Source organism: Rutidosis leptorrhynchoides, chromosome 3, assembly GCF_046630445.1.
Source record: "Rutidosis leptorrhynchoides isolate AG116_Rl617_1_P2 chromosome 3, CSIRO_AGI_Rlap_v1, whole genome shotgun sequence".
Classification (NCBI taxonomy): Eukaryota; Viridiplantae; Streptophyta; class Magnoliopsida; order Asterales; family Asteraceae; genus Rutidosis; species Rutidosis leptorrhynchoides.
The window spans coordinates 228,530,866-228,675,044 of NC_092335.1; positions in this window are offsets into that span (position 1 = coordinate 228,530,866).

Consider the following 144,179-nt stretch of genomic DNA (forward strand, 5'->3'; position numbering starts at 1 on the left):
TTCGAATCATTAAGGTGATCGATTTGTCACCACTTTTAAGTGTCATTCTTCCATTTCCTACATCAAATAACGCCCCGGTGGACGCAAAGAATGGTCGACCTAAAATTAGAGGAATGTTTGGGTCCTCTTCTATGTCAATGACAATAAATTCGACTAGAAAGGTTAAATTGCCTACTTGAACGGGTAGGTTGTCAGCAATTCCAACTGGGTGCTTAATGGTTTGATCAAAGAGTCGAACACTCATATCCGTTGGACTTAACTTACCTACACCTAATCTCTTATATAAGGAAAGAGGCATAACACTTACACTTGCACCTAAATCTGCTAGTGCATCATACATGACACAATCACTAAGTAGACAAGGAACAATAAATTCACCCGGATCACCTATCCTAGGAGGAGGTTTTGGTGGAACTGTCTTCACTGGGTTTACTTCTACGGCTTTTGTTTCTTGTACTTTCTTATTCTTTTTCTTCTTCTTTCCAGAGGTATCACAAATTTTATTACCTATTACTTGCTCATACTCAACTCCTTTTCTTGGAAACGGGATGGGTGGTTTGTATGGTGCCACCACTGGCTTTACATACTCTGGTGGTGGTGGTGTAACTTCTTCATTGTTACTCACATCTAAAACCTTCCCAACTTCTGGAGCTGGTTTTTCAGAATTTGTTGACACCATGTTAACATTCTCATTCCGAGGATTTACTTCAGTATTACTCGGTAGATTTCCTTGTTCCCTCTCACTCATCATGCTAGCAAGAGTACCTACGTGTTTTTCTAGATTCAAAATGAAAGCTTGTTGAGTTCTTAATGACTGATCAAACCTCTCGTTCGTTTGGGTTTGAGATGTAATGAATTGTGTTTGAGATTCAATCAGCTTTGCCATCATTTCTTCTAGATTTGGCTTTTTCTCTTCGGGTTGTTGTGGTAGTTTATACAAGCTAGGTCTTTGTTGATTGAAAGTGTTGTTTTGAGTCGGTTGGTTATTCGGACCTTGTTGGTTATACCAGTTATTTTCGGGTCCTTTTGGATTGTAAAGAATGTTTTGATTTCGATTGAAGTTTAGCTTTGGCGGTTGATAATTATTTTGATAATTATTTCCAGGCCTTTGGTTCATATAGGAAACATTCTCTCGTTGTTCCAATGTTGGTTCAATGTGACAATCTTTCAATAAGTGTGGTCCACCGCATAGCTCACAACTGATTCGTATTGCGTGAATATCTTTATTCATCTTTTCCATTCGTCTTTCGAAAGCATCTATTTTTGCTGAAACGGAATCAAAGTCATGGCTAGAATCGGCTCTAGCCACTTTAGATGAACGAAAAATATCTTTTTCTTGGTGCCACTCATGCGAGTGGGAGGCTGTGTTATCAATAATTTTGTAAGCTTCAGTTGCAGTTTTCTTCATAATGGAACCACCAGCTGTTATGTCGATGTCTTTTCGTGTAGCAACGTTGACACCTTGGTAGAATATTTGTACTATTTGGTAAGTGTCTAAACCGTGTTGAGGACATCCTCTCAACATCTTTCCAAATCTTGTCCACGCCTCATATAGAGTTTCATTTGACTTTTGTGTGAACGTAACAATTTCTCCTTGAAGTCTCACGGCTTTAGATGCCGGAAAGAATTGTTTAAGAAATTTTTCAACTAAAACATCCCATGTGTCAATCGCCCCTTCAGGTAACGATTCTAACCAATCTTTGGCTTCTCCCTTTAAAGTCCAGGAAAACAACATGAGATAGATCTGTTCATCCTCAACTTCTCGGATTTTAAATAGTGTACAGATCCTATTAAACGTACGAAGATGTTCGTTTGGATCTTCCTTCGGCGCACCACTATATTGGCACTGATTAGTTACCATGTGTAGGATTTGTCCTTTGATTTCATAATCTGGCGCATTAATGTCTGGCTTAATAATGGCGTGACCTTGACCCGTGCGTGTAGCTCTCATTCGGTCTTCCATACTTAGAGGTTCCAGATTTTCCATAATTGAATTTGTTGTATCCGAATCACTAGAGGATTCTGATTTAACGGTTTGGGGTTCAGGATCTTGGAATTGTCCTTGAATATCTTCCGGGTTCTTAGTTGTGAAATCGGGTTCAAAAGATGGATTATCGGAAATTTGAATTGGAGTACTTGGTCGACTAGATGACGATTCTAAAGAAAAATTAACGGCGACAATATTTGCTAGATGTCTTGATCGAGTTACAGGTGGTGAACGTATGAAAGGTGGTGAACGTTTTGCTCGGTGCATTCACAGAATATCCTATTAGTTATAAAAATAAGAAAAACTTATATAAGTTGTCCAATCAATAGACTTTTCTGATTTTGCCCACGTTTCGAATAGCCAAAAGATGCAGCAGAGGGGCAGGATTCGTTTGGTCTCAATATAATTGAGTACTGTTTGGCTCCAATAACCCGGTCCACGTACAAATCCAACTATTACTACGAACCAGAAAATTTTGATGTCTATCAATTTAACCACTTAAAATAAATTTTCGTAATTTTAAGAAATTTAGAGAAGAAGTAGAAAAAAATCTAAGTCCTAAAAACTAGAATGACAAGAAATAAGGAAGAAATAGATTGCGCGTCGAAAAATGTTGAAAAATAAAAAGGTCGAAAAATAGGCGTCGAAAAATAAAAATAAGAAAGTAGTGCGAAATACGGCGTCGTAAAATTCTAAAGCACCTAAAACTTAGTCTAAGGAATAAGCACTTAAGGGATTTTACGGCAAAGCCTAAAAATTCTAGAAGTAAAAATAACTATGGCAAAACTAAACTTAATACTAAAAGTTGCGAATATAGTCTAAAAATCTAAAGTTAATAAAACTAAAAAAAACATTTTTTTTTATAGACAAAATCTTAAAAATATACTTTTTTTTTATATTTTTTTTTTTTTTTTTACGTTTTTGTTTTTTTTTTTTTTTACTTTTTTACGTTTTTTTTTTTTAAATGATTTTTTTTTTACAAATTAATAATTTTTTTATAATTATTATTTTTTTTCAAAATTTTTTTTTTTTCATTTACTATTCATGAATAGTAAATATAATGAAATTAATTAATTTACTATTCACATGAAAGCGACATGATATAAATTATTAATTACAAGTTACATAATATACCCCTGAATTATTTAATAAATACGACTTTATAGGAATCAAATATTTGCCCAAGATTTTATTGCACCGAATTTTGGTTTACCATACTCCGTATCTTGTACTATTTGGAAAACGCGTAAAAAGGTCGGTTGACAACTTATATATATTAGATGTATGGCTAATGATATAAAGTTTTTTCATATGGTTGTGGTTTTAGTGGTTTTACAAGAGAACGAATCAAACTAAATCCCATATATTTAGTTGAGTGCTTTTTTTTTTTAAACTCATTTATACTTGTAATTGATTAAACAATTAACACTTGCGTTACAAAAAAAATATAAATTTACAACGAAAAAGAGAAATGATAGGAATGATAGCAATTAAAATTTACCACTTACTAAAATCTTAACAAAATCTATATTTGACACACGTGTCCCCGAAATTACTTTTTTTTTTATAATTATATTTTTACAAATATAAATTAAAAGTATAGCGTTTTAGCACTCCCCGGCAGCGGCGCCAAAAACTTGATGTTATGCGAGGTGTATATAAAATAGTTTATATTTTACTAGGAAAAACTATTAAATACGATACAATTTTACACAAGATATTTATTTATTTATAGAATGGATATACTTAAACCTTGCTACAACACTATAGGCAGTGTACCTAATCGTAGAGTAGTGTAGTTTTTAGTAAGTCCGGTTCGTTCCACAGGGAGCTGGTGATACTTACTATATTTTTAACTATATTTATATAAAATATATATAATTATATAAGTAGTAATATTATTATAAAAGGGGGGTTTTACCATTTAATGACCGGTTTGTCGATTCTATATTTTAAGCGTAAAGATAAATGACGATAATTAAAGTGCGTAAAATAATGACAATAAATAAAATGACAGTAAATAAAATTGCGAGTAATAAAATGACAGTAAATAAAGATACGATGAGAAATATAATAAAAGAATTATGCTTATTTAAACTTCCGTAATCATGATGTTTGACGTGTTGATTTTAATTTATTACCATGGGTTAATTGTCCTTTGTCCTGGTTTATTTGATACGTCTATCTGGTTTTTGTCCATAATAGTCCATCGGTCATAAAAATAAAGTGCGAGTATCCTCGTCAAATTACCCTTATACCCGAAGTCAAATATTCCAACTGATTAAGGATTTAAACTGTGACGCAGTTATCACTTCTGTCAACAATTACACCAGTTATCACTGTATGTAATCCACCCCTGTTTTAATTAGTTTATGAATATTAATTCATCCACTTGATCAGAATGAATAATCAATTACCCAACCCAATTGATTAATTAAATGATTATAACAGATTCCATATGAACATCACTAAATAGGACAACCATAATCATTATTAATTATTAGGTTAATTAATTTGAAGATAGGTTCGACAGACTCCAAAGAGTTGTCACTCAATTAGACAATACCCCCCATCTATTAATAGTCAATAGTTCAATTTCCACAAGTGTCGGTCTTTTGCCCAAACCTTAATTATGGTCCAAAGTTCAATAACCCCTTCTTAATATTTTAGCCCAACATCACGATTACTTCGGCTCAAATAAGCATAATAATAACTTAGTTACGATACATTAATGTAAAAAGGTTGAACATAACTTACAATGATTAAAAATAGCGTAGCGTTACACGGACAGAATTTCGACTTACACACTCAAACGATCTCTATCATAAATCTTATTATTATCATAATTTAAAATTAAAATTAAGATTATTGTTATATCTTATTAAGTTAACATTATGATAGAGATATAGAATATAGATATTGATAATTGATATTGATAAATAAGAAAAAGATAGAAAAAGGTGTGCGTTAATTGATCGTAATACGTTGCCTTTTATAGGCAAAATGTTAAATTGAATTTTCGCTTACGACCCCTGAACTATGCTCAATTAACAACTTTTTATTATTTAATATTATTCTTATTATGAATTATTTAAATATTATATTTTATTCTTGTGCATAGTTGACTTGTAATTTTTACACCGTTGCGTCGAGCGTTGAGAGTTGACTCATGTCCCGGTTCCGGATTTTCGAACGTCCTTTCGTACAATTTTATATCGTGTACTTTGCGTTTTGTAACTTGTACTCTTGTCATTTTTAGACGTTCTTCATCAATAAATTGAACCTTTTGAATTGTATCTTGTACATTTGAGCTTTTTGGACGTTTTGGTCTTTCAAATCTTCGTTTTTGTCTTTAAATCTTCATTTTCGAGCTATTTGCGTCTTTCGTCTTCGCACTTATTTATTTAACTATTACAACTAAAAATAAGGAAATTACATTTAAAAACTTTACATATTGGAACGATATTGCTACTAAATATATGTTCATTTGGAACACTATCAAATATCCCCACACTTGAGCGTTGCTTGTCCTCAAGCAATACAGAACTTGAAATAAAAACATACATGAATCACTTTTTTATTCATCACATTTTGTACATCAGTGATTTTGATATAGCGGTATAAACAATGACAGTAATGATGGTTAAAGGTGGGTGTGTCTTTTATAGTTGCCTCGGGTTTAGGTCAACGACACTTGCAATCAAATAGCCGATTTACTTTCGGTTTCCAAAGCAAAGTGCACATTTGAAAGGTGGTTTACAGTCCCACATGACTATAAAAATTTAGATCCTTTAGGAAATAGGATCTTTATGAAAACATTTGATCTTTTGAAAATTCAATCTAGCTTTTACCCTAGATAAGTTTTCTGATTTGATCTACCATTGGTGTTGCAAAATATATTTGTGGATCAATATTTTGGCTAAAAACATTTAGGTTCGTGTAATCCACTGCTATCCCGGTATCGGAAAGCACACATCCAATTTACTTGTTCCGTATATTACCTTTCGGTAAACTACCGTCCGGTTGTAAAGGAAAGCGATGAACAAGAAACTGTTAGGGCAATGTCCCGTGACATGCAGATGATTATGGTCTTTTAACGTGTCGGATACTAGAACTATCCTTGGTAGGAGCGATAGTAAAGATCATCCTATGATTTTTCGGTCTGGCACAAGGTCCTGTCTCCGACCATGCTATGCAACCACCGTTCTTACGGTTGACACCCGATTTGGTTCAGGTGACCTAATGAATTCCAGGTGAATTTCTTAGGATTTTACGTTCAATGGTAATGAACGCATTGAAAATGGTTTTTCAGAAAACAAATCGGTTTGTATTTTTGATCAAAATATTTTCTCGTTCATGCTCGAGTTTAGATATCATCGAATTCCATGAGTTTGAATTCTCAATCTTTAAAGTCAATCTCTAGGATTGAGTATTATCAGTCTTAAAAGCTGATTTTTAATCTTTAAGGAGATTATCCTTTCTGGGGATCTGATTCATTAGTCTTATCAAGCTAATTTGCACGGTGCCCCCCCATTGTACGAGATAAATCCTTCTCATGGTTAGGATAAATCTGACCACATGGCGACCCTGTTTGATGCTGAGGTCCGTGGATTTCCTGCTGATTTTAGAGATGACTTTTCTAGATTTTTCGTCAACCTACAGCTGGTCTAGACGACAACTTTTTGACCTAAATCAAGAAGCGTGTGTCTTTTTCGGAAGACTTTACTTCCTTTTAATGATGGAATTGATTCATCGTGTAGATCCATCTTTCTTACAGTAAATCGGGTAAAACTGATTAAAATCGTCCAAAACAAAAGTACCTGCAATAACTTTACAGAAACATGTGATAGATAGTTTTTAATTGAATAACTTGGTACATTCTCCCCACACTTAGTTTCTTTCTTTGCTTTTTTTATTCTCCTTTATTCCATTTTAAATGAATTCAATCGTTTTAGGGTGTTTCTCAATTTATGTCCTTTCCGAGGTAACGATAATTTCGGCATTAACACCTAGTTTTATCGTTCATAAATATGTATAAACATGATTTTGAATTCATTTAGTTAAAAAATTTTAAAATTTTCATAATATTTAGAAAATAAGCCAAGTATAAACTCGAGAGAATTTATAACCCTTCCCCACACTTGAGATCATGCAATGCCCTCATTTGCATGAAATCAGACTAAATTTAAATTCATGAGGGTGATTAGTGTAGAAAAGTGATTAAAAATACCGAGTTTGCAAACATATTGTTGTTATTTCACATTTGATATTTTGCGTCTTATCGTCAAAATTAGTACCTTTTGCTGAACTTAATGTTAGTCTTTGAAAGTGCGCTGTTTTACCCTGTTTTGTACATAATAAAATACAAACATACATATACATATTTTTGAAGTTTGGTATATTACCCTACTTTCAAAAATTTATAATATTTAATATTTTTTTGGCATACTTTAAATCAATAAAATTAAAAATAATGATAACAAAATTTGTCGTCCCGCCCTCGGGTAAAGCAATTTCGGCTCAACTACCTAATCTTCAACTCACGACGAATTTTAGAAATCATTTTTTTACTTAATGAAATAAAGTAAATTTTGTTTTTAAATTCACACAAAACTTAAATTTAAAAAGCATATTAATTTCATATAAAACCTACAAAATAAAAAAAAAAATCAGAATGGGGGGAGAAAACTAGTTCTTTAGTGTCTGCTAGCGGAAAAGACCAATCGGATTCCATTCTCGGAACTACACGAGAACAGAACAAATAACTTTAGACAGCATTATCTTTTTAGAACATTTGAATCTCCTCACACTTAGGTAGATGTGGTGTCGAAATTGTGATTAACTTCATCGTCAATTTCTCTTGGACCATAATCAACTTGCATATCTGTGACTTTTGCTTTAAGCCAGTGACCAGCTTTTTCCGTAATATCTACAAATTCAACTAGCTTCGCCCTTTCTTTAGGCGACAGATTGGATACTAACCGGTTACATAACTTAAAGTTCCCCTTACTTCTAGCATCAATAGCCCGTTTAAAAAGTTTCTTCATTGAACTGTTAATAATGGGGTCATTTAATTTCGTATCAATAACGGGGTTCTTTGTTATCATGTCATCATTAGGTGTTACTTCATTTTTCCCACACTTAGGCGTTTCATTATTGCTAAGCACTGCCGTTGGAGTTGGTAAAACAACATGGTTCTTACCAATCGTTTTTACTGGTTCAACGGTTTTGGTTGGTGGAGATTTAGACTTTCGAATCATTAAGGTGATCGATTTGTCACCACTTTTAAGTGTCATTCTTCCATTTCCTACATCAAATAACGCCCCGGTGGACGCAAAGAATGGTCGACCTAAAATTAGAGGAATGTTTGGGTCCTCTTCTATGTCAATGACAATAAATTCGACTAGAAAGGTTAAATTGCCTACTTGAACGGGTAGGTTGTCAGCAATTCCAACTGGGTGCTTAATGGTTTGATCAAAGAGTCGAACACTCATATCCGTTGGACTTAACTTACCTACACCTAATCTCTTATATAAGGAAAGAGGCATAACACTTACACTTGCACCTAAATCTGCTAGTGCATCATACATGACACAATCACTAAGTAGACAAGGAACAATAAATTCACCCGGATCACCTATCCTAGGAGGAGGTTTTGGTGGAACTGTCTTCACTGGGTTTACTTCTACGGCTTTTGTTTCTTGTACTTTCTTATTCTTTTTCTTCTTCTTTCCAGAGGTATCACAAACTTTATTACCTATTACTTGCTCATACTCAACTCCTTTTCTTGGAAACGGGATGGGTGGTTTGTATGGTGCCACCACTGGCTTTACATACTCTGGTGGTGGTGGTGTAACTTCTTCATTGTTACTCACATCTAAAACCTTCCCAACTTCTGGAGCTGGTTTTTCAGAATTTGTTGACACCATGTTAACATTCTCATTCCGAGGATTTACTTCAGTATTACTCGGTAGATTTCCTTGTTCCCTCTCACTCATCATGCTAGCAAGAGTACCTACGTGTTTTTCTAGATTCAAAATGAAAGCTTGTTGAGTTCTTAATGACTGATCAAACCTCTCGTTCGTTTGGGTTTGAGATGTAATGAATTGTGTTTGAGATTCAATCAGCTTTGCCATCATTTCTTCTAGATTTGGCGTTTTCTCTTCGGGTTGTTGTGGTGGTTTATACAAGCTAGGTCTTTGTTGATTGAAAGTGTTGTTTTGAGTCGGTTGGTTATTCGGACCTTGTTGGTTATACCAGTTATTTTCGGGTCCTTTTGGATTGTAAAGAATGTTTTGATTTCGATTGAAGTTTAGCTTTGGCGGTTGATAATTATTTTGATAATTATTTCCAGGCCTTTGGTTCATATAGGAAACATTCTCTCGTTTTGCTTGTGTCTATCTCGTCAAACATTTATAAAAGTATTTCATGTATTCGCAGTTCAAAATGTATTTCAAAAGCATTTAATAAAGCAGTTGTAAAAACATCAGATGTATTCTCAGTCCCAAAAATGTAAAGAGTAAAAGGGAGCAAATGAAGTCACATAATGTATTTTGTAGTAAAAATACATATGACGACATTGAACAAGTGTAGGGTTGGCCTCGGATTCACGAACCTATATCATTTGGATATTTATTAATATACATAATTGTAACCGAACGAATTTAGGTATTATTATTAATTAGTATTTTAATAACTTGTACGCTTCATTAATAACTAAATTAACTATATTTATTTTTTATATACATTAAATAGATAATTAATATTTATTACAAACATATTAATATAGTTATGTTTTATGTAATTAATATATTTTTATATAGAAAAATCTTTATTTGATATATTAATAATACTAATAATAATAATAAAAATAATAATATTAGTGTTAGAAATAATAAAAATGATAATAATAATAATAATAATAATAATAATAATAATAATAATAATAATAATAATAATAATAATAAGTAAACTACCTCAAAGAAGTAGTCCTAAAACAAATGCCCAAGTCCGGGTTTGAACTCGCGACGTCCCGCTAACCCGATAACACCTTTAACCCAATGAACCAACAATTTGTTTTGGCGTAACCCGCATGATCAACTAATTCATCAAACATTTATCACTTCATCATCATTATCGTGATCTAATATCATCATCATTCTAATATCATAATCAAATTATAATCATAATCATAATTATAACATGATCATAATCATATAACAACATAATCCTAATCATATTCGGTTACCTCGATCATCATCATCATCATCAAGATCATCGATTATCATTATCATTTTCCTAAACAACATTATCATAAATCTTAACATCATCTAATCCATAAATCATATCTCATCATCTAACATCGATCATTATGACTTCATGTATCATTCACCTCATAACCGTAACCATCATCACGTACATCACCATCATCCTATTCTAATCATCAAACATCATATAATTATCATCTTTATGTATCATTATCAATATTTTTCTCATACTTTAACCCTAACCTAAATCATATTCATAGTCATAAATGGAATCTCTCGGCCTCATCATAAAACTCGATCACTTTTTGTAGTCTAAAAACGAGTTGGCCCAAGAACAAAAATAGCAAATCTATTAAACTAATAAATGGCCCATCATTAAAAAAATAGAACATGGCTCTTAACACTAAATTTAAAGGCGTGCTAGTGCCTTCCTATTTTAATCTCATTGATGGAGTGGTGGGGTATCAAGATTAGTGTCTTTCGGCCATGATTCACATGATTCACGAATTTGTCTTGTCCCACATGCATTGATTAATTGGAAAGTTGATAACCATAATATAATAATACAATATTATCCATTCTACCAAGGTTGTGACGTGTTCTTCTCGTGAGTGATTTTTGGACGAAACCGAAACAGCAACCAGTGGTGCAGTAGCATATATGCGATGATATTCAAATGGTTTCGGGTTCGATGTATGGCGAACAAAAGTGGGCAGAGACAGTAATAAATGAACAAGTTTGTTGTTGGTTTGGTCTTGGTTAATTGTTGACAACAAAATAAAAGTGATGTGGGTATTATGATGGTTGTTAAGGGCGAGGTTTCATGACTGGATTAGGAAACGAACTAGAACAAGAAGAGAATACATTATACGATTGTGGTGGTGGTAGTACTTGGCTATCGAACAGTGGTATCATCGTAGCAAAATATGGTAGCATTTCATGATGGTTTTGGTTGTTGTTTTAGTATTGACAAAAAGAAAAAAAAAATAATGAGATAAAAGAAAGGTGGTGTACGTGTTATGGTCTACGGTTGTAAACTGCAGCCACAAAAGAGTGCTTGACGAGTTGGGTTCTATCGAGTATAAACAACAGATTTAAGTGGGTTTGTGCTGAGGTTGATCGAATAGCAAACATAAATATCAATAAGGAAAACGAGTCTGTGGCGGGTTTAATGGTGAATGAACCATGGTTATGAAATGGTGGTTCGGTGTAGCTTGATGGGGGGGTACAAAGGTGGTATTGAGTTACTTTGGTGATCAAGGTGGTAGCGATTTTAGGATTTCATTAGAGACAGTTAACGAAGTTACTAAGATGATGGTGGTGAGTCGTTGTTCATGGTGGTGGATGTAATATGAAACGGTAGGGTGGTAACGGTGTGTGGTGGTGGTCAAGCTCGACACATAGTTTCACGGGTGAATAAGTTGGTTCGCGAGTTGCAAGAAAACATATTTGGGTCAAATTTTATCGAAAGCAAGATAAATGGATTGGTGGCCTTTTGATTACATTTAGGCCCAAATCACGAATGTTTTGATGTTAGATATAGTTACTCCAGCAAACTTATTCAAATGAGCATTATTGAGTACGGTGGTTCAAGTGTTGTTTGTTGGTTGCTTGTATTGTACTGAACTCGAACGGGAAAAGAAAGAAATAGCAGTCATAGGTGGTGCGGTTTATAGTGGTTTGAAGGTGACGATGGAACCATGAAAATATAAGATATAAGGAAGAAGAAAGAATTAAAGGATAGAGTTGTGGGTTTGTTTTGGAGAGAAGTAGGATAAGGTGGTAAATGAGATATAATAATCAACACTTATGTATATATAAATAAGGAATAAGATGGTTGTTATGTCCATATAATTCAGTGATAGTGATTGAGAACCGAAAGGAAAAAGTAATCCAAGAAGTATCAATTAGTAATAGTGAGCCATCATAAATCTGTCTGTTCCCTAATACGTGATTTAGTCAATTGATTTATAACCAAGGACTATCGACAAAATATAAGCCAAGAGGAAAAAATACAAAAAAAAAACATAAAAGAAGGAAAAGACCTGAAACAGAATTCGACTTCTTCTGTTATTAATTTCGTGATTGGTACATGAGTTAGATATTGGAATCAATTAGGTGCAGTAAGAAAGATACATATAACTGATTTGGATTTCTAAATTATAATCATGATTTTATATTTATTAATAATTATAATTATATTAATATTATTCTAATTTCTAATAACAATAATGATAATAATATCAATAATAATAATAATACTATAACAAATTATATTTATCACACTTCATATCCATATATCAAGATAATAATAACCCTAATACTGATTTTAATATTAATAGTAATTTTTATATAGTAATGAAAGTAATAACATTGATACCATATATATACATTTTTATTATAACATATTTATTTACATTTTTAATTTCAATAGATTAAAGTGTATTTTATTAATTCAAAATTTTTATATACACTTATATTTATATATATATATATATATATATATATATATATATATATATATATATATATATATATATATATATATATATATATATATGTATATATTTACATATTTAATTACACAACATGGTTCGTGAATCGTTGGAAATGGTCGATGTCAAATGAATCTATGTAAACAGTTCAAAAATTCTTAAGACTCAACTTTTCAAACCTTGCTTATCGTGTCGGAATCATAGTAAGATTAAGTTTAAATTTGGTCGGAAATTCCCGGGTCATCACAGTACCTACCCGTTAAAGAAATTTCGTCCCGAAATTTGAGTGATGCCGTCATGGCTAACAATTAGACTATTTTCCTGACGAATATGAGTTGATAAATAGAGTTGTATCATTATTGAAAAATATAGATAAAACGACTCAATTATGTGAAGCGTACGAGTGAAGCTATCACTAAATAGTGAAATGAAAAATGACAAGTTTCATCATGACTTTTGACTAGTCATGGTTGAATTCTGGAATTCATGGGACTTAAAAGAAAATCTTCGAAATCCAAAAGATTTAATTTTTCGGCGAATAAGGAAATTAAGATCTCTATAATTAAATGCGAAAATCTACCTTGATTTCTTTGTTTGGTATTTTCACTATAAATGAACTTCTTCCGTTCCATTATTCTCATCATTCCTATACTTTCTTTCTTAGTTCATACATCCAAAAGATTATGAAAATGCTTAATCCCGTTCTAATCCTTGTTCTCATTCTGACTATCGTAATGATCGTCCTTCTTTTCCAACTTCCACTGGAAGAATCTGTTTATTTCTACTATGCTCTAGTGATTATTGTATTTATAATCCTCCCGTGTCTTTATATTGCTATACGCACTGATATCCACGGTTTGTAATTTCGGTGTTGTTTTTGGGTTTTGTATTTTACCTTATATATCGAAGTTTCATGCTCTTGTCTTCTCTTCCCGACTTTAAGTCAAGCGAATAATGGTCCAGAATTCGTAGATATAGAGTTTCGAATGATTATAATGTTCTAAGCAGGAAGGAACGTGATAGCACGATTTGATTTTTAAATTTATCAACATTACAGAAGATAGAACCATCAAGAATACATTTTCTCGATATGTTCAGAAGTTAAGTAGAATGAAAGAGTTATGTAACATAGCACATGATGATGTTATGATCTGTGAATCATCACATCCCATTAGAACTCAACATGACTTACTGTAATATAATCACGTTGATCAAGTGTCATTATATTGTACTAAATCATGCATCAGTTCCCAACATTACTTCAATAACATTCATATTTTAAGCTCGAAAGTTTACAGAATATAGAAACTAACAGTTTCTATATGATGTAACACTGATAGCACGAAGAGATTAATGATTTCAGATAAGATTAGTCATGAAAATATATTCAGAAATATTGAAGATATTTATAATGAAAGATATGATAATATCTTTGAATATCTAAGATCAGAGGATGATGGAGACTATTGTCCGCAAGGGTTTAGAGTAAGGAGTAAGATATTCGCTAAAGACTTCAGCAGGCATTGAATCTTTTGGATTCTTTGAAGTCAAACTTATTCTTTGTGATTTGTCTACGGTTTCCTTCATAGTTTCACATAATCCGCTTTTCGGTACTAAAATTTTCTATTGAGTGTTTCCAATACTCCATTCTTTATCATCAAACATTCGACGGTTAAGGTCGTGTACAGTTTTTTTTGCTGCTGTATTCAGTTTTTTTTTTAGAATTTGTGGTATTGATTTGTAGACTGGTTGCTTTTCAGAATTTCAGAATGAAAGATCATAACTGTAAGAGATAAATGTTATATGTTTACATATAACTGTTGATGTAGACATGCTGCGAGGTTTCAAAATACTGATTACTAATTCTCGGTATTTGGTACGGAAATTCTCGTTATCAGATGCAGACGAGTAGATGATAGGATTTCAATAAATATAATAACTTTTCATAAGGTCAAAGATCAATGAAGTTGCTGGTAAGTTTACTGCTAATGTAGTGAGATATAAACGGTTTTTAGGTATTGATGACGAAAGGTAAACTTATATATCAGGGTTATAATAAGCTAATCCGAGTGAAAATTCGAAGTTGATTTGCTGGAGCTGTGATAAAATTGGCTAATTTGGAAAGGGATTGCAAAGTTATTTTGGGTAATAATAACACTAAAGGAATTAACACAGCTATGTGTTAAACGTTTACTCAGTTTTCGAGAGTTTTCAGGTGCATAACTAAATGCATAAATCTTTCCCTCCGTAGATGAAGTGCGGTTGGTTCATTCTCTTGATTGAGGTGTTTTCAGAATTATGAAAGGTTTGAACGCAGATTGTAATCGTCAAAATACCAATGAGGTTTAAGATGAAATCAAGTGGCAAACTTGAAGAATGTTTAGTTTCATATGTTATAATCAATATTTTAATTCATTTTAGTTGTCCAATGTTATTAGTCCACAGTCGATAGTCCACAGTAACAGTCCAATAATTCATATATAGTTTAATATATAATATTCGAATTAATTAATATGTGTCGTGACCCGTATACGTCTCAAACTCGATCACAACTCAAACTATATATATTATTGTAGAATCAACCTCAACCCTGTATAGAGAACTCGATCATTACTGCATATAGAGTGTCTATGGTTATTCCAAATAATATATATAGATGCGTCGATATGATATGTCAAAACCTTGTCCCGATGTTTAAAGTGCGTAAAAATAAATAACAGAAATTAAATGACGATAAATAAAGTGCGTAAAGTAAATAACAGAAATTAAATGGCGATAAATAAAATTGCGAGAATGTAAATTGCGATAAATAAAATGTAATCAGTTAGCTAGGAACAATTAGCTAGGAACAGTTAGCGTGGATTCTTAATAAAATTTCTCATAGTTAATTTGTTTGTTTCTAACAAATTTTATTTTGTCAAATATTTTCTTCATTATGCCACTTGTTGGATTTCTGATAAATCAAAATCTCAATATGAAATTGGATGAATATGGTTATTCTGTGGTGAACGGATTTATATATCGGTGGATGTAAGTAGGATAGTAAACGACTGTTGAATCAGCTTCGAAGAATGTACAGTATAACATGTTAATATGAAAGTTAAATATTTCCTCGGGTATTACCTACCCGTTAAAATATTTTTACCATTAACAGTTTGTACAAAAGATTTTTACAATCTTTATGAAAACTTATATACATATATATTTTCTTCAGATGCAATCATGTATTTAATGAGTTAATATGATATTAACTCATCTGATTTACCGTTAGAACAAGAATATATAATCTCTAAAACATTAGAGGTTACATAATCGCTATGTCGAACGAAGATAAATGATGTAGAACGTCATGTAGAACGATGATTATACTCGAGGTACAGAATGAAATGTCGAAGCTGGTGACGCGAATGTTGTTGTTAGTGGTACTAGTGCTGTTGGTGCTGAGGCTGGTGATGTTACTGGTGTGGTGATACTGCTAGTGCTTGCAAATTGTGTACCGTGCTCTCTAAAGTTAACACTCTTGCTCGGAGTTCTTTAACTTCTTCTACTAACCCTGGTTGGTTATCAGTGTGAGGTAGAGGTCAGATATCTTCTCTAGTTCTGTTAATGGTAGCCTCAAGACGAAAAATTCTTGCAAAAAGGGTATAAACGGTGTTGCGAACAGGTTCGCCGGTGAGCGGGTCGAGTACTCCAAGGTTAGGTGGTAGATTCGGTTCATGATATGGAGTACCTTCTTCCCTTCTCCATAGGGTGAGTATGTCGCGAACCCACCCCCATTTTATCCAGTAATCACGGTAGTTGATTGGTTGGTGTGCTCCTGTCACGCTGTCTTCGGAGTCAGAGGAACGTGGTCGATTCGTAAAGGCCATCTTACGCGATCACAGAAAAGATTTTTGATATGAAGAGTTTAGTGACAGCAATTGATAGTTGGATGTATTCTAAATGCATAATATGCATTGATATATATAGTACCAGGATCCCTTAAATTACGAAGAAATTTATGAGAGATATCAGGCAAGGTCTACAGTAACAGATACGCTAAGATATGAATTGTCAGATACGCTAAGATATGAATTTTATCTATACTCTATTCTTGCAGTCAATGCAGTAAAACGTGTCTAGACTAACAATAATGAGCAGGTAATTTCTTAAGGATGATAAGCAGATGATTTCCGACAAAAATGATAAGCAAAACTTTTGACATGCAGACACGGTCGAAGTCCAGACTCACTAATGCATTCTAACGACTATCATTTAGACACACTAATACATGACCTAATTCGCTAAGACCACCGCTCTGATACCACCTGTAGTGACCCTCCCTAATCCATCTGGACGAAGTCACCAACATCTGGTTCCATTGCGATGATCGACTCCAAATAATGTCTTTAAAATGAGCAAATGCACAGCGGAAGATTTCTTTCATACTTGAGAATAAACATGCTTTAAAGTGTCAACCAAAAGGTTGGTGAGTTCATAAGTTTATCTTAAAACAATAAAATTCATCATTTTGATAGACCACAAAATTTAAATGCTGCATGGTACAAATGGGCCCGAATCCTATACCCACCTGTAATGTACATGCTATATCTTTTAAATACAGTACATCTTTCTCGTGTACGAAACCATTTTCATAATTCATAGTAACCGTACACATATCTTGTGCACAAAAAATAACATACACATAACCCGTGTATAAAATCATTCTCTCGATATATAACATTCACATCAACTGGTGGCAATTATCATGTCCACATAATTCAATGGTGGCAATTATCATGTCCACATAATTCAATGGTGGCAATTATCATGTCCACATAATTCAATAATAATCTGCAGAACTTCTGTCTGCATAATAATTCATTCGAGGAATGTTTTACTTGTGTCTATCTCGTCAAACATTTATAAAAGTATTTCATGTATTCGCAGTTCAAAATGTATTTCAAAAGCATTTAATAAAGCAGTTGTAAAAACAGCGCATGTATTCTCAGTCCCAAAAATGTAAAGAGTAAAAGGGAGCAAATGAAGTCACATAATGTATTTTGTAGTAAAAATACATATGACGACATTGAACAAGTGTAGAGTTGGCCTCGGATTCACGAACCTATATCATTTGGATAATTATTAATACACATAATTGTAACCAAACAAATTTAGGTATTATTATTATTTGTTATTTTAGTAACTTGTACGTTTCATTAATAACTAAATTAACTATATTTATTTTTTATATACATTAAATAGATAATTAATATTTATTACAAACATATTAATATAGTTATGTTTTATGTAATTAATATATTTTTATATAGAAAAATCTTTATTTGATATATTAATAATACTAATAATAATAATAATAATAAAAATAATAATATTAGTGTTAGAAATAATAAAAATGATGATAAAAATAATAATAATAATAATAATAATAATAATAATAATAATAATAATAATAATAATAATACGAGGATTTGGGTTAACTGCAGCACCTCTTGCAGCCTCGACCCATAACATTCTATCGTTCACTCGCTGATTGATGAGTTCCTATATTTCTTGTTCCGTCATTCGGTTCAATCGCGCCATAATCTTCAATAAAAATGGAAAAAATAATTATTCACATGGAATATTATAGATGTAGTATGTATTTACAGTACATCGTAGCTTATTAATAATATGAACCAGTTATTATTATAAAAGCCTTTTCTTCTTATTAGCATTTTATAATTATACCTAGGGTAGTACCTACCCGTTAAAGTTCATACTTAATAGCTTAGTTCGAAAATCAATTACTATCACCCAAATAATACTCAACCATGGAAAATTATTGCATTTCACACTTCACTATTTTACATATGCTTATCTTACATCAAACATTAAGCAAACCACACTAGTAATATTATAAAAAACGTTATATGATCCCATGGTTTAAAACAACAGCGTATCATTTAACCCAAAGCGTTTGTGTTCAAAGGAATCACTTAAAGGTTATCCTGGTTGTCTCCCTGCGTTTTGGCTGAGGGGCTGAAGAACTGGATGCCGGGATAGAACTAATAGGAATAGCGGGAATAGGTGTGGAAGTATCTGGTGGATTTGGTGCCACAACATCCCCTCTAAACTCGGGATTTGGATTTTCCAATTCAGTAGCCTTTCGTTTCTTTCCTCGTTCGAACTTGTCTTTCGTAATTTCCTGTATTTCTTCCTCCTCAGGATCACCTTCCGGTTCCTCTTTAATTGATTCATCCAAAACTTGTGAGTCTTCCCCAAAGGTGTCGTTTTCATCATCGGATAGGTTAATGACTGGAACACCATCTGAAGATTTTGGTTCGGAGTCGCTGAATGTGATAACAAGTTCTAAGCTAGACATCTATCACATAACAACTAGCATGTTAGTATCACATAATATTTACATATTAATTTTTAACCAACAAGGATAAGCAGTAGTTTTCTAAATCAAACACGGTCAAAGTCCAGACTCACTAATGCATCCTAACAAACTCGATAAGACACACTAATGCAAATTTTCTGGTTCTCTAAGACCAACGCTCTGATACCACATGTCATAACCCGACCTTAACCATAAGGACGAATACAATAACATATGATTTCATCGCGAGGTATTAACCTCTATATGCGACGTTTTTCAAAAACTGCATTCATTTTTACAATACAAACCATAACTTTTATTACAAATACAAGGTTTAAACAAGATAATAATGATTATCGTTTAGCGATAATCTTAGTCTTAAAAATTTTACATGTGATGATAACAACACGATTTCCAACGTATTTTACATTACAAATCCTCCGATATGCAGTTTTATTTTTGACACAAATATGCATACTCAAGATCTTGCTTAAATTCAACATGTTGCAGCAGAAGCTTTTAGTTATCACCTGAGAATAAACATGCTTAAAACGTCAACATAAAGTTGGTGAGATATAGGTTTAATGCCAGCAGCGTTATAAATATAAACCACAAGATTTCATATATAAACGTTTTAATAAAAATATTCTAAGTTGTTGAGCACTTGATAACCATACTTAACATTTAATCAACGTCGCATATTCCCTTTATTTTGAAATCTTACTACACCGTACCAAGTGTAGTCACCGAAAAGAAGTACTGTGCAACCGTTGAATACTGGTCGTCCAGTCCGGTTGGGGTTGTCAGGCCCGATAGATCTATAAACAGGATTCGCGTTTACAATACCGCATGTAAATAGTAGTTACGAAGTTACAGGGAAGTATGCCAGTGGTACAACTCAACGTAAAATATATATTTTTAATCACTTGTGTCCATAACGTAAATCATAAAATGCATGTATTCTCATCCCGAAATATTTAGAGTTTAAAAGTGGGACTATATACTCACTTTTGCCTTGAAGGTATTTATCACGACTTGGTCTCCGATAGATATCACAAACCTAACCATATATATAATATATATCAACATATTTTCTTTTTAAGTAATCGTTACATATATATATATATATATATATATATATATATATATATATATATATATATATATATATATATATATACACACTTTTAATACTTTTAATATTTTCTTAGTCCGTAGTTAGCAGTCCGATGTTAGTGGTCCACAATTAGTTGCTTAAATAAAATAAATAAAGACCTCATCATATTCGTATTGATCAAAATTAATCTCGACCCATGGTACCATGTTGTCAAGTGACGTGTTGCGTACATAAAGTACCGTGTTGTCAAATGACGTGTTGCGTACAATCATGAGGTCTTATGATTAATCTTCTCGTGTTGTTTGCGGGTGCTCCTGAAATATATAAAATCAAATCATAAATAAATATATATGAAATATCATATTAATTAGAAAATATATGATTAATTTAATTTTTCTCCAAATATTTTCGTAGCTAAACTAGCTTCGGATACCCGATCTTGTTTTAGTCGTAGTTTCTTCATTACAACTCCGTTTTTGTTGGTTCAACTTGTCACTTCCTTGGATCGAGTCAAATTTTAAGAATATGAACTGAAAATACCTTAAGTTGTATTCAAAATCACAGGTTATAGGTTAAACTTTGGTGAAACTTATGAAAGTGATCATTTTCCATCATAAAAACAACATTTAATGATCATTTTTCTAAAAATACTTACACTTTGAGTTAAACCATGAAATTTTTATGTGTTAACATATTCATAAGAAATATCATTTTTCCAAAACATGAACTTCCAATTCAAAGCTTAAGATGGTTTTTAATTATCCAACCCAAAACAGCCCCCGGTTGCACTCCGATGACGTAGATTCAGTTTTTAAGATGGTCTTTGTAAAACCAAGTTATATTTTGTTAAGTTAACATATCATTATGATATATTACAGGTCTTGAAGTATTTTAAAAGTTAAGTTAGAAGGATCTATTTAGTTTGCGAACAAGTTTGAAATCATTCAAACTATGTTCTTGTTGTTAAAATTTTACAACACAAAATAAGATAGCTATATGAATATGAATCGAATAAGGTTATGAACAAGGTTACTACCTCAAGTTACTTGGACAAAGTTACTGCAAAAGATAAGAAAAATCTTGGAATCAAAGAGTGGTGGAGTTAGATCAAAAGGTTGGAAGTAAACTTCTTCAAATGGGTGGTTATTTTGATATGTTCTTGAAAGAGTTTTCTTATGGTGTTTAAGGCTTGTAATTGAAGCTAAATGATGGGGAAAATGCTTGGAGATGATCAAGTATGAAGTTAGGAGTATTTTGAGAGAGAAATGAGGGTGTAGGTATGAGAAAATGGAGTGAAGAAATGGTGTTCATTCATAAAAACGTTTTTAGTTTATAAAGAAAGAAAAGGATTCCTAATTTTGTTTTCTTGCTAATAATTCATGCTACTTGACAAATCCTAGTTACCTCATATCTAGGGCAGTAATAATGTTGATTAGAATGTTGATTTGATGTGTATATACCAATAATAAATACGTATAGAATCTGGGTATGATATGGGTACATATACCCTTGATATACGTATAGAAATCTTGAGAAAACGGAACGAGGATTTAAATATATCTATATTTTGTAAATATACTTATATTGTTTCATGTATATAAGCCCTTTAAAAGTGATTAAATACATATCTATACGATACATGTATAAGCATTGTAAGTTTTAAGTATTTATGTCAAAGAACGTTACGTATAGTTATCGTTTTGAAAACTTAAGTTAGTAGTTTCAAAGTATACTTATAACTTATTGTTATTATTATACAATGAGATGTTAAACCATCCTTAGATCATGTTAAATATATATAAATACATATATATACACAAACGTATAATTATCGTATGTTATATAGTTCGTGATATCATCGGTCAAGTTGGATGGTCAAACGTTGTGTAAAACTCTTTTCAAAAATATAAATCTCAACATTTTAGATTGCTTATCATGTTGGTAATGCTTAATTTATGTAAATATTAATCTTATATGTATAAAATGATCGGAAAAATCCGGGTCGTTACAGTACCTACCCGTTAAATAAATTTCGTCCCAAAATTTTAAAGTTGTACCTATTTTGCGTTGTCGGGAAATAAATGTGGATACTTTTGTTTCATCTGATTCTCTTGTTCCCAAGTAAACTCGGGACCCCTTCGAGCATTCCAACAAACCTTAACGATTGGTATGTTGCTCTGCTTGAGCTGTTTAACTTCACGGTCCATGATTTCGACTGGTTCTTCTATGAATTGTAGTTTCTCGTCGACTTGGATTTCTTCAAGAGGAATGGTGAGATCTTCCTTTGCAAGACATTTCTTAAGGTTTGAGACGTGAAATGTATTATGTACTCCGGCGAGTTGTTGCGGTAACTCGAGTCGATAAGCTACCGGTCCGATGCGTTCGATAATCTTGAACGGGCCTACATACCTTGGGTTCAGTTTACCCCTTTTACCGAAACGTATTACACCTTTCTAAGTTGACACCTTTAACATAACCATGTCACCGATCTGAAACTCTAATGGTTTCCTTCGGACATCGGCATAGCTCTTTTGGCGACTACGGGCTGTTTTCAATCTCTCCTTGATTTGTACTATCTTCTCAGTCATTTCGTGTATGATCTCGGGACCAGTTAATTGTCGATCTCCTACTTCATTCCAACAGATAGGGGATCTACACTTCCTTCCATACAGTGCTTCGAATGGTGCAGCTTTAATGCTCGCATGATAACTATTATTATACGAGAATACTGAAATGTCCCGTTCTTATTGATTAAAAACGTTCCATATTAATTGATTTCGTTGCGAGGTTTTGACCTCTATATGAGACGTTTTTCAAAGACTGCATTCATTTTTAAAACAAACCATAACCTTTATTTCATAAATAAAGGTTTAAAAAGCTTTACGTAGATTATCAAATAATGATAATCTAAAATATCCTGTTTATACACGACCATTACATAATGGTTTACAATACAAATATGTTACATCGAAATCAGTTTCTTGAATGCAGTTTTTACACAATATCATACAAACATGGACTCCAAATCTTGTCCTTATTTTAGTATGCAACAGCGGAAGCTCTTAATATTCACCTGAGAATAAACATGCTTTAAACGTCAACAAAAATGTTGGTGAGTTATAGGTTTAACCTATATATATCAAATCGTAACAATAGACCACAAGATTTCATATTTCAATACACATCCCATACATAGAGATAAAAATCATTCATATGATGAACACCTGGTAACCGACAATAACAAGATGCATATATAAGAATATCCCCATCATTCCGGGACACCCTTCGGATATGATATAAATTTCGAAGTACTAAAGCATCCGGTACTTTGGATGGGGTTTGTTAGGCCCAATAGATCTATCTTTAGGGTTCGCGTCAATTAGGGTGTCTGTTCCCTAATTCTTAGATTACCAGACTTAATAAAAAGGGGCATATTCGATTTCGATAATTCAACCATAGAATGTAGTTTCACGTACTTGTGTCTATTTTGTAAATCATTTATAAAACCTGCATGTATTCTCATCCCAAAAATATTAGATTTTAAAAGTGGGACTATAACTCACTTTCACAGATTTTTACTTCGTCGGGAAGTAAGACTTGGCCACTGTTGATTCACGAACCTATAACAATATATACATATATATTAAAGTATGTTCAAAATATATTTACAACACTTTTAATATATTTTGATGTTTTAAGTTTATTAAGTCAGCTGTCCTCGTTAGTAACCTATAACTAGTTGTCCACAGTTAGATGTACAAAAATAAATCGATAAATATTATCTTGAATCAATCCACGACCCAGTGTATACGTATCTCAGTATTGATCACAACTCAAACTATATATATTTTGGAATCAACCTCAACCCTGTATAGCTAACTCCAACATTCACATATAGAGTGTCTATGGTTGTTCCGAAATATATATAGATGTGTCGACATGATAGGTCGAAACATTGTATACGTGTCTATGGTATCTCAAGATTACATAATATACAATACAAGTTGATTAAGTTATGGTTGGAATAGATTTGTTACCAATTTTCACGTAGCTAAAATGAGAAAAATTATCCAATCTTGTTTTACCCATAACTTCTTCATTTTAAATCCGTTTTGAGTGAATCAAATTGCTATGATTTCATATTGAACTATATTTTATGAATCTAAACAGAAAAAGTATAGGTTTATAGTCGGAAAAATAAGTTACAAGTCGTTTTTGTAAAGGTAGTCATTTCAGTCGAAAGAACGACGTCTAGATGACCATTTTAGAAAACATACTTCCACTTTGAGTTTAACCATAATTTTTGGATATAGTTTCATGTTCATAATAAAAATCATTTTCTCAGAATAACAACTTTTAAATCAAAGTTTATCATAGTTTTTAATTAACTAACCCAAAACAGCCCGCGGTGTTACTACGACGGCGTAAATCCGGTTTTACGGTGTTTTTCGTGTTTCCAGGTTTTAAATCATTAAGTTAGCATATCATATAGATATATAACATGTGTTTAGTTGATTTTAAAAGTCAAGTTAGAAGGATTAACTTTTGTTTGCGAACAAGTTTAGAATTAACTAAACTATGTTCTAGTGATTACAAGTTTAAACATTCGAATAAGATAGCTTTATATGTATGAATCGAATGATGTTATGAACATCATTACTACCTTAATTTCCTTGGATAAACCTACTGGAAAAGAGAAAAATGGATCTAGCTTCAATGGATCCTTGGATGGCTCGAAGTTCTTGAAGCAGAATCATGACACGAAAACAAGTTCAAGTAAGATCATCACTTGAAATAAGATTGTTATAGTTATAGAAATTGAACCAAAGTTTGAATATGATTATTACCTTGTATTAGAATGATAACCTACTGTAAGAAACAAAGATTTCTTGAGGTTGGATGATCACCTTACAAGATTGGAAGTGAGCTAGCAAACTTGAAAGTATTCTTGATTTTATGAAACTAGAACTTTTGGAATTTATGAAGAACACTTAGAACTTGAAGATAGAACTTGAGAGAGATCAATTAGATGAAGAAAATTGAAGAATGAAAGTGTTTGTAGGTGTTTTTGGTTGTTGGTGTATGGATTAGATATAAAGGATATGTAATTTTGTTTTCATGTAAATAAGTCATGAATGATTACTCATATTTTTGTAATTTTATGAGATATTTCATGCTAGTTGCCAAATGATGGTTCCCACATGTGTTAGGTGACTCACATGGGCTGCTAAGAGCTGATCATTGGAGTGTATATACCAATAGTACATACATCTAAAAGCTGTGTATTGTACGAGTACGAATACGGGTGCATACGAGTAGAATTGTTGATGAAACTGAACGAGGATGTAATTGTAAGCATTTTTGTTAAGTAGAAGTATTTTGATAAGTGTATTGAAGTCTTTCAAAAGTGTATAAATACATATTAAAACACTACATGTATATACATTTTAACTGAGTCGTTAAGTCATCGTTAGTCGTTACATGTAAGTGTTGTTTTGAAACCTTTAGGTTAACGATCTTGTTAAATGTTGTTAACCCAATGTTTATAATATCAAATGAGATTTTAAATTATTATATTATCATGATATTATCATGTATGAATATCTCTTAATATGATATATATACATTAAATGTCTTTACAACGATAATCGTTACATATATGTCTCGTTTAAAAATCATTAAGTTAGTAGTCTTGTTTTTACATATGTAGTTCATTGTTAATATACTTTATGATATGTTTTCTTATCATAGTATCATGTTAACTATATATATATATCCATATATATGTCATCATATAGTTTTTACAAGTTTTAACGTTCGTGAATCACCGATCAACTTGGGTGGTCAATTGTCTATATGAAACATATTTCAATTAATCAAGTCTTAACAAGTTTGATTGCTTAACATGTTGGAAACATTTAATCATGTAAATATCAATCTCAATTAATATATATAAACATGGAAAAGTTCGGGTCACTACAGTACCTACCCGTTAAATAAATTTCGTCCCGAAATTTTAAGCTGTTGAAGGTGTTGACGAATCTTCTGGAAATAGATGCGGGTATTTCTTCTTCATCTGATCTTCACGCTCCCAGGTGAACTCGGGTCCTCTACGAGCATTCCATCGAACCTTAACAATTGGTATCTTGTTTTGCTTAAGTCTTTTAACCTCACGATCCATTATTTCGACGGGTTCTTCGATGAATTGAAGTTTTTCGTTGATTTGGATGTCATCTAACGGAATAGTGAGATCTTCTTTAGCAAAACATTTCTTTAAATTCGAGACGTGGAAAGTGTTATGTACAGCCGCGAGTTGTTGAGGTAACTCTAGTCGGTAAGCTACTGGTCCGACACGATCAATAATCTTGAATGGTCCAATATACCTTGGATTTAATTTCCCTCGTTTACCAAATCGAACAACGCCTTTCCAAGGTGCAACTTTAAGCATGACCATCTCTCCAATTTCAAATTCTATATCTTTTCTTTTAATGTCAGCGTAGCTCTTTTGTCGACTTTGGGCGGTTTTCAACCGTTGTTGAATTTGGATGATCTTCTCGGTAGTTTCTTGTATAATCTCCGGACCCGTAATCTGTCTATCCCCCACTTCACTCCAACAAATCGGAGACCTGCACTTTCTACCATAAAGTGCTTCAAACGGCGCCATCTCAATGCTTGAATGGTAGCTGTTGTTGTAGGAAAATTCTGCTAACGGTAGATGTCGATCCCAACTGTTTCCGAAATCAATAACACATGCTCGTAGCATGTCTTCAAGCGTTTGTATCGTCCTTTCGCTCTGCCCATCAGTTTGTGGATGATAGGCAGTACTCATGTCTAGACGAGTTCCTAATGCTCGCTGTAATGTCTGCCAGAATCTTGAAATAAATCTGCCATCCCTATCAGAGATAATAGAGATTGGTATTCCATGTCTGGAGACGACTTCCTTCAAATACAGTCGTGCTAACTTCTCCATCTTGCCATCTTCTCTTATTGGTAGGAAGTGTGCTGATTTGGTGAGACGATCAACTATTACCCAAATAGTATCAAAACCACTTGCAGTCCTTGGCAATTTAGTGATGAAATCCATGGTAATGTTTTCCCATTTCCATTCCGGGATTTCGGGTTGTTGAAGTAGACCTGATGGTTTCTGATGCTCAGCTTTGACCTTAGAACACGTCAAACATTCTCCTACGTATTTAGCAACATCGGCTTTCATACCCGGCCACCAAAAATGTTTCTTGAGATCCTTGTACATCTTCCCCGTTCCAGGATGTATTGAGTATCTGGTTTTATGAGCTTCTCTAAGTACCATTTCTCTCATATCTCCAAATTTTGGTACCCAAATCCTTTCAGCCCTATACCGGGTTCCGTCTTCCCGAATATTAAGATGCTTCTCCGATCCTTTGGGTATTTCATCCTTTAAATTTCCCTCTTTTAAAACTCCTTGTTGCGCCTCCTTTATTTGAGTAGTAATGTTATTATGAATCATTATATTCATAAATTTTACTCGAATGGGTTCTCTGTCCTTCCTGCTCAAGGCATCGGCTACCACATTTGCCTTCCCCGGGTGGTAACGAATCTCAAAGTCGTAATCATTCAATAATTCAATCCACCTACGCTGCCTCATATTCAGTTGTTTCTGATTAAATATGTGTTGAAGACTTTTGTGGTCGGTATATATAATACTTTTGACCCCATATAAGTAGTGCCTCCAAGTCTTTAATGCAAAAACAACCGCGCCTAATTCCAAATCATGCGTCGTATAATTTTGTTCGTGAATCTTCAATTGTCTAGACGCATAAGCAATCACCTTCGTTCGTTGCATTAATACACAACCGAGACCTTGCTTTGATGCATCACAATAAATCACAAAATCATCATTCCCTTCAGGCAATGACAATATAGGTGCCGTAGTTAGCTTTTTCTTCAATAGCTGAAACGCTTTCTCTTGTTCATCATTCCATTCAAATATCTTCCCTTTATGCGTTAATGCAGTCAAGGGTTTTGCTATTCTGGAAAAGTCTTGGATGAACCTTCTGTAGTAACCAGCTAGTCCTAAAAACTGGCGTATGTGTTTCGGAGTTTTCGGGGTTTCCCACTTTTCAACAGTTTCTATCTTTGCCGGATCCACCTTAATACCTTCTTTGTTCACTATGTGACCGAGGAATTGAACTTCTTCCAACCAAAATGCACACTTTGAAAACTTAGCGTACAATTCTTCCTTCCTCAATACTTCTAACACCTTTCTCAAATGTTCACCGTGTTCTTGGTCATTCTTTGAGTAAATAAGTATGTCATCAATGAAAACAATGACAAACTTGTCAAGGTATGGTCCACACACTCGGTTCATAAGGTCCATGAACACAGCTGGTGCATTAGTTAAACCAAACGGCATGACCATAAACTCGTAATGACCGTAACGTGTTCTGAAAGCAGTCTTTGGAATATCATCTTCTTTCACCCGCATTTGATGATACCCGGAACGTAAGTCAATCTTTGAATAAACAGACGAGCCTTGTAGTTGATCAAATAAGTCGTCGATTCTCGGTAGTGGGTAGCGGTTCTTGATGGTAAGTTTGTTCAACTCTCGGTAGTCGATACACAACCTGAATGTACCATCTTTCTTCTTGACAAACAAAACAGGAGCTCCCCACGGTGATGTGCTTGGTCGAATGAAACCACGCTCTAAAAGTTCTTGTAATTGGCTTTGCAGTTCTTTCATCTCGCTGGGTGCGAGTCTGTAAGGAGCACGAGCTATTGGTGCAGCTCCTGGTACAAGATCTATTTGAAATTCAACGGATCGATGTGGGGGTAATCCCGGTAATTCTTTCGGAAATACATCGGGAAATTCTTTTGCAATGGGAACATCATTGATGTTCTTTTCTTCAGTTTGTACTTTCTCGACGTGTGCTAGAACAGCATAGCAACCTTTTCTTATTAGTTTTTGTGCCTTCAAATTACTAATAAGATGTAGCTTCGTGTTGCCCTTTTCTCCGTACACCATTAAGGGTTTTCCTTTTTCTCGTATAATGCGAATTGCATTTTTGTAACAAACGATCTCCGCTTTCACTTCTTTCAACCAGTCCATACCGATTATCACATCAAAACTCCCTAACTCTACTGGTATCAAATCAATCTTAAATGTTTCGCTAACCAGTTTAATTTCTCGATTCCGACATATATTATCTGCTGAAATTAATTTACCATTTGCTAATTCGAGTAAAAATTTACTATCCAAAGGCGTCAATGGACAACTTAATTTAGCACAAAAATCTCTACTCATATAGCTTCTATCTGCACCCGAATCAAATAAAACGTAAGCAGATTTATTGTCAATAAGAAACGTACCCGTAACAAGCTCCGGGTCTTCCTGTGCCTCTACCGCATTAATATTGAAAACTCTTCCACGGCCTTGTCCATTCGTGTTCTCCTGGTTCGGGCAATTTCTAATAATGTGGCCTGGTTTTCCACATTTATAACAAACTACATTGGCATAACTTGCTCCGACACTACTTGCTCCGCCATTACTCGTTCCGACACCATTTGTTCCTTTCGTTCTATTAACCCCTGGTCCGTAGACCTCACACTTCGCCGCGCTATGACCATTTCTTTTACACTTGTTGCAAAATTTGGTGCAGAACCCCGAGTGATTCTTTTCACACCTTTGGCATAGCTGCTTCTGATTGTTGTTGTTGTTGCGGTTATTATTGTTGTTGGGATGATTGTTGTAGTTGCTGTTGTTGTTGTTGTTGTTGTTGTTATTGGGCCGTTTGTTGTAGTTGCGATTGATGTTGCGATTGTTGGGATAATTGTTGCGATTATTGTTGTAATTGCTGTTGTTGTTGTTGTATTGGTGATTCTTATCACCGTTTTCCTCCCACTTTCTTTTGACTTGCTTCACATTGGCCTCTTCAGCAGTCTGTTCTTTAATTCTTTCTTCAATCTGGTTCACTAGTTTGTGAGCCATTCTACATGCCTGTTGTATGGAGGCGGGCTCGTGTGAACTTATATCTTCTTGGATTCTTTCCGGTAATCCTTTCACAAACGCATCGATCTTCTCTTCCTCATCTTCGAATGCTCCCGGACACAATAGGCACAATTCTGTGAATCGTCTTTCGTACGTGGTAATATCAAATCCTTGGGTTCGTAACCCTCTAAGTTCTGTCTTGAGCTTATTGACCTCGGTTCTGGGACGGTACTTCTCGTTCATCAAGTGCTTGAATGCTGACCACGGTAGTGCGTACGCATCATCTTGTCCCACTTGCTCTTGATAGGTATTCCACCATGTTAACGCAGAACCTGTGAAGGTATGCGTAGCGTACTTCACTTTGTCCTCTTCAGTACACTTACTTATGGCAAACACCGATTCGACCTTCTCGGTCCACCGTTTCAATCCGATCGGTCCTTCGGTTCCATCAAATTCCAAAGGTTTGCAGGCAGTGAATTCTTTGTAGGTGCATCCTACACGATTTCCTGTACTACTAGATCCAAGGTTATTGTTGGTATGTAGCGCAGCCTGTACTGCGGCTATGTTTGAAGCTAGAAAAGTACGGAATTCCTCTTCATTCATATTCACGGTGTGTCGAGTAGTCGGTGCCATTTCCTTCAAAATAGTTAAATGGAACAAGTTAATCATACAGAATATTAAGAGTAATTAATAGTATTTCGTAGCATAATATGAACTCATTTATAAAAGCTTTTTCTTCATATTAGCGTTTTATAAGTTTAAATTCGGGTAGTACCTACCCGTTAAGTTCATACTTAGTAGCTAATATACAATTCAACTACTACAATTCTATATGAAAAACTGATTGTAATAATATTTCGCGTTCAAACTTTTATACAATATTTTACAAACTTACAATACCGCTTATTTTACATAAAGCATGAAATATAGCACACAATAACTTTGATACAAGATAGTTGTGAAGACAATTCTAGCTAGTACACAAGTCGTTCGGCAAAGGCAATAAAGACACGTAATTCATACGTCCAGAAATAAGTCATGCATTCTGGTTTTACTAGGACCACTTCCCATCCTTGGTCTTGTGCAACATAACCGTTATGGCCGTTGATAAGACAGCGTGTTGTAACGTCATCAAAGGGACGAGGGTTACGTAATGTCCAACAGTCCCGTAATAATCTAAAAACCTCATTTCTTACCCCAATTACCGACTCCGTCACTTGTGGAAACGTTTTGTTTAATAGTTGTAGCCCGATGTTCTTGTTCTCACTTTGGTGAGAAGCGAACATTACTAATCCGTAAGCATAACATGCTTCTTTATGTTGCATGTTAGCCGCTTTTTCTAAATCACGAAGTCCAATATTCGGATATATTGAGTCAAAATAATTTCTTAACCCGTTGCGTAAAATAGCATTTGGGTTCCTCGCAATATATGCGTCAAAGTAAACACATCGTAACTTATGGGTTTCCCAATGTGATATTCCCCATCTTTCAAACGAAAGTCTCTTATAAACCAAGACATTCTTGGAACGTTCTTCGAATGTCTTACAAACTGATCTCGCCTTAAATAGTTGTGCCGAGGAATTCTGGCCGACTCTAGACAAGATTTCATCAATCATGTCTCCAGGTAGGTCTCTTAAAATATTGGGTTGTCTATCCATTTTGTGTTTTTAAACTGTAAAATAGACAAGAGTTAGTTTCATAAAAAAATACTTATTAATACAAGCAATTTTTACATATATCATAAAGCATAAGAACACTATATTACATATATTACACCACACGAATACAACTATCTTATTCCGACTCGCTCGTTTCTTCTTCTTCGGTTTTGGTTCGTTTTGCCAAGTTTCTAGGGATATATGATGTTCCCCTAATACGAGCCGTCGTTGTCCATATTGGTTTAGAAAAACCTGGTGGTTTAGAGGTTCCCGGGTCATTGTTACAACTTAAGGACTTCGGGGGTTGACGATACATATAAAGTTCATCGGGGTTGGAATTAGATTTCTCTATTTTTATGCCCTTTCCCTTATTATTTTCTTTTGCCTTTTTAAATTCAGTTGGGGTAATTTCTATAACATCATCGGAATTCTCGTCGGAATCCGATTCATCGGAGAATTGGTAATCCTCCCAATATTTTGCTTCCTTGGCGGAAACACCATTGACCATAATTAACTTTGGTCGGTTGGTTGAGGATTTTCTTTTACTTAACCGTTTTATTATTTCCCCCACCGGTTCTATTTCTTCATCCGGTTCCGATTCTTCTTCCGGTTCCGATTCTTCTTCCGGTTCCGACTCTTCTTCCGGTTCCTCTTCTGGAACTTGTGAATCAGTCCACAAATCATTCCAATTTACATTTGACTCTTCATTATTATTAGGTGAGTCAATGGGACTTGTTCTAGAGGTAGACATCTATCACATAATATCAAACACGTTAAGAGATTAATATATCACATAATATTCATATGTTAAAAATATATAGTTTCCAACAAAAATGTTAAGCAATCATTTTTAAAGAAAACACGGTCGAAGTCCAGACTCACTAATGCATCCTAACAAACTCGATAAGACACACTAATGCAAATTTTCTGGTTCTCTAAGACCAACGCTCGGATACCAACTGAAATGTCCCGTTCTTATTGATTAAAAACGTTCCATATTAATTGATTTCGTTGCGAGGTTTTGACCTCTATATGAGACGTTTTTCAAAGACTGCATTCATTTTTAAAACAAACCATAACCTTTATTTCATAAATAAAGGTTTAAAAAGCTTTACGTAGATTATCAAATAATGATAATCTAAAATATCCTGTTTATACACGACCATTACATAATGGTTTACAATACAAATATGTTACATCGAAATCAGTTTCTTGAATGCAGTTTTTACACAATATCATACAAACATGGACTCCAAATCTTGTCCTTATTTTAGTATGCAACAGCGGAAGCTCTTAATATTCACCTGAGAATAAACATGCTTTAAACGTCAACAAAAATGTTGGTGAGTTATAGGTTTAACCTATATATATCAAATCGTAACAATAGACCACAAGATTTCATATTTCAATACACATCCCATACATAGAGATAAAAATCATTCATATGATGAACACCTGGTAACCGACAATAACAAGATGCATATATAAGAATATCCCCATCATTCCGGGACACCCTTCGGATATGATATAAATTTCGAAGTACTAAAGCATCCGGTACTTTGGATGGGGTTTGTTAGGCCCAATAGATCTATCTTTAGGATTCGCGTCAATTAGGGTGTCTGTTCCCTAATTCTTAGATTACCAGACTTAATAAAAAGGGGCATATTCGATTTTGATAATTCAACCATAGAATGTAGTTTCACGTACTTGTGTCTATTTTGTAAATCATTTATAAAACCTGCATGTATTCTCATCCCAAAAATATTAGATTTTAAAAATGGGACTATAACTCACTTTCACAGATTTTTACTTCGTCGGGAAGTAAGACTTGGCCACTGTTGATTCACGAACCTATAACAATATATACATATATATTAAAGTATGTTCAAAATATATTTACAACACTTTTAATATATTTTGATGTTTTAAGTTTATTAAGTCAGCTGTCCTCGTTAGTAACCTATAACTAGTTGTCCACAGTTAGATGTACAAAAATAAATCGATAAATATTATATTGAATCAATCCACGACCCAGTGTATACGTATCTCAGTATTGATCACAACTCAAACTATATATATTTTGGAATCAACCTCAACCCTGTATAGCTAACTCCAACATTCACATATAGAGTGTCTATGGTTGTTCCGAAATATATATAGATGTGTCGACATGATAGGTCGAAACATTGTATACGTGTCTATGGTATCTCAAGATTACATAATATACAATACAAGTTGATTAAGTTATGGTTGGAATAGATTTGTTACCAATTTTCACGTAGCTAAAATGAGAAAAATTATCCAATCTTGTTTTACCCATAACTTCTTCATTTTAAATCCGTTTTGAGTGAATCAAATTGCTATGATTTCATATTGAACTCTATTTTATGAATCTAAACAGAAAAAGTATAGGTTTATAGTCGGAAAAATAAGTTACAAGTCGTTTTTGTAAAGGTAGTCATTTCAGTCGAAAGAACGACGTCTAGATGACCATTTTAGAAAACATACTTCCACTTTGAGTTTAACCATAATTTTTGGATATAGTTTCATGTTCATAATAAAAATCATTTTCTCAGAATAACAACTTTTAAATCAAAGTTTATCATAGTTTTTAATTAACTAACCCAAAACAGCCCGCGGTGTTACTACGACGGCGTAAATCCGGTTTTACGGTGTTTTTCGTGTTTCCAGGTTTTAAATCATTAAGTTAGCATATCATATAGATATAGAACATGTGTTTAGTTGATTTTAAAAGTCAAGTTAGAAGGATTAACTTTTGTTTGCGAACAAGTTTAGAATTAACTAAACTATGTTCTAGTGATTACAAGTTTAAACATTCGAATAAGATAGCTTTATATGTATGAATCGAATGATGTTATGAACATCATTACTACCTTAATTTCCTTGGATAAACCTACTAGAAAAGAGAAAAATGGATCTAGCTTCAATGGATCCTTGGATGGCTCGAAGTTCTTGAAGCAGAATCATGACACGAAAACAAGTTCAAGTAAGATCATCACTTGAAATAAGATTGTTATAGTTATAGAAATTGAACCAAAGTTTGAATATGATTATTACCTTGTATTAGAATGATAACCTACTGTAAGAAACAAAGATTTCTTGAGGTTGGATGATCACCTTACAAGATTGGAAGTGAGCTAGCAAACTTGAAAGTATTCTTGATTTTATGAAACTAGAACTTTTGGAATTTATGAAGAACACTTAGAACTTGAAGATAGAACTTGAGAGAGATCAATTAGATGAAGAAAATTGAAGAATGAAAGTGTTTGTAGGTGTTTTTGGTCGTTGGTGTATGGATTAGATATAAAGGATATGTAATTTTGTTTTCATGTAAATAAGTCATGAATGATTACTCATATTTTTGTAATTTTATGAGATATTTCATGCTAGTTGCCAAATGATGGTTCCCACATGTGTTAGGTGACTCACATGGGCTGCTAAGAGCTGATCATTGGAGTGTATATACCAATAGTACATACATCTAAAAGCTGTGTATTGTACGAGTACGAATACGGGTGCATACGAGTAGAATTGTTGATGAAACTGAACGAGGATGTAATTGTAAGCATTTTTGTTAAGTAGAAGTATTTTGATAAGTGTATTGAAGTCTTTCAAAAGTGTATAAATACATATTAAAACACTACATGTATATACATTTTAACTGAGTCGTTAAGTTATCGTTAGTCGTTACATGTAAGTGTTGTTTTGAAACCTTTATGTTAACGATCTTGTTAAATGTTGTTAACCCAATGTTTATAATATCAAATGAGATTTTAAATTATTATATTATCATGATATTATCATGTATGAATATCTCTTAATATGATATATATACATTAAATGTCTTTACAACGATAATCGTTACATATATGTCTCGTTTAAAAATCATTAAGTTAGTAGTCTTGTTTTTACATATGTAGTTCATTGTTAATATACTTTATGATATGTTTTCTTATCATAGTATCATGTTAACTATATATATATATCCATATATATGTCATCATATAGTTTTTACAAGTTTTAACGTTCGTGAATCACCGATCAACTTGGGTGGTCAATTGTCTATATGAAACATATTTCAATTAATCAAGTCTTAACAAGTTTGATTGCTTAACATGTTGGAAACATTTAATCATGTAAATATCAATCTCAATTAATATATATAAACATGGAAAAGTTCGGGTCACTACAAATTCTGCTAATGGTAGATATTTATCCCATCCGTTTCCAAAATCGATCACACATGCCCTGAGCATGTCTTCAAGAGTCTGAATTGTTCTTTCACTCTGCCCGTCAGTTTGCGGATGATATGCGGTACTCATATCCAAATGAGTTCCTAGGGCCTCCTGTAGTGATTGCCAGAACTTTGATGTAAATGTACTATCACGATTGGATATAATGGAAATAGGTATTCCATGCCTTGAAACAATTTCCTTTATGTACAGTCGTAATAGCTTCTCCATTCTATCCGTTTCCTTTATAGGCAAGAAATGTGCAGATTTGGTGAGACGATCAACTATTACCCAAATGGTGTCATAACCCCAGGCAGTCTTAGGTAACTTTGTGATGAAATCCATGGTAATACCATCTCATTTCCATTCTGGGATTTCTGGTTGTTGAAGTAACCCTGACGGCTTCTGGTGTTCTGCTTTGACTTTGGAACAAGTTAAACATTCCCTGACATATGTTGCAACGTATGTCTTTAAATTAGGCCACCAATAATGCGTCTTAAGATCTTGGTACATCTTTCCAACTCCAGGATGTATCGAGTATCTTGTCTTGTGCGCCTCATTCAATATCAACTTCCTTAATCCACCCAACTTTGGTACCCAAATATGGTTTGTAAAATATCGAATTCCGTCTTCCCGTATAACGAGTTGCTTCTCATACTTCTTCATTATTTCATTTCCTATGTTTTCTTTAGTAAGAGCTTCTCGTTGAGCCTCTTTGATTTGTGAGTTGAGATTCATACGAATTTTTATGTTCATCGCTCGTACTCGAATTGGTTCCCGTTCCTTTCTGCTTAGAGCGTCGGCCACTACATTCGCTTTCCAGGGATGATAGCGAATCTCACAATCATAGTAGTTTATCAGCTCGACCCACCTACGTTGCCTCTTGTTCAGCTGTTTCTGATCAAAAATATGTTGAAGGCTTTTATGATCAGTAAACACAGTACATTTAATTCCATATAAATAGTGTCTCCATATCTTCAATGCAAACACTACTGCTCCCAATTCTAAATCATGCGTCGTATAATTCCGCTCATGAATCTTCAATTGTCGGGATGCGTATGCTATAACTTTCTTCCGTTGCATAAGGACGCAACCAAAACCTTGTCGCGAAGCGTCACAATATATCTCAAAATCATCGTTGCCTTCAGGTAACGATAAAATAGGTGCTGTAGTCAACTTCTTCTTTAGTAATTGAAATGCACTCTCCTGCTCAGAAGTCCATTCGTACTTCTTCCCTTTTTGCATTAACGCTGTTAATGGTTTAGCTATTCGGGAAAAATCTTGAATAAACCTTCTATAATAACCAGCTAAACCCAAAAATTGGCGTATCTGCGTTGGTGTCTTAGGAGTCTCCCATTTTTCAATGGCCTCAATTTTAGCTGGGTCAACCTGAATTCCTTTGCTGCTAACAACATGGCCAAGAAATTGCACTTCTTTCAACCAAAACGCACACTTAGAAAATTTGGCGTATAACTGTTCTTTTCTTACCAATTCTAATACCAACCTTAAATGCTGTTCATGCTCTTGCTAACTCTTAGAATAGATAAGAATATCGTCAATGAAAACGATAACAAACTTATCTAAATACGGACTACAAACTCGATTCATGAGGTCCATGAATACAGCTGGCCCATTCGTTAATCCAAACGGCATGACCAAAAATTCATAATGACCGTAGCGTGTTCGAAAAGCAGTTTTCAGAATATCTTCTTCTTTGACGCGTAGTTGATGATAGCCCGACCTTAGGTCGATTTTCGAGTAAACACATGATCCTTGCAATTGATCAAATAAGTCATCAATTCTCGGTAGTGGATACCGATTCTTGATAGTTAACTTATTTAATTCACGATAATCTATACACATTCAGAAAGATCCATCTTTTTTCTTGACGAATAAAATCGGAGCTCCCCACGGTGAAGTGCTCGGTCGAATGAAACCACGGTCCAGTAATTCTTGTAACTGGCTTTGTAACTCTTTCATCTCAGATGGTGCAAGTCTATATAGAGCACGAGCCACTGGTGCAGCTCCTGGTACTAGATCTATTTGAAATTCTACAGATCTAAATGGAGGTAATCCCGGCAACTCTTCCGGAAATACTTCAGGAAAATCTCTTGCCACAGGCACGTCGTTGATGCTCTTCACTTTTTCCTTCGTTTCGACTTTATTAACATGTGCTAAGATGGCATAGCACCCTTTCTTCAAGCACTTTTGAGCTTTCCAACAACTAATGAGTTTTAGCTTTGAGTTACCCTTCTCTCCATAAATCATTACTGGCGTTTTATCCTTACGAGGAATGCGAATTGCCTTCTTGGTGCACATAACTTCAGCTCCTATTTTGGACATCCAGTCCATGCCGACTATTACATCAAAACTTTCTAATTCTACGGGTATCAAATCAATCTTAAATGTTTCTCCGGCTAAATTTATTTTACAATTACGGCAAATTTTATCGGCTTTAATTAGTTTACCATTAGCTAACTCAATCATGTACTTAGCATCTAGAGGTAATGATGAACAATTCAATTTAGCGTGAAAGTCTCTACACACGTAAATTCTATCGGCACCAGTATCAAATATAATAGATGCGGATAAGTTATTAATGGTAAACGTACCCGTAACAAGCTCCGGGTCTTCACACGCCTCTCTAGCATTAATAACAAATGCTCTTCCACGTGCAGATTCGTTATTCTTCTCTGGATTCGGGCACTGACTCTTATAATGACCCTGTTTCCCACACCCATAACAAGTAACAGTGGCCAAGGCAGTTCTATTTGCATTGGTGGCAGGAGTCTTGGTACCGTTTGTATTTGTAGCGGGAACCCTACAATCTTCAGCAAGATGACCTTTTCGATTACAATTGTTGCACACCACATTACAATAACCAGAGTGATGTTTGTGGCATCTGTTACATAAAGGATTTCGTCCCTTGTAACCTGAGTTCAAACCGCTACCCGCACCTTGCGTGGTTTCTTGTTTCTTGTTGGATTGTTGATGATTACCTTCCCACTTTCTTTTGTTTCCTGATGTCTTGACATCGGTGTTCTTATCCAGAATAATCTGGTCCATCAACTCGTTCTCCATGGTGATAGCTTCATGAATAGTCTTGGGTTTGGATGCTGTAACATTTGCCTTAACCTTTTTAGGCAAACCGTCTTTGTACAGTTCAATCTTCCGTTCTTCGGTTGGTACCAATTCGGGACATAGCAAAGCTAATTCCATGAATCGCTGATTGTAGTTGGTGAGTTCAGTACCAACAACTTTCAGGCTTCGTAATTCAGCTTCCAACTTCCTAACCTTGTTCCTTGGACAATATTCGTTGATTAGCATTGTTTTGAATTCTTCCCAGGGAGTATCATAAGCTACATCTCCTCCTACGGCCTTCACATAGTTTTTTCACCACATGAGTGCACTATCTTGTAAGGTGCACGATGCATACTTGGTCATGTCCTTCTCAATACAACCACTGATTTTAAATACAGACTTAATCTTTTCGATCTATCGGGTTAAACCGACCGGTCCTTCTGTTCCACTGAATGATGAGGGCTTGCAACATTGAAAAGTTTTGTAAGTGCATCCCACACGAGGATTTGGGTTAACTGCAGCACCTCTTGCAGCCTCGACCCATAACATTCTGTGGTTCAGTCGCTGATTGACGAGTTCCTAGATTTCTAGTTCCGTCATTCGGTTCAATCGCGCCATAATCTTAAATAAAAATGAAAAAAATAATTATTCACATGGAATATTATAGATGTAGTATGTATTTACAGTACATCGTAGCTTATTAATAATATGAACCAGTTATTATTATAAAAGCCTTTTCTTCTTATTAGTGTTTTATAATTATACCTAGGGTAGTACCTACCCGTTAAAGTTCATACTTAATAGCTTAGTACGAAAATCAATTACTATCACCCAAATAATACTCAACCATGGAAAATTATTGCATTTCACACTTCACTATTTTACATATGCTTATCTTACATCAAACATTAAGCAAACCACACTAGTAATATTATACAAAATGTTATAAGATCCCATGGTTTAAAACAACAGCGTATCATTTAACCCAAAGCGTTTGTGTTCAAAGGAATCGCTTAAAGGTTATTCTGTTTGTCTCCCTGCGTTTTGGCTGAGGGGCTGAAGAACTAGATGCCGGGATAGAACTAATAGGAATAGCAGAAATAGGTGTGGAAGTATCTGGTGGATTTGGTGCCACAACATCCCCTCTAAACTCGGGATTTGGATTTTCCAATTCAGTAGCCTTTCGTTTCTTTCCTCGTTCGAACTTGTCTTTCGTAATTTCCTGTATTTCTTCCTCCTCAAGATCACCTTCCGGTTCCTCTTCAATTGATTCATCCGAAACTTGTGAGTCTTCCCCAAAGGTGTCGTTTTCATCATCGGATAAGTTAATGACTGGAACACCATCTGAAGATTTTGGTTCGGAGTCGCTGAATGTGATAACAAGTTCTAAGCTAGACATCTATCACATAACAACTAGCATGTTAGTATCACATAATATTTACATATTAATTTTTAACCAACAAGGATAAGCAATAGTTTTCTAAATCAAACACGGTCAAAGTCCAGACTCACTAATGCATCCTAATAAACTCGATAAGACACACTAATGCAAATTTTCTGGTTCTCTAAGACCAACGCTCTGATACCACATGTCATAACCCGACCTTAACCATAAGGACGAATACAATAACATATGATTTCATCGCGAGGTATTGACCTCTATATGCAACGTTTTTCAAAAACTGCATTCATTTTTACAATACAAACCATAACTTTTATTACAAATACAAGGTTTAAACAAGATAATAATGATTATCGTTTAGCGATAATCTTAGTCTTACAAATTTTACATGTGATGATAACAAAACGATTTCCAACGTATTTTACATTAAAAATCCTCCGATATGCAGTTTTATTTTTGACACAAATATGCATACTCAAGATCTTGCTTAAATTCAACATGTTACAGCGGAAGCTTTTAGTTATCACCTGAGAATAAACATGCTTAAAACGTCAACATAAAGTTGGTGAGATATAGGTTTAATGCCGGCAGCGTTATAAATATAAACCACAAGATTTCATATATAAACGTTTTAATAAAAATATTCTAAGTTGTTGAGCACTTGATAACCATACTTAACATTTAATCAACGTCGCATATTCCCTTTATTATGAAATCTTACTACACCGTACCAAGTGTAGTCACCGAAACGAAGTACTGTGCAACCGTTGAATACTGGTCGTCCAGTCCGGTTGGGGTTGTCAGGCCCGATAGATCTATCAACAGGATTCGCGTTTACAATACCGCATGTAAATAGTAGTTACCAAGTTACAGGGAAGTATGCCAGTGGTACAACTCAACGTAGAATATATATTTTTTATCACTTATGTCCATAACGTAAATCATAAAATGCATGTATTCTCATCCCGAAATATTTAGAGTTTAAAAGTGGGACTATATACTCACTTTTGCCTTGAAGGTATTTATCACGACTTGGTCTCCGATAGATATCACGAACCTAACCATATATATAATATATATCAACATATTTTCTTTTTAAGTAATCGTTATATATATATATATATATATATATATATATATATATAATACTTTTAATATTTTCTTAGTCCGTAGTTAGCAGTCCGATGTTAGTGGTCCACAGTTAGTTGCTTAAATAAAATAAATAAAGACCCCATCGTATTCGTATTGATCAGAATTAATCTCGACCCATGGTACCATGTTGTCAAGTGACGTGTTGCGTACATAAAGTACCGTGTTGTCAAATGACGTGTTGCGTACAATCATGAGGTCTTATGATTAATCTTCTCGTGTTGTTTGCGGGTGCTCCTGAAATATATAAAATCAAATCATAAGTAAATATATATGAAATATCATATTAATTAGAAAATATATGATTAATTTAATTTTTCTCCAAATATTTTCGTAGCTAAACTAGCTTCGGATACCCGATCTTGTTTTAGTCGTAGTTTCTTCATTACAACTCCGTTTTTGTTGGTTCAACTTGCCACTTCCTTGGATCGAGTCAAATTTTAAGAATATGAACTGAAAATACCTTAGGTTGTATTCAAAATCACAGGTTATAGGTCAAACTTTGGTGAAACTTATAAAAGTGATCATTTTCCATCATAAAAACAACATTTAATGATCATTTTTCTAAAAATACTTACACTTTGAGTTAAACCATGAAATTTTTATGTGTTAACATATTCATAAGAAATATCATTTTTTCATAACATGAACTTCCAATTCAAAGCTTAAGATGGTTTTTAATTATCCAACCCAAAACAGCCCCCGGTTGCACTCCGATGACGTAGATTCAGTTTTTAAGATGGTCTTTGTAAAACCAAGTTATATTTTGTTAAGTTAGCATATCATTATGATATATTACAGGTCTTGATGTATTTTAAAAGTTAAGTTAGAAGGATCTATTTAGTTTGCGAACAAGTTTGAAATCATTCAAACTATGTTTTTGTTGTTAAAATTTTACAACACAAAATAAGATAGCTATATGAATATGAATCGAATAAGGTTATGAACAAGGTTGCTACCTCAAGTTACTTGGACAAAGTTACTGCAAAAGATAAGAAAAATCTTGGAATCAAAGAGTGGTGGAGTTAGATCAAAAGGTTGGAAGTAAACTTCTTCAAATGGGTGGTTATTTTGATATGTTCTTGAAAGAGTTTTCTTATGGTGTTTAAGATTTGTAATTGAAGCTAAATGATGGGGAAAATGCTTGGAGATGATCAAGTATGAAGTTAGGAGTATTTTGAGAGAGAAATGAGGGTGTAGGTTTGAGAAAATGGAGTGAAGAAATGGTGTTCATTCATAAAAACGTTTTTAGTTTATAAAGAAAGAAAAGGATTCCTAATTTTGTTTTCTTGCTAATAATTCATGCTACTTGACAAATCCTAGTTACCTCATATCTAGGGCAGTAATAATGTTGATTAGAATGTTGATTTGATGTGTATATACCAATAATAAATACGTATAGAATCTGGGTATGATACGGGTACATATACCCTTGATATACGTATAGAAATCTTGAGAAAACGGAACGAGGATTTAAATATAGCTATCTTTTGTAAATATACTTATATTGTTTCATGTATATAAGCCCTTTAAAAGTGATTAAATACATATCTATGCGATACATGTATAAGCATTATAAGTTTTAAGTATTTATGTCAAAGAACGTTACGTATAGTTATCGTTTTGAAAAATTAAGTTAGTAGTTTCAAAGTATACTTATAACTCATTGTTATTATTATACAATGAGATGTTAAACCATCCTTAGATCATGTTAAATATATATAAATACATATATATACACAAACATATAATTATCGTATGTTATATAGTTCGTGATATCATCGGTCAAGTTGGATGGTCAAACGTTGTGTAAAACTCTTTTCAAAAATATAAATCTCAACATTTTAGATTGCTTATCATGTTGGTAATGCTTAATTTATATAAATATTAATCTTATATGTATAAAACGATCAGAAAAATCCGGGTCATTACAGTGGCGATTTTAGGATTTCATTAGAGACAGTTAACGAAGGTACTAAGATGATGGTGGTGAGTCGTTGTTCATGGTGGTGGATGTAATATGAAACGGTAGGGTGGTAATGGCGTGTGGTGGTGGTCAAGCTCGACACATAGTTTCACGAGTGAATAAGTTGGTTTGCGAGTTGCGAGATAGCATATTTGGGTCGAATTTTATCGAAAGCAAGATAAATGGATTGGTGGCCTTTTGATTACATTTGGGCCCAAATCACGAATGTTTTGATGTCAGATATAGTTACTCCAGCAAACTTATTCTAATGAGCATTATTGAGTACGGTGGTTCAAGTGTTGTTTGTTGGTTGCTTGTATTGTACTGAACCCGAACGGGAAAAGAAAAAAATAGCAGTCATAGGTGGTGCGGTTTATAGTGGTTTGAAGGTGACGATGGAACCATGAAAATATAAGATATAAGGAAGAAGAAAGAATTAAAGGATGGAGTTGTGGGTTTGTTTTGGAGAGAAGTAGGATAAGGTGGTAAATGAGATATAATAATCAACACTTATGTATATATAAATAAGGAATAAGATGGGTGTTATGTCCATATAATTTAGTGATAGTGATTGAGAACCGAAAGGAAAAAGTAATCCAAGAAGTATCAATTAGTAATAGTGAGCCATCATAAATCTGTCTGTTCCCTAATACATGATTTAGTGAATTGATTTATAACCAAGGACTATCCACAGAATATAAGCCAGGAGGAAAAAATACAAAAAAAAAAACATAAAAGAAGGAAAAGACCTGAAACAAAATTCGACTTCTTCTGTTATTAATTTCGTGATTGCCACATGAGTTAGATATTGGAATCAATTAGGTGCAGTAAGAAAGATACATATAACTGATTTGGATTTCCAAATTATAATCATGATTTTATATTTATTAATAATTATAATTATATTAATATTATTCTAATTTCTAATAACAATAATGATAATAATATTAATAATAATAATAATACTATAATAAATTATATTTATCACACTTCATATCCATATATCAAGATAATAATAACCCTAATACTGATTTTAATATTAATAGTAATTTTTATATAGTAATGAAAGTAATAACATTGATACCATATATATACATTTTTTTATAACATATTTATTTACATTTTTAATTTCAATAGATTAAAGTGTATTTTATTAATTCAAAATTTTTATATACACTTATATTTATATATATATATATATATATATATATATATATATATATATATATATATATATATATATATATATATATATATATATATATATATATATATATATATATATTTACATATTTAATTACACAACATGGTTCGTTAATCGTTGGAAATGGTCGATGTCAAATGAATCTATGTAAATAGTTCAAAAATTCTTAAGACTCAACTTTTCAAACCTTGCTTATCGTGTCGGAATCATAGTAAGATTAAGTTTAAATTTGGTCGGAAATTCCCGGGTCATCACATATTACTCCGGGATGATTGTCGGTTTGAACGAGCGAATGAATAAGATCCAGAATCTGAGATAGTATATAATCGTGATGAGATACTCTAAAAATGAGGGTGAAAATGGTGTTTCGGATAGGTTTGTCGGTAAGTGCTTCAGGTTCATCGTAAAGAGGTGAATTCAGTTGGTGGGAGGGATCGCCTTCTTCGCGTTTCCATTGATTAAGTCTACTACGAACCCATCAGATGAATTGGGGATGGCTGATTGGTTGATTCATTCTGGTGACGCTGCTTTCAGAGCTTAGGTGAACATCCATGTCGGAATAGCTGTCGAAATTCGAGGGACTTGAACTGGTTGAGGGATTCATCTCGTACGATCAGATGAAATATTTTCGATATGAAATAGATTATAGGATGTAGATTAGTACCCTGCAATACACGATTTACATATGTATATATAATACTAAAATCCCATAGGTTACGGAGGAATCTACGGAAGCTGTCAGGCAAAGGTAACAATAACAAATATGCTAAGATATGAATTTATCTATGCACTGTCTATGCAATAGAGGCAGTAAGACATGTCTAGACTAAGAATGATAAGCATGTAATTTCCTAAGGATGATAAGCAGATGATTTCCAACTAGAAATGATAAGCAAAACTTTTGACATGCAGACACGGTCGAAGTCCAGACTCACTAATGCATCTAAACAGCTATCAATTAGACACACTAATGCAAGACCTGGTTCGCTAAGACCACCGCTCTGATACCACATGTAAAGAACCGTCCTAATCCATAAGAACAAATACAATAACATATGATTACATCGCGAGGTACTTGACCTCTATATGATACATTTTACAAACATTGCATTTGTTTTAAAAGACAATCTTTCATTACATCGAAAGTTGACAGGCATGCATACCATTTCATAATATATCCAACTATAATTGACTTAGTAATAATCTTGATGAACTCGATGACTTGAATGCAACGTCTTTTAAAATATGTCATGAATGACTCCAAGTAATATCTTTAAAGTAAGCAAATGCACAGTGGAAGATTTCTTTCATACCTGAGAATAAACATGCTTTCAAGTGTCAACCAAAAGGTTAGTGAGTTCATAGGTTTATCATAAAACAATAAAATTCATCATTTTGATAGACCACAAGATTTAAATCCTGCATGGTACAAATGGGCCCGAATCCTATACCCACCTGTAATGTACATGCGATATCTTTTAAATACAGTACACCTTTCTCGTGTACGAAATCATCTTTCATAAATCTTAGTAACCGTACACATATCTCGTGCACAAAAATATCATACACATAACCTGTGTATAAAATCATTCTCTCGATACATAACATTCACTTTTCATTGCTTTCATAGCTTGGCTTGGTACCTGACCTTAATATATAATGCGCATAATAATATCCCCAAAACAGAACATCTCATCTGTATAATAATCATATAAACTTCGAAGTACTAAACACCACGCCCACTAGCCCTTCCGTCTAGTGAACATTCTGGGTGGGGGTGTTAAACCCGGTAGCTACCTTTAGGATTTGTGTCAATTAGGCGTGCACTAATTCTCAAAATTAGTGATGTTCCCTAATTCTTAGGTTACCAAGCAATAATAATCAGGGAACAAATATTCATATCAATTGTGGCAATTATCACGTCCACATAATTCAATGGTGGCAATTATCACGTCCACATAATTCATTCGATGAATGTTTTGCTTGTGTATATCTCGTCAAACATTTATAAAAGCATTTCATGTATTCGCAGTTCAAAATGTATTTCAAAAGTATTTAATAAAGCAGTTGTAAAAGTAGCACATGTATTCTCAGTCTCAAAAATGTAAAGAGTAAAAGGGAATCAAATGAACTCACCATACTGTATTTTGTAGTAAAAATACATATGACGATATTGGACAACTGAACAATGCAGGGTTGGCCTCGGATTCACCAACCTATATCATTTGTGTGTATATATATATATATATATATATATATATATATATATATATATATATATATATATATAATCGAAATCGAACAAGTTTATATGTTATATCTTAAATTATATACTATATTTATTTAGTTTGTGTATATTTTCAAAATGTTTAATATTTATATAGTTATCTAAATAGATATTTGATTGGTATTTTAATAAAAATACTTATCATGTTATATATATAAATATTTATATAAGTTTTGTTAATATGTTTAAAACACACTTACAACCTTAATAATATTCTTAAAACTTTTATTTTCATAAACGTAATTATTTTAATAATAATATTATAGGTGATACGGACAATAATAATGATGATAGTTTTAATAATAAATCTAATAATAGTGATAATATCAGCAGTTTTTAATAATTTAATAATAATGATAATGAAATTTATACTTTTTGATAATAATACTAACATAATGGTTTTAATCATAATGGTACTACTAATATCAACCTTAATGATAATACTAATAATGATAACAATATTGAATATTAATTACTATAAAAATAACAATGTTACGGGTAATGATAGTTATGATATTGTCTTTAGTGCTTACATAATAATATTACTCATAATAATATAAATAATAATACTTATAATTGTAACTATGATAATAATAATAATAATAATAATAATAATAATAATAATAATAATAATAGTAATAATAATAATAATAATAATAATAGTCCTATAATTAATAACATTCAATAATACTAATCCTAATAATAACAATAATTGTAGTACTTAATAATAACAATGATATTAATAATAATGAATTTAAAAAAAAAATGAAACTACATTGAAAACTAGCTCGCAAAAAGAATTGTCCAGAACGGGACTCGAACCCTAGACCTCTCGCTCACCAACACCTCCCTTAACCATTGATCTGCCATTGCTTTTTCTGATTTAATCCCTTCTGATATCTATATACTATATACCAATCTGTTTCTAAGTCTTTCTTCTCCTCCTCAATTACAAAGTCGACCAGAGACCCAGACTAACTAACAATAAGTTAATAAATAAATTTTAGGATTTAAATTTGATACTGAAATGATTGGTGAGTGTTTAAATTTAATTAAAACTGAAAAAAAAATACAACAGCTCGATTTCTTTTTGACCAGGAAGAACTCAATACTTGATTTTAAATTCTATACATCTTTGGATTGTAATTACAACATGAATTACATCCTAAATCATTTATGGAAACGTCTTGTTATGATCATTTGAAATACAGAAAGAATTAAAATGAAAATTTTATATAGCAGTAGCTTTTTAAGAATACAATGAACCTCAATTTGATTTTGGAATTTAAGACTGTTTCAGACTAAGTTTTCAACATGAAATACATTGTAAATCGATCTTAGAATCTTTCTAATTCATCAATTTTACTGGAAACATCAAAATCAATTCTAATTTTCTTGAAGAACCAATCGTTTGACTTTTTGACCATTAACTTTGATTCGAAAATTCACAATCGTTAAGAGGAATTGGACAATGAGACTTTACAGATTATTTTAAGTAAGAGATTTAAAACACAACTACATTTATAGATTTTCAAAATTCATTCAAAATCAAACCTTTGTGATTTTTGGTCAAGAACAGGGGTCGGCTTATTTTCTTCTGTTTTAATTTCGAATATCAGTGGAAAAAGGTTGTATGAGTAGTTGAATGAATTAATGTAACTCTGTGAATGATTGTAGTGATAATTAAATGACAAACGTATCGGTCTATACAGCTTTTACTCGACAGGCAGAATCAAAGAACAGAAAGGAAAAGATAAATAAAATAAAAATATATAAAAATTTTGTATCGTTCTGTAACAGATTTTTGTATTGAAATCTAATATTGATTATGTTTTATAATTAAATCAGAGACAAGAAAACAATTTATACACAGTTTGATAGGAACGTAAAACTGAATGGAATCCCGTTCTCAATTTATGTATATAATAAATACAATAATATTAATAATAATAACTATATTAATAATAATTATTATATTAATAATAAGAATATAATAATAATAATAAATAATAAATAACAATACTGATTTCCTTATATATATTTATATTTGTATTTAACGCATATATATATATATATATATATATATATATATATATATATATATATATATATATATATATATATATATATATATATATATATATATATATATATATATATATATATATATATATATATATATATATATATATATCTTTGTATTTTAATTATATAAAAGAACATAATAATGTTAATTATATGTAGACGTTAATATTTAATATTAATTTTATTAATAATAAAACTAATAATAATAACAGAATTTAATAATGATAATAATATTAATAATACTAATGATAACAGCTGATGACGATTGTAATTGTGAATATAATAATGATCATATTATTAATAAAAATGATAATTTTTAATAAGTTTAGTAATAATAATCAAAATAAGAATGACAACAATAATATTATTAGTAATGCTAATAATAACACAACTTATAATAATATTAATATTATTAATGATAATAATAATACTAATAATAATATTAATATTAATATAACAACTTATACATATCAATTTTCATATGTACCTATGATTTTATACAAATATTAAGATTAATATTTACATTAATAATAATTTTGAAAGTAATGATCATAACATTTATATTTTAACTTGTATTTTCATATAATATTTTAATCTTACATGTTTAATTCCAAATGTTTAAATTATATTTTATTACTTCGAATTAATATATGATCTTACATTTATATATATTATATAGATTCATAATAATATTATATATCAATTCATATATGTTTATTGTAACAGTAACTTAACTATTTTGTTTATTATCTTATATTATTAGCTCAAATTGATAATTGTATACTTATTAGTTTATATTATTATATATACATTTATGTATATATTTACATAATTATTTACACATTAGTTCGTGAATCATCGGGAATAGTCAAGGTCAAATGAAAGTATGAACACAGTTTAAAATCCTTGAGATTCAAGTTAACAACTTTGCTTATCGTGTCGAAACCATTTGAGATTAAAGTTTAAATTTGGTCAAAAATTTCTGGGTCGTCACATCTGCCACTTCCACGGCCCATAGAACGACCCCGACCACACCCCAGATTACCATATGATCCGCAGTTTTAATAATTGTTGTTTGAATAGCCATGGTTAGTAGTGGTTCTTTGAGCCGAAAGGCCGCAGTAGGAGTTGTATGATGATCAAGCATTAAATGGTCCAAGGTATTGGCCGCGTAGTCTCCGGAGTTTTGAATCCATGTACCGGAGTTTCGGGAGAAAGTGAGAGAGCTGCTCGAGCTGGTAATACGCTTGCACCACTAGTTGTTCGCGCATCAGCCACCTTTGGCGCTCGTGGGACTTGGGGCCGATCTTGCAATGCCTTAGAAACTTCTGGTTGTCTAGTCATGCCTTTTGCACTATGCTTCGATTATGTGAAACTGAGCACACAAGAAAGAATATCTGAATATAATGGACTTTTAAGGAAAAAGATTAGCAAAACCTTTTAACAAATGGTCCCACAGATGGCGCCATTTGATCAAGCATAAAATGGTCCATGGGGTTCGGTCTACACTTGATCAACAATTCAGGGGGATTTAAGGGTCTTTTGGATTTAACTCTACGGTTTGGTTCACCGTGAATAACCTCTTGTGAGATGCAGATCTCGACTCGAGTAGTTCAACGTTGACCCACCATCATTCGGGTTAGCTGGAATCGATGGCTCTGGGACGGTGTTAGGGTTTATGTTCGAAGAACGTTACCCAAAACTGTGGATTAGGTGCAATGTGTATTCTGGTTGTGCGTGTAAGAAAGAGGGGTGATTAACAGACCTCTTAATGACTGGTAAGGTATAATTACTACCTTACAACGAATGTGACAAAAATTGAGTTATGTGTTGAGAGAATGATTTTTCAGGATGAGCCTGATGTGTTTAATTGAGTTTGGGTTATGTCTATTTATAGGTGGAGGCTTTTTTCCTTTAGTGTCACGTAAGGGGACAAAAGGACGTGTCGATGCCACACTGTATCATTCTTGTCTTTTTTTTCATAAAGCTACAGAAAGGTACTGATATTATCTTAGTGTTTTCTCCCAACGGCCTACTGCCACTATCTGGCCGTTGCACAGTGTCTGGATCGTGCCAACCTGCTGCACTGTCTTTTATAAGTTAGCACTTGGACTGGCTAGCCTTTACTTTTCGCATGCATACTCCGTGCTACTTTGTCATAGCGCCTTCCTAAGGTTAGTTGACTTCTGTCACACCCCTAAATGGGACCGGGGGTAAGTGTGACTAACCAATACCAAAATACAAGTGTAAAGCGAGAATGACTCTAAAAGAGACGTTTTAAAAAAAGAATCCAATTGTATTAAAGCAGCGGAAATTAATTGTCATTATAAACGATAGACCAAAATGTAAATTGTAATTGTTTTAAATGCAATAAATATAGATGCGGACTCCATAGCAGCAAAGTCCAAGTAGCAAGTAATCTTTAGCAATCATCACCTGAGACAAAACATGCTTCAAGTGCCAACCAAAATGGTTGGTGAATTCACAGGTTTATTTTAGCAAACTACCAAAGTTTTTAGACCACAAGATTTAGTTAGAAACAGTTGATATATCTATATTAATTGGAAGTAGTGCTGAAGTGTATGATATTGAAACTAAACAAATTACCCTATGACACCTTGAACTGTCAGTGTCATTGAAATCATTATTATGTATCCATTGACCGACGGTCACCTGGATAGAGATGTCACTCTCAATAGGCCTACTCACAATAACTAAGTTTGCATTATGCATAGCAATTAACGATATCATGGCAGGGATTTAGCATGAAACATAGCATGGCAGCACAGTTAAAGTTTGAGTACTTGTTCCTAAAGCATAAATTAGTTTAAAAGCAAGCATGTGTCTCACCCCAAAGTTTGTAAACAGTTATGAAATAGTAAAAAGCGGGGCTATGAAATTCACCTTATATAGCAGTTAAAGTTAATGCACAAGAAATGAAATGAACGGAAGTAAACGGTCGGGATCTCAACCTAGAGATATAAGCTTGGTCATTAGTTTGTTCAATCCAACGAGTAAGTGTTCATAAGAGTCTTATGAGTTGTCGATTTTGTTTAACAAGTTGTGTCCACTAAAATCAAGTTTAGATATTGTACAACTTTGCCCAAACCTCGGTGCTATCAAGTAAGTCTAAAGATGACCAGATGCGGGGGTCAGGAACTTTCGGCTAGACTTAGTCTACAACCTTTCATTTAATCCAAAACCTTATTCCCATAAGCACTCTGCGACATCATCTCATTGACTGTAAGTAGCGGTGAGGTTCATATAAGACATACGTTATCGGTATGATTATAGTTTCCACATTTTAGGTACGTATAGGAATACGACACGTTAATGTATTATTATTATACTTATGTAGTTTTATTAATTAGTATAATATAATATATTAATTAATATTAGTTGAATTATAAAGTTATAGTATAATAATATGTTTTATTATTATTATTATTATAATATTTATTCTTAGTAACCTTATATTATTAGGTTTAAATAACCTAGATAAGTCTAAGTCTTTTATCTTATCTCATGTATAATTATCATTATCACTTTCATAATTATCTTTAACTTTTTAAACCATTATTATCTTTGAAACTTTTATAATTATCCCCTTATTATAATTAATAACCCAATTATTATATTTACCATATTACTTTATCATAAACATTAACTAATCCTTATCATGATACATATACTTTAATCATAATTTTTATGTTATTCATAATATTTAAACTGTCATAAGTCTTAATTATCTCATTCAAGTATTCATGCTATTATTCATAACTAAATTCATCCATCACCTATATTAACATTAACCATGATCATAATCATATTCATATCCCTAACCATATCATATTATTAATCATATTCATAAGCTTATTAACAAACACATTCATAAATCATAATCTTTAACATATTAATAAATCTTAATCTTTTATGCTCATGTTTAGATTCATTATTCATATTCATTATATTAGCATTCAACATTGATCTTTTATCACAATACAAACAAGTAATCTTTAAAGAGTTAAAACATAATAAAAGTATCATTAGTTTTTAAGTTTTTAAGGATACCTTATGTGTTTTAGAGTAAAGGGAAGTGGTGTTGGATGGAGACAGGAATTCGAACAGCAGCAAAGCAGAAAACAGGAGCCAAAAAGTGAATGATATCAGCTAAAAAGTCACGTTTTTACCCTCGATATTGAGTCCCAAAAGCATAAAGTTCCAAAATTTGTCGTAAAAATACTTTTTCAGTTATTTTTGTAGATTAAGTAATTACAAAGACGATGCAAAAAGAATCAAGAGAATCGGAGCTAAAACGAAGATTCTAGAGCAAAAACGGTGAAAGACAAGAAATCAAGTTACGATCCAGGAAACATGTAGGCCAAACGGCTTGCCATACGGCCTGCTGCTATGGAAAACGGCCTGCCAAATGACTCAGATAAACGGGCATCACAAACGGGTAGCCTGGTCAAACGGGCCTTGCAAACGGCCTGCCAAACTGCCTGCCAGCCGTTTGCAGGCATTTTTCACTTCTATTTAAAGGCTTTGTGTCATCCAATTTCAACACACCTCTCTTCACTCTCTCAATACAATACACTTTCTCTTACTAGAGCTTTCAAGGCCTTCTCACTTCCGATAGGGAAATTAAGTACCCGGAGGCGAACGCCGAAGATTGTAATAGGAGCGGTCTAGAGGATGTCAACACTTGTAATGGTCCAGATCTCGTCTGTAAAATGGTGAATGCCTTTCTTAATTTAACAAAGTTATCTTGTTACTTTAAGTTGCTTTCATCTTGCATACTTATCTATCCGTTGCAAATGTTTATTATGTGTTGAATACTTTATCTGAATCTTATGCTATTGTTATGCTGAAACCTTGATGGTTTAGAAGTCTAATTTACGGATCACCCTTTCCACTTATTTATGTGGCTATAACCTAGTATTAGGATCTGATCAACCCCAGGGTACAAGGTAAGTAGTTATGTGTGCTTAATGTCACAATAAGGATATAGTACATACGTACGAATAATCATTTATTCGTTAGATAAGAGCTGCCCATTTAGGTTCTGATTAGAGTAGGCAATATAGAGTTCAATGAACACTTGCTTACTCAAAAGCGTGATTCGCGTCAGACCTCTAATCCAATTAGCAGTACCTTAGAATATCTAAGATTGCACATATGTTAATATTAAGGCATAGCTTAGTATTAAGTGGTGGAATATTATTATAGTTAGAGCAAATAGGATTAAGAAAAGCTTAGACTTTCCTTTAGGGATATACCACTTTATTCATGTACCTAGGATTTCATCCATAAGGTCGTTTAAACCTTCTAAGGTTAGCGTTGGGAGTAGGGAAATCCGTCTTAGCCAGAATCTTCAAAGCCTAAACTCTTAGTGATAAATCAGTTAGATTTATAGCCCAATTAATTGAGATTTAGTGTTTATTCTAGGAAGTTAAACTCTTGTGATAGCTCCCCATCAGGATTCTATTCTTCATACCTTTCCCTTTTTACTCTTTCTAGCTTATATTACTTTAGTTAATCTTAATCTATCACCACTTGTCACTAGGGTTAACTATATAGGCACTTTTGTCCCACGTTAATGAGCAAACATACAAAATACGAACCTGAGTTATACTTACCACTTACTCGTTAAAAGGAAGACAAGTAGGTGAACTATAGCTAGGAAACCAAGCTAAATATAAATAATAAAACCACTACTCTCTTTTGGTAACTAATTCTGACGTTTTGCGACCTAACGACACCACACAAATAGAAACGTCCATTTTAGCCATATCATTGTAGAGACAAGTTTTTGGCGCCACTGTCGGGGACCTATTTTTTCTCTATTAAGGTAACCATTGATTCTGTTAAGATATCTGAGATTCTTGAGTAGTGTCTAAGAAAGACAATTATACACGGACTTGGTTGTTGGATTTTCCAAACAATATCCAATTATATTGGAACCAAAAGGATCCTGCCTCTCCGTTGTCGGCCTGGCCACTTTTTTCAAAGATAAATTGATAAGGAACACACATGCTTAACACAGGGAGTTTGTTGGTATAGGATTTAAATTCGCCATTATAGTAAACCCTTTTAAAATTATAAAAACAAAATATTAATTATGGTATTAATTTCTATAGATTCCAGTTCAAACTTAACCGATTACGAAGAAAGTGTGAAAGGCAGTTACTCTCCCACAACTTCGTAAACCGGAGATGTTTTTCTTTATAAACATAAAAATGAAACAACTCTAAACCCTGATGAGTCTCGTAAAGAATTAATTCTTAATCCTTGTAGTCCAAGAAGCTGGATAACTTCATCTGACTTAGAGACTTCATTGCTTATGGATAAGTTTTACTCAAATGAACCAGGATTCGACTCTCTTCATGATCCAAAAGGGAGGCTCCATCTTAATGAACTCCTCATTATGGAAGATGAAATACGGGAAGAATACCCAGCTATTTTCAAATATTCGGACTTGTTTGAATATATTCCAAAAGAGAAACGACACATTGATAGCTCAGATCCTCCATTTACTGGAAATCTGTTAAATCCTAGCAGAAGGTTAGACGTCTATAGAGAATTTTTTAGGCACCTCTATTCCTCGAATTTCCCGTTTATGAAATTTCAAATAAATCTATTAAAAGAGCTACATGGCCAAGTTCATTCTCTTCACAAACTGTTAAAAGAATGTGGGGATGATATTTTTGTCAAGTATCGGGATGCAGAAATCAACCTCAAATTTGATTTAGAGTCATTTGTTAGTTTTCTACCTCATATCAGTGATAAGGAATTTTCTCAAGTTCATATCAATCGTTATGTCGTCGCAATGATTTCTGAATTAGAATTTTGGATTGAAAGCAAACAACCTAACCCAATTTCAAAATATGGAGATCAAGATTTCTTCTAGTTTTTTCCAGCCTAATTTCTTATCAAACGATTAATTGAAGTTTTTCTGGATTCAACCGAGGAAAGAATACATAAAAATTTCTTCGCAAAAAGAAAGAAAGTATATTCTAAACTCGTGCAAATCCTCACTATGTCAAAATTTCCATTCACAACTCCGTAAAGAAAGGTTATTCGAGAAATATCTGAAAACTTTAAATTTACTATCGGTGATCCTGACTGCGCGGAAGATCTTTTATTTCAAGACACGGTGTCAAAACTTCTTTTCAAACTTAATTATCGAGATACTGAACATAGGGATGGAATTTCGAACATTAAAAAACTTAGAAGGGGTTTGGTTAAACTTATGGACGACATTGGATATTTACAAAAGCGTGAGCGTAAAATGCTAAGTGATTTTGAAATATTTTCAATACACTCCGCCGATCTACTTTGGATGGTTAAAGAAGCTTTAAATATATCTTTCTTTCCGCCTCATTTCTGGAACTTAGTTGTGGAACCTGTGTAATTTGTGTTATTAATAAAATAAGAATTTTTATTTTACTCCCTCCATTTGTCTTTTTCTTTTTAGTTTAATTAGTAAAAATAACCGGATTAAAATCCGAATCAAAATTTTATAAATCTTTTATTAATTTAGTGATAAAATATAAAATATAAAAATATAAAAATTCACGAGTTGGGTCGGGGAAATAAGCACGTGCGCCATACGGGCCCAACTTTTTCTCCTTTTTCTTTCTTCTTTCCTTTCCTTTTTCCTTTCTTTTTCTCTTATTCTTCTTCCTTCTTTCTGCGGCCGACGAACAAGAGCACCACCACCATCATCAATTTTTGGCCGATTTCAATGATTCAAAGCACTAATCTAAGCCTCTCGTACCTCCTAAACACATTTCCACTGTCAATTTCGCACAAAAGGTACTCTTTCGCGGTTAAAAATCAAGTTTTTGCTCGAAGTCAAATTCTTGACTTTTGAGAAAATTCATGTTTTATGCCCAATTTTGATTTCCTATATGCTTAGTTAGGCAATGTGATTGATATGTGTTAGTTTTTAGATTCGATTGAGGCATTTTAGTACACTTTTAGCTTTCGATTCGTGAATTTGAGTTTTAGGTTAGAAAGTTGTGAAATTTTTTGAAACTTGATATTTTGGTAGCTAATTTAGGCTTAGTGATTCATCTAGTATGCTTAGAAACTAGTTTTGGAACAATTTAGGATTGTTTGATTGAAAATTGAAGTTTTGATAAAAATGTACGAAATACGACTTTCGATCTTCCTAATGTTAAAACATTTTTAAAACTTAGGATTACTTGGAAATTGGCCTAAATTAAGATATTATTGACTTACAAATAAAATTGGAGCATAGTCTTTGACTTTTCTTATTTTGTACGTTGTGATCAAAATAAATATTTTTCGATAAAAATCGTCTTAAACCTAGACTTAAGGATGTTATAGGCAAAATTTGATGTTTAAAAATATTTAGGGTAATTAAAGATGGTCATTAGAATCACTGTATGCTTAAAAATCATCTCATTTTACTCGAATTTTCTTATTACGATTAACTCGCTATAATTATTATTTTTAGCATTATTTATTGCAATCACGAGTACGCTCCAAATTTTGCTCAGAAATAGATTTGTAGTAAGTTTAGATATTGTTTGCGGTAATTTTGGCTATAATTGACAATAACAGGGATATGGGAAATGCCATTTTTAAAGGTCTCATTTTAAATTTTTTTTCAAAAAAAATAAAAAATATAAGCATTTTTCATTTCTAAGTGTTATATGAAGTCATAATATTTTGGAACATAACCTATGTGTTTTGACTCTTGCAGATGGCTAATTATCTACCAGAAAAATACGAGTTGCCCTACTCTATTCACAGGCAAGATAACCCTGCAAAATGCGAGCCATTTATAAGAAATTGGATAAATAGGGAAAAGAGCTCCAACAAGTACATCAACTGGGAGATAATGGAGCAGTGTGGGTGGGCTGATGAGCTAAGATAGATCTTAAGTTTTACGGCACATGGAAAGACTAACAGCGCTTGGCAAAAGCTGTTTGAAATCAACAAACAAGTGTATCAGGAACCGTTTGCAGAGCTTATGGCAACATGGAGATTCGAAGCAAACATCGACTCGGAAGAATATACTAGTCATCCTTGCATCCATTTCTGCCACCAAAACCAGATGCATCACCTGACCCTCACACAGTTCGCCATTCACCTAGAACTGTACAAGAGATCTCACGTTAACCACTCAGTGTTCAAAAGAGGATACACCACACTGTACCAAATCGATGATCAAGCTTTTTGGCAAACCTACACCTCCTGTAAAGACCCGTCCTAATCTATAAGGACGAATACAATAACTTATGGTTACATTGCGAGGTATTTGACCTCTATTTGATACATTTTACAAACATTGCATTCGTTTTTAAAAGATAAACTTTCATTACATCGAATGTTGACAGGCATGCATACCATTTCATAATATACAGACTATAAATGACCTAATCTGCCATTTACTTAATCATAATCTTTATCGAACTCAACGACTTGAATGCAACGTATTTTGAAATATGTCATGAATGACTCCAAATAATATCTTTAAAATAAGCAAATGCATAGCGGAAGATTTCTTTCAAACTTGAGAATAAACATACTTTAAAGTGTCAACTAAAAGGTTGGTGAGTTCATTAGTTTATCATAATTGATCATTTTCATCATTTTAATAGACCACAAGATTTTCATTTCCATTTCTCATAAATATACGTCCCATACATAGAGACAAAAATCATTCATATGGATTGAACACCTGGTAATTGACCTTAACAAAATATCCTCATCATTCCGGGACTCCCTTCGGACATGATAATTTCGAAGTACTAAAGCAGTTCAAATTCTCTGACTGGGGCTTGTTAGTGCCCATAGATCTATCTTTAGAATTCGCGTCAATTAGGGTGTCTGTTCCCTAATTCTTAGATTACCAGACTAAAAGGGGCATATTCGATTTCGATCATTCAACCATATAATGTAGTTTCGATTACTTGTGTCTATTTCATCAAACATTTATAAACGCGCATGTATTCTCAGTCCTAAAAATATATATTGCAAAAGCATTTAAAAAGGGAACAAATGAAACTCACTATACTGTATTTCGTAGTAAAAATACATATGACGTCATTGAACAAAAGCAAGGTTGGCCTCGGAATCACGAACCTATATTAAGTATATATATATTTATATAATGGTCAATACCTGTCTAACAATTTAGGTCAAGTCATAGTGTACCACAATCCTAATGCTCGAGACTAATATGCAAAAGTCAACAAAAGTCATCTTGACCAAAATGACTTCCAAAATCTATACATGATTATTATATAGTTTAAATATGGTCGTTTTATATATTTAAATATTTTTAACAGATTTTATTAGAGTAAAAATATAATTCATTTATTAATAAATAAAATTTTATATTAAAATTTATATAATAAAATATACTTTTATATATCTTAAGTAATAAAATTTATAAAATTCATTTAATATTATAAAAATAATATGATAGGTATTATTAATGTAATTATATTATACGTAGTAAGATGGCTTTGTATCACATTTTATTTGATAACATAATATCGATTATAACAATAGTAAGTAAGAGTTGTATTATTTTGTAATAATAATTTTATTATTCTACTAATAATAATAACAATATTTATATTTACTAATGGTTATAATAAAATAATAATTCTAATCTTAATAATAACAATACTTTTTAATATTAACAGTAATAATAATATTTTACATAAAAATAATAATTCTATTTAAAATGATAATTTTAAATAATAATACTAAAATTATAATAATAATGATATTTTATAATATCAATGATGTTTCTATTAAAATGATAATTTTATTAAAAAGATAGTTTCAATATTAATAAATAATAATACTTTTTATAATAATAATGATAATGATAAAAATAATGAAAGCGATATTTTTCTTTTAAATCAATATCTTACAGTATTTTAATTTCTTCATGACACTCATACTCATTATTTCCTAATCGATTTATTTAATAGCTTTTGATCCTCTTTTATATCGCATTCATAATAATGATAATAATAACAATCATAGTAATTAGATGATACTAATATTAGCCTTAATGATAAATATGTTAATAATAATAAATTTTATAATAACGTTAATGATAATACTAATAACTATTTTAATGATAATAATAACAACAACAACAACAACAATAATAATAATAATAATAATAATAATAATAATAATACTAATACTAATAATAATAATAATAATAATAATAATAATAATAATAATAATTTTTAATGATAATAACGATAATAATATTAATAAAAATGACAATATTTAATAATAACACTTATAACGATAACAATAACAATTATTAGATAACGATAATAACGACGATAATAATAATAATAATCATTTTAATAACAATACTAAAATTCAGTTAGTCGTATCTTTTAATCCGTTCATCAAAATCACACGAGTTCTAAATGAAAAGTTCTTAATTTTTCGTTAGCTTTCCAACGAAATGCATATCATATACCTTATCTCAGTAGTATATGTATCTAATTCAGGATTCAACATAACCTATCCAACTACAATATCAAACGTACAAGCATGCGTAATCCTATATACTCGAGCACTAGTCAGGGATACACTATTAATATATTAAAAGATAAGATTTGAGTGCTCACTTATTAATATTGTGATTCAATATTGCAGGAAAGTACGTAGACGCAACGGAGATGATAAACACTAGGTTGACCTCACGAGCATACCCACGAATTATAACCATAACCTCCATAGCTATAACCCATAATTTCCTTAGCCCTATCCTACTCGAAAACCAGTTTTGAAAATCCGTTTTAGATCACTCGAGCAGCATTCCGTCGTAGTATTTTTTGTGTAATACTAATAATATTAATACTCCTAACCATAAAATTAATTATAATATTAATCTTAGTAATAATAATAATAATAATATAAATAATAATAATAATAATATTGATAATAGAGGGAGTAAAATATAGAGAAGGTGAGTGTGTGTGTGATTAACTGAACTCGTCGAGCATTTAAACATGTTTTAAGGATTTGATCCCCATGCGATCGCATGGGGATGATGTTAGTTTATCATGCGGTCGCATGACCTGTGTTGCCAGCCCACATTTGGTTAACTTTTTCTGCCGACACTTATTTAAATTATATAATATATATATATTAATATATATTTAATCTAGGTAATTATTTATATATTATATTATATTTACGAGCATGGTAAAAATGTAATTTTTGTTCTAATGACATGGACGTTGTCACTCGACTCATGTCCTGGTTTCGGTTTCTCAAACGACGTTTCATACACTGAGAAAACTAGCGTTTTTATGTTTCGTGATGTGTACCTTTAACAAAAAAATATAGACTTAATTATCTATAACCTATATTACCCAAAGTATAATCTCTTTATTTGAGTGTTGTGGCCATTTGCTTCTATAAATCAACATCTCGTTATATATATATATATATATATATATATATATATATATATATATATATATATACACACACACACATATATATATAATAGTATTATTTGAACTCAAAACGTTTTATAACTAACTTAATATTAAATTTTATGATATTGAAAAATATATATCCATTTCGAAATATAACTTTGAAATATTTATTTAACCCTATAATATATAGTTTTTCAAAACTAATTATATTTCAAAGTTTATAATTTAAAATCGTTTCGAAATTGTTATTTAGTAATAGACTTATCTTCTTGAAATAATAAAATGTTTATAATGCATGCTTTAATTAAATTCTTTAAAATTCATAAACAAGTTATCTTATGAAGTGTTTTAATAATAATAAAGTTCTTTTTAAACTAAAAAAATTTTAGTACGTTAGAACTAAATTAAATAAATATGAAAACTTTGTTTTCCATAAACTAAATATATTTAAGAATCATTTTACTAGAAAGGTTATTATAGTAGAAGTGGTTATATCGTAAAACGTTTTAGAAAAGTAAGATTGAATATACTCTTAATATGTTTCAAGTTTTTAAATTAACAATTGATGGTGAAGTGTGATATAAAGTCCAAAGGTTAGATAAGCATATGAAATCATCTTAATGTAAAATGTCGATATTCAACGTCTAAGTTATTTACATCCCACGTTCCAACTTTAAGATAAAAGTTAAAATAGTTATTTTATTAAAGTCACGAGGAAAAATGTTATAAAGCACGAATTAGAAATCAAACAGATATGTCCACTGACATTTGTCTAGTACTCGATAATTGACATTTTGTTCTCACTTGTAAATCACTTTATCATTATTTCCGAATATCGTTAAAAAGGAAAGGTTTCCTAAATCAAAGTGGACCTTTTAACAAAGACTCGTAATCATAATTCAATGTATCTGATAATTCAATCATTTGATATTATCTTTTAATTCCGTCGATAATTATATATTTTGAAACAAATACATTTATGTGAAGTATTATACGTCTAATACTTTGCTAACGTTTTCAAGTTATAATATATACGCATATACATATATAATCATATCCGTTCATAAAATGGTTCGTGAATCATTGGAATTTGATCGAGGTTAAATGAAGGTATGAACACAGTTTAAGATTTTTTTATTTAACTTAACAAACCTTGCTTATCGTGTCGGAATAATATAAAGATAAAGTTTAAATTTGGTTGAAAATTTTCGGGTTGTCACTGTACCTACCCGTTAAAGAAATTTCATCCCCAAAATTTGATCGAGGTCGTCATGGGTAACAGTAAGAATGTTTTCATGACAATTATGAGTTGATATATAGAGTTTTTATCATCATTGAGTAAAATGGATAAAATCATTTGATTTTTGTGAAGAGTACGAGTGAAGCTATCACAAAAGAGTGAAATGAACAGGTGTCATATCTTTTGACGTAGATAGGATTGATTTCCAAGTTCAAGAGGTTTGGAGAAAACATTCTTAATAAGATTTGATTCTTCGGTAATCAAGGAAATTAGGTTCCACTTTAAATGCGATCATATGTTTTGATTGCTCTATCGGATATTTTACTATAAATCCACCTCCCTTCATTTCCTTATTTCCACAACTCACCCCTTTTTTTCTTTCTCCCTCAATTCATACTTTGAAGCATTTGTCAATATGCTTCATCCCATTCTGATTCTTGGTATATCCCTAACTTTCATATATGTCATTCTTCTTTTTCATCTACCTCCAGAGGATTTTATTTACTTTCACTATTACCTTGGGGTTATAGTGTTTTTAATTCTCCAATGTCTTTACGTTACAATACATATTGATATACACGGTTTGTAATTTATGTGTTGTTGTCGGCTTTATATTTTACTTTCAAGAGTTTCATGCTTTTGCCTTCTCTTCCCGACTTCGAGTCAAGCGAATAATGGTCCAGAATTTCCTAGAGTTTCAAATGAACATGACTAATGTTCTAAAAGAGAACTTGTAATGATATGATATTGATTAGTTAAATTACCAGAATTCAAGAGAAAAGACAGAACTATCAAGAAATTATGTTCTTGATATGTTTGGAGATTAGATAGAATGTAAGAGTCGTGTAAATGGCCCATGATGACGTTATGGTCTGTGAATCATCACGTTCCATTAGAAACTCAGCATGACTTACTGTAATATAATCACGTTGATCAAGTGTCATTATATTATACTAACTCATGCTTCAGTTCCCAATACTACTTCAAAAACATTCATAATTTAAACTCGAAAGTTTCAGAATTTAGAGACTAAAATAGTTTCTTTTATGATGTAACACAGATATCGCGAAGAGATAATTGATTTCAGATAAGAAGAGCTATGAAAATATCTCCAGAAATATCTAAGATATTTATAATGAAAGATATGATGATATCTTAGAATATCTAAGATCAGAGGATGATGAAGAATATTGTCCTCAAGGGTTTAGAGTAAGGAGCAAAGTATTTGCTAATGATTTCAGCAGACACTGAATCATTTGGATTCTTTGAAGGTAGATTTCGTCGTTGTGATTTGTCCACAGCCTCCTTCATGGTTTGCTCAATCCGTTTTCTAGTTTCAAACCTTTTCTTTTTCTGAGCTTTGCTAACACACTATTCTTTATCATCAAACTTTTAACTGTTACGGTTGTCTACAGTTTCTGCTGCTTCATTCAACTTTTCCAAAAATTCGGAGAACTAATTCGTAGAATGGGGTGTTTTTCAGAAACTTCACATTCGAAGTATATACGTCTAGGAGATAGACGTTATATGTACACATATAACTGTTGGCGTAGACATGCTGCAAGATTTCAAAATACTGATTGTTGAGTCCCAGTAATTGGCATGACAATTCTTGTTACAAGATGCGGATGAGTAAATGATGGGGTTTCGATAGATATAATGATTTTTCGAAAATTCAAAGATCAGTGAAGTTGTTGGTAAGTTTATTGCTAATGTGGTGAGATATAAAAGGTTCTCCGGTAACGATGATGAAAGGTCAATGTATATATCGAGGTTATAATAAGACTATTTTGACTGAAAAGTCAAAGTTGACTTGCTGGAGCTGTGACAAAACTGGCTAATTTGAAAAGAAATTGCAAAGTTATTTTTGCTAATAAATGCCAAAAGGTCTGACACGGATACATGTTAAATTATGACCTTGGTTTCGAGAGCTTTTCAGGTGCAAGACTGTGGTTAATATGTGGTTGGATCATCATCTCGATTGTTCATTATTTGAAATGTCTTCAAGAATTTCGAAGGATTTGAACACATATTGTAATCGTTAATATACATATGATGTTACAGGATTTTGAACGATACAAATACTTTTCTGGGTTCTATGAATAGAAATTATGTTCTAGTACAGTTTTGAAGTCAAAGTATAGATTTGAAAGATGTAAGAATCTAAAAGTGATGGTATCGGTTATATCTCGAATTGAATATTGAGATTTCAAAATCAGAATGTGTAATTGGATTTGAATGAGAACAATTGTTTTGGTTTTTGAAAGAATGTATATCGTTGTGAAAGTAGTGAGTATAGTTGATGATTATTGAACCAGATTCAAAGAATGTAACATATTAATTGTGAATTTATATCTCTTGGGTATTACTTACCCGTTAAAAAAAAATTCACATGTAATATTTTGTACAAAAGAATTTTATTACAGTCTTTATGAAAATATATATGTATGTATATTTTCTTTAGATGTAATACAGATTTAATGAGTTAATATTAAATTAAGCTCATTTGATTTTCGGATAGAACTAGAATTGAATAATCCCTAAAATTACATAACTTTTACGAAGTATTTCTTCAATGAAACTAAAATTATGAATCAATACTTCGTTATTTGTTGATGCATGATGTTGGTGTTCGTGGAATTCTTGTGAACTTTGCAAGATATGAATAATGTTTTCTAGAAAGTTTTGAGTATATCGAAAGTGTAAAATCAAACATGTAATTGAATAATACACTTGAATTATTATGAAACGAGATTCATTGAGTTAGAATAGAGATTGTGGTTAACGATAGTTAAGTCGTTAATCGCAGGATTATATCATATTAGTAATATGAATTTAACTGAGTAGTATCTACCCATTTTCAATTTATATATAATAGCTTAGTACGAAAAGATTTTTGATGGTTTCAAAATTTTTATATATAAGATATACATATAAACTCTTCAGAGAAATTGAGTTAATACTTCATAATTCATTGATACAATATAATCGTTGTTGATTCGTAATAATGACCACGGTGATTCTTGAACTGGCAGAGCTTGTGATGTTATAGATGTTGCTGATTCTGACAATGCTGACGGCACTGACTGTGCTAATGATGCTAACGGTACTGTTGATGCTGTTGGTAAAACAAATCTAGCTTGTAAATCACGCACCATTCTTGTCAGGATTTCTATTATTCCTTCTATCATTTTGGTTCACTCATCTGATTTATGGTTAGGGTTAGAATAGATAATCTCTAAGACTTTAGAGATTATATAATCGTCACAGAATGCTTCTTCAATGAAGTTTTGAATCAATACTTCATCGGATAATGTTGTTGGTACTCCTTGGTATCTATGGTGCGTATGACGTTGATGCTCGGGGTACAGATTATAAAGTAGAGGTTTACGACGCGGTTGTGATTGGGGGTGGTAATGGTACTGTTGGTGTTGATGATGGTGGTACTGATTATGCTACTGGTGTTTGTAATCTTTGCACCATATTCTCCAGAGCCACTACCCGAGCGCGAAGCTCGTTGACTTCTTCTATTACACCGGGATGATCGGTGGTTTGGATGAGTGGGTGAATAAGATCTAGAATGTGAGATAGTATATAACCGTGCCGATATACTCTGGAAATGAGAGAGAAAATGGTGTCTCGAATAGGTTCGCCGGTAAGTGCTTCAGGTTCTTCGCCAAGAGGGCAATGTGGTGGATGGAAAGGATCACCTTCTTCTTGCCTCCAATGATTAAGTAGGCTACGAACCCATCCCCAATTCATCCAGAATAGATGATGGCTGATTGGTTGGTCCATTCCGGTCACACTGCTTTCGGAGCTCGAGTGAAACTCCATATTGGAATAGCTGTCGGAATCCGGGGAACTGGAACTGGTTGAAGGATCCATCCCGTACAGAGTAGGGAAATGATTTTTCGATATGAGGAAGATTGTAAGACTTAGATTTGGTATTCTTTAATACATAAATTACATATGTATATATAATACCAAAATCCCATAAATTACGGAGGAATCTTTGAAATATGTCAGGCAAAGTTTACAGTAACAGATACGTTAAGATATAAATTAGTAGATACGCTAAGATATGAATTTTGTCTATACACTATTTATGCAATCAATGAAGTAAGATGTGTCTAGACTAAGAATGATGAACATGTAATTACTGACAAGAAATGATAAGCAACAATTTTGACATGCAACTAAGGTCGAAGTCCAGACTCACTAATTCATCCTAACGACTATCAGTTAGACACACTAATGCAGAACTGGTTTGCTAAGACCACCACTCTGATACCACATGAGACATGTGGGGACGCATCCCACCAAGTGCCTTCCCAGCTAACCGCTTAGTGACCACTGAGCGTACCTTAGACACTGATTTTACGGCCCGCCTCTCGACAAAAGCCAACCATAATCGGACCGCGAGGAGTAAGAGCCAATGCTTCATCACAGGTAACACTGTGAGATCCCCCTCTATGATTAAGCCGATTAAACATCTTAAACCAGCTCTGATACCACATGTAAAGACCCGTCCTAATCCATAAGGACGAATACAACAACTTATGGTTACATTGTGAGGTATTTGACCTCTATATGATACATTTTACAAACATTGCATTCATTTTTAAAATACAAACTTTCATTACATCGGATGTTGACATGCATGCATACCATTTCATAATATCCAGACTATAAATGACCTAATCTGCCATTTACTCAATAATAATCTTTATCAAACTCACCGACTTGAATGCAATGTCTTTTGAAATATGTCATGAATGACTCCAAATAATATCTTTAAAATGAGCAAATGCACAGCGGAAGATTTCTTTCAAACCTGAGAATAAACATGCTTTAAAGTGTCAACCAAAAGGTTGGTAAGTTCATTAGTTTATCATAATCGATCGTTTTCATCATTTTAATAGACCACAAGATTTTCATTTTCATTTCTCATAAATATACGTCCCATACATAGAGACAAAAATCATTAATATGGATTGAACACCAGGTAATCGACCTTAACAAGATGCATATAGTATATCCCCATCATTCCGGGACTCCCTTCGTACATGATAATTTCGAAGTACTAAAGCAGTTCAAATTCTCTGACTGGGGCTTGTTAGTGCCCATAGATCTATCTTTAGGATTCGCGTCAATTAGGGTGTCTGTTCCCTAATTCTTAGATTACCAGACTAAAAGGGGCATATTCGATTTCGATCATTCAACCATATAATGTAGTTTCGATTACTTGTGTCTATTTCATCAAACATTTATAAAAGCGTATGTATTCTCAGTCCCAAAAATATATATTGCAAAAGCATTTAAAGAGGGAGCAAATGAAACTCACTATACTGTATTTCGTAGTAAAAATACATATGACGTCGTTGAACAAATGCAAGGTTGGCCTCGGATTCACGAACCTATATTAAGTATATATATATTTATATAATGTTCAATACCTGTCTAGCAATTTAGGTCAAGTCATAGTGTACCACAATCCTAATGTTCGAGACTAATATGCAAAAGTCAACAAAAGTTATCTTGACCAAAATGACTTCCAAAATCTATACATGATTATTATATAGTTTAAATATGGTCATTTTATATATTTAAATATTTTTAACAGATTTTATTAGAGTAAAAATATAATTCATTTATTAATAAATAAAATTTTATATAAAAATTTATATAATAAAGTATACTTTTATATATCTTAAGTAATAAAATTTATAAAATTCATTTAATATCATAAAAATAATATGATAGGTATTATTAATGTAATTATATTACACGTAGTAAGATGGCTTTGTATCACATTTTATTTGATAACATAATATCGATAATAACAATAGTAAGTAAGAGTTGTATTATTTTGTAATAATAATTATTATTATTCTACTAATAATAATAACAATATTTATATTTACTAATGGTTATAATAAAATAATAATTCTAATCTTAATAATAACAATACTTTTTAATATTAACAGTAATAATAATATTTTATATAAAAATAATAATTCTATTCAAAATGATAATTTTAAATAATAATAATACTAAAATTAAAATAATAATGATATTTTATAATATCATTGATATTTCTATTAAAATGATAATTTTATTAAAAAGATAGTTCCAATATTAATAATACCTTTTATAATAATAATGATAACTAGTTTATAACCCGCGATTTCGCGGGATTTTAGAACCAAATTTCCGATTAAGTTCTTAATGATGTAGTATTTTACATTTAAGATATACGTTGAAGAAACCCACAATTCTGCAGGACTAAAATATAATTTAGAAATAAATCAAGATTTCGCGGGAATAAATATACTAAATTAGATTAGATTAATTGTTAAAACAAACATGTATGACTAATTATAATAAAAAAATACATTCAAATCACATTTACCACATAACATCTCAACTTTACACTATAACTTTCTCAACCATTTTCCCAATTATATCTAACAAGTTTAAGTCTGCGCAACCCAGAATTTAAAAACTACTATTGTCTACTTGTATGTTCTTGACTAAGAATACTATTATCTGCTTGTATGTTCTTGACTAATAGTTGTTTGCACTCAATTATGATGAAGTTCATCCAGACGTATGGCAATGGCTCGATCAAAACACAACTGAACAATGATAACAATTGCATTTCCAACACCAAGTTGACTTTCCATGTTCTATGTTACTTATACAACATAGATGACGGCTTTACCAATATTCCTGAAAACATCACAAAACATTATTTAATGATTAATAATTGTATATATTAGACATTGATATCTCGCTCCAGCATACAATACCAATTTAGGGAAACATTCATCTTAATAATAATGACATCCTAAAAAATCTTACAAAAACAAAACCAAAAACCTGCCTAAAATTTGGAAGTAACATAGCATTGCATAGATAATATATATACATGCGGAGAGAAAGATGCTTACAGTAGTGCACGATCTTCACGAAGATTGTTGTTAACTTCAATGTTTTTTAATCCAGGTAAGAGCTGCATAACCAACCAAGAAGTCACACCTGGGGTAACACCTAGTTCCATAATGGTCACCACATAAAGGTTATGCACCCGTTGTTGAATGTATATATGACCTGTATTTCTTTTTTGCATACTTACGTCACCTTCTTGATGGACAAAAAAGCAGCAGTGTATAAGACTTTTATCTTTGATAATTCACCAACAAAATGTTCCATTCTTGTGTACCACTGACCAATTATGGTGTGCTTAACCATATCCTTACCTGACTTCAGATAATGAATAGGTCTCAACACTTCAAACACGTCAAGATCAACCTGATTTGGCTTGGAATTCATGATGCAGTATCACAAACGGTCAAAAACGCCAAAAAAGACGGTCAACAACGGCCAAGACGGGGTCGAGACGGATGGTGACCAACGTTTACTTTTTAAATAAATTTTTAAAAATAAACATTTTAAACTTAAATATTTCAAATTAAAGACAAATATATATATTTACTTTGAAATATATATGTTTGAAATGTTTATTTTTGAAATTTATTTAAAAAGTAAATGTTGGTCAACATTCGTCTCGACCCCTTTTTTTCGTTGCGACGTTTTAAGGTCTCTACCGTCTCGACCCCTTCTCGCGTCTTTTTCATCTTTGCTCATAAGTATTGAGAAGTTAAGTAATGAGATACATAAGTTACTGATTTATAATACAAAAACTTGATACATAAGTTATTTCTCATTACAAAGAATCGGATTATTTCTCATTAGTTGTATATAAACATACACATAAGGTACTTCTCATTAGTTGAACTTTTCTATCAATATGTATCATTAATTGTTCGAATGATGTTCGCATAATAAATCGACACATCTAATGCATACACAATATAAACCATGGCAGGGTTATTCTTCAAACATAAGATACACATTTTAATAAAAACTTGGATTGCATCATAACATTATCTAACATACACACTAACATTAAAATCACATACCACAATCAGAGAAAGGCAATAGAAGAATAAATGTGTACCTATGATCTTTATTTAAGTTCTTGGTTAATAAAAGCAATAGTAGAATCAAAACGTTGCTGAAATAATCTCCTGCCAAAATAACATATACCAACCAAGATAAGTGTATAAAAAACATATAATTTAAAGGAAAATGAAGAAGATTGATGAGGAAGTCTTTTAAGTTAACTCATACAAGAAGTACTCATTTTGACCCATTACCCAACCTGCCTATCTAACCATATATACATAATTTACATGACTAAAAAATGGATAACCAACATGATTATTTATAAGAAATCACATCGCTATAGTAAACTGAAATCCTTGATTCAAATTTACCACAATATATAGATAAACTAACCTTAACTGACGGATTTGCAAGAACAACTTGTTGGAAGACGATGGAAACAAATCGACGAATAAATACCTAAACATCACTTACACAATCACCGATAGAAGCTATGAAAGATGGGCTCGAGAAAGCACGAACAACCTTTTGGAAGACGAAGAATCCACAGCACATCATCAATGGAACAAACAAATCAAACATAAATATATGATCAAACAGAAAATAAAATTTAGACCATACACCAATTATTTCATACCTGATTTAAGATACGGTGGATTGAAGAAGACTTGATTTGCTATGAAGAACTCGAAAAAATTGCAGAGGAAAAGAAGAAGAGAGTGTGTGTGTGACGGTTTAAGGTTGCTTGCCCTAATATAAAGCTAGATTGGTTGTTTCCCCAATTTTAGCGGTACGGTTTTCTTAATTCAAGGGCACTCGTGTAATTATTAACCCCAACTACCGCATCAAAAGTTAAATGATGTCATTTACATTTTGAATGGCTGAGATTGGATATATAGAAAGTCATCTAAAAGTTCATTCTTTGACAAGTGTACTTTTAAGCAAAAAAATGTCATCATAATAGTTTTCTAATTAAGGATAAGAGATATGATAAAAATAATGAAAGCGATATTTTTCTCTTAAATCAATATATTATAATATTTTAATTTCATCATGATACTCATACTCATTATTTCCTAATCGATTTATTTAATAACTTTTGATCCTCTTTTATATCGCATTCATAATAATGATAATAATAACAATCATATTAATTAGATGATACTAATATTAGCCTTAATGATAAATATGTTAATAATAATAAATTTTACAATAACGTTAATGATAATACTAATAACTATTTTAATGATAATAATAATAACAATAATAATAATAATAATAATTTTTAATGATAATAACGATAATAATATTAATAAAAATGACAATTTTTAATAATAACACTTATAACGATAATAATAACAATTATTAGATAATAATAATAACAACGATAATAACGACAATAATAATAATAATAATAATAATAATAATAATAATAATAATCATTTTAATGACAATACTAAAATTCAGTTAGTCGTATCTAAATGAATAGTTTTTAAATTTTTCGCTAGCTTTTCAACGACATGCATATCATATACCTTATCTCAGTAGTATATGTATCTAATTCAGGATTCAACATAACCTATCTAATGACAATATCAAACGTACTAGCATGCATAATCCTATATACTCGAGCACTAGTCAGGGATACACTATTAATATATTAAATGATAAGATTTGAGTGCTCACTTATCAATATTGTGATTCAATATTGCAGGAAAGTACATAGACGCAACGGAGATGATAAACACTAGGTTGACCTCACGAGCATACCTACGAATTATACCCATAACCTCCATAGCTATAACCCATAATTTCCTTAGCCCTATCCTACTCGAAAACCAGTTTTGAAAATCCGTTTTAGATCACTCGAGCAGCATTCCATCATAGTATTTTATGTGTAATACTAATAATATTAATACTCCTAACCATAAAATTAATAATAATATTAATCTTAGTAATAATAATAATAATAATAATAATAATAATAAAAATAATAATAATATTGATAACAGAGGGAGTAAAATATAGAGAAGGTGAGTGTGTGTGTGATTAACTGAACTCGTCGAGCATTTAAACATGTTTTCAGGATTTGATCCCCATTCTATCGCATGGGGATGATGTTAGTTTATCATGCGGTCGCATGACCTGTGTTGCCAGCCCACATTTGGTTAACTTTTTCTGCCGACACTTATTTAAATTATATAATATATATATTAATATATATTTAATCTAGGTAATTATTTATATATTATATTATATTTACGAGCATGGTAAAAATGTAATTATTATTTTAATGACATGGACGTTGTCACTCGACTCATGTCCTAGTTCCGGTTTCTCAAACGACGTTTCGTACACTGAGAAAACTAGCGTTTTTATGTTTCGTGATGTGTACGTTTAACAAAAAAATATAGACTTAATTATCTATAACCTATATTACCCAAAGTATAATCTCTTTATTTGAGTGTTGTGGTCATTTGCTTCTATAAATCAACATCTCGTTATATATATATATATATATATATATATATATATATATATATATATATATATATATATATATATATATATATATATATATATATATATACACACACACACATATATAATAGTATTATTTGAACTCAAAAAGTTTTATAACTAACTTAATATTAAATTTTATGATATTGAAAAATATATATCCATTTCGAAATAAAACTTTGAAATATTTATTTAACCCTATAATATATAGTTTTTCAAAACTAATTATATTTCAAAGTTTATAAATTAAAATCGTTTCGAAATTGTTATTTAGTAATACAATTATCTTCTTGAAATAATAGAATGCTTATAATGAAAGCTTTAATTAAATTCTTTAAAATTCATAAACAAGTTATCTTATGAAGTGTTTTAATAATAATAAAGTTCTTTTTAAACTAAAAACATTTTAGTACGTTTGAACTAAATTAAATAAATATGAAAACTTTGTTTTCCATAAACTAAATATATTTAAGAATCATTTTACTAGAAAGGTTATTATAGTAGAAGTGGTTATATCGTAAAACATTTTAGAAAAGTAAGATTGAATATACTCTTAATATGTTTCAAGTTTTTAAATTAACAATTGATGGTGAAATATGATATAAAGTCCAAAGGTTAGATAAACATATGAAATCATCTTAATGTAAAATGTCGATATTCAATGTCTAAGTTATTTATATCCCACGTTCCAACTTTAAGATAAAAGTTAAAATAGTTATTTTATTAAAGTCACGAGGAAAAATGTTATAAAGCACGAATTAGAAATCAAACAGAAATGTCCACTGATATTTGTCTAGTACTCAATAATTGGCATTTTGTTCTCACTTGTAAATCACTTTATCATTATTTCCGAATATCATTAAAAAGGAAAGGTTTCCTAAATCAAAGTGGACCTCTTAACAAAGACTCATAATCATAATTCAATGTATCTGATAATTCAATCATTTGATATTATCTTTTAATTCCGTCAATAATTATATATTTTGAAACAAATATGTTTATGTGAAGTATTAAACGTCTAATACTTTGCTAACGTTTTTAAGTTATAATATATACGCATATACATATATAATCATATCCGTTCATATAATGTTTCGTGAATCATTGGAATTTGATCGAGGTTAAATGAAGGTATGAACACAGTTTAAGATTTTTGTATTTAACTTAACAAACCTTGCTTATCGTGTCAGAATAATATAAAGATAAAGTTTAAATTTGGTCGGAAATTTTCGGGTTGTCACACCTCTAACTTTATTAACCCAGTTCATCGCATTCTCCACCACCTCATTGTCAAAACTCTTCATCCAAAAACCCAACACGACGAAGCTATCACCGTTAATGATATGCGCCTTATGCACCCCATGATCTACAACCAGAATATGCGGGTTGCATACCTCCTAGCTCAGGCATTCACTAACGAAAGGAACGTCCCAAGTTTAGTTGCACCTATTTTGGGATTTGTTGTCACCAAACTTCTTCGTCGGATGCATGTTTTGGGTAGTGTTGAAAGATTGGGTTATATAAGGGCAACTGAGTCAGAAGAGATCGGGTATAGATTACTTCTGTAGTGACCCGAACTTTTCCATGTTTAAATATATTAAATGAAATTGATATTTACATGATTAAGTGTTTCCAACATGTTAAGCAATCAAACTTGTTAAGACTTGATTAAATGAAATAAGTTTCATATAGACAATTGATCACCCAAGTTGACCGGCGATTCACGAACGTTACAAATTTGTAAAAACTACATGTTGTGGTATATATAGACATATATATATATATATATATATATATATATATATATATATATATATATATATATATATATATATATATATATATATATATATATATATATATATATATATATATATATATATATATATATATATATATATATATGGTTGACATGAGATTATGATGTGTAAGTATCTCACTAAGTATATTAACAATGTGTGATATACATAAAAAATGAGATTACTAAGTTAAGAAACTCGAAATGATATATATAACGATTATCGTTATGATAACGTCTACTAAATACATATGTATCATATTAAGATATTGATACACTATATTTAACATGATAAAATTATATTTAAATATATCATTAAGTGTGTTAACAATGAACTACATATGTAAAAACAAGACTACTAATTCAAGAATTACGAAACGAGACTTATATGTAACGATTATCGTTGTAACGATATTTTAATGTATATATCATATTAAGAGATATTCATACATCATAATATCATGATAATATAATAATTTAACATCTCATTTGATTTAATAAACAATGGGTTAACAACATTTAACAAGACCGTTAACCTAAAGGTTTCAAAACAACACTTACATGTAACGACTAACGATGACTTAACGACTCAGTTAAAATGTATATACATGTAGTGTTTTAATATGTATTTATACACTTTTGAAAGAATTCAATACACTTATCAAAATACTTCTACTTAACAAAAATGCTTGCAGTTACATCCTCGTTCAGTTTCATCAACAATTCTACTCGTATGCACCCGTATTTGTACTCGTACAATACACAGCTTTTAGATGTATGTACTATTAGTATATACACTCTAATGATCTGCTCTTAGCAGCCCATGTGAGTCACCTAACACATGTGGGAACCATCATTTGACAGCTAGCATGAAATATCTCATAAAATTACAAAAATATGAGTAATCATTCATGACTTATTTACATGAAAACAAAATTACATATCCTTTATATCTAATCCATACACCAACGACCAAAAACACCTACAAACACTTTCATTCCTCAATTTTCTTCATCTAATTGATCTCTCTCAAGTTCTATCTTCAAGTTCTAAGTGTTCTTCATAAATTCTACAAGTTCTAGTTACATAAAATCAAGAATACTTTTAAGTTTGCTAGCTTACTTCCAATCTTGTAAAGTGATCATCCAACCTCAAAAAATCTTTTTTATTTACATTAATATATCTTTCTAATTCAAGGTAATACTCATATTCAAACTTTGATTCAATTTCTATAACTATAACAATCTTATTTCGAGTGGAAATCTTACTTGAACTTGTTTTCGTGTCATGATTCTGCTTCAAGAACTTTCAAGCCATCCAAGGATCCTTTGAAGCTAGATCCACTTTTCTCATTTCCAGTAGCTTTATCCAGAAAACTTAAGGTAGTAATGATGTCCATAACATCATTCGATTCCTACATATAAAGCTATCTTATTCGAAGGTTTAAACTTGTAATCACTAGAACATAGTTTAGTTAATTCTAAACTTGTTCGCAACCAAAAGTTTATCCTTCTAACTTGACTTTTAAAATCAACTAAACACATGTTATATATCTATATGATATACTAACTTAATGATTTAAAACCTGAAAACACGAAGAACACCGTAAAACCGGACATACACCGTCGTAGTAACACCGCGGGCTGTTTTGGGTTAGTTAATTAAAAACTATGATAAACTTTGATTTAAAAGTTGTTCTTTTGGGAAAATGATTTTTCTTATGAACATGAAACTATATCCAAAAATCATGGTTAAACTCAAAGTGAAAGTATGTTTTCCAAAATGGTCATCAAGATGTCGTTTTTTCAACGGAAATGACTACCTCTTTAGTAATTGACATGTAACTTAAATTTCCGACTATAAACCAATACCTTTTATATTTATATTCATAAAATAGAGTTCAATATGAAACCATAGCAATTTGATTCACTCAAAACGGATTTAAAACGAAGAAGTTATGGGTAAAACAAGATTGGATAATTTTTGTTGTTGTAGCAACGTGAAAATTGGTAGCAAATCTATATTAATCATATCCTAGCTAACTTATATTTTATTATACATGTATTCTAATATATTATGTAATCTTGGGATACCATAGACACGTATGCAAATGTTTTAACATATCATATCGACCCATTTGTATATATTATTTGGAACAACCATAGACACTCTATATGCAGTAATGTGGGAGTTAGCTATACAGGGTTGAGGTTGATTCCAAAAATATATATACTTTTAGTTGTGATCTAGTCTGAGACATGTATACACTGGGTCGTGGATTGATTCAAGATAATATATATCAATTTTTTTCTGTACATCTAACGTTGGACAACTAGTTGTAGGTTACTAACGAGGACAGCTGACTTAATAAACTTAAAACATCAAAATGTATTAAAAGTGTTGTAAATATATTTTGAATATACTTTGATATATATGTACATATTTGTTATAGGTTCGTGAATCGACCAGTGGCCAAGTCTTACTTCCCGACGAAGTAAAAATCTGTGAAAGTGAGTTATAGTCCCACTTTTAAAATCTAATATTTTTGGGATGAGAATACATGCATGTTTTATAAATGATTTACAAAATAGACACAAGTACGTGAAACTACATTCTATGGTTGAATTATCGAAATCGAATATGCCCCTTTTTATTAAGTCTGGTAATCTAAGAATTAGGGAACAGACACCCTAATTGACGCGAATCCTAAAGATAGATCTATTGGGCCTAACAAACCCCATCCAAAGTACTGGATGCTTTAGTACTTCGAAATTTATATCATATCCGAAGGGTGTCCCGGAATGATGGGGATATTCTTATATATGCATTTTGTTAATGTCAGTTACCAGGTGTTCACCATATGAATGATTTTTATCTCTATGTATGGGATGTGTATTGAAATATGAAATCTTGTGGTTTATTGTTACGATTTGATATATATAGGTTAAACCTATAACTCACCAACATTTTTGTTGACGTTTAAAGCATGTTTATTCTCAGGTGAATACTAAGAGCTTCCGCTGTTGCATACTAATATAAGGACAAGATTTGGAGTCCATGCTTGTATGATATTGTATAAAAACTGCATTCAAGAAACGTATTTCGATGTAACATATTTGTATTGTAAACCATTATGTAATGGTCGTGTGTAAACAGGATATTTTAGATTATCATTATTTGATAATCTACGTAAAGCTTTTTAAACCGTTATTAACGAAATAAAGGTTATGGTTTGTTTTAAAAATGAATGCAGTCTTTGGAAAAATGTCTCATATAGAGGTCAAAACCTCGCAACGAAATCAATTAATATGGAACGTTTTTAATCAATAAGAACGGGACATTTCAGTTGTTATCCGAGCGCTGGTCTTAGAGAACCAGAAAATTTGCATTAGTGTGTTTTATCGAGTTTGTTAGGATGCATTAGTGAGTCTGGACTTCGACCGTGTTTTCTTTAAAAATGATTGCTTAACATTTTTGTTGGAAACTATATATTATTAACATGTAAATATTATGTGATATATTAATCTCTTAACATGTTTGATATTGTGTGATAGATGTCTACCTCTAGTATAAATCCCATTGACTCACCTAATAATAACGAAGAGTCGAATATATATTAGACTGATTCACAAGTTCCCGAAGAGGAACCGGAAGAAGAATCAGAACCGGAAGAAGAATCAGAACCGAAAGAGGAGGAACTGGAAAAAGAAATAGAACTGGTGGGGGAAATAATAAAACGGTTAAGTAAAATAAAATCCTCAACCAACTGACCAAGGTTAATTATGGTCAATGGTGTTTCCGCCAAGGAAGCAAAATATTGGGAGGATTACCAATTCTCCGATGAATCGGATTCTAACGAGAATTCCGATAATGTTATAGAAATTACCCCAACTGAATTTAAAAAGGCAAAAGAAAATAATAAGGGAAAGGGCATAAAAATAGAGAAATCTAATTCCAACCCCGATGAACTTTATATGTATCGTCAACCCCCGAAGTCCTTAAGTTGTAACAATGACCCGGGAACCTCTAAACCACCAGGTTTTTCTAAACCGTTGTGGAAAACAACAGCTCGTATTAGGGGAACATCATATATCCCTAAAAACTTAGCAAAAAGAACCAAGTTCGAAGAAGAAGAAATGAGTGAGTCGGAATAAGATAATTGTATTCGTGCGGTGTAATATATGTAATATAGTGTGCTTATGCTTTATGATATATGTAAAAACTGCTTGTATTAATAAGTATCTTTTATGAATCTAACTCTTGTCTATTTTATAGTATAAAAACACAAAATGGATAGACAACCCAATATTTTAGAAGACCTACCCGGAGACATGATTGATGAAATCTTGTCTAGAGTCGGTCAGAATTCTTCGGCACAACTATTTACGGCGAAATCAGTTTGTAAGACATTCGAAGAACGTTCCAAGAATGCCTTGGTTTATAAGAGACTTTCGTTTGAAAGATGCGGGATATCACATTGGGAAACCCATAAGTTACGATGTGTTTACTTTGACGCATATATTGCGGGGAACCCAAGTGCTATTTTACGCAACGGGTTAAGAAATTATTTTGACTCAATGTATCCGAACATAGGACTTCATGATTTAGAAAAAGCGGCTAACATGCAACATAAAGAAGCATGTTATGCTTATGGATTAGTAATGTTCGCTTCTCACTAAAGTGAGAAAAAGAACATCGGGCTACAACTATTAAACAAAACATTCCCACAAGTGACGGACTCAGTAGTTGGGGTGAGAAACAAGGTTTTTAGATTGTTACGGGACTGTTGGACATTACGTAACCCTCGTCCCTTTAACGACGTTACAACACGCTGTCTTATCAACAGCCATAACAGTTATGTTCCACAAGACCAAGGATGGGAAGTAGTCCTAGTAAAACCAGAATGCATGACTTATTTCTGGACGTATGAATTACGTGTCTTTGTTGCCTTTGCTGAATGACTTGTGTACTAGCTAGAATTATCTTCACAACTATATTGTATCAAAGTTATCGTGTGCTATATTTCATGCTATATGTAAAATAAGCGGTATTGTAAGTTTGTAAAATATTGTATAAAAGTTTGAACGCGAAATATTATTATAATCAGTTTTTCATATAGAATTGTAGTAGTTGAATTGTATATTAGCTACTAAGTATGAACTTAACGGGTAGGTACTACCCGAATTTAAACTTATAAAATGCTAATATGAAGAAAAAGCTTTTATAAATGAGTTCATATTATGCTACGAGATACTATTGACTACTCTTAATATTCTGTATGATTAACTTGTTTCATTTGACTATTTTAAAGAAAATGGCACTGACTACTCGACACACCTTGAATATGAGCGAAGAGGAATTTCGTGCCTTTCTTGCTTCAAACATAGCCACAGTACAGGCTGCACTACATACTAACAATAACCTTGGATCTAGCAGTACAGGAAATCGTGTAGGATGCACCTACAAAGAATTTACTGCCTGCAAACCTTTGGAATTTGATGGAACCGAGGGACCGATAGGATTGAAATGGTGGACCGAGAAGGTTGAATCGGTGTTTGCCATAAGTAAGTGTACTAAAGAGGACAATGTGAAGTACGCTACGCATACCTTCACAGGTACTGAGTTAACATGGTGGAATACCTATCTAGAGCAAGTGGGACAAGATGATGCTTACGCACTACCGTGGTCAGCATTCAAGCACTTGATGAACGAGAAGTACCGTCCCAGAATCGAGGTCAATAAGCTCAAGATAGAACTTAGAGGGTTACGAACCCAAGGATTTGATATTACCACGTATGAAAGACGATTCACAGAATTATGCCTATTGTGTCCGGGAGCTTTCGAAGATGAGGAAGAGAAGATCGACACGTTTGTGAAAGGATTACCGGAAAGAATCTAAGAAGATATAAGTTCACACGAGCCCGCCTCCATACAACATGCATGTAGAATGGCTCACAAACTAGTGAACCAGATTGAGGAAAGAATTAAAGAACAGACGGCTGAAGAGGCCAATGTGAAGCAAGTCAAAAGAAAGTGGGAGGAAAACGGTGATAAGAATCACCAATACAACAACAGCAATTACAACAATAATCGCAACAACTATCCCAACAATCGCAACATCAATCGCAACTACAACAAACGGCCCAACAACAACAATAACAACAACAGCAACTACAACAATCATCCCAACAACAATAACAACAGCAACAACAACAACAATCATAAGCAGCTATGCCGAAGGTGTGAAAACTTATCACTCGGGGTTCTGCACCAAAATTTGCAACAAGTGTAAAAGAAATGGTCATAGCGCGGTGAAGTGTGAGGTCTACGGACCAGGGGTTAACAGAACGAAAGGAACAAATGGTGTCGGAACGAGTAATGGCAGAGCAAGTAGTGTCGGAGCAAGTTATGCCAATGTAGTTTGTTATAAATGTGGAAAACCGGGCCACATTATTAGAAATTGCCCGAACCAGGAGAACACGAATAGACAAAGCCGCGGAAGAGTTTTCAATATTAATGCAGCAGAGGCACAGGAAGACCCGGAGCTTGTTACGGGTACGTTTCTTATTGACAATAAATCTGCTTACGTTTTATTTGATTCGGGTGCGGATAGAAGCTATATGAGTAGAGATTTTTGTGCTAAATTAAGTTGTCCATTGACGCCGTTGGATAGTAAATTTTTACTCGAATTAGCAAACGGTAAATTAATTTCAGCAGATTATATATGCCGGAATCGAGAAATTAAACTGAGTAGCGAAATATTTAAGATTGATTTGATACCAGTAAAGTTAGGGAGTTTTGATATAATAGTTGGCATGGACTGGCTGAAGAAGGTGAAAGCAGAGATCGTATGTTATAAAAATGCATTCGCATTGTACGAGAAGAAGGAGAACCCTTAATGGTGTACAGAGAAAAGGGCAACACGAAGCTACATCTTATTAGTAATTTGAAGGCACAAAAACTAATAAGAAAAGGTTGCTATGCTGTTCTAGCACACGTCGAGAAAGTACAAACTGAAGAAAAGAGCATCAATGATGTTCCCGTCGCAAAAGAATTTCCCGATGTATTTTCGAAACAATTACCTGGACTACCTCCACATCGATCTGTTGAATTTCAAATAGGTCTTGTACCAGGAGCTGCACCAATAGCTCGTGCTCCTTATAGACTCGCACCCATCGAGATGAAAGAACTGCAAAGCCAACTGCAAGAACTATTAGAACGTGGTTTCATTCGACCAAGCACATCACCATGGGGAGCTCCTGTTTTGTTTGTCAAGAAGAAGGATGGTACATTTAGGTTGTGTATTGACTACAGAGAGTTGAACAAACTTACCATCAAAAACCGTTATCCACTGCCGAGAATTGACGACTTATTTGATCAACTACAAGGCTCGTCGATTTATTCGAAGATCAATTTACGTTCTGGATATCATCAAATGCGAGTAAAGGAGGATGATATTCCAAAAACTGCTTTTAGGACGCGTTATGGTCATTACGAGTTTATGGTTATGCCGTTTGGATTGACTAACGCACCGGCTGTGTTCATGGACCTTATGAACCGAGTGTGTGGGCCATATCTTGACAAGTTTGTCATTGTTTTCATCGATGACATACTTATTTACTCAAAGAATAATCAAGAGCACGAAGAACATTTGAGAAAAGTGCTAGAAGTATTGAGGAAAGAAAAACTGTACGCTAAGTTTTCAAAGTGTGCATTTGGGTTAGAAGAAGTTCAATTCCTCGGTCACATAGTGAACAAAGAAGGTATCCAGGTGGACCCAACAAAGATCGAAACTGTTGAAAAGTGGGAAACCCCGAAAACTCCAAAACACATACGCCAATTTTTAGGGCTGGCTGGTTATTACAGGAGATTCATCCAAGATTTTTCTAAAATAGCAAAACCCTTGACTGCATTAACGCATAAAGTGAAGAAATTTGAAGGGAAGGATGAACAAGAGAAAGCATTTCAATTGTTGAAGAAAAAGTTATCTACGGCACCTATATTGTCATTACCTGAAGGGGATGATGATTTTGTGATATATTGTGACGCCTCAAAGCAAGGTCTCGGTTGTGTATTAATGCAACGAACGAAGGTAATTGCTTATGCGTCTAGACAATTGAAGATTCACGAGCAAAATAATACGACGCATGATTTGGAATTAGGCGCAGTTGTTTTTGCATTAAAGACTTGGAGGCACTACTTATATGGGGTCAGAAGTATTATATATACCGACCACAAAAGTCTTCAACACATATTTAATCAGAAACAACTGAACATGAGGCAGCGTAGGTGGATTGAATTGTTGAATGATTACGACTTTGAGATTCGTTACCACCCGGGGAAGGCAAATGTGGTAGCCGACGCCTTGAGTAGAAAGAACAGAGAACCCAACCGAGTAAAAATCTATGAATATAATGATTCACAATAACCTTACTACTCAAATAAAGGAGGCGCAACAAAGAGTTTTAAAAGAGGTAAATTTAAAGAATGAAATACCCAAAGGATCGGAGAAGCATCTTAATATTCGGGAAGATGGAACCCGGTATAGGGCTGAAAGAATTTGGGTACCAAAATTTGGAGATATGAGAGAAATGGTACTTAAAGAAGCTCATAAAACCAGATACTCAATACATCCTGAAACGGGGAAGATGTACAAGGATCTCAAGAAACATTTTTGGTGGCCTGGTATGAAAGCCGATGTTGCTAAATACGTAAGGGAATGTTTAACGTGTTCTAAGGTCAAAGCGGAGCATCAGAAACCATCAGGTCTACTTCAACAGCCCGAAATCCCGAAATGGAAATGGAAAAACATTACCATGGATTTCATCACTAAATTGCCAAGGACTGCAAGTGGTTTTGATACTGTTTGGGTAATAGTTGATCGTCTCACTAAATCAGCACACTTCCTGCCTATAAGAGAAGATGACAAGATGGAGAAGTTAGCACGACTGTATTTGAAGGAAGTCGTCTCCAGATGGTGCCGTTTGAAGCACTTTATGGTAGAAAGTGCAGGTCTCCAATTTGTTGGAGTGAAGTGGGGGATAGACAGATTACGGGTCCGGAAATAATACAAGAAACTACCGAGAAAATCATCCAAATTCAACAACGATTGAAAACCGCCCAGAGTCGACAAAAGAGCTACACAGACAGTAAAAGAACAGATATAGAGTTTGAAATTGGAGAAATGGTCATGCTTAAGGTTTCACCTTGGAAAGGCATTGTTCGATTTGGTAAGCGGGGGAAACTATATCCAAGGTACATTGGACCATTCAAGATTATAGATCGTGTAAGACCAGTAGCTTACCGATTTGAGTTACCTCAACAACTCATGGCTGTACATAACACTTTCCACGTCTCAAATTTGAAGAAATGTTTTGCTAAAGAAGATCTCACTATTCCGTTAGATGTAATCCAAATCAATGAAAAACTTCAATTCATCGAAGAACCCGTCGAAATAATGGATCGTGAGGTTAAAAGACTTAAACAAAACAAGATACCAATTGTTAAGGTTTGATGGAATGCTTGTAGAGGACCCGAGTTCACCTGGGAACAAGAAGATCAGATGAAGAAGAAATACCCTCACTTATTTCCAGAAGATACGTCAACACCTCCAACTGCTTAAAATTTCGGGACGAAATTTATTTAACGGGTAGGTACTGTAGTGACCCGAACTTTTCCATGTTTAAATATATTAAATCAAATTGATATTTACATGATTAAGTGTTTCCAACATGTTAAGCAATCAAACTTGTTAAGACATGATTAAATGAAATAAGTTTCATATAGACAATTGATCACCCAAGTTGACCGGCGATTCACGAACGTTACAAATTTGTAAAAACTACATGTTGTGGTATATATATATATATATATATATATATATATATATATATATATATATATATATATATATATATATATATATATATATATATATATATATATGGTTGACATGAGATTATGATGAGTAAGTATCTCACTAAGTATATTAACAATGTGTGATATACATAAGAAATGAGATTACTAAGTTAAGAAACTCAAAATGATATATATAACGATTATCGTTATGATAACGTCTACTAAATACATATGTATCATATTAAGATATTGATACACTATATTTAACATGATAAAATGATATTTAAATATATCATTAAGTGTGTTAACAATGAACTACATATGTAAAAACAAGACTACTAATTCAAGTATTACGAAATGAGACTTATATGTAACGATTATTGTTGTAACGATATTTTAATGTATATATCATATTAAGAGATATTCATACATCATAATATCATGATAATATAATAATTTAAAATCTCATTTGATTTAATAAACAATGGGTTAACAACATTTAACAAGACCGTTAACCTAAAGGTTTCAAAACAACACTTACATGTAACGACTAACGATGACTTAACGACTCAGTTAAAATGTATATACATGTAGTGTTTTAATATGTATTCATACACTTTTGAAAGACTTCAAGACATTTATCAAAATACTTCTACTTAACAAAAATGCTTACAGTTACATCCTCGTTCAGTTTCATCAACAATTCAACTCGTATGCACCCGTATTCATACTCGTACAATACACAGCTTTTAGATGTATGTACTATTGGTATATACACTCCAATGATCAGCTATTAACAGCCCATGTGAGTCACCTAACACATTTAGGAACCATCATTTGGCAACTAGCATGAAATATCTCATAAAATTACAAAAATATGAGTAATCATTCATGACTTATTTACATGAAAACAAAATTACATATCCTTTATATCTAATCCATACACCAATGACCAAAAACACCTACAAACACTTTCATTCTTCAATTTTCTTCATCTAATTGATCTCTCTCAAGTTCTATCTTCAAGTTCTAAGTGTTCTTCATAAATTCTACAAGTTCTAGTTACATAAAATCAATAATACTTCTAAGTTTGCTAGCTTACTTCCAATCTTGTAAAGTGATCATCCAACCTCAAGAAATCTTTCTTATTTACGGTAAGATATCTTTATAATACAAGGTAATACTCATATTCAAACTTTGATTCAATTTCTATAACTATAACAATCTTATTTCGAGTGGAAATCTTACTTGAACTTGTTTTCGTGTTATGATTCTGCTTCAAGAACTTTCAAGCCATCCAAGGATCCTTTGGAGCTAGATCCATTTTTCTCATTTCCAGTAGCTTTATCCAGAAAACTTGAGGTAGTAATGATGTCCATAACATCATTTGATTCCTACATATAAAGCTATCTTATTCGAAGGTTTAAACTTGTAATCACTAGAACATAGTTTAGTTAATTCTAAACTTGTTCGCAAACAAAAGTTAATCCTTCTAACTTGACTTTTAAAATAAACTAAAAACATGTTCTATATCCATATGATATGATAACTTAATTATTTAAAACCTGAAAATACGAAGAACACCGTAAAACCGGACATACGCCGTCGTAGTAACACCGCGGGCTATTTTGGGTTAGTTAATTAAACACTATGATAAACTTTGATTTAAAAGTTGTTCTTTTGGGAAAATTATTTTTCTTATGAACATGAAACTATATCCAAAAATCTTGGTTAAACTCAAAGTGAAAGTATGTTTTCCAAAATGGTCATCAAGATGTCGTTTTTTCGACAGAAATGACTACCTCTTTAGTAATTGATATGTAACTTAAATTTCTGACAATAAACCAATACCTTTTCTATTTAGATTCATAAAATAGAGTTTAATATGAAACCATAGCAATTTGATTCACTCAAAACAAATTTAAAACGAAGAAGTTATGGGTAAAACAAGATTGGATAATTTTTCTTGTTGTAGCAACGTGAAAATTGGTAACAAATCTATATTAATCATATCCTAGCTAACTTATATTGTATTATACATGTATTCTAATATATTATGTAATCTTGAGATACCATAGACACATATGCAAATGTTTTGACATATCATATCGACCCATGTGTATATATTATTTGGAACAACCATAGACACTCTATATGCAGTAATGTGGGAGTTAGCTATACAGGGTTGAGGTTGATTCCAAAAATATATATACTTTGAGTTGTGATCTAGCCTGAGACATGTATACACTGGGTCATGGATTGATTCAAGATAATATATATCAATTTTTTTCTGTACATTTAACGTTGGACAACTAGTTGTAGGTTACTAACGAGGACAGCTGACTTAATAAACTTAAAACATCAAAATGTATTAAAAGTGTTATAAATATATTTTGAATATACTTTGATATATATGTACATATTTGTTATAGGTTCGTGAATCGACCAGTGGCCAAGTCTTACTTCCCGACGAAGTAAAAATCTGTGAAAGTGAGTTATAGTCCCACTTTTAAAATCTAATATTTTTGGGATGAGAATACATGCAGGTTTTATAAATGATTTACAAAATAGACACAAGTACGTGAAACTACATTCTATGGTTGAATTATCGAAATCGAATATGCCCCTTTTTATTAAGTCTAGTAATCTAAGAATTAGGGAACAGACACCCTAATTGACGCGAATCCTAAAGATAGATCTATTGGGCCTAACAAACCCCATCCAAAGTACCGGATGCTTTAGTACTTCGAAATTTATATCATATCCGAAGGGTGTCCCGGAATGATGGGGATATTCTTATATACGCATTTTGTTAATGTCGGTTACCAGGTGTTCACCATATGAATGTTTTTTATCTCTATGTATGGGATGTGTATTGAAATATGAAATCTTGTTATCTATTGTTACGATTTGATATATATAGGTTAAACCTATAACTCACCAACATTTTTGTTGACGTTTAAAGCATGTTTATTCTCAGGTGAATACTAAGAGCTTCCGCTGTTGCATACTAATATAAGGACAAGATTTGGAGTCCATGCTTGTATGATATTGTATAAAAACTGCATTCAAGAAACGTATTTCGATGTAACATATTTGTATTGTAAACCATTATGTAATGGTCGTGTGTAAACAGGATATTTTAGATTATCATTATTTGATAATCTACGTAAAGCTTTTTAAACCTTTATTGATGAAATAAAGGTTATGGTTTGTTTTAAAAATGAATGCAGTCTTTTGAAAAACATCTCATATAGAGGTCAAAACCTCACAACCAAATCAATTAATATGGAACTTTTTAATCAATAAGAACGGGACATTTCAACTTCACCCCTGGCAGTACATTCGGATAAAGGATGAGCAGTTGATAGTTGTATCTAATCCAGCAATCCCAGGCTAGGTAGATCGAATAGTTCCTGGGGTGAGAATTAGAGGATTTAGACCTGACACAAGGACGAGGGATGGTAGGAGGCGGTGAGGTTCACAGGAGCCGCGGGATGAGGATGATCCCATAATGCAGGGTAAGCCCACTGACTCTCGCCGACACTCATCAGTAGGTCAGGGTGATCGGCCGCGCTTTTAGCCATATCATTACCATATGGGGGATTTGACCGGTCAGGAGAGGTGGTTCGCTGAGGCTGCCATCTTTCAGAATCTAAATCATTTCACACATTATGCAGGCAGACAGCTAAATGTTCCCCCGTATCCACATGAGTATTCGGTGATGTTCGCCTACAAAGATCCTAAAGGTGCAGGGCCTAGCCATCAGTATACACCACCTCCTCCTCCGCCTTGACATCATTATACCCAGTGCACGGTCATTCCATCTCCTCCAAGGGAACATAGCACAGAGGCCGAGGTTTTGGTCAACAACATTTTTGGCCAGACCCGTGTCGGGCCGAGGATTTGGTCAATAGCATTTTTGGCCAGACCCTTGTCAGCACACATAGAAATACATCCACCGCTGCTTAAACTTCCGCATGGGATCATGCTGCGAGCTAGTATATGGCTGAGGATGTTACACAGGGTATGGGAGGAATGGGTATGAATACCGACTGGGGTAGAGATCTACAAGAAAGGAAGGGTTGGCGCACAGAGCCTATGATTCACACCAGTACTTCATCACTCACGGGACTGATTGCACGTTCAGACGAGGTTCAGTTCAGGATATCTTCGGGCATGAACAATTCGGAATTAGCACGACAGTTCACTACCGACGAGGAGATGATCGATGAGGGGCAATAAACTTTAAGGAACCCAACGCGGTCGCACGAGCGTAACATATTCTCTACCCTACCATCCAGATCAGCCATGACTTTCCCTATCTCTCTGCTCTATTTTATGATTGGTTGTGATCTTATGACACATTATTACATTATTACATTACGCCTGTACGCCCAATCTTGGGCGTAACCACTTTTATGTTTTAGTTTGTATGATAATTGGTAGAGAAAATTGCATGAATTAAACGTCACAAATAAACGACGATCAAGACCATACAAGATGGGAGCACGACTTGAAGCAAAGACGCACTGAACGAGAATGGCGCCAGCATAAGATTTGAAGAAACCGTAATCAGCAAACCATTCATTACACGCCTTGCGACCATAGGGGAGTACTATGTCTTCACCACTGTTTCAATAGAGTATACTCAATAATACTAGACCACTTTAAACACTAAGTGTAGGATTAGCAACCCCATCAACATCAACTTTTAATAACAAGACGTCTTTTTCAAAACCTAAGTGTGGGATACACCGTATCCTTAACATTGAGGACGATGTTATTTTAAAGTGTGGGATAACGAATATTGCACATAATGATTCTCGTAAAATCCTCAAGTGTTTATAAACTAAATTTTTCACAAAATTTAAAACTTTTCGAGCTATAAAACACCTAGGATTACAAAATTCTATAAATGATCAAAAAGTTTTTTTTTACAAAAAAGACAAAAGAGTAAAAAAAAGGTTAAATTTTTTTGCGAAAACTAAACCAATTTTTCCAAAAGAGCATTGCATAACGAAAGACGCAATTCGACCCATTATAATTGTTGTGAGGCACCCCAAATAAGGCCTGACAAGCACTAATTTTTAGTGCTTCACTATATTTTCGTTGAGTGCGCCGATGTTAGCATCTCTGAATCAGAAGTTTCTCTTGATCTACATTTCGGAATCACACCTTTTGACGAGAACTACTAAGTTCAAAACCTCGGCTATTCATGAAGACAAAACACCCCCATCAAATATCTCCCTTTCCCCTTTTCACTCCAAACCACCAAAATTCCATCCACTACTACCTATTCCATTCACCTCATAAATAAAGAAAAAAATCCCGTCGAAATCATACTTTCGGGAAATTCTCTATAAAACTGCATTAGAAAATGCGAGCATCCAAGTCAAATATCAAAGAAACTGCCGATAAAAGGAGACCTCGAAGAGAAAAGCAACAGATGCTTGCTAATAAATAAATAAATAAATAAAGGTTCTGAGAAAAGGAGCGGAACCATAAAGACTCGAGAAAAGAACTCTTGGCAGTTAAAAAGAAGGATGAATGACCTGAAACTTGAAATGTCCCGTTCATATTGATTATAAACGTTCCATATTAATTGATTCCGTTGCGAGGTTTTGACCTCTATATGAGACGTTTTTCAAAGACTGCATTCATTTTTAAAACAACCATAACCTTTATTTTATCAATAAAGGATTTAAAAATATTACGTAGATTATCAAATAATGATAATCTAAAATATATTGTTTACACACGACCATTACATAATGGTTTACAATAGAAATATATTACATCGACATATGTTTCTTGAATGCAGTTTTTACACAATATCATACAAACATGGACTCCAAATCTTGTCCTTATTTTAGTATGCAACAACGGAAGCTCTTAATATTCACCTGAGAATAAACATGCTTTAAACGTCAACAAAAATGTTGGTGAGTTATAGTTTTAACCTATATATATCAAATCGTAACAATAGACCACAAGATTTCATATTTCAATACACATCCCATACATAGAGATAAAAATCATTCATATGGTGAACACCTGGTAACCGCATTAACAAGATGCGTATATAAGAATATCCCCATCATTCCGGGACACCCTTCGGATATGATATAAATTTCAAAGTACTAAAGCATCCGGTACTTTGGATGGGGTTTGTTAGGCCCAATAGATCTATCTTTAGAATTCGCGTCAATTAGGGTGTCTGTTCCCTAATTCTTAGATTACCAGACTTAATAAAAAGGGGCATATTCGATTTCGATAATTCAACCATAGAATGTAGTTTCACGTACTTGTGTCTATTTTGTAAATCATTTATAAAAGCTGCATGTATTCTCGTCCCAAAAATATTAGATTTTAAAAGTGAGACTATAACTCACTTTTACAGATTTTTACTTCGTCGGAAAGTAAGACTTGGCCACTGGTCGATTCACGAACCTATAACAAATATGTACATATATATCAAAGTATGATCAAAATATAATTACAACCATTTTTATTATGTTTTAAAGATTTGAGTGTATTAAGTCAGCTGTCCTCGTTAGTAACCTACAACTAGTTATCCACAGTTAGATGTACAGAAATAAATGGATATATATTATCTTGAATCAATCCACGACCCAGTGTATACACGTCTCAGGATAGATTACAACTCAAAGTATATATATTTTTGGAAACAACCTCAACCCTGTATAGCTAACTCCAACATTACTGCATATAGAGTGTCTATGGTTGTTCCAAATAATATATATACATGGGTCGATATTATATGTCAAAACATTGGCATACGTGTCTATGGTATCCCAAGATTACATAATATATTAGAATACATGTATAATACAATATAAGTTAGCTAGAATATGATTTGTATAGATTTGTTAAACATTTCCCGTAGCTAAAAAGATCAAAAATATCCAATCTTGTTTTACCCATAACTTCTTCATTTTAAATCCGTTTTGAGTGAATCAAATTGCTATGGTTTAATATTGAACTCTATTTTATGAATCTAAATAGAAAAAGTATAGGTTTATTGTCAAAAATATAAGTTACAAGTCGTTTTTGTAAAGGTAGTCATTTCAGTCGAAAGAACGACGTCTAGATGACCATTTTAGAAAACATACTTCCACTTTGAGTTTAACCTTGATTTTTGGATATAGTTTCATGTTCATATGAAAAATCATTTTCCCAGAAGAACAACTTTTAAATCAAAGTTTATCATAGTTTTTAATTATCCAAACCAAAACAGCCCCCAGTTTCACTACGACGGCGTATATCCGATTTTATAGTGTTCATCGTGTTTCCAGGTTTTAAATCATTAAGTTAGCATATCATATAGATATAGAACATGTGTTTAGTTGATTTTAAAAGTCAAGTTAGAAGGATTAACTTTTATTTGCGAACAAGTTTAGAATTAACTAAACTATGTTCTAGTGATTACAAGTTTAAACCTTCGAATAAGATAGCTTTATATGTATGAATCGAATGATGTTATGAACATCATTACTACCTTAAGTTTTCTGGATAAAACTACTGGAAATGAAAAAAATGGATCTAGCTTCAAAGGATCCTTGGATGGCTTGAAATTTCTTGAAATAGAATCAGGACACGAAAACAGTTCAAGTAAGATTTTCACTCGAAATAAGATTGTTATAGTTGTAGAAATTGAATCAAAGTTTGAATATGAATATTATCTTGAATTAGAAAGATAACCTACTATAAATAACAAAGGTTCCTTGATCTTAGATGATTACTTGGAATGGATTAGAAAGCTTGGAAGTAGACTTACAAACTTGAAAGTATTCTTGATTTTTATGAAACTATACTTATGGAATTTATGAAGAACACTTAGAACTTGAAGATGGAACTTGAGAGAGATCAATTAGATGAAGAAAATTGAAGAATGAAAGTGTTTGTAGGTGTTTTTAGTCGTTGGTATATGGATTAGATATAAAGGATATGTAATTTTGTTTTCATGTAAAAAAGTCATGAATGATTACTAATATTTTTTGTAATTTTATAAGATATTTCATGCTAGTTGCCAAATGATGGTTCCCAAATGTGTTAGGTGACTCACATGGGCTGCTAAGAGCTGATCATTGGAGTATATATACCAATAGTACATACATCTAAAAGCTGTGTATTGTACGAGTACGAATACGGGTGCATACGAGTAGAATTGTTGATGAAACTGAACGAGGATGTAATTGTAAACATTTTTGTTAAGTAGAAGTACTTTGATATGTGTCTTGAAGTCTTTCAAAAGTGTAAGAATACATATCAAAACACAACATGTATATACATTCTAATGGAGTCGTTAAGTCTTCGTTAGTCGTTACATGTAAGTGTTGTTTTGAAACCTTTAAGTTAACGATCTCAATTAATGTTGTTAAACCAATGTTTATTATATCAAATTAAATGTTAAATTATTATATTATCATGATATTATGATGTATGAATATCTCTTAATATGATATATACATTAAAATATCGTTACAACGATAATCGTTACATATAAGTCTCGTTTCGTAATTCTTGAGTTAGTAGTCTTGTTTTTACATATGTAGTTCATTGTTAACACACTTAATGATATATTTAAATATCATTTTATCATGTTAAATATAGTGTATCAATATCTTAATATGATACATATGTATTTAGTAGACGTTATCATAACGATAATCGTTATATATATCATTTCGAGTTTCTTAACTTAGTAATCTCATTTCTTATGTATATCAAACATTGTTAATATACTTAGTGAGATAATTACTCATAATAATCTTATGTAAACCATATATATATGTCTATATATACCACAACATGTAGTTTTTACAATTTTGTAACGTTCGTGAATCGCCGGTCAACTTGGGTGATCAATTGTCTATATGAAACTTATTTCATTTAATCAAGTCTTAACAAGTTTGATTGCTTAACACGTTGGAAACATTTAGTCATGTAAATATTAATCTCAATTAATATATATAAACTTGGAAAAGTTCGGGTCACTACAGTACCTACCCGTTAAATAAATTTCGTCCCGAAATTTTAAGCTGTTGAAGGTGTTGACGAATCTTCTGGAAATAGATGCGGGTATTTCTTCTTCATATGATCTTCACACTCCCAAGTGAACTCGGGTCCTCTACGAGCATTCCATCGAACCTTAACAGTCGGTATCTTGTTTTGCTTAAGTCTCTTAACCTCACGATCCATTATTTTGATGGGTTCTTCAATGAATTGAAGTTTATCATTGATTTGGATTTCGTCCAACGAAATAGTGAGATCTTCTTTAGCAAAAAATTTCTTCAAATTTGAGATGTGGAAAGTGTTATGTATAGCCGCGAGTTGTTGAGGTAGCTCCAGTTGGTAAGCTACTGGTCCGACACGATCTATAATCTTGAATGGTCCAATGTACCTTGGATTTAGTTTCCCTCGTTTACCAAATTGAACAACGCCTTTCCAAGGTGAAACCTTAAGCACGACCATTTCTCCAATTTCAAACTCTATATCTTTTCTTTTACTGTCCGCGCAGCTCTTTTGTCGACTCTGGGCAGTTTTCAATCGTTGTTGAATTTGGATGATTTTCTCGGTAGTTTCTTGTATTATCTCTGGACCCGTAATCTGTCTATCCCCCACTTCATTCCAACAAATCGGAGACCTGCACTTTCTACTATAAAGTGCCTCAAACGGCGCCATCTCAATACTAGAATGATAACTATTGTTGTAGGAAAATTCTGCTAACGGTAGGTGTCGATCCCAACTGTTTTCGAAATCAATAACACATGCTCGTAGCATGTCTTCAAGCGTTTGTATCGTCCTTTCACTCTGCCCATCAGTTTGTGGATGATATGCAGTACTCATGTCTAGACGAGTCCCCAATGCTTGTTGCAACGTCTGCCAGAACTTTGAAACAAATCTACCATCCCTATCAGTGATAATAGAGACGGGTATTCCATGTCTGGAGACAACCTCCTTCAAATACAATCGCGCCAACTTTTCCATTTTGTCATCTTCTCTAATTGGCAAGAAGTGTGCTGACTTGGTGAGATGATCAACTATTACCCAAATAGTATCATAACCACTTGTAGTCCTTGGCAATTTAGTAATGAAATCCATGGTAATGTTTTCCCATTTCCATTTCGGAATTTCAGGTTGTTGTAGTAGACCTGATGGTTTCTGATGTTCAGCTTTGACCTTAGAACACGTCAAACATTCTCCTATATATTTAGCAATATCGGCTTTCATACCCGGCCACCAAAAGTGTTTCTTGAGATCTTTATACATCTTCCCCGCTCCGGGATGTATTGAATATCTGGTTTTATGTGCTTTTTTAAGTACCATTTCCCTCACATCTCCAAACCTTGGTACCCAAATTCTATCAGCCCTATATCGGGTTTCGTCTTCCCGAATATTAAGATGTTTCTCTGATCCTTTGGGTATCTCATTCTTCAACTTTCCTTCTTTTACAACCCCCTGTTACGCCTCCTTTATTTGAGTAGTAAGGTTAGTACGAATAATTATATTCATAGCTTTTACCCGGATAGGTTCTCTGTCCTTTCTACTCAAAGCGTCGGATACCACATTCGCCTTCCCCGGGTGGTATCGAATCTCAAAATCATAATCATTCAACAGTTCAATCCACCTGCTTTGTCTCATATTCAGTTGCTTCTGATTAAATATATGTTGGAGACTTTTGTGGTCGTTATATATAATACTTTTGACCCCATATAAATAATGCCTCCAAGTCTTTAATGCAAAAACAACAGCACCCAATTCCAAATCGTGAGTTGTATAATTTTGCTCGTGAATCTTCAATTGTCTAGACGCATAACCAATCACCTTCGTTCGTTGCATTAATACACAACCAAGACCTTGCTTTGATGCGTCACAATAAATCACAAAATCATCATTCCCTTCAGGCAATGACAATATAGGTGCCGTAGTTAGCTTATTCTTCAATAACTGAAACGCCTTCTCTTGTTCATCCTTCCATTCAAATTTCTTCCCTTTATGCGTTAATGCAGTCAAGGGTTTTGCTATTTTGGAGAAATCTTGGATGAATCTTCTGTAGTAATCAGCCAATCCTAAAAATTGACGTATATGCTTAGGAGTTTTTGGGGTTTCCCACTTTTCAACAGTTTCGATCTTTGCCGGGTCCACCTGGATACCTTCTTTGTTCACTATGTGACCGAGGAATTGAACTTCTTCTAACCAAAATGCACACTTTGAAAACTTAGCGTACAGTTTTTTTTCCTCAATACTTCTAGCACTTTTCTCAAATGTTCTTCGTGCTCTTGATCATTCTTTGAGTAAATAAGTATGTCATCGATGAAAACAATGACAAATTTGTCAAGATATGGCCCACACACTCAGTTCATAAGGTCCATGAACACAGCTGGTGCATTAGTCAATCCAAACGGCATAACCATAAACTCGTAATGACCATAACGCGTCCTAAAAGCAGTTTTTGAAATATCATCCTCCTTTACTCGCATTTGATGATATCCAGAACGTAAATCGATTTTCAAATAAACCGACGAGCCTTGTAGTTGATCAAATAAGTCGTCAATTCTCGGCAGTGGATAACGGTTTTTGGTGGTAAGTTTATTCAACTCTCTGTAGTCAATACACAACCTAAATGTACCATCCTTCTTCTTGACAAACAAAATAGGGGCTCCCCATGGTGATGTGCTTGGTCAAATGAAACCACATTCTAATAGTTCTTGCGGTTGGCTTTGTAGTTCTTTCATCTCGCTGGGTGCGAGTCTGTAAGGAGCACGAGCTATTGGTGCAGCTCCTGGTACAAGATCTATTTGAAATTCAACAGATCGATGTGGAGGTACTCCCGGTAATTCTTTCGGAAATACATCTGGAAATTCTTTTGAGATGGGAACATCATTGATGCTCTTTTCTTCAGTTTGTACTTTCTCGACGTGTGCTAGAACAACATAGCAACCTTTTCTTATTAGTTTTTGTGCCTTCAAATTACTAATAAGATGTAGCTTCGTGTTGCCCTTTTCTCCGTAAACCATTAAGGGTTCTCGTTCTTCTCGTACTATGCGAATTGCATTTTTGTAACATACGATCTCTACTTTCATCTCCTTCAGCCAGTCCATGCCAACTATTACATCAAAACTCCCTAACTCTACTGGTATCAAATCAATCTTAAATATTTCGCTACCCAGTTTAATTTCTCGATTCCGGCATATATAATCTGCTGAAATTAATTTACCGTTTACTAATTCGAGTAAAAATTTACTATCCAACGGTGTCAATGGACAACTTAATTTAGCACAAAAATCTCTACTCATATAGCTTCTATCCGCACCCGAATCAAATAAAACGTAAGTAGATTTATTATCAATAAGAAACGTACCCGTAACAAGCTCCGGGTCTTCCTGTGTCTCTGCCACATTAATATTGAAAACTCTTCCGCGGCCTTGTCCATTCGTGTTCTCCTGGTTTGGGTAATTTCTAATAATGTGGCCTGGTTTTCCACATTTATAACAAGCTACATTGGCATAACTTGCTCTGACACTACTTGCTCCGCCATTACTCATTCCGACACCATTTGTTCCTTTTGTTCTGTTAACCCCTGGTCCGTAGACCTCACACTTCACCGCGCTATGACCATTTCTTTTACACTTGTTGCAAAATTTGGTGCAGAACCCCGAGTGATACTTTTCACACCTTTGACATAGCTGCTTCTGATTGTTGTTGTTGTTGTTGTTGTTGTTGTTGCGGTTGTTATTGTTGTTGGGATGATTGTTGTAGTTGTTGTTGTTCTTGTTGTGCCGTTTGTTGTAGTTGCGATTGATGTTGCGATTGTTGGGATAGTTGTTGTTTTTTGGTGACTCTTATCACCGTTTTCCTCCCTCTTTCTTTTGACTAACTTCACGTTGGCCTCTTCGGCCGCCTGTTCTTTAATTCTCCCCTCAATCTGGTTCACTAGTTTGTGAGCCATTCTACATGCCTTTTGTATGGAGGCAGGCTCGTGTGAACTTATATCTTCTTGGATTCTCTCCGGTAACCCTTTCACAAACGCGTCGATCTTCTCTTCCTCATATTCGAACGCTCTCGGACACAATAGGCATAATTCTGTGAATTGTCTTTCGTACGAAGTATTATTGAATCCCTGTGTTCGTAACTCTCTAAGTTCTGACTTGAGCTTATTGACCTCGGTTCTGGGACGGTACTTCTCGTTCATCAAGTGCTTGAATGCTGACCACGGTAGCGCGTAAGTAGCATCTTGTCCCACTTGCTCTAGATAGGTATTCCACCATGTTAATGCAATACCTGTGAAGGTATGCGTAGCGTACTTTACTTTGTCTCCTTCAGCACACTTACTTATGGCAAACACCGATTCAACTTTCTCGGTCTACCGTTTCAATCCGATTGGTCCTTCGGTCCCATCAAATTCTGAAGGTTTGCAGGCAGTGAATTCCTTGTAGGAGCATCCTACACGATTTCTTGCGCCGTTAGCTGTATTGCTAGATTCAGAGTTATTGTTGGTATGTAGCACGGCCTATACTGCAGCTATGTTTGAAGCAAGAAAGGCACGAAATTCCTCTTCCCTCATATTCAAGGTGTGTCGAGTAGTCGGTGCCATTTACTTCAAAATAGTCAAATGAAACAATTTAATCATACAGAATATTAAGAGTAGTCAATATTATCTCGTAGCATAATATGAACTTATTTATAAAAGCTTTTTCTTCATATTAGCGTTTTATAAGTTTAAATTCGGGTACTACCTACCCGTTAAGTTCATACTTAGTAGCTAATATACAATTCAACTACTACAATTCCATATGAAAAACCGATTATAATAATATATCACATACAAATATTCTTCAAACATACAACTTCGCTATATTACATGTAACATGAAATATAGTACACTATGATACAGGACAGTTTTGAAGATAAATCTAGTTAATACGCAAGTTGTTCAGCAAAGGAAATAAAGACACGTAATTCATAAGTCTAGAAACAAGTCATGCATTCTGGTTTTACTAAGACGACTTCCCATCCTTGGTCTTGTGGAAAATAACCGTTATGACCATTAGCTAGGCAGCATGTTGTAATGTCGTCAAAAGGACGAGGGTTTTGTAATGTCCAACAGCCCCGTAATAATCTAAAAACCTTGTTTCTCACCCCAACTACTGAATCCGTCACTTGTGGGAAAGTTTTATTTAAAAGCTGCAATCCGATGTTCTTTTTCTCACTTTGGTAAGAAGCGAACATCACTAACCCGTAAGCATAACATGCTTCTTTATGTTCCATGTTAGAAGCTCTTAATAATTCACGAAATCCTATGTTGGGATATGTTGAGTCAAAATAGGTTCTTAACCCGTAGCGTAAAATTTCATTTGGGTTCCCCGCATTTAACGCTTTAAAGAAAACACGGCATAACTTAAAGTCTCCCCAATGTGATATACCCCACCTATCAAAGGAAAGCCTTTTATAAACTAAGGCATTTCTGGAAAGTCTTTCAAACCTTTGACAAGTTAATTTCGCCATAACTAAATGTGCTGATGAATTCTGACCGACTCTAGACAAGATTTCCTCAATCATATCCTCTGGTAGGTCTTCTAAAATATTCGGTTGTCTACCCTTAACGTCCATTTTGTTTTTATACTGTAAAATAGACAAGGATTAGATTCGTAATAACAAACAATACAAGCAATTTTTACATAGAACATAAAAGTACAAGCACACTACAATACATTTATTACACAACATGCTCACACCCCTCTAATCTGAATCACTGGTTTCTTCTTCTTTGGACTTGGTTCTTTTTCCTAATCTTCTAGGGATATATGATGTTCCTCTAATACGAGTAGTCGTTTTCCACATTGGTTTAGAAAAACTTGGTGGTTTAGAGGTTCCAGGGTTATTGTCACGATATTGAAAATACGGGTGTTGATGGTACATATAAAGTTCATCGGGGTCGGAATCAGATTTTTCTATTTTGATACCTTTTCCCTTATTATTTTCTTTTGCCTCATTAAATTGGGTCGGGGTAATTTCTATAACATCATCGGAATCCTCATCAGGATCCGATTCATCGGAAAATTGGTAATTTTCCCAATATTTTGCTTCCTTAGCGGAAACACCATTGACCATTATTAACTTTGGTCCATTGGTTGAGGATTTTCTTTTATTTGACCAGTTTTCTGTGGTTCCTACTATTCCCCCTCTGGAACCTCTTCTTCTTCCGGTTCCTCTTCTTCTGGTTCCTCTTCTTCCGGTTCCTCTTCTTCCGATTCCGTTTCCTCTTCTTCCGGTTCTTCACGAACTTGTGAATCTTGCCAATATATATTCGAGTCTTCGTTATTATTAGGTGAGTCAATGGGATTTGTGCTAGAGGTAGACATCTATCACACAATATCAAACATGTTAAGAGATTAATATATCACATAATATTTACATGTTAATAATATATAGTTTCCAACAAAAATGTTAAGCAATCATTTTTAAAGAAAACACGGTCGAAGTCCAGACTCACTAATGCAACCTAACAAACTCGATAAGACACACTAATATAAATTTTCTGGTTCTCTAAGACCAACGCTCGGATACCAACTAAAATGTCTCGTTCATATTGATTATAAACGTTCCATATTAATTGATTTCGTTGCGAGGTTTTGACATCTATATGAGACGTTTTTCAAAGACTACATTTATTTTTAAAACAACCATAACCTTTATTTTATCAATAAAGGTTTTAAAAACATTACGTAGATTATCAAATAATGATAATCTAAAATATACTGTTTTAACACTACCATTACATAATGATTTACAATAGAAATATATTACATCGACATATGTTTCTTGTATGCAGTTTTTACACAATATCATACAAACATGGACTTCAAATCTTGTCCTTATTTTAGTATGCAACAGCGGAAGCTCTTAATATTCACCTGAGAATAAACATGCTTTAAACGTCAACAAAAATGTTGGTGAGTTATAGGTTTAACCTATATATATCAAATCATAACAATAGACCACAAGATTTCATATTTCAATACACATCCCATACATAGAGATAAAAATCATTCATATGGTGAACACCTGGTAACCGACATTAACAAGATGTATATATAAGAATATCCCCATCACTCCGGGACACCCTTCGGATATGATATAAATTTTGAAGTACTAAAGCATCCAGTACTTTGGATGGGGTTTGTTAGGCCTAATAGATCTATCTTTAGGATTCGCGTCAATTAGGGTGTCTGTTCCCTAATTCTTAGATTATCAGACTTAATAAAAAGAGGCATATTCGATTTCGATAATTCAATCATAGAATGTAGTTTCACGTACTTGTGTCTATTTTGTAAATCATTTATAAAACCTGCATGTATTCTCATCCCAAAAATATTAGATTTTAAAAGTGGGACTATAACTCACTTTCACAGATATTTCCTTCCTCAGAAATAAGTCTTGGCCACGGATCGATTCACGAACCTATACAAATATGTACATATATATCAAAGTATGATCCAAATATAATTACAACCATTTTATTATGTTTTAAAGATTTGAGTGTATTAAGTCAGCTGTCCTCGTTAGTAACCTACAACTAGTTATCCACAGTTAGATGTACAGAAATAAATAGATATATATTATCTTGAATCAATCCATGACCCAGTGTATACACGTCTCAGGCTAGATCACAACTCAAAGTATATATATTTTTGGAATCAACCTCAACCCTGTATAGCTAACTCCAACATTACTGCATATAGAGTGTCTATGGTTGTTCCAAATAATATATATACATGGGTCGATATGATATCTCAAAACATTTGCATACGTGTCTATGGTATCCCAAGATTACATAATATATTAGAATACATGTATAATACAATATAAGTTAGCTAGGATATGATTTGTATAGATTTGTTAAACATTTCCCGTAGCTAAAAAGATCAAAAATATCCAATCTTGTTTTACCCATCACTTCTTCATTTTAAATCCGTTTTGAGTGAATCAAATTGCTATGGTTTCATATTGAAATCTATTTTATGAATCTAAACAGAAAAAGTATAGGTTTATAGTCGGAAATATAAGTTACAAGTTGTTTTTGTAAAGGTAGTCATTTCAGTCGAAAGAACGACGTCTAGATGACCATTTTAGAAAAATACTTCCACGTTGAGTTTAACCTTGATTTTTGGATATAGTTTCATGTTCATATGAAAAATTATTTTCCCAGAAGAACAACTTTTAAATCAAAGTTTATCATAGTTTTTAATTATCCAAACCAAAACAGCCCCCGGTTTCACTACGACGGCGTATATCCGATTTTATGGTGTTCATCGTGTTTTCAGGTTTTAAATCATTAAGTTAGCATATCATATAGATATAGAACATGTGTTTAGTTGATTTTAAAAGTCAAGTTAGAAGGATTAGCTTTTGTTTGCGAACAAGTTTAGAATTAACTAAACTATGTTCTAGTGATTACAAGTTTAAACCTTCGAATAAGATAGCTTTATATGTATGAATCGAATGATTGTATGAACATCATTACTACCTCAAGTTTTCTGGATAAAACTACTTGAAATGAGAAAAATGGATCTAGATTCAAAGGATCCTTGGATGGCTTGAAAGTTCTTGAAACAGAATCATGACACGAAAACAGTTCAAGTAAGATTTTTACTCAAAATAAGATTGTTATAGTTGTAGAAATTGAATCAAAGTTTGAATATGAATATTACCTTGAATTAGAAAGATAACCTAATGTAAATAACAAAGGTTCCTTGATCTTAGATGATTACTTGGAATGGATTAGAAAGCTTGGAAGTAGACTTGCAAACTTGGAAGTATTCTTGATTTTTATGAAACTATACTTATGGAATTTATGAAGAACACTTAGAACTTGAAGATGGAACTTGAGAGAGATCAATTAGATGAAGAAAATTGAAGAATCATAGTGTTTGTAGGTGTTTTTGGTCGTTGGTATATGGATTAGATATAAAGGATATGTAATTTTGTTTTCATGTAAATAAGTCATGAATGATTACTAATATTTTTGTAATTTTATGAGATATTTCATGCTAGTTGCCAAATGATGGTTCCCACATATGTTAGGTGACTCACATGGGCTGCTAAGAGCTGATCATTGGAGTGTATATACCAATAGTACATACATCTAAAAGCTGTGTATTGTATGAGTACGAATACGGGTGCATACGAGTAGAATTGTTGATGAAACTGAACAAGGATATAATTGTAAGCATTTTTGTTAAGTAGAAGTACTTTGATATGTGTCTTGAAGTCTTTCAAAAGTGTAAGAATACATATCAAAACACAACATATATATACATTCTAATGGAGTCGTTAAGTCTTCATTAGTCGTTACATGTAAGTGTTATTTTGAAACCTTTAAGTTAACGATCTCAATTAATGTTGTTAACCCAATGTTTATTATATAAAATTAGATATTAAATTATTATATTATCATGATATTATGATGTATGAATATCTCTTAATATGATATATACATTAAAATATCGTTACAACGATAATCGTTAGATATAAGTCTCGTTTCGTAATTCTTGAGTTAGTAGTCTTGTTTTTACATATGTAGTTCATTGTTAACACACTTAATGATATATTTAAATATCATTTTATCATGTTAAATATAGTGTATCAATATCTTAATATGATACATATGTATTTAGTAGACGTTATCATAACGATAATCGTTATATATATCATTTCGAGTTTGTTAACTTAGTAATCTCATTTATTATGTATATCAAACATTGTTAATATACTTAGTGAGATACTTACTCATCATAATCTTATGTCAACCATATATATATGTCTATATATACCACAACATATAGTTTTTACAATTTTGTAACGTTCGTGAATCGCCGGTCAACTTGGGTGATCAATTGTCTATATGAAACTTATTTCATTTAATCAAGTCTTAAAAAGTTTGCTTAACACATTGAAAATATTTAGTCATGTAAATATCAATCTCAATTAATATATATAAACATGGAAAAGTTCGGGTCACTACAAAACTCCTGACAAAAAGCTGAAAGGATTATCAAAAATCGATCCTTAAAAGAACTCCTATCTATCAAACCCATTTTCACCCTTTACACCCCCAAATGCCACCATCTCTTCATGATATAAGATGAGTTCATAACTGAAAATTCTCTCAAATAAGTGATGGAGATTTGAATCTTGATCAAGTCTATGATGAAGAATGTAAACATAACTGGCTAAGAGCGATTTCATTTCTTTGAACTATAGGACACCCGAAACACTTTAGTGAATGGAGTGACTCGAGTGAGATAGCCTCAGTTATGTAACCTCCTCTCATGCTTGAGTAAAAAGGTTCAGGAATAGTAAAAAGAATAAAACCAAGTTTTCACTCTTACGTCTTGTGAAATAAAGATCGCTCGATCACTACGGATAAAATTCTTTGGTGCTAAAAGCTTAAAAGTTTGCTTGAGGACAAGCAAAGTCTAAGTGTGGGATATTTGATATCGGCTAAAAAGTCACATATTTACCCTCCATATTGAGTCCCAAAAGCATAAAGTTCCAAACTTTGTCGGCAAAATAATCACTTTTTCGTTATTTTTGTAGATTAAGTAATTACAAAGACGATGCAAAAAGAATCAAGAGAGTCGGAGCTAAAACGAAGATTATAGAGCAAAAACGGTGAAAGACAAGAAATCAAGTTATGATCCAGGAAACGGGTAGTACAAACTGCTTGCCAAACAGCCTGCCGCTATGGAAAATGGCCTGCCAAATGACCCAGGTAAATGAGCATCACAAACGGGCTGCCTGGTCAAACGGGCCTTGCAAATGGCCTGCCAAACGGCCAGCCAGCTTTTTGTAGGCATTTTTCACTTATATTTAAATGCTTTTTGTCATCCATTTTCAACACACCTCTCTTCACTCTCTCACTACAATACACTTTCTCTCACTAGAGCTTTCAAGGCCTTCTCACCTCTGAGCAGAAAATTAAGTACCCGGAGGCGAATGCCGACGATTGTAATGGGAGCGGTCTAGAGGATGTCTGCACTAGTAATGGTCCAGATCTCGTCTGTAAATTGGTGAACGCCTTTCTTAATTTAATAAAGTTATCTTGTTACTTTAAGTTGCTTTCATCTTGCATGCTTATCTATCCATTGCAAATGTTTATTATTTGCTGAATACTTTATCTGAATCTTATGCTATTGTTATGCTGAAACCTTGACAGTTTAAAAGTCTAATTTACGGATCACCCTTTTCGCTTATTCACGTGGCTATAACCTAGTATTAGGATTTGATCAACCCTGGGGTACAAGATAAGTAGTTATGTGTGCTTAACGTCACAATAGGGATATAATACCTACGTACGAATAATCAGTTATTTATCAGAGAAGAGCTGCCCATTTAGGTTGTGATTGAAGTAGGCAATATAGATTTCAGTGAACACTTGCTTACTCAAAAGCATGATTCGCGTCAGAAGCAACGTTCTTGAGATGTTGTAAGATGATCCAAGATTGAATAAGTGATCACAAAGGAGAGACCTCTAATCCAATTAGCAGTACCTTAGAATATCTAAGATTGCACTTCTGTTAATGTTAAGGCATAAATTAGTATTAAGTGGTGGAATATTATTATAGTTAGACCAACTAGGATTAAGAAAAGCTGAGACTTTCCTTTAGGGATATACCACTTTATTCATGTACCTAGGATTCCATCCATAAGGTCGTTTAAACCTTCTAAGGTTAGCATGGGGAGTAGGGATATCCAACTTAGCCAAAATCTTCAAAGCCTAAACTCTTAGTGACAAATCAGTTAGGTTTATAGCCCAACTGATTGAGGTTTAGGGTTTATTCTAGGAAGTTAAACTCTTGTGGTAGCTCTCCATTAGGATTCTATTCTTCATACCTATCCCTTTTTACTCTTTCTAGCTTATTTTACTTTAGTTAATCTTAATCTATCACCACTTGTCACTAGAGTTAACTATATAGGTACTTTTGTCCCACGTTACGGAGAAAACATACAAAAATATGAACCTGAGTGTAACACCCCGCTTTTCTGTACACGCTTAAAGGTACACACCTAATCAATTACATGTCTATAACTTGCTCGTTATGTGGCTAAGTTAGCTAACATGTTAGTTACTTGAAAATGTGTATATTATAAATGTTGAATGCATGCGCGAATGTGTTTACCTACGTGTCACGATGGCATTGAGTCGTGTGAGACTCAAGGTTGGGGTTAGTATGTGTATTAAAGTGAGCGTTTGGGTTATTAGTTATAGAAACCTTGGAAAATTGATTAGCTAGTCGAGGGCACCAGTTCCAGGCAATTGTCGCGCCGCGATACCGGGCTCCGCGACGCGACACATCAAGCAAAGATTTGATCAGAACTTGGATTAAAGGGTGCTGTTTTTCATGTGTTTCGTCGCGCCGCGACGTTTAGTGCCGCGCCGCGGCAGGCCTGCTGGCCAGGTTTCGGTTTTAGGTTAAATTAAGAGATTTTGAGGGGCAAAATGGTAAATGGACGTATAGATCAGATGGGTGCATTAAATCTGGTCCACTAGTTCATTTATTTCATTTTCCTTTTTCATTTTCTTTCAATTTCTCTCCCAAAACTCTAACACCCATTTGGATTCAAAGTGAGATTGAGAGAGGAAGGATTTAGGGTTGATCTTTGGAGCAAGTATTAAAGTTGTTCCTTGTGACTCTAGCTACGTGGTGATAGTCTCGGTAAGTTCTAACTCTAAGTTTCGAGTTTTAATTGATTATGGCTAGGGTTTTGGTTAATAGAAGCTTGTATGACCCATTTGGGAGTAAAATGGGTGAATTTGGGTTAGGTTGTTGTAATGAAACCCTAATGGCCATAATCTAGGGTTTTGGTCTTGTAATTGTGAGTTTGAAAGTGTTAATGGTATTGTAAGCATTAAACACTTGTTAGAATTGAAAGAGATGTCATTTGGGTCAAGAATGTACTAGTTGACCTAGTTTGGGTAAAATGGGTGTAAATTACCCTAGGTGGATGTCAATTGAGGCTAGTAGACTTTAATGCACTAATGTTGGTAATTAAAGTCGAGTCTTGGCCATTAAGAGGGCGGTTGTGGTGTGGTTGGGTCATTTAATGCGAAATTGAGTCATTAAATGCCCAAGTAAATGTAATGTGGTTAATTCCACTAGTTTATGTATTAAATTGGTACTTAATGTATTAGGTACTTGGCTTTGAAGTTTGGAAGCGATTATTCATCATCCTTGCGTCAAGGTGAGTGGAATAATTATGCGTGAACGTATATAATGTATTTATTTGTGTGGTACGAATGTGGAAGTGTCGCGGTGTTCAAGACACCACATTCTAGGTAACGAGTAGTATTGTCGCGGTGCTTAAGACACTACTCCTTGTGTAATTGACTTGTGGGATTGTCGCGGTGTTTAAGACACCACAATGTCGTGAGAGTGGAAGTGTCGCGGTGTTCAAGACACCACTCATTGTATTGAATGAAGTGTGGATTCGTCGCGGTGTTTAAGATGCCACATTGTTGTAAGGGTGAGTTAGTCGCGGTGTTTAAGACATCACCCGGGGGACTAGTGATTACGCGGTGTATAAGTAACACTAGTGGATGTTATGAACTCCAACGGACTTACATGTACCATTCTCTTGTATACTTGGTTAACCATGGTTGTGCGAATTGTACTTAGCATATTATATTGTGAACTATATGCTATTATTGTTGCTAGCGTAATGTGGAACGTAGATAGTAGTTTATGCATGATGGATTGCATGTTTGTTGAATTGCTAGCTCGTATGTGGTATTGTGTAAGTGTATGCAAGTAAGTAGGTTATATATGATCATGTATAATTATTGCATTCACTAAGCGTTAGCTTACCCCTCTCGTTGTTTATCTTTTAGTTGCAGGTGAGGATAAAGGGAAGGGGATTGTCGGGCACTAGATGCCCTTGATGATGTGCTTGTAGGAGATTTTGGAAGTTGGCCACCTTTTGGGTAGTTTAGTCCCAAACCATGCTCGTCGGGTCGTTTGGTTAATAAACTACCATTGTATTCGGTCAAACTTGTATTAACTTAATTAACGGCCATTGTGCCTTTTTGTAAACATTGGTAATGGTTGTACGGTTTAATGAAACTTGTGAGTTGGTCTACATATTTAATTGGCGCATAAATGTGTATATTATAAAAAAAAAAATTTATAGCGTACGGAGTACGGGTTGGGTTGTTTCAAGTGGTATCAGAGCATGGTCTAAGGGATTTAGGCGACTTGAGATAGGTGCCTAGACTTAGACTTTTATGTGTATGCGCTTTTAGGCGGGACTTGTACGACTTCGGGTCGAATCGGGAATTGTAGTGCGTAGGTTTATATGAACTAACCATGCACTAATTGATTTGTGTTGTAGATGGAATCATCGAGCGAGACAGACGTTGTACTAGCAAGTTAATGCGACGTGCTCGCGTAGTAATGACTAGCTACCCTTACTACGGGTGCAAATCGTGTCAAACAAGCGATGTACGACGATTGTCGAGCGAGATGGGGTGGTATGGTGTATATATATAAATGTGTCATGTCTCTGGGTTCGTCGTTTAATCTTTTCCGTTTTATAGAATGAAGATGAGAAACGGACACGACACCGATAATGGGGGCACGAGCGAGGACCCCGAGTTCACGGCCAAGGTTGAGGCCATCTTTCAACGCCAAAAGGCGGAGTTTCGCGAAGATGTTAAGAAGATGTTTCTAGACACGATTGACGAGCACGTCGTCACTATGGTTAAGGAACAAATTAAGATTGCTCTCCAAGAAGAAAATGTGGGGAGACGAGACTTTTTCTTCAAGAACTTTAAGGATGCTCAACCTCCTACTTTTGAAGGCGATAGGGACCCACTTAAGAGTGCCCGGTTTATCTCCGATATGGAGGGGGCTTTTCGTACATGTGAGTGCCCTAACGATAAAAAGACAGGGTATGGTTGTAGCATGCTAAGAGGTGATGCCAAGCTAAGGTGGGATGCAAAGATTCAAGTCTATGGCGAAGAACAATGCATGGACTTTTCTTGGGATGAGGTTAAGGAAGAATTTTTCGAAGAATACTTAACTTCGGCCGATCTCACTAGGCTTAAGGACGAGCTACGTTCTTTGAGGCAAGGGTCAATGTATTTGAACACTCTCAAATCCGTGTTTTTGTTTAAGACTCAATTTTGCCCGGAGTATGTCGGGAATGATAAGATGTTAAAGGAAGATTTTTATCGGATCTTGAATGATAGTTATCAAGAGAAGATAAGTGTGAATGTGGTGAAAAGCTTTGATGAATTGTTTAACATGGCCAAGGGCTTCGAGGCGCTTGTGATGAGGAAGAATAGCCTTACCTTGGGCAAGAAAAAGTTTGAAGCTACTAGTCAATCTAATTTTTCTAGCAAGAAGTTTAAGAAAGGCTCCGAGAGTGTGGGGAGTGTGAAGAAAGGTGCTTCGGGGGATTTCCCCTATTCTTGTCATAATTGTGGGCGAAGGGGACATATGGCCCGTGATTGCACCAAACCATCCTCTACTACAAAATTCACTTGTTACAATTGTGGGAAAGAAGGACACAAGAAGACCGAGTGTCCCGAGTCGGTTAATGATCATGTCAAGCGGTTAGAGAAGGCGGCGGGTACGGGCCGGGGTCGAAATTATTTGATGACTAATGATGAAGCTAAGCGATCGAACGAGGTTGTCTCAGGTACTTTCTTGGTTAACTCTAAACCGGCCAAGATATTATTTGATAGCGGTGCTAATTTGTCTTTTGTGTCGCCTCGATTTGTATCTAAGTTAAATAAACCGCTAGTTAAGTTGAGTCGTCCGGTTGAAGTCGAAATAGCGGATGGCAAGACGGCGCTAGTGGTTGATGTTTGTAAGAATTGTGATGTTGTGTTTGGTAACGAAACCTTTAAAATTGACCTCATTCCGATGACCTTGGGTGAGTTCGATATTGTTGTTGGTATGGATTGGCTCGATCGTTATAGAGCCGATATTACATGCCATGATAAGTTCATTCGTGTTAGGACCCCAAGTGGGGGAGAGTTGATTATTCATGGCGATAGACGGAGGAGACTCGTACTATTGTGCACGTATGCAAGGGCACGACGTTTTCTCAAGAGCGGTGCCTTGTTTTATCTTGCTCACGTAGTTGATACTCGTGATGAGCCACCACCTATTCGTAAGATTCCGGTGGTTAATGAATTTGAAGATGTCTTTGCGGATGAATTACCGGGTGTTCCGGAGGAAAGACAAGTCGAATTTCGCATCGAGTTGGTTCCGGGAGCTACTCCCATTGCTAAAACCCCTTATCGTTTAGCGCCGATGGAGATGCAAGAATTGCTTAATCAAACCCAAGAGTTACTTGAGAAGGGTTTCATTCGACCGAGCTCCTCGCCGTGGGGTGCTCCGGTTTTGTTTGTGAAAAAGAAAGATGGAAGCATGCGAATGTGCATCGACTATAGGGAGTTGAATAAAGTGACGATCAAGAATCGTTATCCATTACCTCGGATCGACGATTTATTTGATCAACTCCAAGGTGCTACGTATTTTTCTAAGATCGATTTACGGTCCGGCTATCATCAAGTGCGGGTCCGTGAGGAAGACATCGAGAAAACGGCCTTTCGGACGCGTTACAGGCATTATGAGTTTGTGGTTATGCCTTTTGGTCTCACGAATGCACCGGCGGCATTCATGGATTTAATGAACCGAGTGTGCCAACCTATGTTGGACAAGTCGGTAATCGTGTTCATTGATGACATACTCGTTTATTCCAAGAGTATGAAGGAACATGAACACCATTTACGTGAAGTGTTGAAGACGTTGCGAAGGGAGAAATTGTATGCTAAGTTCTCCAAATGTGAATTTTGGCTAAGGGAAGTTCAATTCCTTGGTCATATTGTGAATCAAGAAGGTATTATGGTAGACCCGGGGAAGATCGAAACGGTGAAAAGTTGGAGTCGACCGACTACGCCTACGTAAATCCGAAGTTTTCTCGGATTGGCAGGTTATTATCGTCGGTTTATTCAAGACTTTTCTAAGATTGCTTCTCCTTTGACGAAGTTGACGAGGAAGAATGTTAAATTTAATTGGGAAAATGAACAAGAAGTCGCCTTTTAATTGTTGAAAGAGAAGTTATGTCAAGCTCCGGTGTTGGTGTTACCGGAAGGGATTGAAGGCATGGTGGTTTATTGTGATGCTTCATTGAATGGACTCGGGTGTGTTCTGATGCAAAGAGGTAAAGTCATCGCTTATGCCTCTCGACAATTAAAAGAACACGAGACGAGGTACCCGACTCATGATTTAGAGATGGCGGCGGTTGTGCATGCGTTGAAAATTTGGCGCCATTACTTGTATGTTGTCAAGTGTACGATATATTCGGATCACAAGAATTTGAAACATCTCTTTACTCAACGAGATTTGAATTATCGTCAACGTAGGTGGATGGATGTAGTGAAAGATTATGATTGCGTGATACTTTATCATCCGGGTAAGGCGAACGTTGTTGCAGACGCCTTGAGTTGAAAGAGTACACATCCGGCGATAAAGGTGGGATCGTTACGTTTGATTATCACTAATGACTTTCTTGAAAAGATGGGTGAAGATCAAATAGAGGCTTATGTTCACAATAAGCACACGGAACGAATCGTTGGCCAATCGGAGTTCATTACAATGGGCTCGCGTGGCTTGTTGTCCTTTCAAGGAAGGGTGTGGGTACCCAAGATGGGGGATTACCGGCGAATGCTACTTGATGAAGCACATAAGTCCAAGTATTCCATTCATCCGGGTGCAACGAAAATGTACTATGATTTGAAGAAAGATTATTGGTGGCCCGGCATGAAATGTGATGTGGTTAAGTATGTTGAACAATGCGTCACGTGCTTGCAAGTCAAAGCCGAACACCAAAAGCCTTACGGTAAGTTACAACCATTGGAAGTCCCGAAATGGAAATGGGAGCACATTACCATGGACTTTATTACCAAGCTACCGAAGACGGCGCGAACCCAATACGATACGATTTGGGTGATTGTTGATAGATTGACGAAGAGTGCCTTGTTTCTTCCCATTCGGGAAACGATATCATCGGAGACTTTAGCTAAGTTGTTTATAAAGGAGGTGATATCAAGACATGGGGTTCCGTTATCTATTGTTTCGGATCGAGATACTCGCTTTACATCTCGGTTTTGGAACAAGTTTCATGAAGATATGGGTACTCAATTGAAAATGAGCACGGCGTATCATCCTCAAACGGACGGTCAAACCGAGCGTACTAACCAAACGCTAGAGGATATGTTAAGGGCGTGTATTATTGATTTTGGTGGAAGTTGGGACGAGCACTTACCCTTGGTGGAATTCTCATACAATAATAGTTGCCACACTAGTATTGGGATGCCACCATACGAGATGCTCTATGGGCGTAGATGTCGAACTCCCATTTGTTGGGGAGAAGTGGGTCAACGAGAAATCGGAAGTTCCGATTTGGTTTTGGAGACGAATAGTAAAATTGAAATGATTCGGGCTCGACTTAAAGCGGCGCAAGATAGACAAAAGTCTTATGCCGATAAAGGTAGAAGAACGATTGAGTTTCAAGAAGGTGATATGGTGATGCTTAAGGTTTCTCCATGGAAGGGTGTGATTCGGTTTAGGAATCGAGGAAAGTTAGCTCCTCGGTTTATTGGTCCTTTCAAGGTATTGGCACGTGTTGGTGAGGTTGCTTATCGATTAGAGTTACCCGAAGAACTTGCGGGAATTCATAATACGTTCCATGTTTCCCATCTTCGCAAGTGTCTTGTGGATGACTCGACTTGGGTGCCATTGGATGAGATTACTTTGAATAACAAGTTAGAGTATGCGGAAGAACCGGTTGCAATCCTTGATGAAAAGGTTAAGATGTTGCGGAACAAGGAAGTTAGAACCTTCAAAGTGCAATGGCGACATCGAAGGGGTTCCGAGTTTACATGGGAATCCGAAGAGTTTGTTTTGGCTTATCTTCCGGCTTGTCATGCGGCTTGGATCGCGAGGACGCGCTCCGATCTAAGTGGGGGAGAGTTGTAACACCCCGCTTTTCCGTACACGCTTAAAGGTACACACCTAATCAATTATACGTCTATAACTTGCTCGTTATGTGGCTAAGTTAGCTAACATGTTAGTTACTTGAGAATGTGTATATTATAAATGTTGAATGCATGCGCGAACGTGTTTACCTACGTGTCACGATGGCATTGAGTCATGTGAGACTCAAGGTTGGGGTTAGTATGTGTATTAAAGTGAGCGTTTGGGTTATTAGTTATGGAAACCTTGGAAAATTGATTAGCTAGTCGAGGGCACCAGTTCCAGGAAATTGTCGCGCCGCGATACAGGGCTCTGCGACGCGACACATCAAGCAAAGATTTGATCAGAACTTGGATTAAAGGGTGCTGTTTTTCATGTGTTTCGTCGCGCCGCGACGTTTAGTGCCGCGCCGCGGCAGGCCTGCTGGCCAGGTTCCGGTTTTAGGTTAAATTAAGAGATTTTGAGGGGCAAAATGGTAAATGGACGTATAGATCAGATGGGTGCATTAAATCTGGTCCACTAGTTCATTTATTTCATTTTCCTTTTTCATTTTCTTTCAATTTCTCTCCCAAAACTCTAACACCCATTTGGATTCAAAGTGAGATTGAGAGAGGAAGGATTTAGGGTTGATCTTTGGAGCAAGTATTAAAGTTGTTCCTTGTGACTCTAGCTACGTGGTGATAGTCTCGGTAAGTTCTAACTCTAAGTTTCGAGTTTTAATTGATTATGGCTAGGGTTTTGGTTAATAGAAGCTTGTATGACCCATTTGGGAGTAAAATGGGTGAATTTGGGTTAGGTTGTTGTAATGAAACCCTAATGGCCATAATCTAGGGTTTTGGTCTTGTAATTGTGAGTTTGAAAGTGTTAATGGTATTGTAAGCATTAAACACTTGTTAGAATTGAAAGAGATGTCATTTGGGTCAAGAATGTACTAGTTGACCTAGTTTGGGTAAAATGGGTGTAAATTACCCTAGGTGGATGTCAATTGAGGCTAGTAGACTTTAATGCACTAATGTTGGTAATTAAAGTCGAGTCTTGGCCATTAAGAGGGCGGTTGTGGTGTGGTTGGGTCATTTAATGCGAAATTGAGTCATTAAATGCCCAAGTAAATGTAATGTGGTTAATTCCACTAGTTTATGTATTGAATTGGTACTTAATGTATTAGGTACTTGGCTTTGAAGTTTGGAAGCGATTATTCATCATCCTTGCGTCAAGGTGAGTGGAATAATTATGCGTGAACGTATATAATGTATTTATTTGTGTGGTACGAATGTGGAAGTGTCGCGGTGTTCAAGACACCACATTCTAGGTAACGAGTAGTATTGTCGCGGTGCTTAAGACACTACTCCTTGTGTAATTGACTTGTGGGATTGTCGCGGTGTTTAAGACACCACAATGTCGTGAGAGTGGAAGTGTCGCGGTGTTCAAGACACCACTCATTGTATTGAATGAAGTGTGGATTCGTCGCGGTGTTTAAGACGCCATATTGTTGTAAGGGTGAGTCAGTCGCGGTGTTTAATACATCACCCGGGGAACTAGTGATTACGCGGTGTATAAGTAACACTAGTGGATGTTATGAACTCCAACGGACTTACATGTACCGTTCTCTTGTATATTTGGTTAACCATGGTTGTGCGAATTGTACTTAGCATATTATATTGTGAACTATATGCTATTATTGTTGCTAGCGTAATGTGGAACGTGGATAGTAGTTTATGCATGATGGATTGCATGTTTGTTGAATTGCTAGCTCGTATGTGGTATTGTGTAAGTGTATGCAAGTAAGTAGGTTATATATGATCATGTATAATTATTGCATTCACTAAGCGTTAGCTTACCCCTCTCGTTGTTTATCTTTTAGTTGCAGGTGAGGATAAAGGGAAGGGGATTGTCGGGCACTAGATGCCCTTGATGATGTGCTTGTAGGAGCTTTTGGAAGTTGGCCACCTTTTGGGTAGTTTAGTCCCAAACCATGCTCGTCGGGTCGTTTGCTTAATAAACTACCATTGTATTAGGTCAAACTTGTATTAAATTAATTAACGGCCATTGTGCCTTTTTGTAAACATTGGTAATGGTTGTACGGTTTAATGAAACTTGTGAGTTGGTCTACATATTTAATTGGTGCATAAATGTGTATATTATAAAAAAAAAAATTTATAGCGTACGGAGTACGGGTTGGGTTGTTTCACTGAGTTATACTTACCACTTACTCGTTAAAAGAGAGACAAGTAGGTGAACTATAGCTAGGAAACCCAGCTAAATATAAATAATAAAACCACTGCTCTTTTGGTAACTAATTCTGACATTTTGGGACCTAACGACACTGCACAAATAGAACCGTCCGTTTTAGCCATATCAGTGACCAAAAGTGGTGGTTCTTGGTGGTGGTTGGCGGCGGATAGCAAACAAAAAAACGCAGTAGCAACAGGGTGCAAAACAGCCTGGTTTATGCTGTTTTGGATGTGCAGAAACAATAGGAAAATGGGTGTTAGATGGTGGGTTACGGCTGCAGCAGAAGCAACCTATTTTGGGTCAAAAGTAGCAACAGAAGGCTGCTGTTTGTTGGCGGTTTAGCTGCAGAACAGCAGCAAGGTTGGCGGTGGTGTTGGGCTGCAAAAATGAGCAGCAGAGGGTGGCGATGGGGGTTGTTTTGGAGTGATGGTGATCGGCTAAGGTGGTGGTGAGGGTGTTGATTATACTGCCGAACAAAAGAAGGAAAGAGAGAGATTTGTGAGTTGATTTTATGATGCAAATATTTGTGAAGCCAATGGGTCCTTTTATAGTGCATGTATTATAATTTGATCCCAATCACAATTGCTCAAGTCTTAAGATTAAGATTATCTTAATAATTGTGATTAGATTAGGACTTCTCATTTGATTTAGATTAGGATTAAGGTGAAATTAAATACTTTTAACTAGATTAGGATTTGTTTTTGTTAATTATCTTTTAAACATTTTTTTTAATTATGCTAGCCGCCACTTTTATTTATATTAGTATTATTTTTATTTTTTTATTTTTTTTCTAATTTCGCCTGTATACCCATATAAATATATTTTATATATTAAGTATTATTTCTTTTATTTAACTAGACCTATCCTTTAATTAATTTTAATTGTTCTCCATTAGTTTAATAGTTTAGAGAAATGCCACATTTGATTAATTATCTAAAGTTTATAATATCACAGAAAAATATAAACTTTAATTAACAGTGAGTGTTGACTAAAAGTTTACTATTTGGTAACGTTTTGTCAAGTAAAGTTTATGAGCACACAAATTCAAAGGGCAGTTTAGTAAAATAGAAATGGAATAGTGAGGGTCGTTATAACTTCCTTCGCTTGTAGCTTCTGGTTGCGCTTTTTAAGTTAGTAGCGACGTTGATATCGGCTAAAAAGTCACGTTTTTACCCCCGATATTGAGTCACAAAAACATAAAGTTCAAAACTATGTCAGTAAAATAATCGATTTTTTGGTTAAATTTGTAGATAAAGTAATTACGAAGACGATGCAAAAAGAATCAAGAGAATCAGAGCTAAAACGAAGATTCTATAGCGAAAACGGTGAAAGACAAGAAATCAAGTTATGATCCAGCAAATCAGCAAGCCAAACGACCTGCCAAACAGGCTGCCAAACGGCTTGCCACTATGGCAAACTGCCTGCCACACGGCTCAGACAAACGGGCACAGCAAATGGGCTAGCCTGGCAAACGGCCTCAACAAACGACCTGCCAAACGGCGTGCCAAACGAATTTTCAACACACCTCTCTTCACTCTCTCACTACAGTACATTTTCTCTCACTAGAGCTTTCAAGGCCTTCTCACCTCCGAGCAGGAAATTAAGTACCCGAAGGCGAATGCCGAAGATTGTAATAGGATCGGTCTAGAGGATGTCAGCACTTGTAATGGTCCGGATCTCGTCTGTAAACGGTGAACGCTTTCCTTAATTTAATAAAGTTATCTTGTTATTTTAAGTTGCTTTCATCTTACATGCTTATCTATCCGTTGTAAATGTTTATTATGTGTTGAATACTTTATCTGAAACTTATGCTATTGTTATGCTAAAACCTTAACGGTTTAGAAGCTTAATTTACGGATCACCCTTTCCGCTTATTCACGTGGCTATAACCTAATATTAGGAATTGATCAACCCTAGGATACGGGTAAGTGGTTATGTGTGCTTAACGTCACAATAGGGATATAGTACCTACGTACGAATAACCATTTATTCGTCAAAGAAGAGCTGCCCATTTAGGTTTTGATTAGATTAGGCAACATAGAGTTCAGTGAACACTAGCTTGCTCAGAAGTATGATTCGCGTCAGAAGTAACGTTCTTGAGATGTTATAAGATGATCCGGGTTTGAGTAAGTGATCACAACGGAGAGACTTGTAATCCAATTAGCAGTACCTTAGAATATCTAAGATTGCACATCTATTAATGTTAAGGCATAGCTTAGTACTAAGTGGTGGAATATTACGTTAGTTAGACCAATTAGGATTAAGAAAAGTTGAGACTTTCCTTTAGGGATATACCACTTTGTTCATGTACCTAGGATTCTATCCATAAGGTCGTTAAACCCTCTAAGGTTAACGTTGGGAGTAGGGATATCCGTCTTAGCCAGAATCTTCAAAGCCTAAACTCTTAGTGATAAATCAGTTAGGTTCATAGCCCAGTTGATTGGGGTTTAGTGTTTATTTTAGGAAGTTAAATGAAATGTCCCGTTCTTATTGATTAAAAACGTTCCATATTAATTGATTTCGTTGCGAGGTTTTGACCTCTATATGAGACGTTTTTCAAAGACTGCATTCATTTTTAAACAAACCATAACCTTTATTTCATCAATAAAGGTTTAAAAAGCTTTACGTAGATTATCAAATAATGATAATCTAAAATATCCTGTTTACACACGACCATTACATAATGGTTTACAATACAAATATGTTACAACAAAATAAGTTTCTTGAATGCAGTTTTTACACAATATCATACAAGCATGGACTCCAAATCTTGTCCTTATTTAAGTATGCGACAGCGGAAGCTCTTAATAATCACCTGAGAATAAACATGCTTAAAACGTCAACAAAAATGTTGGTGAGTTATAGGTTTAACCTATATATATCAAATCGTAACAATAGACCACAAGATTTCATATTTCAATACACATCCCATACATAGAGATAAAAATCATTCATATGGTGAACACCTGGTAACCGACAATAACAAGATGCATATATAAGAATATCCCCATCATTCCGGGACACCCTTCGGATATGATATAAATTTCGAAGTACTAAAGCATCCGGTACTTTGGATGGGGTTTGTTAGGCCCAATAGATCTATCTTTAGGATTCGCGTCAATTAGGGTGTCTGTTCCCTAATTCTTAGATTACCAGACTTAATAAAAAGGGGCATATTCGATTTCGATAATTCAACCATAGAATGTAGTTTCACGTACTTGTGTCTATTTTGTAAATCATTTATAAAACCTGCATGTATTCTCATCCCAAAAATATTAGATTTTAAAAGTGGGACTATAACTCACTTTCACAGATTTTTACTTCGTCGGGAAGTAAGACTTGGCCACTGGTTGATTCACGAACCTATAACTATATATACATATATATCAAAGTATGTTCAAAATATATTTACAACACTTTTAATATATTTTGATGTTTTAAGTTTATTAAGTCAGCTGTCCTCGTTAGTAACCTACAACTAGTTGTCCACAGTTAGATGTACAGAAATAAATCGATAAATATTATCTTGAATCAATCCACGACCCAGTGTATACGTATCTCAGTATTGATCACAACTCAAACTATATATATTTTGGAATCAACCTCAACCCTGTATAGCTAACTCCAACATTCACATATAGAGTGTCTATGGTTGTTCCGAAATATATATAGATGTGTCGACATGATAGGTCGAAACATTGTATACGTGTCTATGGTATCTCAAGATTACATAATATATAATACAAGTTGATTAAGTTATGGTTGGAATAGATTTGTTACCAATTTTCACGTAGCTAAAATGAGAAAAATTATCCAATCTTGTTTTACCCATAACTTCTTCATTTTAAATCCGTTTTGAGTGAATCAAATTGCTATGGTTTCATATTGAACTCTATTTTATGAATCTAAACAAAAAAAGTATAGGTTTCTAGTCGGAAAAATAAGTTACAAGTCGTTTTTGTAAAGGTAGTCATTTCAGTCGAAAGAACGACGTCTAGATGACCATTTTAGAAAACATACTTCCACTTTGAGTTTAACCATAATTTTTGGATATAGTTTCATGTTCATAATAAAAATCATTTTCTCAGAATAACAACTTTTAAATCAAAGTTTATCATAGTTTTTAATTAACTAACCCAAAACAGCCCGCGGTGTTACTACGACGGCGTAAATCCGGTTTTACGGTGTTTTTCGTGTTTCCAGGTTTTAAATCATTAAGTTAGCATATCATATAGATATAGAACATGTGTTTAGTTGATTTTAAAAGTCAAGTTAGAAGGATTAACTTTTGTTTGCGAACAAGTTTAGAATTAACTAAACTATGTTCTAGTGATTACAAGTTTAAACCTTCGAATAAGATAGCTTTATATGTATGAATCGAATGATGTTATGAACATCATTACTACCTTAAGTTCCTTGGATGAACCTACTGGAAAAGAGAAAAATGGATCTAGCTTCAATGGATCCTTGGATGGCTCAAAGTTCTTGAAGCAAAATCATGACACGAAAACAAGTTCAAGTAAGATCATCACTTGAAATAAGATTGTTATAGTTATAGAAATTGAACCAAAGTTTGAATATGATTATTACCTTGTATTAGAATGATAACCTACTGTAAGAAACAAAGATTTCTTGAGGTTGGATGATCACCTTACAAGATTGGAAGTGAGCTAGCAAACTTGAAAGTATTCTTGATTTTTGAAACTAGAACTTTTGGAATTTATGAAGAACACTTAGAACTTGAAGATAGAACTTGAGAGAGTTCAATTAGATGAAGAAAATTGAAGAATGAAAGTGTTTGTAGGTGTTTTTGGTCGTTGGTGTATGGATTAGATATAAAGGATATGTAATTTTGTTTTCATGTAAATAAGTCATGAATGATTACTCATATTTTTGTAATCTTATGAGATATTTCATGCTAGTTGCCAAATGATGGTTCCCACATGTGTTAGGTGACTCACATGGGCTGCTAAGAGCTGATCATTGGAGTGTATATACCAATAGTACATACATCTAAAAGCTGTGTATTGTACGAGTACGAATACGGGTGCATACGAGTAGAATTGTTGATGAAACTGAACGAGAATGTAATTGTAAGCATTTTTGTTAAGTAGAAGTATTTTGATAAGTGTATTGAAGTCTTTCAAAAGTGTATAAATACATATTAAAACACTACATGTATATACATTTTAACTGAGTCGTTAAGTCATCGTTAGTCGTTACATGTAAGTGTTGTTTTGAAACCTTTAGGTTAACGATCTTGTTAAATGTTGTTAACCCAATGTTTATAATATCAAAAGAGATTTTAAATTATTATATTATCATGATATTATGATGTACGAATATCTCTTAATATGATATATATACATTAAATGTCGTTACAACGATAATCGTTACATATATGTCTCATTTCAAAATCATTAAGTTAGTAGTCTTGTTTTTACATATGTAGTTCATTGTTAATATACTTAATGATATGTTTACTTATCATAATATCATGTTAACTATATATATATAACCATATATATGTCATCATATAGTTTTTACAAGTTTTAACGTTCGTGAATCACCAGTCAACTTGGGTGGTCAATTGTCTATATGAAACCTATTTCAATTAATCAAGTCTTAACAAGTTTGATTGCTTAAAATGTTGGAAACATTTAATCATGTAAATATCAATCTCAATTAATATATATAAACATGGAAAAGTTCGGGTCACTACAGTACCTACCCGTTAAATAAATTTCGTCCCGAAATTTTAAGCTGTTGAAGGTGTTGACGAATCTTCTGGAAATAGATGCGGGTATTTCTTCTTCATCTGATCTTCACACTCCCAGGTGAACTCGGGTCCTCTACGAGCATTCCATCGAACCTTAACAATTGGTATCTTGTTTTGCTTAAGTCTTTTAACCTCACGATCCATTATTTCGACGGGTTCTTCGATGAATTGAAGTTTTTCGTTGATTTGGATTTCATCTAACGGAATAGTGAGATCTTCTTTAGCAAAACATTTCTTTAAATTCGAGACGTGGAAAGTGTTATGTACAGCCGCGAGTTGTTGAGGTAACTCTAGTCGGTAAGCTACTGGTCCGACACGATCAATAATCTTGAATGGTCCAATATACCTTGGATTTAATTTCCCTCGTTTACCAAATCGAACAACGCCTTTCCAAGGTGAAACTTTAAGCATGACCATCTCTCCAATTTCAAATTCTATATCTTTTCTTTTAATGTCAGCGTAGCTCTTTTGTCGACTTTGGGCGGTTTTCAACCGTTGTTGAATTTGGATGATCTTCTCGGTAGTTTCTTGTATAATCTCCGGACCCGTAATCTGTCTATCCCCCACCTCACTCCAACAAATCGGAGACCTGCACTTTCTACCATAAAGTGCTTCAAACGGTGCCATATCAATGCTTGAATGGTAGCTGTTGTTGTAGGAAAATTCTGCTAACGGTAGATGTCGATCCCAACTGTTTCCGAAATCAATAACACATGCTCGTAGCATGTCTTCAAGCGTTTGTATCGTCCTTTCGCTCTGCCCATCAGTTTGTGGATGGTAGGCAGTACTCATGTCTAGACGAGTTCCTAATGCTTGCTGTAATGTCTGCCAGAATCTTGAAATAAATCTGCCATCCCTATCAGAGATAATAGAGATTGGTATTCCATGTCTGGAGACGACTTCCTTCAAATACAGTCGTGCTAACTTCTCCATCTTGTCATCTTCTCTTATTGGTAGGAAGTGTGCTGATTTGGTGAGACGATCAACTATTACCCAAATAGTATCAAAACCACTTGCAGTCCTTGGCAATTTAGTGATGAAATCCATGGTAATGTTTTCCCATTTCCATTCCGGGATTTCGGGTTGTTGAAGTAGACCTGATGGTTTCTGATGCTCAGCTTTGACCTTAGAACACGTCAAACATTCTCCTACGTATTTAGCAACATCGGCTTTCATACCCGGCCACCAAAAATGTTTCTTGAGATCCTTGTACATCTTCCCCGTTCCAGGATGTATTGAGTATCTGGTTTTATGAGCTTCTCTAAGTACCATTTCTCTCATATCTCCAAATTTTGGTACCCAAATCCTTTCAGCCCTATACCGGGTTCCGTCTTCCCGAATATTAAGATGCTTCTCCGATCCTTTGGGTATTTCATCCTTTAAATTTCCCTCTTTTAAAACTCCTTGTTGCGCCTCCTTTATTTGAGTAGTAATGTTATTATGAATCATTATATTCATAGATTTTACTCGAATGGGTTCTCTATCCTTCCTGCTCAAGGCATCGGCTACCACATTTGCCTTCCCCGGGTGGTAACGAATCTCAAAATCGTAATCATTCAATAATTCAATCCACCTACGCTGCCTCATATTCAGTTGTTTCTGATTAAATATGTGTTGAAGACTTTTGTGGTCGGTATATATAATACTTTTGACCCCATATAAGTAGTGCCTCCAAGTCTTTAATGCAAAAACAACCGCGCCTAATTCCAAATCATGCGTCGTATAATTTTGTTCGTGAATCTTCAATTGTCTAGACGCATAAGCAATCACCTTCGTTCGTTGCATTAATACACAACCGAGACCTTGCTTTGATGCGTCACAATAAATCACAAAATCATCATTCCCTTCAGGCAATGACAATATAGGTGCCGTAGTTAGCTTTTTCTTCAATAACTGAAACGCTTTCTCTTGTTCATCATTCCATTCAAATTTCTTCCCTTTATGCGTTAATGCAGTCAAGGGTTTTGCTATTCTGGAAAAGTCTTGGATGAACCTTCTGTAGTAACCAGCTAGTCCTAAAAACTGGCGTATGTGTTTCGGAGTTTTCGGGGTTTCCCACTTTTCAACAGTTTCTATCTTTGCCGGATCCACCTTAATACCTTCTTTGTTCACTATGTGACCGAGGAATTGAACTTCTTCCAACCAAAATGCACACTTTGAAAACTTAGCGTACAATTCTTCCTTCCTCAATACTTCTAACACCTTTCTCAAATGTTCACCGTGTTCTTGGTCATTCTTTGAGTAAATAAGTATGTCATCAATGAAAACAATGACAAACTTGTCAAGGTATGGTCCACACACTCGGTTCATAAGGTCCATGAACACAGCTGGTGCATTAGTTAAACCAAACGGCATGACCATAAACTCATAATGACCGTAACGTGTTCTGAAAGCAGTCTTTGGAATATCATCTTCTTTCACCCGCATTTGATGATACCCGGAACGTAAGTCAATCTTTGAATAAACAGACGAGCCTTGTAGTTGATCAAATAAGTCGTCGATTCTCGGTAGTGGGTAGCGGTTCTTGATGGTAAGTTTGTTCAACTCTCGGTAGTCGATACACAACCTGAATGTACCATCTTTCTTCTTGACAAACAAAACAGGAGCTCCCCACGGTGATGTGCTTGGTCGAATGAAACCACGCTCTAAAAGTTCTTGTAATTGGCTTTGCAGTTCTTTCATCTCGCTGGGTGCGAGTCTGTAAGGAGCACGAGCTATTGGTGCAGCTCCTGGTACAAGATCTATTTGAAATTCAACGGATCGATGTAGGGGTAATCCCGGTAATTCTTTCGGAAATACATCGGGAAATTCTTTTGCAATGGGAACATCATTGATGCTCTTTTCTTCAGTTTGTACTTTCTCGACGTGTGCTAGAACAGCATAGCAACCTTTTCTTATTAGTTTTTGTGCCTTCAAATTACTAATAAGATGTAGCTTCGTGTTGCCCTTTTCTCCGTACACCATTAAGGGTTTTCCTTTTTCTCGTATAATGCGAATTGCATTTTTGTAACAAACGATCTCCGCTTTCACTTCTTTCAACCAGTCCATACCGATTATCACATCAAAACTCCCTAACTCTACTGGTATCAAATCAATCTTAAATGTTTCGCTAACCAGTTTAATTTCTCGATTCCGACATATATTATCTGCTGAAATTAATTTACCATTTGCTAATTCGAGTAAAAATTTACTATCCAAAGGCGTCAATGGACAACTTAATTTAGCAAAAAAATCTCTACTCATATAGCTTCTATCCGCACCCGAATCAAATAAAACGTAAGCAGATTTATTGTCAATAAGAAACGTACCCGTAACAAGCTCCGGGTCTTCCTGTGCCTCTACCGCATTAATATTGAAAACTCTTCCACGGCCTTGTCCATTCGTGTTCTCCTGGTTCGGGCAATTTCTAATAATGTGGCCTGGTTTTCCACATTTATAACAAACTACATTGGCATAACTTGCTCCGACACTACTTGCTCCGCCATTACTCGTTCCGACACCATTTGTTCCTTTCGTTCTATTAACCCCTGGTCCGTAGACCTCACACTTCGCCGCGCTATGACCATTTCTTTTACACTTGTTGCAAAATTTGGTGCAGAACCCCGAGTGATTCTTTTCACACCTTTGGCATAGTTGCTTCTGATTGTTGTTGTTGTTGTTGCGGTTATTATTGTTGTTGGGATGATTGTTGTAGTTGCTGTTGTTGTTGTTGTTGTTGTTGTTGTTGGGCCGTTTGTTGTAGTTGCGATTGATGTTGCGATTGTTGGGATAATTGTTGCGATTATTGTTGTAATTGCTGTTGTTGTTGTATTGGTGATTCTTATCACCGTTTTCCTCCCACTTTCTTTTGACTTGCTTCACATTGGCCTCTTCAGCAGTCTGTTCTTTAATTCTTTCTTCAATCTGGTTCACTAGTTTGTGAGCCATTCTACATGCCTGTTGTATGGAGGCGGGCTCGTGTGAACTTATATCTTCTTGGATTCTTTCCGGTAATCCTTTCACAAACGCGTCGATCTTCTCTTCCTCATCTTCGAATGCTCCCGGACACAATAGGCACAATTCTGTGAATCGTCTTTCGTACGTGGTAATATCAAATCCTTGGGTTCGTAACCCTCTAAGTTCTGTCTTGAGCTTATTGACCTCGGTTCTGGGACGGTACTTCTCGTTCATCAAGTGCTTGAATGCTGACCACGGTAGTGCGTACGCATCATCTTGTCCCACTTGCTCTAGATAGGTATTCCACCATGTTAACGCAGAACCTGTGAAGGTATGCGTAGCGTACTTCACTTTGTCCTCTTCAGTACACTTACTTATGGCAAACACCGATTCAACCTTCTCGGTCCACCGTTTCAATCCGATCGGTCCTTCGGTTCCATCAAATTCCAAAGGTTTGCAGGCAGTGAATTCTTTGTAGGTGCATCCTACACGATTTCCTGTACTGCTAGATCCAAGGTTATTGTTGGTATGTAGCGCAGCCTGTACTGCGGCTATGTTTGAAGCTAGAAAAGTACGGAATTCCTCTTCATTCATATTCACGGTGTGTCGAGTAGTCGGTGCCATTTCCTTCAAAATAGTTAAATGGAACAAGTTAATCATACAGAATATTAAGAGTAGTTAATAGTATTTCGTAGCATAATATGAACTCATTTATAAAAGCTTTTTCTTCATATTAGCATTTTATAAGTTTAAATTCGGGTAGTACCTACCCGTTAAGTTCATACTTAGTAGCTAATATACAATTCAACTACTACAATTCTATATGAAAAACTGATTATAATAATATTTCGCGTTCAAACTTTTATACAATATTTTACAAACTTACAATACCGCTTATTTTACATAAAGCATGAAATATAGCACACAATAACTTTGATACAAGATAGTTGTGAAGACAATTCTAGCTAGTACACAAGTCGTTCAGCAAAGGCAATAAAGACACGTAATTCATACGTCCAGAAACAAGTCATGCATTCTGGTTTTACTAGGACTACTTCCCATCCTTGGTCTTGTGCAACATAACCGTTATGGCCGTTGATAAGACAGCGTGTTGTAACGTCATCAAAGGGACGAGGGTTACGTAATGTCCAACAGTCCCGTAATAATCTAAAAACCTCATTTCTTACCCCAATTACCGACTCCGTCACTTGTGGAAACGTTTTGTTTAATAGTTGTAGCCCGATGTTCTTGTTCTCACTTTGGTGAGAAGCGAACATTACTAATCCGTAAGCATAACATGCTTCTTTATGTTGCATGTTAGCCGCTTTTTCTAAATCACGAAGTCCAATATTCGGATATATTGAGTCAAAATAATTTCTTAACCCGTTGCGTAAAATAGCATTTGGGTTCCCCGCAATATATGCGTCAAAGTAAACACATCGTAACTTATGGGTTTCCCAATGTGATATCCCCCATCTTTCAAACGAAAGTCTCTTATAAACCAAGACATTCTTGGAACGTTCTTCGAATGTCTTACAAACTGATCTCGCCTTAAATAGTTGTGCCGAAGAATTCTGGCCGACTCTAGACAAGATTTCATCAATCATGTCTCCGGGTAGGTCTCTTAAAATATTGGGTTGTCTATCCATTTTGTGTTTTTAAACTGTAAAATAGACAAGAGTTAGTTTCATAAAAAAATACTTATTAATACAAGCAATTTTTACATATATCATAAAGCATAAGAACACTATATTACATATATTACACCACACGAATACAACTATCTTATTCCGACTCGCTCGTTTCTTCTTCTTCGGTTTTGGTTCGTTTTTCCAAGTTTCTAGGGATATATGTTGTTCCCCTAATACGAGCCGTCGTTGTCCACATTGGTTTAGAAAAACCTGGTGGTTTAGAAGTTCCCGGGTCATTGTTACAACTTAAGGACTTCGGGGGTTGACGATACATATAAAGTTCATCGGGGTTGGAATTAGATTTCTCTATTTTTATGCCCTTTCCCTTATTATTTTCTTTTGCCTTTTTAAATTCAGTTGGGGTAATTTCTATAACATCATCGGAATTCTCGTCGAAATCCGATTCATCGGAGAATTGGTAATCCTCCCAATATTTTGCTTCCTTGGCGGAAACACCATTGACCATAATTAACTTTGGTCGGTTGGTTGAGGATTTTCTTTTACTTAACCGTTTTATTATTTCCCCCACCGGTTCTATTTCTTCATCCGGTTCCGATTCTTCTTCCGGTTCCGACTCTTCTTCCGGTTCCTCTTCGGGAACTTGTGAATCAGTCCACAAATCATTCCAATTTACATTTGACTCTTCATTATTATTAGGTGAATCAATGGGACTTGTTCTAGAGGTAGACATCTATCACATAATATCAAACACGTTAAGAGATTAATATATCACATAATATTCATATGTTAAAAATATATAGTTTCCAACAAAAATGTTAAGCAATCATTTTTAAAGAAAACACGGTCGAAGTCCAGACTCACTAATGCATCCTAACAAACTCGATAAGACACACTAATGCAAATTTTCTGGTTCTCTAAGACCAACGCTCGGATACCAACTGAAATGTCCCGTTCTTATTGATTAAAAACGTTCCATATTAATTGATTTCGTTGCTAGGTTTTGACCTCTATATGAGACGTTTTTCAAAGACTGCATTCATTTTTAAACAAACCATAACCTTTATTTCATCAATAAAGGTTTAAAAAGCTTTACGTAGATTATCAAATAATGATAATCTAAAATATCCTGTTTACACACGACCATTACATAATGGTTTACAATACAAATATGTTACAACAAAATAAGTTTCTTGAATGCAGTTTTTACACAATATCATACAAGCATGGACTCCAAATCTTGTCCTTATTTAAGTATGCGACAGCGGAAGCTCTTAATAATCACCTGAGAATAAACATGCTTAAAACGTCAACAAAAATGTTGGTGAGTTATAGGTTTAACCTATATATATCAAATCGTAACAATAGACCACAAGATTTCATATTTCAATACACATCCCATACATAGAGATAAAAATCATTCATATGGTGAACACCTGGTAACCGACAATAACAAGATGCATATATAAGAATATCCCCATCATTCCGGGACACCCTTCGGATATGATATAAATTTCGAAGTACTAAAGCATCCGGTACTTTGGATGGGGTTTGTTAGGCCCAATAGATCTATCTTTAGGATTCGCGTCAATTAGGGTGTCTGTTCCCTAATTCTTAGATTACCAGACTTAATAAAAAGGGGCATATTCGATTTCGATAATTCAACCATAGAATGTAGTTTCACGTACTTGTGTCTATTTTGTAAATCATTTATAAAACCTGCATGTATTCTCATCCCAAAAATATTAGATTTTAAAAGTGGGACTATAACTCACTTTCACAGATTTTTACTTCGTCGGGAAGTAAGACTTGGCCACTGGTTGATTCACGAACGTATAACTATATATACATATATATCAAAGTATGTTCAAAATATATTTACAACACTTTTAATATATTTTGATGTTTTAAGTTTATTAAGTCAGCTGTCCTCGTTAGTAACCTACAACTAGTTGTCCACAGTTAGATGTACAGAAATAAATCGATAAATATTATCTTGAATCAATCCACGACCCAGTGTATACGTATCTCAGTATTGATCACAACTCAAACTATATATATTTTGGAATCAACCTCAACCCTGTATAGCTAACTCCAACATTCACATATAGAGTGTCTATGGTTGTTCCGAAATATATATAGATGTGTCGACATGATAGGTCGAAACATTGTATACGTGTCTATGGTATCTCAAGATTACATAATATATAATACAAGTTGATTAAGTTATGGTTGGAATAGATTTGTTACCAATTTTCACGTAGCTAAAATGAGAAAAATTATCCAATCTTGTTTTACCCATAACTTCTTCATTTTAAATCCGTTTTGAGTGAATCAAATTGCTATGGTTTCATATTGAACTCTATTTTATGAATCTAAACAAAAAAAGTATAGGTTTCTAGTCGGAAAAATAAGTTACAAGTCGTTTTTGTAAAGGTAGTCATTTCAGTCGAAAGAACGACGTCTAGATGACCATTTTAGAAAACATACTTCCACTTTGAGTTTAACCATAATTTTTGGATATAGTTTCATGTTCATAATAAAAATCATTTTCTCGGAATAACAACTTTTAAATCAAAGTTTATCATAGTTTTTAATTAACTAACCCAAAACAGCCCGCGGTGTTACTACGACGGCGTAAATCCGGTTTTACGGTGTTTTTCGTGTTTCCAGGTTTTAAATCATTAAGTTAGCATATCATATAGATATAGAACATGTGTTTAGTTGATTTTAAAAGTCAAGTTAGAAGGATTAACTTTTGTTTGCGAACAAGTTTAGAATTAACTAAACTATGTTCTAGTGATTACAAGTTTAAACCTTCGAATAAGATAGCTTTATATGTATGAATCGAATGATGTTATGAACATCATTACTACCTTAAGTTCCTTGGATGAACCTACTGGAAAAGAGAAAAATGGATCTAGCTTCAATGGATCCTTGGATGGCTCAAAGTTCTTGAAGCAAAATCATGACACGAAAACAAGTTCAAGTAAGATCATCACTTGAAATAAGATTGTTATAGTTATAGAAATTGAACCAAAGTTTGAATATGATTATTACCTTGTATTAGAATGATAACCTACTGTAAGAAACAAAGATTTCTTGAGGTTGGATGATCACCTTACAAGATTGGAAGTGAGCTAGCAAACTTGAAAGTATTCTTGATTTTTGAAACTAGAACTTTTGGAATTTATGAAGAACACTTAGAACTTGAAGATAGAACTTGAGAGAGTTCAATTAGATGAAGAAAATTGAAGAATGAAAGTGTTTGTAGGTGTTTTTGGTCGTTGGTGTATGGATTAGATATAAAGGATATGTAATTTTGTTTTCATGTAAATAAGTCATGAATGATTACTCATATTTTTGTAATCTTATGAGATATTTCATGCTAGTTGCCAAATGATGGTTCCCACATGTGTTAGGTGACTCACATGGGCTGCTAAGAGCTGATCATTGGAGTGTATATACCAATAGTACATACATCTAAAAGCTGTGTATTGTACGAGTACGAATACGGGTGCATACGAGTAGAATTGTTGATGAAACTGAACGAGAATGTAATTGTAAGCATTTTTGTTAAGTAGAAGTATTTTGATAAGTGTATTGAAGTCTTTCAAAAGTGTATAAATACATATTAAAACACTACATGTATATACATTTTAACTGAGTCGTTAAGTCATCGTTAGTCGTTACATGTAAGTGTTGTTTTGAAACCTTTAGGTTAACGATCTTGTTAAATGTTGTTAACCCAATGTTTATAATATCAAAAGAGATTTTAAATTATTATATTATCATGATATTATGATGTACGAATATCTCTTAATATGATATATATACATTAAATGTCGTTACAACGATAATCGTTACATATATGTCTCATTTCAAAATCATTAAGTTAGTAGTCTTGTTTTTACATATGTAGTTCATTGTTAATATACTTAATGATATGTTTACTTATCATAATATCATGTTAACTATATATATAACCATATATATGTCATCATATAGTTTTTACAAGTTTTAACGTTCGTGAATCACCAGTCAACTTGGGTGGTCAATTGTCTATATGAAACCTATTTCAATTAATCAAGTCTTAACAAGTTTGATTGCTTAAAATGTTGGAAACATTTAATCATGTAAATATCAATCTCAATTAATATATATAAACATGGAAAAGTTCGGGTCACTACATTAAACTCTCATGATAATTCTCCATCAGGATTCAATTCTTCATACCTATCCGTCTTTATCTTTATAGTTATATTATAAGTAGTTAATCTCAATCTATCACCACTTGTCAACTAGGGTTAACTATTTAGGCACTTTTGTCCCACGTTACTGAGCAAACATACAAAAATACGAAACTGAGTTATATTTACCACTTACTCGTTAAAAGGAAGACAAGTAGGTGAGTTATAGCTAGAAAACCCCAGCTAAATATAAATAATAAAACCGTTACTCTCTTTTGATAGCTAATTCTGACGTGTTGCGACCTAATGACACTGTACAAATAAAACCGTCCGTTTTGGCCATATCATAAGTAAAGTAAAAAAATTTTGGCACTGCTGCCGGGGACTTATTTTCTGTCTGTTAAGGTAATCGTTGATTCTGTCAAGATATCTAAGATTCTTGAGTGGTTTCTAAAAAAGACAATTATATACGGACTTGGTTGTTGGATTTTTCGAACAGTCTCCAATTATATTGGATCTAAATGGATCCTCCTCTTCGTTGTCAGCCTGACCACTTGTTTCGAAGATAAATTGATAAGGAACACACATGCTTAACAAACAGGGAGTTTGTCGATATAGGATTTAAAGTCACCATTATAGTAAGCCCTTTTCAAAACTATAAAAGCGAAATATTAATTATGGTATCAATTTCTGTAGATTCCAGTTCAAACTTAACCGATTACGAAGAAAGTGCAAAAGGCAGTTGCTCTGCACAACTTCAGAAACCGGAGAAGTTTTTCTTTATAAAACCAAAAAAAATCTAAACCCTTATGAATCTCATCAAGAATTAATTCTTGATCCTTGTAGTCCAAGAAGCCGGATAACTTCATCCGACTTAGAGATTTCATTGCTTTTGGATAAGTTTTACTCAAATGAACCAGGATTCAACCCTCTTCACGATCCAAAAGGGAGGCTCAGTTTAAATGAACTCCTCATTATGGAAGATGAAATACGGGAATAATACCCAACTATTTTCAAATATCCGAACTTGTTTGAATTTAATCCAAAAGAGAGATGACACATTGATAAGTCAAAAGCTCCGTTTACTGGAAATCTGTTAAATCCTAGCAGAAGGTTAGATGTTTATAGAGAATTCATTAGGCACCTCTACTCCTCAGACTTCCCGTTCTCAACATTTCAAATAAATCTGTTGAAAGAGCTGCGTGAACAAGTTCGTTCTCTTCACAAACTATTAAAGGAATGTGTAGATGATATCTTTGCAAGTTTCGAGATGCAGAAATTGACCTCAAATTCGATTTAGAGTCATTCGTCAGTTTTCTTCCTCACACCAGTGATAAGGAATTTTCTCAAATTCATATCAACCGTTATGTCGCCGTAATGATTTCTGTATTAGAATCTTGGATTGAAAGCAAAAAACCTAACCCTATTTCAAAATATGGAGATCGAGATTGTAACATCCTTAACCGGGCCTAGTTGTAAGATTACTAGTTTTCCCTTAAGTATATGTTGCGTTATTATATGCTTTTATTTTTATTTAATGTTTATTATCATTTGATGATGTGGTTAGGACCAATTTGTGACAAGGGTCACAGAACAGGTTTGTTTATTTAATTTAGAATTCGTTTGGGTTGTCAAATGATGTACGAAAGATATCAGATAACTGATTAATACCCGTGTATTGCACAATGTGGGAATTTAACCCAATTAAGTGACTATAGTGCTGCTTCCCTTCTCATTTTCTAGACTTTTCCAAACACACACCCGTACTTACTCTTTCACCTAACCAAAACCCTAATTGCTTGATCTTGTTCTTGAGCTTAAATTAATCATATCTTCTTGTTCTCTGTGATTTTGTGATCAATTTAAGGTAAGCTTCTCTTTGATTCATGTATTGATTCTTTCTTAAATTGGGTTTTTGTGTTCTTGTGTAAAAGTTAGGTTTTGAGGCTTGATTCTTGATCTTAAGTGTTTGTTATGCTCAATTGTTGTTAGTAATAGCTTATATATAGTTTATATGATGTTTTGGAAGTGGTTTTGGTGTTAGATCTTGTAAAAATCATGATTTTTTTTCAAAAAACGCGAAAAGAGCGAGCTGGAATGTTCTAACAGCTCCCACACTTCTGACAGGTCACTCGTACAAGTGACAACATGTTTGAGGCTCAACCACGCAGTTGAGGACTCACTCGCACGAGTGAGGTCTCGTCTGCGCGAGTGAGCACTGGCCAGTTTTTGGAAAAATTGAAAAGGCTGTAACTTTCATACCGTAACTCCGTTTTCGATGAATAAACTATTGTTGGACTAGTCTTGAAGTTTACTATCCAATTATAAGGTTTTTAAAATCTAGATCAAATTTTGTTTTGGTCAGAAGAAGGGATTTTATTGTGTATGTCTTGTTTTGTACTCGTTTAGTGTCGTTATTGATTGCGTTTATGATGTAGGCTTATCATATAGTGAATATATGATGATATGGGTTAATTTACTGTATTTATTGATTTTTATATTGTACATTTTGAGTGGAAACCTGTATAAACAAATGCTGCTACTGTTCTTCATCACTTGCACGAGTGAGCCTTCACTCGTACGGTTGGGGTGGTCAGCCGTGTCATGAACCGTGCGAGTGAGTGGATATGGAGAACTATTGTTTTGGTTAAGATGATACGTACAGTTGAGATGTGAGTCGTACGAGTAACTGGTCACGCGTGTGATGAACCGTACAGATCATTTAATCCATTGATGGGTGTTCAGTCAGACCAAACGTACGAGTAAGTTGTCACCCGTGCGGCTGAGTTTTCTCAAATGTACGAGTGAGAGTGTTACTCGTACGGTTGGTGGACCAGTCGTTAAGTGCTTAAGTGTTGGTATTTGATAATATGGCCTAGTTTATAGTATAAATTGATAATATTGTCATATTGTTAGTAATTGGGATACAATTTACCAATTTGTAAGTATTATTCTCATGTGATACAGACGAGGAGAAGACTCAGTGACATTAGACTACTGAGTTTAGCTGGTAATCGGTGAGTGGGACTAACTGGAGAACATAGTATAGAGTATCATGTTATATTATGATTGCCATGCTTGTTAGCTACACTTACTGATACAGTTAGTTAGTACGTTGTGATGACTGCATGTTGGTTGATGCTTGTCTGTTGGAGCCCAGTGCGTCCCTATTGTGTGGTGGCCTCGGTAGGAGAGATCAACCTGTGGGTTGGGTTCCTCATATGGTGGCCTAGACAATCGTGGTGTATATATATGTGAATGATGCGTTCGTCGCGTATGGATTATATATACAACACGTTGGTGGAGGAACTTCTGGTAAGCCCCAGTCTGATTAGCTGGTGGTTAATGGTTTGGCTGAGATGCCAGAGTCTCTGTAGACGGCACTTGGGTGATGTTTGTGTGTTAGATTTTGTTACATGATTATTATGACGGTTCCTGTATACTATTACCTGTAGTTAGTCATACTCACTTAGCTTCGTGATAATTTCACTCCATCTCTTCCCTGCAGGTTGTTAGCTTTTGTAAATGATGCATTTTGGGGAGAAGACGGGCATGTGAATGTTATGTTTGACAGGAGTCAACTCTGATGTGATTTTAAATAGTTAAAATGTGCTCCTTTGTAAACATCAAACATTTATGTCTCTTCCATATAAAATATGTATTTTGTAAATTGTCACATGACACTGGTTCGTGTAAATGGTAATCAAATATTAAATGCTTCTGCCACGTATATGTATATAAAAAAAATTAGCGGTATCACAAGTTGGTATCAGAGCTTAGTTTGGCAGCATGTGCATTGTGATTTAAATGCCATGCTCCCAAACTTAGTCGAGTCATGTCAAACATAACATACTGGGGATGGGTTAAGTGAGTATTAGGACAGGTTATGCATTAGTTGTTAGTACTAACCTGTGTTATACTAAGCCTGGGTGTGAGATGTTGTGCAGTACAGGTATGGTCGATAATGATGGTAGTGCTGTGGCCCCCAACGCCTCCAGAATAGTCAGACCTGCAGAGTACGGATGTATATCGGGTGAAGAACCTCGGGGATAGATGTCAAAGATGTAATGACGGTTACCAAAAGTTAAGGGCAGATAATACATGTAAGTGAAGTAAGTTTAAGTGTACTCAGATATTGTACCTTTAGATTAGGCGACCGAGTCAGTGTCAAGTGGGTGTACCATTTTCTGCTTAGATGTAATCATGGTGGATAATATTTTAGTTACTGATGATGCAACCTCAACAACAGTTCGACAACCGTACTATTATCTGATACAGAAGCATTCATCGCCAGTAGTAAAATTAATAAAATAATGATAATAATAAAGAAAAGGATACTGTTGGACGGAGTAGGTGTACTCAGCCTATTGGGTATTCCAGGTTAAATCAATCAGTGAATTAGGAAGTTTATTGGATTTAATCAAGTAGAAGGATTAAGATGAAACGATATGGGTTCTTTGTAAAAGATGAGGAGTGACAGGTACAGGTTGTTCTACTTCGGGATATGATTCCTTCTTGTAATGTTAAAAATGGGATGTGGTATGATAAATCAGGAGGCGAAGTTGGATTCTTGCAGAGATAATATATATAGAGGATTTATCAACTTATAGGACACAAAGCATTACAGTGTTCGGCAAATCAGAGATTGAGTTCTGGGGCGGGGTCCGGGGCACAGACTTTATCAGCCGGGTGATCTTCTGCTCTTATTTTCAGACAGGAGAGGAGAAACCCCACAGATGATATAGTTGGAGCATGTTAGATGTTGACAGAGGCTTGTGATACATAAGATGACTTAAATGCCGGTACGTGTTTTATTACATTTTGTAATTTGTTAGTGCATGTTGTAAGTCGTCATCTGTGGATATGTATGCTACATAATTGTAGTTTGATGTTGTAGTGGAAACTGTTAAATGGCCTTAGAAAAGTTTCCTGTTTAGCTGTGTCACGACCCGGAAAATTTTGACTTATTTTAAACCAAACTCTCGATACGATTTAGTATTCTTGACACAATAAGAAAAGTCTGTAAGGTTGAGTCTCAAAAAGTTTGAATTGTTTCCTATATTCAATTGACCTTCGACTGTTCTCGACGATTCACGAACAACTATTTGTAAATAGAAACATATATATGTGTGTGTATGTAAATGTGTATATAAATACTACTTGAAAATATATAAAATAATATTTGTTTAAAAATATATAATATATATTTATGTGATAAAACTTGTTATTTAAAACTGGTTATATATAGATAGAAAGTAAATGGAAAATGAATGATTTTGAGCTTAATTGGTAAACGTCGGTAACAATAGGTTGATGTTTTGTTAGCTTTAACATAGATATTGTACATGTTCATGAAGAATTGAAATAAAAGTTGGAGTGTAAATTGATCACGAAGATTCTAGATTTATTAAAAATATTTTTCTCCTTTTTAGTTTAAATATTAGTACTCCGTACATATAAATTGGAACAGAAAATAAATAATTATCGAACCCTTTTGATCAGGTTTCAAACAGTTAATGAGTGAAATAATTAAATATACTTAATCTAAAAATTTGGGATTTTTAGGGACACTTTTATACGTTAACTGTTTAGCAATGGACACGATATAGCCATCCGGGAAAAAGCGTCGGCAGAATTATTGATGGCTTACTTTCATTCAACACATGCATAAAATTTATTATTATTATATTATAATTATATTATTATTAATAATTATTAATAATTATTATTAATATTATAATCAATATATAACATCTTATATATATATATATATATATATATATATATATATATATATATATATATATATATATATATATATATATATATATATATATATATATATATATATATATATATATATATATATATATATATATATATGTATTGAGAGATTGAGGAGGAAAAACATATAAACCACTTCACACCTTTCACCATCACCGGGAGCCACCATGCCCGCCACCCATGACCACCGTCGCCACCGCAAGGTCACCACCGCCACTTCGAGCTTTTGTTGTTCGAACATCACCACCTTCACCCTAACACTCATCGATCAACATCCATATCACCACCCTACAAACGCTAACCTCCACTATCACTAGCCGCCACCTTCCACCACCCATAATCCACGACAATCACTATGATTTCACCATTTAACCAGCACCTTGATAATCATCCTCATCAAACATCCCTATCTCTCTCTCGTATGTTTTCTGTCTTCCGGTTCATATGATATATGTTGCTCGATGGAACAAACACAATCGAAAACCATCATCTCTTATATTTTTATTTCTACGGCTGTTGTTTCTACAAGCTATCGACACGCCACCGGAGCACCACCAATGATCAACAACCCATAACCACCTATCTTACTCTCGTTTTCTCAACCGTCACCTCTCATCTCCTAGCACCACACCACCACTACTACTCGCCACCACACCCGTAACACCACTCGAGCATCAAACCCACCATCTTAACACCATAACAAATCACCACCCTAAAAACTATCGTGAATTGTCACCACCAAGAACCATCGAACCATTATAATTTTTTTTTTGATTTCATGTTTTGTTACCAACCCAAACCATATGTTTTTATTTGAGAACCACCTTTTATCTCTCTTCTCTCTTGTTACGGTTTTAAACAACCATCACCTTGAACACCCATCAACACCCGACACCTTTAATCCACAATCACCACCACCGCCCTTGTCACACTTCGGCAACATAAAACTGAATACCCAACAACCGAAGAACCCATCTGATAGGTCAGATCATGTAGAGATTGAGAGAAATGATAAGATAAAGAGAGATTCGGTATATAAGCATGAGACTCGGTATTAGAGAGAATCGGTAAAATTACATTCCACAGCTTCTAGAACTCAGTTACAATGCAATGGCTATCTAATTAGGACTACTTAGGTTCCTTATATAGCCCTCTTCTAAGGAACCTTCATTTAAGCTTATTTCACATTAACACTATACAACTTCGGGGTCCTAACAATCTCCCCCTTAGTGTTAACTGTGAACTTTACAATATAATCCTATTTTGTAATCTAAAGGAACTTTGTTCCTCTGAAGTGAACTTTGGATTTGAATCCCTTGAGATTCTCATATCTTCGTATGTTCACTCTTGTTTTGAGACGACTTTTTAATTTTGTGAGAATGTATTTGACAATCTCAATATCTTCTGTTGAATAGCAGTTATTGATCAACCTCCATCTCATGTACTTGAAAGCATACATCAACGTTCCGTCTGAGTATCTTCTGAAATCTGAGACTCTGATGAAGATCTTTGTATAGTGAGAATTGACAAAAACAAACCCATATGGACAGTCACTCACTTCAAGTAAGGACATGCATCTTAGCTCTTCAATCACTTGATTTGGTGGTTTGATTCCGAGCTTTTTGTGTCCAGATTCCAATCCCAACTGAAAATCATGAACTGACATCCATCTCATCGAATCAAGATTAAACCTGTAGACTGCCTTCATTGCAGTAGCATGATAAATTGTTGCAGATTCATTTAAGTTAATCAGATAGTTGTAAATGAAAATAATGTCATCCATCTTCAGTTTATCAAAATCCGCTTCTGAGAATTGGTAATCCTCATCATCCATTCTTGTAACTTGAAACAATGGTATCTTCACTCCATCCTTATTAATCATCAAAATCTTATTTATGCTTTTAATCTCTGAACTCCGCTGAATTTGAAGTTTCTCTTCATTCTTCAATTTGAATTTGTCACGAACACTCAGATAAGCTTTAAGATATTCTAGTTTCTTATGATATTTCCATGCACCCAGAACACTCATTGATGCAGAAAGGACGAGATCAGAATCACCATAAATTCTATATGCTTGTTGTTCAATGAATGGTGAACGAAGAATATTTTTCTCTTCATCCTCACTCAGTTGGTAATTAGCATCACGTTCAAGAACAATCTCTACAATTTGAAAAGGAACATTCAAATTGGGAGTTGTCACCGGCGAAGTTTCTTTCGAAGCATCCGCCTCCATGACTTTGGTCTCATGGGACTCTGACAGAGTAGCAGAACTACCCGTCTGTTTAGTTCTCGCAGAGATACTGCTATCCCCGACTCCTGAAATCATTGATATACCATGAGTTGGCACATCTCTTTCAGTTAAAGACTCTTCCTCAAGACTCTGAGATTCAGAATCCAGAAGAGAAGTGGTTTGAACCAATGGATCACTTTCATGAACCAAGGGAACAGTCTGCTGGAAGTCTGATAAATATCCCGAAGGATTGTCATGTTTACTCGTTTCCATGGGACGCGGCAGATCTTCCTCATCAAGATAAGCCGGACCTCGAGACCCTGTTGTACGTTGAGGTACAGGAGGATTTCCAGCCGATACGCAGGGTGCCTTTTCAAGATTTTTTGGCTCCCCTTCGGCCGTTCTGGACTTCAATGATTGAGTTTCCTCAATCGATTGAGTCAACGCAGACTTTACTGCAGAGGAAGACTTTACTTCCTTAGATGCCGAAGCATCTTGCTTTGTAGGATTTATCATTAAGTCCTGTTTAGATTGGATGGGCTTAGTAGTCTTTTTACCATCCGTTCGTTTAGATCTCTTGCCTACCGAAGCTTGCGCTTCATTTAGCGTAGGGCTTACTGTTATTCTTGGATGTGATATGGAGATGGGTGAGGGTGACCTAATTGGTTCTAGGTCTTGGTCCGTATCACCAACGGTAGTAGTAACTGTTTGGTTGACGATAGGTGTCGAAGTCCTACATCTAGTTACTCGTTGGGTTGGCGGAGTCTGAATCATCTCATCAGGCATGTATCGAGTTCTCTTAGGAGAATGTTCAGGAGATGATTCAGATGATGTTGCTGAAGTGTCACTGCTTACTTCGGGTGTTGTGGAAAGGGTTGGTTCAATCCTAGTTGAACTAGGTTCCCTGATCCTCACGAGTTGAGCTTGGTGTGCTACCCTAGATCGTTTGAGGTTCACCCTAAGTGGAGGATTAGCTGGCCCGGGTGGTTGAACTACAAGTTCCTCTACAACCTCTGGGGCTGGAACACATACGAGTGTCTTGGGGTTCAGCTAGCCTCACTAGCCAATTCGGAATCGGCGCAGTGAATTGATTATCAGACACCATCGGGGTGTTCATCTTCTGCTCCCCAAATCTTTTTATCTGTAATCCATGTGTACCTGGTACAAAGATATTTTCATTTCTGCAAGCATTTATAGCATCATGGATAAAAATACAGAAAAACCTTTCGCAAGGGATGTATGAACCCCTTGGCTTATCAACTTGAGCTTGAACCAGATCCCATAAAAGATCAGCATAGTCAGGAGCCTCTACTCTTATGAAAGAGTAGAATACTTTTAGCATTGGCACAGTCAAGCTATCGGATCCACTCCTTGTCATCAGCAAGCATCTGTTGATGATTGAGAAGATCACATACCACCTTGAGTGCAGATATTTTTTCTGAAACTTAGCTGGTGGAACATTGGTAGCTCCAACATAACCAAGATCAAAGACAGAAGTCATCATTTGCTGAGTAGTAGGAAAAGCAGGAGCATTCTGTACAAGAGGAAGTCTGAAGACCCTCCTGAAATCAGCTTTAGTGAAACTCCTCCTCCCTTGAACTCCTCTTAGTTGAAATTCAAAACGAGCTTGTGTTCCCTCTGGATTTTCAGTAGTAGGTTGTGTAGCTTCCACAAACCTAATTGTTCTATCAAGTAACTCCAGGTCTGTTACAGCTACACTGGCAGTAGTACTGAGAGCAGGCCACAGTGTGTGCCTCTCTAGAATTGCTGTCCAGTAGTTGCAGGGAATACTGGTTTCAGAGTTGATGAAGTGATTGTTCACCATTTAGCTGTACAAATAAGAAATTGAAGATCACAAGATATTTAACAAAAAGCATATATCTCTATTCTTATTTGCCTTTGAAATCCTTTTTATATTTTTCAAATTTTATAATTTTTATGACTTTTCTAAGATATAAAAAAAAACATTTATTCTCAAATATGAACAAATAATTGACAACCATGACATTCATATGATATTCATCTTAGTACAAAATCATCATGCAAAGTCAATTATATGACAGAAGGAATCAGAACAACACTTAGTCAATTTCAGCACAATTCAAGCAGATTCGGTATTTATGAAAACTTTAGATTCTGTAACCAAATAAGCTTGAGTTTTCATAACAGAAAGATATAGAATAAACATGTTAAGTGCTTGAAGATAAAAACCAGAAAATTTCAATGTACCAAATTTCAGACTCGGTATCAAGAAAGAAAAACAGATTCGGTATCTTCAAAAATTAACAGAAAGTCACTCAAACATGCATATTCTATCACATATCATGTAATTTCACAACTATGATCAATTAACCATTCAATTACAAGTATATTAACATGTTAGCGGTATGAACAAACTCGGTATCAGGATAGAACAAATTCGGTAGATACAGAATTCATCAAATAAGCAATTAAACATGTAATCAGACTCGGTCAAATGATAGATCAGTCAATTTAACTCAGATTAGACAAGATTTCATGTTGATTTTCCAAATCAATTGAGTTTAATCAAAGATTAATTGAAAACGGCTCAGACTCGGTATAATCAACAAAATTTCAAAAATTAAAGGTCATAATCTAGTTATTTTTGATCTTTTCTGGTTGATAAAAACTTAATTATCTCAGATCTACAATTATATATCTTAAACATTGATTAAAATGAGCATTTACCAAGAATTTTGAAGAAACATAATAACGGACTCAGTAGAATTAGGCAGATTCAGTATAATCAGCAGACTCGGTAGGTAATTAATAACAGTAAGAGAGTAATGTTTGACTTTGACTCTCCTTTTATAGATACCGAAGTTAAAAATACCGAATGGGCTTTACAGAATGGGCCTAATATACCGAATACAGTCCAATTTTTCAAAACTTTAACAATTTAACTCCAAATCTTGACAAATTGATTTTTCCTCTTGAAATTCATTTCAATCTTTTCATGAAAAACAATTCTGAGACAATTTTTGAAACCTTTTGAACTTACCGAATCTGTACTGTTGGTTGTCAGACTCGGTAAAATACTAAAAATAGCATTTATTCAGTAAAATTTATATATTTTTGGATTTTATCTTTTCTAATTTTTTATGAATTTTTCAAAATAAGATTTGTACTTAAAAGAACTTTGAATTTTATACAAAGTACAAATCTTCAGTGATACCAATTGTTGACACGGGTTGCATACTGAGATGTATACAAGCCATAGTGAATTATTTCAGATAAAAACAAAGAAATTTTGAATTCACTTTTGAAAAATAATATTTTTTAAATAATTTTCTCATTTTCTCCCTTTTTCTCCCCCTCAAAATGTGATATACAAGAAAGTAAATCAGCATTTTGATTAATTTCCCAAGAAAATGAATTAATTCCCCCTTGAAATAGGATATCAATGAGTTACCTCCCCCTTGCGTAACCATTGAACAAATATATCTAGGAAGTTATCATTAATCTAAAGGCAGTCCCTTAAAGAAAGATTTTCTAAAGCACTGAAACTTAGTTGCTCCCCCTAGAAAGTATCTACTCCCCCTAAACACAAGATCCCAAAAATAAGTCCCAACAGATCTAAGGAATATCAAGAACTATACTCTACCATGCCAATCTCTTTGATCAAGAATTTTAGCCTAAGTTCATCTAAAGGTTTAGTGAACATGTCAGCTAATTGCACTTTAGTAGCCACAAAGTATAACTCTATATCCCCTTTCTCTACATGGTCCTTAATGAAATGATAACGAATATCTATGTGTTTAGTTTTAGAATGCTGAACCGGGTTGCTTGTTTTTGCAATAGCACTTTGTGAATCACAATAGATCGGGGTCTTAGAAATCTTAAAGCCATAGTCCAAGAGTTGAGTTTGCATCCACAAAACTTGTGAACAACAGTGAGCTGCAACAATGTACTCAGACTCAGCTGTCAATAAAGACACACAGTTCTGCTTTTTGGATGGCCAACCAACTAGCCTATTCCCCAACATCTGAATTGATCCAGATGTGCTATTTCTATCAACATGGCAACCACCATGATCCACATCAGTATAAGCAGTGAGATTGAAATCGGATTCATGAGGATACCAGATCCCAAGGTTAGGTGTACCTTTAAGGTATTGAAAAATCCTAACAACCGCTTTGGAGTGAGATTTCTTAGGGTTGGACTGAAAGCGAGCACAGACAATTACGGCAAGTGTGATGTCTGGTCGACTTGTAGTCAGATACATTAAAGAACCAACCATGCTTTGATAAAGCGTAATATTAAAGGGTTCCCCATTAGTATCCGCATCCAGTAAAATCCTCATTGGGGTTGTCATTGGTTTTAAAGCAGTCATTTTAAAACGTTTTAGCATATCATTGATATGCTTTGTTTGACTGATAAAAATCCCATTTGGTAATTGTTTTACTTGTAACCACAAGAAGAAAGTTAACTGGTCAAAGCATGCTCATTTCGAATTTGCTGGCCATAAGGTCACCAAATTCTTTGCATAAGGCAGGGGACGTGGAACCAAAAATAATATCATCAACGTAAATTTGAACCAAGAGAATGTGACCGTGGTTTTTACGTATGAATAGCATTGTATCAATTGTTCCACGAGAGAAGCCATTGTCCAGCAAATACTTTGTTAAGGTCTCGTACCATGCACGCGGTGCTTGCTTCAGACCGTATAAAGCTTTCTCCAAGTAGTAAACGTGGTTTGGATGATTGGGATCGACAAAGCCTTCTGGTTGATCAACATAGACTTCCTCTTGAAGATAACCATTCAGAAAAGCAGTTTTGACATCCATTTAAAACACCGTGAACTTCATATGAGAAGCAAATGCAAGGAAAAGACGAATTGCCTCAATCCTAGCAACCGGAGCAAACGTTTCGTCATAATCAATGCCCTCTTGTTGTCGATATCCTTTGGCCACAAGACGTGCCTTATTTCGAACCATAATTCCATCAGAATCCTTCTTGTTCTTGAAAATCCACTTAACCCCTATTGGTCGTTGACCCGTTGGTCTTGGAACTAATCGCCATACTTTCAATTGTTCAAATTGATTGATCTCGTCTTGCATTGAAACTACCCAGTATGTATCTAGTAAAGCTTGAGCAACCGTTGTTGGTTCAATCTTACTAAGAAAGGCTGTGAATAGACACATATTCTGAG